This window comes from Sorex fumeus, unplaced genomic scaffold (genome assembly GCF_029834395.1).
Source record: "Sorex fumeus unplaced genomic scaffold, SorFum_2.1 ptg000063l, whole genome shotgun sequence".
Classification (NCBI taxonomy): domain Eukaryota; kingdom Metazoa; phylum Chordata; class Mammalia; order Eulipotyphla; family Soricidae; genus Sorex; species Sorex fumeus.
In genome coordinates, this window is record NW_026606120.1 from 24,868,027 (window position 1) to 25,000,056 (window position 132,030).

The following is a 132,030-nucleotide window of genomic DNA, read 5'->3' on the forward strand; positions in this document are numbered from 1 at the left end:
CCTTCCTGGAATAGCCATGAAGCCTCAAGTTGAGACAATGACCAGACTCAAACTTACTTCTTTGCATTTGCTATCCATTTTATGAATGATCTGCCTCCTAAATATAATGTTGAATTGAGGAATATCTTTCATTGTTCAAAGCTAAGTTTTGCCAAAGGCTCAATGATGTGTGTTTAATGCAGTGCTGGGTGTTCCCTTCAACTTTCTCTGATTAGTACAATGCTCTCTCCCACACAAAAGTGGTATTCTGTTGTTAACATATTTCTAGACATGCACTATGTGCTGAAACCCAAAAAGGATCCCATTTTTATGAACTCATAATTGTTTTCCTCTCTGGTTAAAAGTACATGTATGTTCTACCCGCTGGCATGTGCAGTGATTTCTTTATATTGTTTAAACGGCTTCTCTCTCCTCTTAGGAGACTCCATCCCCACAGCACAAACTTCTGCCATTCCTAACTGAATCCTTACACTGCCTGGCAATTCAGTGGCTGATGGAATAGGGAGGTCTGAATTAGGAAGTGGAGAAGAATGGATGTGCAACTGACTTCAATATTCAGATCCTCAACAAAGTTACCTTCTACATAATTTTTTCCATGGTTGGGAACCCTGAATTCAGATTTCCTCTGCACTCTTTTCTCCAGTGTTTATAAGAAAGAGAGTTTTCAGTCTAATTTTGGAACGATTTATAAGATCTTCCCAAACTCTCAGTCTGAAAGGTTTTGGGATTGTGCATTTAAATCCAACATTCATTGCACTGTTTGGTCGTTATCGAGGGAATGACCTGCTCTGTCCATAGCCGTCAGATCATTCCATTCTCTGCAGCACCGAGGCTGCCTTTGCAGACACCGATCTCTGGACGTTTCCCAGCAGCTGCTCTGTGCACTCTACATTGGTTCAGTAGGGATATCCAAGTCATAAGAATTCTATCAACATCAGGAACATCCTTCCCCAAACGATGTTGGACACAGGAAACACAGGAAAGTCGAGACATTTCTTGGGACTTCCACTTCGGTCACGAAGAACCTAGACTTGATTTTCAGCCAAGGATTCCTCATGAGATGGATTTTGAGATTGAACTTTGTCCTCGGGCATCAATCAAGGCTTTATGCTTGCTTCCTTGCTGTGTCCTGAAAAGCCACCAATAATTATGGAGACGCTTGCGCGTGACTGGCGGACGTTACCACCCACCGTGGCCAGTAGGTGCGCGCGCGTCGGGGCTGTCCTGGGTCAGTTCTAAGCAGTTAGAGGTAACGGACACGCACGCGCACCTGCATCTCTCGCGGGGTCTGCAGCCGCCAACGTCCTACAGGCTATGGGTGTAATGATTCCCCAAAAGGGAATCATTACACCTTTTGTAATGATGCCCCAAAAGGGAATCATTACACCTTTTGTAATGATGCCCCAAAAGGGAATCATTACACCTTTTGTAATGATGCCCCAAAAGGGAATCATTACACCTTTGGGATATTCGCACCCATGCCTGTGTCGGGATCAACAGAGTGGTGTGTGATCCTGTCCAGCTCTCTGCAGGGGCGCGTCTCCCCCAGGCTGTGGGCACTGCCGCACACCTGCGCCAGGTCGTTTCTGGATCTGGATGCTGAGCGCCAGGGAGGTAAAGGACTCCTGGGACCAATCTAACTGCTGCTTGGGGCCAGAGCGATAGTGCAGCGGGGTAGGGTGATTGCCTTGCACGTGGCCAACCTGGGTTCCATCACAGTCATTCCTGATGGTACCCTGAGTACCGCCAGAGTAATTCCTGAGTGCGAAGGAATTACTGAGCATAGCCAGTGTGGCTGAAAACCAAACCAAAACAAACCTCTGCTGCCTTGTGAGCCAGTTTGGAGTGATGCAAAAGCCAGCCAAAAGTTGTTCCTAATTTGAAATCCTTATTCCTAGAGCAAGAAGTGTCTCAGGTCACAGCAGTACATGGGGAAAATGTACTAGTGCTAACACATCTCCTCAGAGCTTCACTTTTCTTTTCCTAAAAGAATTAGAAACCAAGATCTGTGTTTCAGCACTTTTCAGTAAATGAAACAGTTTTGTTGACGAGGAGTAATGAAATCATCATTACCTGAATGCCCAATTATGGTGCAGTTGGTACCTAAGTTGGCAGGAGATGTAAGAGTTAAGCAAACATAAAAATATTAAATCTGGGGACCGGAGTGATTGGACAGCAGGTAGGGTGTTGCCTCGAGTGCTGCTGTCTCAGGTTCAATCCCTGGCATCCCACACAGTCCCTCAAGCACTGCCAGGAGTGATTCCTGAATGCAGAGCCAGGAGTAACCCCTGAGCATCACTGGGTGTGATCCAAAAAGGTCAGATTTAGTTGAGCAAATTAAATTGACAATGGAACTACACTTTTGGTGTATTTTTTTAGTTTGTAAAGTGTTTGCTCTTTTTCCAGGATACTGTTTGACACAGATACTTGTTTTTCAGAGAGCAATGGTGCTTCAGTCCTTGCTTCACACAAGCACATGAGTGAGATGCTGCAATCCCAGACCTCTGACAGTTCAAGCACCTTAGTTTCAAAGAGAGCACTAGAAAGGCTAGTGGGTAGAGACAAGGATTTTGTGTTGTTTATTTGGGGAAGCAATCTGCTGGATTAGAGGTGAGCACATCGAACCCATCAAACAAGAAGAACCCATAGTGTTGGGCAGTTCTGGTACCGGGACAATGCTACTTCTGGTTCCTTTACCCCACCAGGACTTTGTCAGGGGAGGATATGTCTGCTATCAAAAGGGCGAGCAAAGAGCAATTGGAAAGAGTCTTGAGAAACCTCAGCGAGGAGGAAGATGCTGTATGGGCACAGAGAAGACTGCAATTTGATCCTCTCCTGGGAGTAGCCAGTCATGGAAGCTTTTACTGCTTCCCCTTCAGGACACAGAAAAGGGTGAGGGTGAAGCGTCAGCATCCTTCATATTCCTTCTGAGCCTCTTTAGGAGTTTACGGTGCCTGTGTACTGGGGGAAGTAAAGTTCAGTGTGGGTGTGTTTGCAAATGACGTACAGGCGTAGTATTCATGCGATACGGTTTTCATCCTGTGTTCCATGTAGTTCCATGTAGTTTCCATGTAAATACAGTATTCATGCGATATGGTTTTCATCCTGTGTTCCATGTAGCATCACCCCTAAGGACATACATGTTGCCATCAGTAACTATAGACCAATCTTTATTTTTATGGAGTTATTGGTTTTTTAGTCTTATATATTTTGGATATCAATTTCTTCATCAAAAGCATAGGTTACAAATGTTTTTTTCCCTCTCAATAAGATATCTTTTAATTTTAGCCTTTTTCTCTTTTTTTTGCCATACAAAAGCTTTTTAGTTTGGTGTGGTCCCATTTGTATATTTCTGCTCTTGATTTCTTTGTCCAGTGGAATCACTAATAACACTTCTGAAGTCCCTATCCAAAATAGTTCTGTATGTTTTCTTCAGTGTGTTTTGTAGATGCTGGTCTAATCTTGAGATCTTCACTCCAAGATGATTTTTTTTTGGTAGAAGCTGGTGGAACTGAGAGCTGGGCGTTTGAGCAACAGGAGTAAAGCTTCAGGTCTCACCAAATATTTGGTAAAATTCATCATCGAAGCTACCTTTTATTGGGCTTTACTTTGCTGGGAGATTTTTCATGACTGACTGATTAAACTTAGAAGTAATGGATCTTTTAAAAACCTTTTTTCACCCATAATCTATTTTTCAATATCTGTTGGTGTAGAGTTGTTCTCAGTAGCCTGATTTTCCTTTGCATTTCCGTTACTGATTTAAATGTCTCCTGTTTTCACTTAAAGTTTGTCATTTCAGCAGATCTGAGTGTTGGGGTAAAATCCCAAATAATAATAATGGTGGGTCTGGTGTCAAAATGTTGAATGTGACCAAAGTAGAGAGAGAGTTAATGTGGAAATCATCTGCCCCACAGGTAAGGGGAGGGTGTGGTATGGGGGTATACTGGGGTATTTGGTGGTGGAGAATGGGCACTGGTGAGGGTATGGGTGTTTCATTTTGTGACCGAGTCTTAAACCCAAAAGCTTTGTGACTGCTCTCACAGTGATTCAATGGATAACAATGTAAATAATAAAAAAAGAAAAAGTAAGGTGGAGTTCATGCCCAATTCAGTCAGCTGATCAGTGGCTGGGTAAATAGTAGTACTCCTACATGAAAAAGAAGGGGAAAAAAAGTTTGTCATTTAAGGTCATTTCTCTTTTCCCCATGGAACGATAGCACAGTGGTAGGGTGTTTGGCTTGCGTGCAGCCAGCCCGGCTGATTTGGGTTTGATTCCTCCACCCCTCTCAGAGAGCCCAGCAACCTCCTGAGAGTATCTTGCCTGCACAGCAAAGCCTGGCAAGCTCCCTGTGACGTACTCAATATGCCAAACACAGTACGAACAAGTCTCAAAATGGAGATGTTACTGGGCCCGCTCGAGCAAATCGACAAACAACGGGAGGGCAGTGGAAAGACAGTGTCTCTTTTACCCCTAGTTAATTTTGTTTATCTTTCCAGAACCAATGTTTGGGTTGGTCAGTCTTTTCCCTTTTATTTGAAAATTTTGTTGCTTGCTAATGTGGACCTTTATTTTTGTATTTTCTTTTTTAAAAATGTTATTTTAATTGATTTAACTCTGCCATATTGGGGGCTCTTTCAGGGTCAGGGGAATGAGAACCATTGTATTTATGTTTTTGGCATATCAAATATGCCATGGATAGCTAGCCAGGCTCTGCCATGCCGGCAGGATACTCTGGGTAGCTTGCCGAGGTCTGTGAGAGGGATAGAGGCTTTTAGGGCGGCCTCTAATCACCCTTGCAGGTGTTCCCATTGTTCAAACCATGTTTGAACCCCATCAAATATGGTGCAGTAATCTTGGAAGATGGGTATTAAGTGTCTTATGATGTGAGGTCCAGAAAGTGGCCTGGAACATGACGGTAGCTGGGTAGTGGAGGTAGTGGGGGTTGAGACTGAAACGATCATCGAATCCCTAGCCAAACAGGGCGTTCGATCCTCCATGAGCTGTATTATGGATTTACTACCAGTTTCTCACCATTCTACAAGGAAGTGATCATCGACATCAAGAGAGGGGTTCTGCAGGGTGATACCATTTCACCGAAACTCTTCAGTGCCACCCTTGAGAACTTCATGCGAGGAACTGAAATGGGAGGGAATGGGAGTAAGGATAGACATTCGGCAACTACACCACCTCTCCTTCGCTGATGACATTGTTCTAATAACACCAAGCATTAGCCAAGTGGCACAAATGCTGGCTGACTTTGACCCTGAGTGTGGAAAAGTTGGACAGCAGCTGAATCTCACGAAGACAATATTTATGAGAAATGGACTCATTACTGACATTCCATTCACCCTCAAGGGAACTAACATCTCCGAATACAGCAGTTATGTGTACCTAGGTCAAGAAGTCAACAAGACGAATGACCAGGCATCTGAGTTGCGCAGGAGGACGAGAGTGGCTAGGAACACCTTCAAGAGCGTTGAAGAAATAGCTAAGAGAATGAAGAACCTCCAACTCTGGCACATCTCTTCGATTCCACCGTTCTTCCTGCATTAACATATGCCTCAGAGACCTGGGCCCTACAAAAACAGGATGAGAACACTATTCACGTCTCCCAAAGAGGAATCAAAAGAGCTATGCTTGGAGTATCACGCTTCACTCAAATGAGAGAAAGAATCCAGAGTTCCAGCCTCCATCAGCGATCAAGAATCAGGGATGCTGTCTCGTTTGCCAAGGCATCGAAAATCAGATGGGCTGGACACATAATGTGATTTGGAGATGACCGCTGGACTAGAGCCATTACCAATTGGATTCCATGGAATGTCAAATGATCGCATGGCTGCCACCTATGAGATAGTCAGACTTCTTCATCAAGACCCTAAATGATCAGTTGGAGGCTCTTCATTTTCCTGGAGCAAGCAGACGCCATTGGCCTATACGTGACAGGGACAAATGGAGACATTATTAGCGCCTGCTTGAGCAAATCGATGAGTAACGGGCTGTCAAGTGATCAAGTGATTTTAATTTATTAAAGTTCTTTACAATAGTGTTAACGAGTTTTTGGATGCGCATAATTTTAACACCACCTTTAACATTTTAACATCATCACCTCCCTCCCCCTCCATCCCACCAACTCAATGTCTGGATCAGTTCTCCCATTGTGTTGCCTTCGGCCTTTTGTTGCTACCTTGCTGTGTATCTTTCAGGCCTACATATGAGAGAGATCACTCTGTATCTGTCCCTTCCTTCTGTCTGACTTCACTCAGTATGACATACTCCAATGTGAACTTCTTTTTGTAGGATGACATTGCCTTGTCCTTTCTCCCTTTCTCCACAAGGAGCTTAGGTTTATCTGGTTACACCCATCACAGTGCTCCCATCCCAGTGCTCCTGAGGCATTTCCATTCCATTGTGTTTATCTGTAAATTTTTCCCTACGCTCTCCTCCCCAACCAGTTAATCAGTTTTCTCCCTAATCAGACTCTGTTAACTTGTAAGGTTAGATTCCTCAGAAATCTATGATTTTATATGTATGCGTGAAATATTGCCCTTTTTGTATGGATACAGGAAGACTGTAAACATTATGCTTTGTAACTTAGGATTTAGTTGGCTTTGAATATTATTCACTCCCGGGCATCTGCTTTCTCGACTTAAGCCTCAGTTGCCCTTAGTTCCTCACACCCCAAAAGCAGGGTCCCGACGAGGAACTCAATGACCCCAGGGCAAGAGGTAAGCTACCCTGGCATCGAAATGGGCCAGGCCAAAGTGCCACGATTCTTAACTATAAGTTAAGAGTTTGATCATAGACAAATGCTGTCAATGATCCAAAAGTAATGACGAGCCTAGGAACCTGCTAGGGATGGGAAAGACTAATGGGCCTGAGCATTGTAGTCTGAGATTGAGATGGCCCTAAGAGAGCAATTCTGTAAGTTTAAGATATTTCTTACTGTATCCATACACTCTAGGGTTGGTCGTCCTGCTGAGAGAGGATCTGTCCTAGGAGCAGCTTTCCCTGAGGGAAAGAATTCTACCCCTATTGATTGTGACCGCACCTATGTGTAATTGTTACCCCAACCCCTCATGCTTTGGGATTTAACTAGACTGTAAGAGTGGGCTGGGGGATCAGAAGGAGCAAAAAGGAGATCAGCATCAGAATCCAGACTCCAAAAAAGGAGGATGAAGGGGGACGGAGAAGGAGAATGAAGTGGCATGGGGAAGGAAGAAGCAGGGGCAGAGGCGGAGAAGAGAGACTGGGGGCAGAGGCGGAGAAGAGAGACTGGTGTGCATGGAGAGAGGATTGGAATAAACTGTGACTAAGACCAACCAGCCTGGCCCTCGTTTCCTTCCCTTGCCTGCCCATCGGCATCGACCTCCCCAGGGTGGGGGAAGCTGTGTGAGACTACCGAACGTGGGTGGCGGGGAGATATAGAGCCACTGCCGCTGTGCTGTGCCCCTTTTTTGAGTTTACACACTTTTTTTGGCGGGGGGGGCAAAAATGTTTGTAATTGTAAATATTTGTAGCAACAAGTCTCAAAATGGAGACGTTACTGGGCCTGCTTGAGCAAATCGAACTACGGGAGGACAGTGACAGTGACAGTTCATCATCATACAATGAACATATATATGATGGAGACTTCATACATTAGTTAGTCCAGCAGTACTGAGGACTAACTACTAGCTCTGTGCGCAGGGATTTCTCTTGAAAGATCGGAGGACTATATGTGGTGCCAGGAATTCAAATCCAGGTTTTTGCAAGTAAAACAAACAAGCACCTTACCCACTGTACTATCTTTCCTGCCCCATATAAACTTTCTCACTGTACAGCATCTCAGTGTTCTGTTTCCATTTTCATTTGTCTCTATATATTTTCCTAACTTCTACTTCACCTTTTTGTTCCATTATCTGTTCTGAAGAGTGGTTTCATTTACATGTGTATGTGAACTTCCAATTTTTATTTTCTTGCTTATGTATACTTTTTGCCACTGTGTTAAGATGAGATACTTGACGTAATTTTGATCTTCTTGAAATTTCTAAGAATCCTTTGTGGTCTGATATGTGGTCAGTCTTGGGAAGTATTTCAAATGCACTTGAGAAGATTGTGATGCATAGAATGCCATATATATATATATATATATATCATTATATATGTGTGTGCATGTATGTGTACTATATCAGTTTACACGTGTATTTTTGTCCTTTAGTGTTTTAAATCGGGCTGGAGCAATAGCACAGCGGTAGGGTATTTGCCTGCGTGCAGCTGGCCCAGCCGAGCCAGGTTCGATTCCTCTACCCCTCTCAGAGAGCCTGGCAAGCTACTGAGAGTATCTCGCCCTCACGGCAAAGCCTGGAAAGCTACCTGTGATGTATTCAATGTGCCAAACAGAGTAACAAGTCTCACCATGGAGACGTTACTGGGCCTGCACGATCAAACCAAAGAACAACGGGAGCGGGAGCACAGTGCTACAATGTTTTAAATCTATTTTATGATTCTCTGATCATTGTTGAAGCTCTTAACTATTAATATGTTTAGTTTTCCTCTATAAGTGCTTTGATGATTAACATATAAAAATATACAATTGCAAAAATAAAAATTTCCAAATAGGGGCTGTAGCAATAGCACAGCGGGTCGGGCGTTGGCCTTGCATATGGCTGATCCATGTTCGATTCCCAGCATCCCATATGGTCCCCTGAGCACCACCAGGAGTAATTCCTGAGTGCAGAGCCAGGAATAACCCCTGAGCATAGCAGGGTGTGACCCAAAAAGACAAAAATTCCAAATATTTCTATTTATGTAATTACTATCCCCTTTATGTATAATGATTTCCTTGTTCTAATTTTAGCGTTTTAAAATTGTTTCATATAATTTAATGTTAGCTATTTGTGGGATTTGCTTGTTTGAATAAAACATCTTTTCCCTCATTTACCCTCATTTTGTGTGTGTGTGTCTTAAGGGTAAAGTGTCTGTTTCCTTCTCCTGTTCAGGGAAACCTTTCCATCCTTTTTTCCACCAAGTACTTTCATAGTTATTTTTCTTTGCCCCGGAGGTCCCTACTGTGTAAATGTGGGGCCCTTATGTGTTCCCAAATATCATACAAACTACATATATTTATATTGATGCATATATATGTGGAAACATAAATTTAAATTAGAGCAGTTAAAGTCATATGTTTACAATAGTGTTAAGTTACCACATATCACCACCCAATATATTTTTAACTACCTTTGGTGCCTTATTTCGGTGGTTTCCTTTGACACTTTCTTTAGAAATCACCTATTCATTCCTTTTACCTATCCATTCTTTTTGTCTGCTGTTAAACCCTCTGTTGTTTAGTTATTCTTCATCAGCATTGATCTATGATTGACACTTTATTATTTTTGTATCTGCATTGATGTTCTTCCTATATTCATTTTTGTCCTTTTTTGACAGATACTATCTGGGCATTTGAAATTTTTATTGATATTTTATGAATAAATTTTATGAATATTGATCATTTCTGTTCACTTTTTGATGTTTTATCTCAATCTTTCTTTTGGGATATATATATCTCCTCATTTTGCTTAAAACTATTTGTTTCTATTTATCAGACTAAAGTTATATTACAGTTAGTAAAGTAGATGTAGTGGCTTATGTACTTTTTTTTTTTTTTTTGCTTTTTAGGTCACACCTAGGAATGCACAGGGGCTGCTCCTGGCTCTGCTCTCAGGAATTACCCCTGGAGTTGCAGAGGGGACCATATGGGAAGCTGGGAATCGAACCCAGGTTGGCCGAGTGCAAGGCAAATGCCCTACCCGCTGTGCTATTGCTCCAGTCCCCACTTAGTGTACTTTAATCCCTACTTTATTTCTTGTTTTTTCTCATATCTTTTTGATTCTATAAGATGCTTGATCTATTCTTCATAGATTCATGGTTAACAGTGTCCTAAGAAGTGTCTGTGAAGCAAGTATGTGAAATCTGTGAAGCTCTCTATGAACAGTTGGCTTCAGGTTGAATTGGAACTGGAATTCTCTCAGGTATCTCATTTATTTGAAGTATTTTTAGCATCTTAAGCTTTATTTAAACACTGCAATTCATAAAGTTTTTCATAATACAGTTGTTTCAGGAATTTAATGGTCCAACCCCAATCCCACCACAAGTATGACCTTCCCACAACCTATGTTCTCAGTTTCCCACTCATCCCAAGGCTGCCCCCTTAGAAGGCACAAAATAATTGACTTTATATTGCTTGTTAGAACAAAATGGCAAAGTATCAAAAAATATCCCAATAACAGAAATTTTGTGAAAATTGTTATATCCCACAATGGTATTGCTAAGTCATACTCTGAGGATTTACTAAGCAGGGATATGTCAGTTGAGTCTTCTGTTTTATTGTCTTTGCTCATTGACCTTTGTGGGCTTCTCAGCAACCTTCCCATTTTTGCTGTGCTCCTACTGGGCTGTTAGCACTGTGAGATTTGGAGGTGTCACATTTGCATATGTGCTCCAGGAACTGTAGAACTAGGATTATTCAGCAGTTTGGTGCCTCTTTGAGATTAGTTATGGAGCTAAGCCTATTATATGCTCGTGTCTTGTATCTCTTGGTCTTAGAAAGTCACTTCTCTGATATTTCTCCCAAACTCAATAATGAAAATCTAGTAATGAAAAGACATCACATAATCTCAAATCTGGTGCCCTCTATCAAATACCCGACATATTCTCTCTAAATATTTTTTTATTTTATAAAGTAGTTCACAATATTTGATTACATTTAATATTCAAACCAATCCCACCACCATTACAACTTTCCACCACCATGTTTTGGAGGTTTCCATCCTGAACCCCAACCCCTGCCCCAAAGCAGAACTGAAATAATATGTTTTGTATTGTTTGTTATGAAAAACCGCTGATAATGCACAAAAAAAGTTTCCTTAGAGGAAAGACTGTGAAGATTGTTGTTCTTCACTGAGGAGCCATTAAGTCCTTCTAAAAGAGATCAATAACATGTTGTTAAAGGTTGAGCCTTAGGGTTGGAGCGATAGCACAACGGATAGGGCGTTTGCCTTGCAAGAGGCTGACCCGGGTTCAATTCCAAGCATCCCATATGGTCCCCTGAGCACCGCCAGGGGTAATTCTTTTTTTTTTTTCAAGGCAAAAATGTTGGTTTATTGATCACAGCATATGATTGGAATCCAGAAATGTCAGAAATGAATGCTGATTTCACAATAAGTATTCACAGACACAGTTTAGCCATGAACTTCAAACACTAAATATCTTGACGTTGTGACCTCTAGGATATTGTCAAGCCAAGATTAGACTTAGGTCTGGGGTTCCACACCCGTGATGTCTCCTGTGCCAGTTCTCACAGAAAGACCTAAATGATCACATCTCCCAATGGTTCTGTCATCTCACAGTGTATTAATTCTGAGGTTCTGTTAACTTGAGAGCACAACTTTAATTTCACAACTCTCTTACCACATTGTCAAATGCTCATTGGAAGTCAGATTCTAGTGATAGCTGTCTATGGAAAATCATATGTATTTTAAAGTTTTAAGAAGATCTTTTTTAAAACCCCTGAGCTGAAATAAGATTAAAAGGTAGAGGCCCTTTTGCAAGGCTGTGATATTCTGGTTTCTACCATACAGATCTTCCACAGACCCCCAATGCCATATTTACTTCATGTTTACAACTCACTAAATTTCTCTTTACCTGATCACTGACAGAGTACATCACATGTGGAACAATTATATGGAACTAAACATTCTCATAAATAAAAAGTACATTTTTAGATGTGCACACCTTTTAAATTGTATGGTTGTGAAAAAGGGAATTATAGTTTAGAGATTATTGACCTAAAATGGATGATGCTTTTTTACTTGTGTTGAAAGTTTGTACATGCTTATGGAAAAGGAGATGATTCATTTTTCTTCAGCTGACAGTTCATCCCCACCCTTTTAATTGAATTTTATTATTTTTTAATGTAGATAAATTTATTTAGGCTCTTCCCTCATTTCCAAGGTGGTCATGCAGCAATTTAAATGACTATAATATTTGATATATCCGTACACAAAATTTCCACTCAATTTATAGTATCTAAGTCATTTTTGCCAGTTTTTTTGTGCCTCAAACTCTTTTTTTTTTAATTTATTTTTTTTTATTAGTGAAGCACCATGAGGTACAGTTGTAGATTTACAAATCTTTGTGCCTGAGTTTCGGTCATACAATGATCAAATACCCATCCCTCCACCTGTGCCCATTTCCCCCCACCCCCCCTCCCACTTTGCCTCTGTGGCAGGGCATTCCCCTTTGTTCTCTCTCTCCTTTTGGGTGTTGTGGTCTGCAAAAGAGGCATTGAGTGGCAATCATGTTCAGTCCATAGTCTACTTTCAACATGCATTTCCCCTCCTGGGAGGATCCTCCAAACACCTTTCATTTGGTGTTCCCTTCTCTATCTGAACTGCCCTTTCCCCTAGAATATCCGGCTGGCCTCTAAGTTATGGAGTAATCCTCCTGATGTTGATCTCAGCTATTCTTAGGTATTGATCTCATATTTTGTTGCTTTATATCCCCCAGATGAATGCAATCTTTCTATGTCTATCCCTCTCTTTCTGACTCATTTCGCTTAGCATGATACTTTCCATATTGTACCACTTGTATGTAAATTTCATGACTTCATCTTTTCTAAGAGCTACGTAGTACTCCATTGTGTAGATGTACCAGAGTTTCTTTAACCAGTCATCTGTTCTTGGGCACTCAGGTTTCTTCCAGTTTCTGGCTATTGTAAAGAGTGCTGCAATGAACAAACAAGTGCAGATGTCACTTCGACTACACATTTTTGCCTCTCTGGGGTATATTCCCAGGAGTGGTATCGCTGGGTCAAATGGGAGCTCAATTTCTAATTTTTTGAGAAATGTCCATACTGTTTTCCAAAAGGGCTGAACTAGTCGACATTCCCACCAACAGTGAAGGAGTGTCCGTTTCTCGCCACATCCGCGCCAGCATCGGTTGCTTTTGTTCTTTTGAATGTGGGCCAGTCTCTGAGGTGTGAGATGGTATCTCATTGTGGTTTTGATCTGCATCTCCCTGATGATTAATGATGTAGAGCATTTTCTCATGTGCTTTTTTGCCATTCGGATTTCTTCTTTGAGAAAGTTTCTGTTCATTTCATTGCCCCATTTTTGGATGGGGTTGGATGTTTTCTTCTTGTGGAGTTTAACCAGTATTTTTTATATCCTTGTTATCAACGCCTTGTCAGATGTGTATTCGGTGAATATCCTTTCCCATTTTGTAGACTGTCTTTGTATTTTGGTCACTGTTTCTTTGGAGGTGCAGAAGCTTCTTAGTTTAAGATAGTCCCATTTATCTATCTTTGTTTTTACTTGCTCGGCCAGTGGCGTGGCATCTTTGAAAGTACCATTAGCCTCAATGTCATGGAGGGTTTTGCCAACTTTGTCTTCAATGTACCTTATGGTGTCTGGTCTGATGTTGAGGTCTTTAATCCATTTTGATCTTATTTTTGTACATGGTGTTAGGCAGAGTTCTGAGCCCATTTTTTCGCATGTAGCTGTCCAGTGATGCCAGCACAATTTGTTAAAGAGGCTTTCCTTACTCCACTTCACATTTCTTGCACCTTTATCAAAGATTAGATGATCATATGATTGAGGGGAGATGTCAGTGTATTCAACCCTGTTCCATTGGTCTGCAGTTCTGCTTTTGTTCCAGTACCACGCTGTTTTAATTATTACTGCTTTGTAGTAGAGTTTGAAGTTAGGGAGGTTGATTCCTCCCATTTTCTTTTTCCCAAGAATTGCTTTAGCTATTCGTGGGGGCTAATTGTTCCATATAAATTTCAGGAGTGTTTGCTCCATTTCTTTGAAGAATGATATGGGTATCCTTATACGGATTGCATTGAATTTATACAATGCTTTCGGTAGTATTGCCATTTTGACAATGTTAAGTCTCCCGACCCATGAGCAGGACATTTCCTCATGTCCTCTTTTATTTCCTGAAGTAGCGTTTTGTAGTTTTCTTTGTACAGGTCCTTTACTTCCTTAGTTAAGCTGATTCCTAGGTACTTGATTTTCTGGGGCACAATTGTGAACGGGATTTTTTTTTCATGTTGCTTTCTTCTCTCTCACTGTTTGCGTATAGGAAAGCCATGGACTTTTGGGTATTGATTTTATAGCCTGCAACTTTACTATACGAGTCTATTGTTTCTAGGAGTTTTTTGGTGGAGGTTATTGGGTTCTCTAAGTATAGTAGCATATCATCTGCGAATAGTGAGAGCTTGATTTCTTCCTTTCCTACCTGAATGCCCTTAATATCTTTTTCTTGCCTAATCGCTATTGCAAGTACTTCCAGTACTATATTGAACAGCAGTGGAGAGAGTGGGCATCCTTGTCTCGTCCCTGATCTTAGACGGAAGGCTCTCAGTTTTTCCCCATTGAGGATGATGCTTGCTGTGGGCTTGTGGTAGATGGCTTTAACTATGTTGAGGAAAGTCCTCGCTATACCCATTTTGGCTAGGGTTTTCATCATAAAGGGGTGCTGGACCTTGTCAAATGCTTTCTCTGCATCTATTGATATGATCATATGCTTTTTATCTTTTCTTTTGTTGATATGGTGCATTATGTTGATTGATTTCCGAATGTTGAACCATCCTTGCATCCCTGGGATGAATCCTACTTGGTCATGGTGTATGATCTTTTTGAATTACCCACCGGGGGTAATTCTTAAGTGCAGAGCCAGGTGTGACCTCTGTGCACCACCGGGTGATACCCAAAAAACAAAATTAATAAATAGATAGAATAAATAAAAATAAAGGTTGAGCCTTGTGTGCATATGTGTGTGTGTATGTGTGTGTGTGTGTGTGTGTGTAAAAAATTTTCCTCTTGACTTAATACAGAAATCCAGCAGCTTGGAGCAGAAAAGCAAATGGACTATGCATTAATCCGTGTCGTCTTGCCTGCCCGGAGGGGGAAAGGGTGTTGCTCACTTCTGCCCTCTCCACTCTGGAAAGAAAGATGGCGGCCGCAAGGGAGCCTGGTGGAGAGCAGGTATGAGCCTGGGTGGGGGCGCGACTGAAACCTCATGGGGGGGGGGGCGCTCCGGCCCATCCTTCACGCCCTACCTAGGTCACCAGTTGCCCTCCACGAGCGGCTCTCCGGTATGGCCACAGCCCCAGAAGCACGGAAATCATCTCGTAATTATCTGACTCTCAGTAGTAATACTTCCAGGGTTAATAAATAAAATAGCAGAAATCCAAAACATCAAATCCAAAACAAATCCAAAACAAAAACAAAACAAAACAAAAACAAAACAAATGCAAAACATCATTTAACTCTTGAACCCAGCTGTAGAAAGCAAATCATTCCACAATGCTTTTTCAGCATGGCTGTTTTTTTTTGGGGGGGGGGGGGTTAGGGGTAAAGTCTAAATAATAATGGTGCAACTTTTATCGAAACAATGAAGCTAGTCAAAGTAGACAGAGTGTTAACTAGAATTCACCTGCCCCACAGGCATTAGGGGGTTGGGGGTGGGGGTTTATTGGGGTTCTTTGTTGTGAAAAATAAGTATTGGTAAAGGGAAATGTGATTGATATCTGCATGACAGAGGCCTAAACCTGAAAGTTTTGTAACTTTTCCCACAGCGATTCAATAAATAAATAAATTATAAAAAATTTTCTTCTAAGATTTGTTGTCCCCTACTTTGAACCCCATTAAATGTGGTGCAGTACTCTTGGAGTATGGGTAGGTTGTGTGGTATGAAGTGTCAAGTATGCATCTGTGGTCGCACAGTCCAAGAATAGGTTCACTCGTGGGTGAGGCTCTGCCCGAGCATGTGGAAAGTGGCAGTGAGCATGGTAGAGTGTGAGTTCTGGAAGTTTTTAGCTGACGGGGTGGGGAGGAGTCTCACTTGCCCCCCTCTGGGGTGCTCCGAATGAAATAGCCTGGCATGGGTCTGGCGGCATGGTTATGGTGTGTGTCATGTTATGCTCCCTTCTGGGAGAGAAGCACATGTGACTGTGTGGTGACTGATGAGGAGATTATCTGGTGCCAGCCAGAGGTGGCTTATGGGTGTGACTGCTGATTTTCCAGAGACAGGGGGATATGGGTGAAGGATCCTTGTTCCTGGTCCCATTGAACGCAGAGTTCTCAGTCACAGAGTCCCGCATACCTGGGTTTTCTGGGGGCGGCTCACTCGTGGGTGAGGCTTGATTGGAGCATGTGGAGAGTGGCTGAGAGCCTGGTGGCAGTTGAGTTTTCAAGGATTTTGGCTGCTGGGATTGGGTCCCTTGGGGCAGGGAGGGGTCTCACTCCACCCCCTTCTGGGGCGACCCAAATGAAACAGCCTGACACGGGGTCCAGCAGCATGGTTTCTCTTCAAATACTGAGATCACAAAGATGTACACCAAGAATCTATCACAGATCGAAAGAGATTTAAACAATATGATTGACTGCAATCTGAAATCTCAAATCTGGTCAAGGACAACTTGTGAATACAAATTGCATCTGAAGTTACCCGTACTGTCATCTCAAATTAATGCCAATTTTGATAAATGCAGTTATGTAAGATGTTAATGTTAAGAGAAAAATGTCAAACTAACAGTTGTTGTTTTTATCCGACAAAATGGAGATTTCATTCGTTTGTATAATTTCATTATAGAATTACAAGTTTCTTTCTGTGCCCCCAGTTGTTCAAAGTCGTTTGCTTACTGTTTGGTTTAGTACTTATTGTTCCCAGATTTGGCCAGTGTGTCAAAACTCCTTTGAAATATCTCCACTGTTCCATCATGTTTTTTTACACTTCCTTATTATCAGGTCCAGTAAGGTATTCTAGGATCACCTTATACACATTTCCCCCTAAATTGAAAAGAGCTGTAGTCCCAGAAGCTGGAGAACCCATTAGAGCATAAAAATTCTTAAAGAGTAAGATCTAGATGCTACGTGAGTAAACTAATTGAATAAACTGGTGTGTGCACACAACAGAGTAAAATGAATCTGATAAAAACAATGAGGGTGAAGAAAATGAATTAGTAAGTGGTGATTTAAGGAAATGTTATTACATTAAAACGCAAGAGTAAAAAAGTGCATATAATTCATTACCTTCAATGTAATAAAGACGGGGAAAAAACTGCTACTGTGTGTTCTTGCTTCCTTTTTTAAAAAAGTGGACAGAATGGGGGCCAGGGAGATAGTATAGTGGGTAGCTCATTTGCCTTGCAGGTGGATGCCCAGCAGTGCATGTAGTCCTCTGAGCACTGCCAGAAGTGATACCTGAGCACAAAGCCAGGATAGAATCTGAGCGTTGCTGGTGTGGCCCTTAAGCAAAAAAAAAGGTAGACTTTAATAAGAAATTCATGAATGTTTATTGCCTCTATACTTTACCACAGGAATATTTCTGAGCTTAGGGAGAATAATCGTATAGTGGTCGGTCACGGCAGGCAAGGAGACATGACCATTTTAGGCCTCAAGAGCAATCAGACTCTGAGACATTTGGGTTCTGGATATCAGACAGTGAGAAACAAGTGATAATTCCTTGACCTGCATGCCTAGTTGGGTGTTCCAGATCTATGAGTGGAACACTGCTGACAAGGGTTGAAGCTGAAGGATTTGAACTATGTTCTGGCTTCTGGCATTAGCTGAGGATGGAGCTTCATGATGAAGGGTTTTAAACTAATGTGTCTAAGATGTGGGGATGAATGGGACTAGCTTCAGACTTTTGGAAGAGATGATGATGAAGGCTTTTCTAGTGCTCTCCTCTCACACAGACCAGCATTGGAGAACTCAGTACCCAGTGACTCGCCCATACCTCTTACAAGGTTGGTGGTAGCCAAATAAAGATACATGTTCAGGTGTGAAGTTGTTTACATAATTTTTATTTGTATTTTTACTAATTAGAAATTTTAATAATTTCCTCAATCCCATGTTGTTAATATAAAATATCATCATAAATAAAGTAAAATAAACAGTAAATTAAGGACTGAAACTTAGAAAACTCTCACAAACATTGAAAGAAAGCAATTGTTTCTCCATTTTTTTCAGGTCAGTGGGACGTTTCCTAGTGATTCTTTCATCTTCATATTCATGAAGGGGATGGAGGGAAGGTCAGAGCAACCCTGTAAATTCTGCAGGATTCAAAGCACAATGTTTTATGCATTGGATTTCTCCCAAACGTTTACAGCAGAAGCTCAACATTGACATTATTGAATATAGTTGTAGGGAAGACTTAATTAAAATTGGGCTGTTTTGATCAGGTGGTGTCCATACAAAAGTAAGACACACCATAGCTCACTTGCTCTATCTGCCACATGTACAGAGAAGGACATCTGTCTGCATGCCAAGGAAATATTTGTAGTAGAAAGCAAGCCCTTGGCACCGTGATCATGGATTGCCAGTCTCCACAAACATGAAAAAATTCATTTATTCTGTTCAATTCATAGATCCATGTGTTGTTTTGCCATGGAAACTCTATTAGAAGATATAATTCTTGAACTGAGAGGCAGATAACATTATAAGACACTCCTAAAAATAGAATAGGTAGCTTTGGAATTACAAGTAAGGTAGAGACTGAAAAAGTTTTAAGGCTTTTTCATTAATAGTTCTGGATTGCCTTTAAGAGTATGTTGGTAAGAAAGTGAACATTGAAAGTAATTCTAGTTTAGTATTGGATGTTACTGAAAAATTCAGGAAACATAATCCTCATTTTAAAGGTTTTGAAGAAACTGGCCAAATTGTGAGTCCCTGTGTTACACAGAAGAATGAACTTGTGACATAAGTGAAAATATTTAGATGAAAAGATAGGCAGGCTGTTAAAGGTGAGGCCTGTTTTCCCCTTCTTTGTTGAAGTATAACATGAGAGGAAGAAGATATTGAAGGGACTAGTTAGCATCCCTGCCCATATTGTGGAAAGCAAAAAGTCTATTCTGAAGAACAATGGCATGGCTGAACAGAGACCAGAAAGACTAGTTCAGTGTTGGGGAGGTCACACAAAGGTCCTCAGTTCAATCCTTGCATCACAACTCTAAGAAAAAAAAATAAAGTCTTGTTTGGAATGAATGAACCATCTCAGCACACTCTTCCAGGTTGGACTGAAGGCAGGACAGTACTTGACGGCAGACTGGCAGATTTCTGGGAACCTGCAAGGGGAGGAGAGCATGCTACCCGTCAAGAAGAAATAATGTCTCACAAAGATGACCCAGAGGTCAGCAGGCAGGTGTGACTCAGCATGTTCAGAGAGCAGAAGGTACCAGTAGGTCTCTCAGATAATCTCAGGGCACCAGGATCCACTGCCACCCCAGCCCCAACCCACAGAACCAGGTGTCACAGCATTCAGGAAGATTATTGGAAATCCTCAAATTTTCCATTTTAGGTCATAAGTTTACTTTGCGTTCATTGATTCTTTCCACTTTAGGAATGTGAATGAGAATTCTGTGCCTGTACTGCCACTGTAGTAAGTGACTCAGACATTATCTGAACCGGATTTTTTGTTTTAGGATAAAATGTTTTTCTAGTCTCACTACGCTTGATTTAGAGTATTTAAATGAGATTTTCAATGTGGAGTTACATCTTGGGAGTGGGACTGACAAGGTGAATATTTATAGTTAAAATATGAATTTTGAGAGACCAGAGGATTCACTCCTTCCCTCCAAACCCAATTCATTGTGTTGAAGATAGTCCCCATGACATGACTTTTTACATGTCAGGGTCTTTAGTAGGTAAATGTTTTGAGTCATTGTGAGGTGTCCTAAGTAGTATATATAAGTATAATTTTCTTCTAGGATAAGGAGAGGCAGCAGAATGCACACACATATAACAAGCAACACAAAACAAATTATCTAGCATCTTCCTGTGGGGCAGGCTTGAATGGCGGTGGGAAAATTCAAAATAATGGTGATGGGAAGGTGTAATGGTGCTGAGAATGGTGTTGAAATCTTGAATATGATCAATTATTGTGAACTTTATGAAAACAATATTTTTAAAAAAAGCACACACAGCCAAGAGACCTTCTGGAGACACGTGGGAAGGGGGGGGGGATGGAGAAAACCTGCCAACACAGTGGCTTTTACTTTGAGCACAAAGAACTATAGAACTGTGAGAAAATCTATTTCTTTAAGCCCTCAAGCATGTGCCACTTCATTATGACAGCCCTGAATAATTAAAACTCATGGCTAGTGCAGAAAGTACACCAAACCATAAGTCTTAGACCACTTATAAAGCGATTTTTGTCTCTTATCACATTTGTGTGTGTAGAAGATGGAGCATTCCATCTTGATTTCCGCAATCTTCATAGCTGTGTGATAGGGAAGGTCTGGAAAGATGCTCCTGTGGCAGTAGTCGCACACCTGCTCATCTTCCAGGGACTCTGAGTTTGCATTTTCATCTCCCAGAGCCGCAGCTGTGGCTGCTCCTCTCAACTGTTTCACCCATTTAAGCAAGAAATGCACTCTGTGCACTCTGTGTGCCCTTCTGTTGTCTAAGCTACAACTTACGAATATGGCCCATGAAGCCTATATACCTCTCAGGAGCCCCAAATCGTCCAGCACTCCCCCAGAGGGCACCACCATATTGCCTGGTGGAGGCAAGGATTGTTTACTATCATGATTCAATAGCATCATAGTTTAGCACTTAGTTTAGGCCTTATGGTCTGACCTTCAATCATTCTGAGAGCAGGAATTAAAAGAGATACCTCCGCAACCTTCGGCTTGGTGGTCTCATGGATCCCCTATAGGGTTCTCACTGTAGCCCTGGAGATGACGTGTACTCTCCATTTCCCTACTTGGACCATAATACCTAATGTCACTGGATTCTCTGAATCAGTGGCATAGCAGTGATATACCAAGGGTGCTGGGGGCGGGGGGGGGGGGGCGAGAGGGGCTCTTGGAATCAAGGTAGATTCTGGTGGTGGGCACAGTGCACAGCACTGATCAGATAAAACAATATTTTTGGTTCTCTGATAGAAAAGAAATTATTTTAAATTGTGTTACAAGGCGTTCTTCATTTCAAGTCACTGTTTAATTTTAATTCTCTATGAGATATTAGCATCGGCATGCAAGCTCTCTTCAATATTCACTTTATATTCTATATGTGTTTATCCTTTTATTTTTGACCTTTTTCTGTCTTAGAACCTAAAGTATATTCTTGATTGTGCAGTTTTCTGTGATCCAGAGGCTATTATGTTGAGTGAAGTCAGTCAGAATAGGGATAAATACAGAATGATCTCTTTCATGTGTGGGGTGTAAAGATACACAGCAAATTATCATCAGGGTCCAAAGGTTACACAGTGGGAGAACTAGTCCCACTTTTATGCGTTATTTGGGTGGGGTGCAAAATTAAAAGGGAGGGTACTAGGAACATTAGGAGAGGGAGGGAGGTTCACTAGTCATGGGTATGTTGCTGGAATTATCACTTCACTTAATCATTAATCCTGTCATTCATCGATTTATTCGAGCGGGTGCCAGTAACGTCTCCATTCATCCCGGTTGCGTGCTAGCGTAGCCCAATGGTATCTGTTCATTCTAGGAACATGCAGAGCCTCAAACCGATCATTTAGGGTCTTGACGAAGAAGTCTGACCATCTTATAGGTGGGCGTCCACGTGATCTTTTGATGTCCCGTGGAATCCAATCAGTAATGGCTCTAGTCCAGCGGTTGTCTGTAAACCTCATTACGTGTCCAGCCCATCTGATTTTTGATGTCTTGGCAAATGAGACAGCGTCCCTGATTCTTGAGCATTGACGAAGATCAGAACTCCGGATTCTATCTCTCATTTGAGTGAATCGTGATATTCCAAGCATAGTTCTTTCGATTCCTCTTTGAGAGACCCGAATAGCGTTCTCATCCTGTTTTCGTAGGGTCCAGGTCTCTGAGGCATATGTTAATGCAGGAAGAATAGTGGAATTAAAGATATGTGCTCATAGCTGGAGGTTCTTTGTCCTTTTAGTTATTTCTTCAATGCTCTTGAAGGCATTCCAAGCCGCTCTCTTCCTCCTGCGCAACTCAGGTGCCAAGTCATTCATCATGTTGATTTCTCGACCTAGGTATATATAACTGTTGCATTCGGAGATGGTGGTTCCATTGAGAGCGAATGGAGCGTCAGGAACAAGGCTGTTTCTCATAAACATTGTCTTCTTAAGATTCAGCTGTAGTCCGACCTTTCCACATTCACGGTCAAACTCGTTCAGCATTTGTGCCGCTTGGCTGATGTTTGGTGTTATTAGAACGATGTCATCAGCAAAGCGGAGGTGGGGTAGTTGCCGACCATCTATCTTCACTCCCATGTTTTCCCATTCCAGTCGTCGCATGATGTTCTCGAGGGTGGCACTGAAGAGTTTTGGTGAAATGGTATCACCCTGCCGAACCCCTCTCTTGATATGGATGATTACTTCTTTGTAGAATGGTGAGATTTTGGTAGTGAATCTGCAATAGAGCTCACGAAGAATCCTGATGTATTGAGTTTGTACGCCCTGATTGGCTAGGGCTTCCATGACCGCTTCTGTCTCAACAGAATCAAAGGCCTTTAAATCAATGAACGTTAGACAGAGCGGTATCCTGAACTCCCTTTCTTTCTTTCTCAGGGTCTGGATGGGCTACCCCCACACTTCCATATACTCTTGTAAACACCAGAGTCCCTCCCCCCCCACACACACAAACCACCTCTGGCTCAGTTATACAAGCTCATTTATCGGCGATGCTTCAGAGAGCTAGCAATAAATCTCAAAAGAGATCAGAAGCCACAGTTAACTTAAAAAATGGGGAGAAGAAATTATATGCATGGAAAAGCATCCTGAAGATTATTGTACATAACTTTTAATTCAAAATCCATGAGAGAGACCATTACGAAGCTGCTCACTATTAGGTTTCAGTCATACAGGAATCCAACACACATCTCTCCATCAGTGTCCACTGTTTCCTTCTCACCACCCCCCACCAACCCCCTCGCCCACCGCTGACCACCAGTATACCAGTCTGCCTCTATGGCAGGCACTTTTCTTCTTTTTCTCTCTCCTTTTGTGTATTATGGTTTGCAGTACAGGTGCTAAGAGGTCATCATGTTTGTTCAGGGTGTTCAGTATTTTTATCGGGAAGATAAGGCTGGAATACCTTTTTTAACTGGGTGGTGGCTTTGGAGTGTAGACATCACTACTTCTCTCCTAAAGGTCAGTCAAAGAGAGACAGACACAGAATGATCTGACTGATTTGTGGGATAAAACAGAAGCACAGTAAGGGAATAACAAAGGATCAAGTTAATAACCTATGAATTGATCCAAACAGAGCCTAGCAAGCTAAACAGCCTGGCAAGCTCCCTGTGGCATATTCGATATGCCCAAAACAGTAACAATGACGGGTACCATTCCCCTGACCCTGAAAGAGTCTCCAATATGGCAGCATTGGGAAAGACAAGTAAGGAGAGGCTTCTAAAATCTCAGGGCTGGGACAAATGGGGATGTTACTGGATCCCGCTTAAGTAAATTGATGAACAACAGGATGACAGTGATACAGTGATGAATTGATCCAAGGAATGGAGCTACATAGTAGAGAAACCTGTGGGGTTGGGGAGAAAAAAAGAGGAGAGGGCTGAGAGAGGATCCAGGGACAATGGTTTAGAAAATGAGACCTGTGGGTCAGGTGTCCCTAGCATGTCCACCTGTATCCCAGGAAAATTCCGATATGTGGGTTTTTTTACTAATATCTCCAGACTTTCTCAGGGTCTGGATGGGCTACCCCCACACTTCCATATACTCTTGTAAACATCAGAGTCCCCCCCCACACACACACACAAACCACCTCTGGCTCAGTTATACAAGCTCATTTATCGGCGATGCTTCAGAGAGCTAGCAATAAATCTCAAAAGAGATCAGAAGCCACAGTTAACTTAAAAAATGGGGAGAAGAAATGAACAGAAACGTTCTCAAAGAAGAAATTCTAATGGCCAAAAGGCACATGAAAAAATGCTCTAAAAATCATCACTAATAATCGGGGAGTTGCAAATCAAAACAGCAATGAGATATCATCTCACACTACAGAGACTGGCACACATACAAATGAACAAGAACAACCAGTGCTGGCGCCAATGTGGGGAGAAAGGGACCCTTATTTATTGCTGGTGGGAATGCCAACTGTTCTAACCTTTTTGGAAAACAATATGGACAATTTTCAAAAAACTAGAAATTGAGTTCCCATTTGACCCAGCAATACAACTTCTGGGAATATACCCTCGGAGTCCAAAGACACACAGCAGAAACAACATCTGCACTTCTGTGTTCATTGCAACACTATTCACAATAGCCAGAAGCTGGAAACAACCTGAATGCCTGAGAACAGACGTATGGATAAAGAAACGATTGTACATCTGCACAATGGAATACTATACAGCTGTTAGGAAAAGTGAGGTCATGAAATCTGCCTATAGATGGAGAGACGCGGAGAGTATCATACTGAGTGAAATTAGAAGGAAGGGACAGATATAGAATTACTGCATTTATTTGTGAGATATATATGTATACATATATAAAATATATAAAAATAGAAATATATATAAATATGTAGACAGTAGTATGACACTAATGCCCAGTGCCAGGGAAAACAGGCCAGGAGGATTGATCAATGGTTGGTTAATGGTACGGGATGGTAGTTAAAATAAAGGAGAATCCATTATGACAACACTAGTTAAAAATTATCACTCTGAACAAGAACTAAATCTTGTTAGCAGGTAAAGGGATATATGTAATAACCTTTCAGCATCTGTGCCTAAAATGAGAAAACAAAAGGGATTGAGAGAAGAGAGGTGCCTGCTATAGAGGCAGGCTGGGGTAGGGTATGGCTTGAAAGGGTGGGAAGAAAACTGGGGACGCTGGTGCAGGGAAATTACAGTGGTGGAGTGATGGGTGTTGGAACAGTATATGAATGAAACGCAATCACGAACAATTTTGTATTTCTCTTATCTAATGGTAACTCAATTAAAACAACTTTTTAAAAAGCCACAGTTAATCTCTTGGACCTGTATGTAGCTGAACAATAAATATAGTAAATCAGAGGGATATATGTAATATATTACATCAGGGTCAGCCTGATGCCCACCCCAGTAGAACCCCTGCCAACTGCTTGCTGCCACAATCCAAAATCACCACCGTGCTCTGGGCTAGACATCACCATCTCAGGATGGATCTCACTGAGATATGATCTGCGGAAAATTCAGGTATGTGGTTTTTTGTGACTGAAATCTCCAAGCTTTCTCGGGGTCTGAATGGACTACCTTTCTCACCTCCTTTTCGAAGGCCTCGGCATTCATGTCCATGCCCAAAAATTGCCACCCAGTTAAAAAAGATACTCCACCCCCAAGAATAGCTAAAGTAATCCTTGGGAAAAAAGAAAACGGGAAGAATCAATCACTTTAACTTCAAACTCTGCTACAAAGCAGTAATAATTAAAACAGCATGGTACTGGAACAAAGACAGAGCTGCAGACCAATGGAATAGGGTTGAATATACTGACATCTCCCCCAAACATATGATCATCTAATCTTTGACAAGGGAGCAAGAAATGTGAAGTGGAGCAAAGAAAACATCTTTAACAAATTGTGCTGGCAAAAAAATGGGCTCAGATCTCTGCCTAATTCTATGTACAAAAGTAAGATCAAAATGGATTGAAGACCTCAACATCAGACCAGAATCCATAAGGTACATTGAAGACAAAGTTGGGAAAACCCTCCACGACATCGAAGCTAATGCTATCTTCAAAGATGTCATGCCATTGGCCAAGCAAGTGAAAACAGGTAGACAAATGAGACTATCTTAAACTAAGAAGTTTCTGCACCTCAAAGAAATAAACAAAATACAAAGACAGTCTACAGAATGGAAAAGGATATTCTCCCAATACCCATCTGACTAGGGGTTGATATCAAGGATATACAAAGTACTGGTTGAACTCTACAAGAAGAAAACATCCAACCCCATCAAAAAATGGGGCAACAAAATGATCAGTAACTTTCTCAAAGAAGAAATCCGAATGGCAAAATGGCACATGAGAAAATGCTCTACATCATTAATCATCAGGGAGATGCAGATCAAAACAACAATGAGATATCATCTCACACCATAGAGACTGGCCCACATCCAAAAGAATAAAAGCAACCGGTGTTGGTGCGGATGTGGAGAGAAAGGGACCCTCCTCCACTGCTGGTGGGAATGCCGACTGGTTCAGTCGTTTTGGAAAACAGTATGGACGATTCTCAAAAAATTACAAATAGAGCTACAATTTGATCCAGCTATACCACTCCTGGGAATATATCCCAGAGAGGCAAAAAAGTATAGTTGAAGTGTCATCTACACTTGTTTGTTCATTGCAGCACTGTTTACAATAGCCAGAATCTGGAAAAAACCTGAGTGCCCGAGAACAAATGACTGGTTAAAGAAACTTTGGTACATCTACACAATGGAGTACTATGTAGCTGTTAGGAAAGATGAAGTCATAAAATTTACATACATACATGGAAAGTATCATGCTAAGCGAAATGAGTCGGAAAGAGAGGGACAGACATAGAAAGATTGCACTCATCTGGGGAACATAAAGTAACAAAATAGGAGACTAACACCCAAGAATATCCGAGATAAGTGCCAGGAGGTTCACTCCATGGTTTGGGAGCCAGCCGTACATGCTAGGGGAAAAGGCAGCTCAGATACAGAAGGGAGTACCCATAAAGGTGTTAAACGGAGATAGACAAATGGGACTATCTTAAACTAAGATAGGATCCTCCCAGGATGGGAGATGCATGCTGAAAATAGACTACAGACCGAACATGATTTCCACTCGATGACTCTTTTGCAAACCACAGCACCTAAAAGGAGAGAGAGAACAAAAGGGAATGCCCTGCCACAGAGGCAGGGTGGGATGGGGGGGGGGGGAATGGGGGGTGGGAGGGATACTGGGAGCATTGGAGGTGGAAAATGGGCACTGGTGAAGGGATGGGTACTCTAACATTGTATAATTAAAACCCAAGCACAAAAAATTGTAAGTCTACAACTGTACCTCATCGTGTTTCACTAATAAAAATTTAAAAAATTAAAATAAAAAAGCTACTCCATCCTTACCTTCCCAATAAAAATACTGAATGCCCTGAACAAACACGATGACCTCAGTATCTGTATTGCAAATCATAATGCACAAAAGGAGAGAGAGAGAGAGAGAGAGAGAGAGAGAGAGAGAAGAGGAAAAGTGCCTGACATAGAGGGAGGCTGTGGGGGTATACATTGGCAGATGGAGAAAAACAGGGCACATTGGTGGTGGGAAAAGTACAATGGTAGAGTGATGGGTGTTAGATCATAATATGACTGAAATCCAATCATGAACAGTTTTGTAATGGTCTGTCTCATGAATATTCAATAAAAAGCTAAAAATTAGAAAATGAGACATTATCAGGTGGGGAAACTGTTGATATGTGTTGGAATGTTCTATGTATGAAACCTTACTGTTGAAAAATATTGTAAAATTATCAAACAGTCACGATCACGATCATCCTGTTGTTCATCATTGCCTCGAGCAGGCACCAGTAACGTCTCCTTCTTCCCAGCCCTGAGATTTTAAAAGAGCCATATTCAAGGCTCTTTCAGGGCTAGGAGAATGAGGCCCATCATTGTTACTGGTATTTGGCATATTGAGTACGACACGGGAAGTTTGCCAGACTCTGCTGTGCAGGATCAAACAGTGGCTAAAATAAAATTTAACAATAAATATTTAACATTTTTTTATATTCAAATTGCTGTCTCCATTAATTGGTCATTTTCCAACATGCCGGCTTAACTATATCTAGTATTATTCCTTGTACTGAAATCCACTGTGTCTATTTCAGTTTTTTTAGGTGGGTGGTGTTGGGTCCACTTCTACCTTGCTTAGGTGGTACTCCTGGCTCTGTGCTCAGGAGCACTCTCCAGGGAGCATATGTGGTGCCTGGGAATAAACTGCAGCTGGTGACATGCCAGGCAAATGTCTAAACCCTTGTTTGCCTTTCCAGCCTGACTTCAGGGATTTGAAACACAGTGTTTGCTTTTTCCACCCCCCAAATGCTGAGCTGTTCAGGCTTTCTGGTGCTGGGGACCACCAGGCCACACCTAGAGTGCTCCAGTGCTCTTTGGGCCTCCAGCATCTCACCTTGAGGTGGTCAGGGGACTCTTAAGTCTATTTAGCTCCCAGTGTTGAGGGAGGGGGATGCAGTGCCGACATCAAAGTCAGGTTCAGCACCTGCGAAATATGCACCACGGACCAATGAGCTATCATTGATTAAGAACCTAAGAAATAAGGGTCATGCTAATCCAGTCAACATCTATTGAAAATTAGGGTACCAAATAAATAAGGCCTCTAATAAAGTATTTTCTGTCCAGTCCCAATCCTTAGGAGCAGTGGCCACCAGCTCTGTGCTAGCAGCAGAGCTAATGCCCACCAGCAACAGCCAAACTCAGTGTCAGCTCACTGCACAGAGGGAACAGACTTTGACCTCTGGTCAACACGGCATTCCTTGGCTTCTGCACTGCTGGCCAGATAGTCCCCAGGATGTGACTGGGGTAGCACTAGAACTTCTCAGTCACCTGGAAATCCTCAGGAGTAGCTTCCTCAACCTGAGTGGTGAGTCTGCTGGGTTTCCTTGAAGTAAACCTGCTAAGACACACTCACACACTTGGTGAATGCAAGCTCTAAATATGACAAAAATTGGGAAGTGACTGAAACATTGCTTTCTCTTCTCCTCTACTAGTAATTCACTAAATAATCCACAAAATAATGGGTTACGTTTACTTCTGATAAATACTGCTACTTATTTTGCATAAACACAGTAAGTAATACACAAATTCCTTTCATCTAAAACTGAAACAGGGTAAAAGTTTAGAGCAGGGTGATTTTTTCTGGGGACATCCCGTCATATTCCCATACAACAGACCTTCAGGTCGGTTTTGTTTAAGCTTTTCCTGTCCCATAAAGTCTTATCACTTGTTCCTTTGAGTTAGAATCGGTTCCATGATTGTACTCTTGACAAATTATATTTCTTCAACAGACAAGTGTTCAGAAGACAAGAGTTCTCATGACAGACGACGAAGCAGTAGTAGAGAGAGAATCAAAGCAGTAGTAGAGAGAGAATCAACTATTAGTTATCTGGGAATAAAAATAACCAAGTTACTTGGGAATAAAAATATCTCCACTTTCATCGGCCACGGCCAGATCCCACGGCTGCTTCTCCCAAAAGGGAGCATAACATGAGGCCCCCATAACCGTACCACTGGACTCTGTGCCAGGCTGTTTCACACGGAACGCCTTAGAGCGGGGCAGGTGAGAGCCCTCCCCGCCCCAAGAGACCCAGCTCAGGCAGCCAAAAAAACTCCACAACCTACTGCCACCACGCTCAAGGTTGTTCCCTACGTGCTCAGGCGGAGCCTCACATATGAGTGAACATATTCCTGGACACATCAAAAGACACCCCCTACCCAGTCTTCATGATTACCACACCACATTTGATGGGGTTCAGATAGTAGGCAACAAATCATAGAGGGAAATATATATATGCATATATATATTTCTTCACAGTTTTCTATATGAATACTTTTTTTGGTAAGCATGTTCAGCAGTACTACATAAAAGACAATATGAAATATATTATTTCAGTTGTGTTTGGGACAGGGATCGGGGCTTGTGTTTGAATATTAAATGTAATCAAATATTGTGAACTAACTTATAAATAAAAATATTTAAAAAATATCTCCACTTTCTTACTGAATACCTTTAGCAAGGGCTAAATTATTGTATTTCTAATATAAAAGCCCTGTTTTAATTTTTTTGTCCATGTAAACTTTTATCAAGTATAAAACTACAAGTACCATAAGAATGATCTTTGCAGATATCTGTAAGAATCTATTTTGGCTCTGTCAAAATACTTGCTGTTGCTAAGGGTTTCTTGTGCTCTACACTACATAGAAATTCTACACTAGAATTTTGTAGAAAAAAACTTATTACTTGTGGGTGAGTAGGCCATCTCATGTCAAAGACAGGGTAGCATAATGCTTGCTACAGACAATGCTGTGTCCCCTTCTACTCATGCAGTGCAACCCCTTCCACAAGGAGCGCATGCAATGGTGTTATGAAATAACATGAAAACCTGGTTACAAGGTCTCTCATGCCATTTACCAGATATTTGACAACATAGTTCTAATAGTAGAATAATAAACGTATTTAGAAACCTGCTTTAAGAATCACATTTTCTCAAATTCTAACACATGCACAGACAAGACAACATTGTGGTAAATCAAGAGACAAAACCAAGTTTACAATGTGACAAAGCTTAAATCTTTTTTTTTTTTTTAATTTATTTATTGAATCACTGTGGGAAAGGTTACAAAGCTTTCAGGTTTATGTCTCAGTCATGCAAACATCAAACACATTTCCCTTTACCAATACTTATCCTTTACCATGAAGAACCCCAATAAAACCCCACCCCCCACCCCTCCCCGTCCCTGTGAAGCAGATGAATTCTAGTTAACACTCTATCTGCTTTGATTAGATTCATTGTTTCAATAAAAGATTCACCACTATTATTTAGAGTTTACCCCCCCCCCCAAATCAGACATGCTGAACAAGCATTGTGAAGTGATTTGCTTTCTACGGCTGGGTTCAAGAATTAAATGTTGGTTTTGGATTTCTGCTCTTTTACCTATTGACCCTGGAAGTATTTCTACTGAAAGTCAGATAGTTAAGAAATTGGTTTCTGTGTTCTGGAGTCCTGGCCGTGCTGGAGAGCCGCTCGTGGGGGGCAACCAGTGGCCTCGGTAGGGCGTGAAGGGCGGACCGAAACGCCCCCCTTCCCATGAGGTTTTAGTCGCCCCCACACTCCCAGCTCATACCTGCTGTCCACAAGGCTCCCATATGGCCGCCATCCCTCTTTCCAGAGAGGAGAGGGCGAATGGGGCAACACCCTTTCCCCTCCGGCAGACTTGATGGCCTGGATCAATGCATAGTCCGTTCACTTTTCTGCTCCAAGCTGCTGGGTTCTGCATTAAGTCCTTGTGCTTCTGGGGCCGTGGCCGTGCTGGAGAGCCGCTCGTGGGGGGCAACTGGTGACCTCGGTAGGGCGTGAAGGGCGGACCGAAACGCCCCCCTTCCCATGAGGTTTTAGTCGCCCCCACACTCCCGGCTCATACCTGCTGTCCACAAGGCTCCCATGTGGCCGCCATCTTTCTTTCCAGAGAGGAGAGGGCGAATGGGGCAACACCCTTTCCCCTCCGGCAGACTTGATGGCCTGGATCAATGCATAGTCCGTTCACTTTTCTGCTCCAAGCTGCTGGGTTCTGCATTAAGTCCTTGTGCTTCTGGGGCCGTGGCCGTGCTGGAGAGCCGCTCGTGGGGGGCAACTGGTGACCTCGGTAGGGCGTGAAGGACGGACCAGAACGCCCCCCCTTCCCATGAGGTTTTAGTCGCCCCCACACCCCCGGCTCATACCTGCTGTCCACAAGGCTCCCATGTGGCCGCCATCTTTCTTTCCAGAGGGAGGAGGGCGGAAGGGAGCAACACCCTTTCCCCTCTGGGCAGAAATGATTGCCTGGATTAACGCATAGTCCTTTCACTTTTCTGCTCCAAGCTGCTGGGTTCTGCATTAGGTCGTTGTGCTTCTGGGGCTGTGGCCGTGCTGGAGAGCCGCTCGTGGGGGGCAACTGGTGGCCTCGGTAGGGCGTGAAGGGCGGACCGAAACGCCCCCCTTCCCATGAGGTTTTAGTCGCCCCCACACTCCCGGCTCATACCTGCTGTCCACAAGGCTCCCATGTGGCCGCCATCTTTCTTTCCAGAGAGGAGAGGGCGAATGGGGCAACACCCTTTCCCCTCCGGCAGACTTGATGGCCTGGATCAATGCATAGTCCGTTCACTTTTCTGCTCCAAGCTGCTGGGTTCTGCATTAAGCCCTTGTGCTTCTGGGGCTGTGGCCGTGCTGGAGAGCCGCTCGTGGGGGGCAACTGGTGACCTCGGTAGGGCGTGAAGGACGGACCGGAACGCCCCCCTTCCCATGAGGTTTTAGTCGCCCCCACACTCCCGGCTCATACCTGCTGTCCACAAGGCTCCCATGTGGCCGCCATCTTTCTTTCCAGAGAGGAGAGGGCGAATGGGGCAACACCCTTTCCCCTCCGGCAGACTTGATGGCCTGGATCAATGCATAGTCCGTTCACTTTTCTGCTCCAAGCTGCTGGGTTCTGCATTAAGTCCTTGTGCTTCTGGGGCCGTGGCTGTGCTGGAGAGCCGCTCGTGGGGGGCAACTGGTGACCTCGGTAGGGCGTGAAGGACGGACCAGAACGCCCCCCTTCCCATGAGGTTTTAGTCGCCCCCACACCCCCGGCTCATACCTGCTGTCCACAAGGCTCCCATGTGGCCGCCATCTTTCTTTCCAGAGGGAGGAGGGCGGAAGGGAGCAACACCCTTTCCCCTCTGGGCAGAAATGATTGCCTGGATTAACGCATAGTCCTTTCACTTTTCTGCTCCAAGCTGCTGGGTTCTGCATTAAGCCCTTGTGCTTCTGGGGCTGTGGCCGTGCTGGAGAGCCGCTCGTGGGGGGCAACTGGTGACCTCGGTAGGGCGTGAAGGACGGACCGGAACGCCCCCCTTCCCATGAGGTTTTAGTCGCCCCCACACTCCCGGCTCATACCTGCTGTCCACAAGGCTCCTATGCGGCCGCCATCCTTCTTTCCAGAGAAGAGAGGGCGAATGGGGCAACACCCTTTTCCCCTCTGGGCAGAAATGATGGCCTGGGTTAACTCATCGTCCGTTCACTTTTCTGCTCTAAGCTGCTGGTTTCTGCATTAAGTCCTTGTGTTTCTGGGGCTGTGGCCATGCTCCAAACTTAACTCTGATTTTCAGGGAGAAAGATTGGGTGGTTTACTTCTCATTGATCACTTTGTATATAGAGAGATGTCGCGCGGCCGCGTAAGCGGCCACGCGGTTTTGAGAAAAAGTCCTCGTTCCCGCATACTCGAGCTGTGTTTGTAGAGGCTTCTGGTCACCAGTGTTCCATCTGGGGGAGGCGGGATGCGGCGCCTACTCCATCTGGAACTTGCCGGTGCTCTCGGCTCTTTTTGGAACCTGTTTTTTCTTTTTTCTTTTCCTCCGGGATCCCGCACCCTCCATGTGTTCCTTCTCTTATTCTGAACGTTTCAAAGATGGCGCTGGGGGGGCGGGCTGTGGGCGTGACTTCCTGGATCAGAAGGAGGGTGCGGGATCCCTCGTCTTCCCCAAATGGCCAGAAGACTTTGGGGTAGACCAAGAAAGATAGGGTGGTCCCCAGGGCAAATGGATCCCTGTTGGCCTATTGAGACCATCCAGTGTCCCTTCAGACACCCCCCCTCCAAATGCCCCTCCGCCCCGTCTGTCTCTTAGGGAAAGAGGTCATGAAAGAGCTCTCTTGGCATCAAGTTGGCAAAGATAAATCATGAACAAGTGATTACAAAACCAAGACAGTGGTACATAACCATTCTCAGCTTTTCTAGTTCTGATAGAGGCATTTTCTCAGCAAACAAGGAGTCTCAAGGTGGCGGACTTTCTGCAGCTTATGTGACCAGGTGGAGGGGCTACAGTCTGCTGAAGAAGAAGGAGGGCGGTGGGTGCCACCAACACCATGGAAGCAGGGAGAGGGTGGGAAAGGGAGTTATATCAGGGATATTGGTGCTGGGAAATGTGCACTGGTGGAGGGACAGGTGTTTGATCATTGTGTTATTGTAACCCAAATGTGAAAGCTTGTAACGATCTCATGGTGATTCAAGAAAATTTGAAAAAAAAAAGACACCTCTCTCTCCAGACAGAGGAAGCCAAAAATTAGTTCTTTTATCTCACATCTCAGATTAGCTCATTTTTACCCTATTCCTTGGGTCTTATCAGTCTTTCAAGCAAAACAAACTCAAAAGCTCAAAAGCTCAAGTGTTGGAATCCTCTGTATTAGCACTTGTTAGTGATATCCTAAAGAATATCTTAATGGTCCCTGCCAAAATAGAATAATCTTCACACTGTTTCCTCTATGGATATTTTTTGTGGCATTTTCAGAGTTTTTTCATAACAGACAATACAAAATATATTATTTCAGTTTTGTTTGGGGACTGGGATTGGGATTTGGGATGAAAACATCCCAAATTGGGTGGTGGGAAGGTGTAATGGTGATGGGATTGGTGTTTGAATATTAAATAAAACAAACAAACTGCCCTCCCGTTGTTCATCGATTTGCTCGAGTGGGCCCAGTAACGTCTCCATTGTGAGACTTCTTGTTACTGTGTTTGGCATATTGAATACTCTTGGTAGCTTGCCAGGCTCTCCAAGAGGGGCGGAGGAATCGAACCCGGCTCGGTCGGACTGGCTGAGCATAAGGCAAATGACCTACCGCTGTGCTATCATTTATTGTGAACTACCTTATAAAATTAAAAAAAAAATTTTAAGAAGGATTTCTCAGTGTTCCATGTAGGAACCTGTCAGCTAACAAGTTTCAGAGAAATAACCAAAGCAACTTGTATGACACCAATAGAGAGAAAGAGTTCTTGGTTCTCTTGCCACTAAAAATCAAACTGTCAGGGATCTCTTATGCTTTCTTACAGGGAAGTTATTAACCCCTGGCTTCCTGGGGAATGGAAATCTTGGTAAAATAATGGTGAGCTCCTGAAGATAGATAAGAAAGATGAGTAACTCCAAAATATTTCATCCCAGCCTCCTAAGACAGAAAAGTTGCTCACTCCTCCACATGCAGAGTGATACGAAAAGAAAGTCTCAGCTCACCAGACGAAGTAGGGTAACAGGAAAGAGAAAAAGATGGTGAGCAGGGAAATGAATACCAGATCCTTGGGAATTCCCCAAACAAAAAAAGACAAAAACTAGACATGGGTGGCTGATTAACAATTCCCTACATTGAGTAGGTGATCAGTCTCTCCCTGGCCACTGAGTGAGAAACCGTTGTCAAAGCGTTGTTCAGACCAGGCACTCTGTGGGCCTCTTGGGGCCAGTCCTGGCACCTGAGAGTCAAACTCCATCCAGAAGGGAAATTCACTCCTCACATTCTGAAAAGGACTTGGAATCCAAACTCTCCCTGGGAGAGGAGCTAAGGGCTTTCCTGGAAGTCTGTCCAGGTAAGAAGGTGTTCGGGAAGGTACCTGTTGTCAGTGAATCTCATTGTTCCTTCGCCCGCCTGCCAAACTTCTCCTGGAGTCTGTGTGCTGCTAAGGAAGGCTGGTACCCTCGGGCACCTTCTATAAGGACCTAGGTCTCCTTTCACTCACCAAGTCAGGAGTTCCAAGTTATCTTAACATCTTACCAGGGTCTCCAAATGTGACAGTTCAATTAATCCATCACACCAAAACAAACTTTAGAACATTAAACAAGGAGAGTGAATTAATTCATGTCAAGACAGACTGCAACCAGGCAATCTCCTGGAACTGCAGCCAGAGCAGGGGCACTGAGCACTATACACAGGAACATTCCTGAAACCACTCACGAGGGGCAAAGAGAAGAAGAGCAAATAAATAGGGCTTCTCAATTGGTTGTGTTATGACAATACACTAAGGTACACTGAGGCAGGATGGGCTCAAAACGGGACTTAGAGTGGGACTCTTGTTGCTGGAAATCTTTGTTACAGACACATTGTTTTAGGTTCCATAGAGACATCTATTAATTTACTAATTGTTTCTGTGATCCTTGCCTACTTCTCCACCTGGGTAACAGGTGGGCTTGGGTCCTTCTACTCCATTCTGAACCATAACTTATTACTTATGACCTATTCATCTTTGCTAGGTTCCTATATAAGCCACTCAGAGTTCCTGCCTCTGGCTGTCTCCTGGTAACCTGTGCTTAGCTCCTGCTCACATTTCTAACTTTGCTGTCACTATAGGAATACATCATGAAAAGGCATTTCTTAATTCAAGCGGTACAGCAGAAGCAGAGCAAAAGTACAATTTAACCCTTACTAGCCTGATACACCAATGGGAACAGTAGATCACTGCTCAGACCACCTTGATCCCAGGGTTAAACCCAAACTTCACAAAAAGCATTAGTAACAATGAAAAAATTAAGAAATTCGACCATTCTCTGGACAGGGCCAGAAGCCCAGAACACTTCTCAAGTGCCTCATAAATTCTGACACTGAGTGACATGACCTAAAGCAACAAAATACTCTTCATAATCACTGAACTACGAAATCATCACAAGAGTCAATGAACCTGCAAAAAGACTGGAGGGGAGAAAAAATAAATAATTAAAAAGAAGAGGTAAAGAATACAATAGTAGGACTCAGCATTAGAATGGAACAAGCCAAAATTGAATTAGTGACACACGTGTTGGGTGGGGGGGAGTATGGTGGTGCCAGCAGGTCAACCTGTAGCTTCGGGTGAGTGCATTAGCAGCCTGATGGTGCCTTCACACTTCCTGATACCCCCAAATTGCCGCTGTGCCTTTGGTCGGACCCCAACAACTTGGGGCCAAGTTTACCAAGAAAGTAAACCGCCAAAAGTTAGGTATGTGGGAGCCTCACCCACAAACTACCACTGGCTCAGCTATACAGGCTCATTTATTGGACTTATTTCAGAGATCCATAAATCTTGGTAAAGGTAAGGTAAAGGTAAAGGCCCTCCCGTTGATCGTTGATTTGCTCGAGCGGGCCCAGTAACGTCTCCATTGGAGACTTTGTTGTTACTGTGTCTGGCATATCCTCTCGGTAGCTTGCCGGGCTCTCCGAGAGGGGCGGAGGAATCGAACTCGGGTCGGCCATGTTGGCCGCTTGTAAGGCAAACGCCCTACCCGCTGTGCTATCGCTCCAGCCCATAAATCTTGAAAGAGATAAAAAGCCATAGTTAAGGCCAGTGGTGCACTGTGGGAGAGTGGGCATGCCCTGCAGGGCATAATGCCAATTTCTCTTGAAAAGATGGAAACAAGGGCGATGATCCAGAGACACAAAAGAATCTCCGAACAGAGCAGCTCACTGCAGAGAGGCCTCCAGACTTCAAGCCAGGCCAGATTACCTGGGATGCCTCAGGTGGAGGGTGGCAGGCATTGTCCCTCCACCTTTCTCCTAAACACCCCCCCCCCCCCCCCGGTGGCTGTCACCTTTCAGAACCCAGTGAGAAGTGCAGGTATGTGGGTTCAGAGATGACAAACTCCAGGCATCAAGAGATAGTGGATGGGACGATCCCTCTCTTCCCCCATTCTGATGGGACTCTGGATGTCATGCCCACAAACTGCCTCCGGCTGCTACATAAGCTCCTTAATGGCCATGATCCAGAGACACACAAAAAAAATCTCTGAATTGAGCAGCTTGCTACAGAGATTTCTCCACACCCTAGTTATCTAGAATTTTAGAATTCCAGGAGAATGCAGCCGCTCTTGTGGCCACATGACATCTTATGCAAATCATACTAGCAATACAAAAGAGAATATAGGGGAGATTGTCTGCCATAGAGGCAGGGGAAGGGGTGGGGAAGTGGGGATACTGGGGACTTTGGTGGTGGAAGATGTGCATTGGTGGAGGGATGGGTGTCTGATCATTGTATGACTGAAACTCAAACAGGGAAGCTTTGTAACTGTATCTCACAGTGATTCAATAAAAACAATTTTTTAAAAGACAATACACATGTTCTCATCAATAAGTAAGAGATGGAGTTCAGAAAGATAGCAAACCAGGTAGGTTTGCACATGACTGATCTTTTTGATCCCTGTTCCTCATATGGTCTGCTTAGTCAGCCAGGATTGTTCACTGCATGCAGAGTCAGAATAAGCCCAGAGCAGCAGTGGATTTGGTCAGAGTCAGAGTAAGCCCAGAACCCAGAGCACCTGTGGATGTGGCCCACAAACAAATAAAAAAGAGGTTATATATAGAAAAGAAAATTTTTAAATAATTAAATGTAAGCTATTTAACTGACAACAGAAGAGAAACAATCACTGAATTATAGAATTTATAGAAGGACAGTAAAGAGACAAATGCAATAGTATAGCGGGTAAGGTTCTTTCTTGCATGAGGCTGACTTGGATCCAATATTCAACACCACACAGGGTCCCCCAAGTTCCACCAGGAGTGACCTCTGTGTACAGAGCCAGGAGTAAGCCCTGAGCACTGCTGGTGTAGACCCCAAACAAAAAATTAAAATGAAAAAAAACCAGTAACAAACCTCCCCAAACAAAAGTACAGATCCAGAATGGATTCAGTAACATGCAACCAACCCAAATCCTCAGCACCCATATGTTTTCCCAAGCCTCAAGGGTGTCACTCACGATCACTGAGCCAGCAGTAAGACCTGAGCTCCTCTGGGAGTGATGCAAAAAAACCCCAATAACCTAGAAATCAACCTAATATTCACAACAAATGTAAAAAACTTACACGAGTATTATCAGTCATTTTACAAAGGAAAAGGAAAGAAATCCTGGAAATGGGAAAATATTACATGTTTATGGATTTGAAAAAATAACATTGCCCAAATGATAATACCCAAATTATACATATTTAATGCAGTTGTTCAAGATTCTGATGACATTCATCAATGATTTAGAAATTTTTTTCGTGAAATTAATACGGAATCATAAAACTCCCTGAGAACTAAAAGCAATTCTAAGAAAAAAGGAGGGAAGTATTGCATTTCCTGACTTAACACTGTACTATAGTAAATTTTCTCATTATAGAATGTATGGTTCTCAGTGAGACCCCAGCAATTCCCAAAGGGGCCGGGGTGAAAATTAGTTAACTGGAGGAGGTGGTTGTGGGGATAGCATGAGACTATAGGGTTAACCAATAAGATAGGGAGATACAGGAAGAATCAAGATTGGAAGGGGGCACATTAAAGAAAATGTCAGAAACAATGTTGCAAAGCATAGTGATCAAAATTGTGATCTACTGAAAGAAAAGCAAACTCTCAGGCCAATGGGGTAGAATTGACAACACACAGATATAACTCACATATTTATTGAAAATCTGTGACAAAGTTGCTGGGTACATAAAGTGGGGCAGGCAAGTCCTCTTCAACTAACATGTTGGGAAAACTGAAAAATAAAATGTAAAAAAAACAAAGAAATATGTATCTCATATCCACCTAAACTTAATTCAAAGTGGATTATAGATGTTGAGATTGGACCAGAATCCATACAATACATTCACGAAAGCATACGCAGACCTGTCTGGGAAAGGAACCTCATGGGTGTCTGCAATAGTTTGACTTCACTGGTAAAAGAAATAAAAATACAAAGGGGATGAAAGCAAATGTACAAGTGATTACAGAGCAAAAGAAACGTGGGCTAAAATTTTAAAACTGCCTTACTGAGCAGGAGAAAATATTTTCAAACGTAGATCAAAAGAAGGACTAATGTTAAGATGTATAAAACAAGCAAAAGCCCAACAAAACATTAATCATCACATCACAAAATGTGAGGTGAGACCCATCTACAAAGAAGACATACAAATGATCAATAAGTGTATGAAAACATGTTCAGTATCAACTATTACCAGGAAATTGCAAATCAAAACAATGAAATGTTATCACACACCAGTGAGAATGGCATATGTCAGAAAGAGTAGAAAGAACCACTGTTGGCAGCAATGTGAAAAAGCATCCCTCACTGAGGATACGATCTAGTTCAACTTGTAGGGAAAACACTCCAGAGATTTCACCAAAATGGGTAGCACGGTCCTCGCACTGTTCATCATTTGCTCGAGCGGGCCCAGTAACGTCTCCAATGTGAGACTTGTTGTGACTTGTTTGGCATATCAAATAAGTCACGGGTAGCTTGCCAGGCTTTTCTGTGCAGGTGAGATAGCTTGCCGGGCTCTCCAAGAGGGGTGGAGGAATTGGACCCAGGTTGCCAAGTCGGTCGCATGCAAATCAAACGCCCTACCCACTGTGCTATCACTCCAGCCCCTAGTTATAACAATACTAGTTAATTCCAAAATGTTGAATGCCGTATGTTAAGTTGTGACGGAAATAAATATTGCCGAATCTAAGAACACAACTGATATTACCTGAGAAATAGATGATGTCCACAAGTCACACGTGAAACACCACAGAAATGGGCTCAAGCATAGGCGTGCTCCATCGGGTCCTTGCATCCTAACTATGACGCTTACCCTGCCACTCTATGTGGTCTGTGGGGAAATTATTCCACTTTATTCCACTTTGTCAAAAAGTGCAATAAAATATAATTTCCATATGATTCAGAGATTTCACTTGTTGGCATTGCCCCGTAAAACCAAAAAATATTAATTTGGAAAAATATATGTATACCTGTGTTCATTGAAACACTAATTAGAATAGCCAGGATATGGAGACAACGCAAACGTCAATGTTGGAAGAATAAAGAAGTTAGGACACACGTGCACACAGGCAGACATACACAATGGAATTTCACTAAGCTATTAAAAAATAATGAAATCTGTGACTGGAGTTGAAATAAGTAAGAGGGATTAAGACAAAAATCACAAAATCTCACTCATCTGTGATATTGGGAGTCAGAAAACAAGGAAATAGAGAGTGTCAAATAAAGGGAAACCCCTTGACCTTGAATTGCAAACCTGAGATTACCATGCACTTGGGGAGGATTGGGATAAAACAAGAGGTGAAGCTGGAAGTAGTACATGGATAGTGGTGGAAAGTCTTGGGCATTTTGGTGGGATGAACTGCAACAACTGTAATAATAAACACTGGTCCCCCAACAAAGCAGTGGTTAGAACTGTTGGTTATTAATTCTATGTTAACAGGGAAGGCACACATGATCTGCAAAGATTTAAGTTAGACCTGTCACTCATCATCCTCATTTATGAGGACTTGAAATGTTACGGACTGAAGTAGTGATGGTTTCCAATGAGAAAAATTCTCTCTTGTTTTCACATGAGTCACACTATGCACACACTATGCTTATTATTTTAACTATCTTAGACATCCATAAACTCCTTTGGTGTTCAACCCACTTGGGAGCTAGGTTTCAGTGGGTGCTGGTCTCTTGGTGTATTTAGGACTCATTCAAGCCTGGAATGGGCGGAAGGGAACACAAAAATCTATCTGGGGTCTCTACCTACAGAGTCAGAGTGCAAATAATCCAGAGGACAACCAACACAGCAGAGCCAGAGAATCAGAAATCAAAGTTAAAGCAATGAAGGAAAAATATACATGCATACATATTTAGTACACACACACATATATATATATAGCATTCGATGCAACACAATCTTCTCTCAAGTGCACATGGGATATTTGCTAGGTCTGATAATTTTTTATCAGACCACAAAAATTTTCTTAGGAAGTTTAAGAAGATCTAAATCATGCTAAGTAACTGATGTGAACACAATGGCAAGAAAGTAGAAATTAATCATAAAGAAAAAATAGAACTACATATATGCATGGAAATAAAACAACTCTCTGAACAGCCAATGGCACAAGAAAGAAAGTTAAATGGCAATTAGAGGGGGAAAAATGAAACAAATGAAAATGTAAACACAGCTTTCTAAAACACATGACATGCTGCATAGTTAAGAGAAATTTCACAGCATTGAAGGTCTACGTCAAGCCCCGGCAGCCAAAAACCTCCAGAACTCAACAGGTGCCATGCTCACGGCCGCTCTCCTCATGCTGAGGCTGAGCCTCACCCATGAGTGAACCTATTCCTGGACCGTGTGGCTGCATCTCATACCTGACACCACTCACCTTCCAAGAGTGGCACACCACATTTGATGGGGTTTAAAGTGGAAGGCAAGCAATCCCAGAGGGAAATATATTTTTACACATATATAAATATAAATGAATATATATATATGTATATATATATATATATATATATATCTCACTGTCACTGCCCTCCTGTTGTTCATCAATTTGCTTGAGCAGGCCCAGTAATGTCTCCATTTTGAGACTTGTTGTTACTGTGTTTGGCATATTGAATACGTCATGGGTAGCATGCTAGGCTTTGCTGTGCAGGCGAGATACTCTCGGTAGCTTGCTGGGCTATCCGAGAGGGATGCAGAAATTTAACTCGGGACGGTCCGGTGGGCCGCATGCAAACAAACACCCTACTGCTGTGCTATCGCTCCAGCCATATATATATATATATATATATATATATATATATATATATATATACACACACATACACACACACAAGGCTCAACCTTTAACAACATGCTCATAATCTCATAATGTCTTATAGAAGGACTTAGTGGGTCCTGGGTGAAATACAACAATTGTCACACACTTTTCTCTAAGGAAACTTTTTTGGAGCATTTTCAGCGGCTTATTCATACAAACAACACAAAATAAATTATTTTGGTTCTACTTTGGGGCAGGGGTTGGGGTTTGGGGTGAAAACATCCGAAATATGGTAGTGGGAAGGTGTAATGGTGTTGGGATTGGTGATCAAATATTAAATGTAATCAAATATTGTGAACTACTTTATAAAAATAAAATTAAAAAAAAGAAATATAGGAAAATTCTCAAATGAAAGGGAAAATTAGCCAATCTACCAGTTGGTTCTGGAATAATAAACAAAATTGAGAAGAAAAATAAATAAATAGCCTAAAATGATAAAACTTGAAAAGTGAACATTTAAACCAACATTAAAATACAAAGAAGAATACAGCTACTGTGAACAATGGTACACCAACAAATCTAAACAGGATTGACTCAGGAAAAAAATACATAAGATAAAACCAGAAATAAACAAATGGGCCTACATCTGAAAGCTTATGCATGCCAAAAAAATCAGACTTCCTTAAAATCAAAATAAGACTTTCTTAAAATTAAAACACTTCCTATGAAATGGGAGAAAACATTTGAAAGCCATGCTTTTGGTAAAGGGTTAAATATTATATATACATAAAGTGTTATAAAGCTCAACTAGAAACACTCAACAATTACATAAAACTGGAGATGAGTATCCATTTTCCCAAAATGGCTAACGAAAGCCAGCAGACATCTGAAAAGATATTACTAGTCACTTGTTATCTAAGAAATGCAAAGCAAAAATTAAAAATCAATGAATCCCAATGCTGGGATCCGTGGTGGTGGGAAATGAGCACTGGTGGAGAGATGGGTGTTTGAGCATTGTATAATCGAAACCCAAGCACAAAAATGTGTAAGTCTACAACTGTACCTCATGGTGCCTCACTATTAAAAAATAAATAAATATAAAAAAAAACTGGAGATGAGTATCCATTTTCCCAAAATGGCTAAGTAAAGCCAGCAGACATCTGAAAAGATATTACTAGTCACTTGTTATCTAAGAAATGCAAAGCAAAAATTAAAAAGCAATGAATTTCAAGTCACATGAGTCAGAAAGACATATATTTTAGCTATGTATAACTAAATATAACTGATATATACGTATATGTGTGTGAGTATATATATATACGTACATATATATATATGAAAAAGTCTCCATTCTTCCCAGCCCTGATATTTTAGCAGCCTTCCCTTACTCGTCTTTCCCAACGATTGGAGGCTCTTTCAGCGTCAGGGGAATGAGACTCATTATTTTTGCTGATTTTAGCATATTGAATACACCATGAGTAGTTTGCCAGGCTCTGCAGTGTGGGCAGGAGACTAGGATACTGTCAGTAGATTGCCGGATTCTCTGAGATATAATATATATATATATGTGTGTGTATATATATATATATATATATATATATATATATGTCACCGTCCTCCCATTGTTCATCGATTTGCTCGAGCAGGCCCAGTAACGTCTCCATTGTGAGACTTGTTGTTACTGTGTTTGGCATATCGAATACGCCATGGGGAGCTTCCCAGGCTTTGGCGTGCAGGCGAGATACTCTGGGTAGCTTGTCGGGCTCTCCGAGAGGGGTGGAGGAATTAAACTTGGGTTGGCCATGTTGGCTTCGTGGAAATGTGTATATATATATATATATATATATATATATGTCATATATGTATACATATATATACACACATATGGGAGTGTCTTATGATGTGTTGTCCAGGAATATGTTCGCTCATATGTGAGGCTTGGCCCAAGCGTGTGGAAAGCGGCCTGGATTGTGGCAGCAGTTGGGTAGTGGAGCAAGAATATAGGTTCCAAAAGACCTAGTGATTTCACATTTGCATGTTACCTCCAAAACCCCTTAATAGAAAAATCAAAAGGATATATGCACTCCTATATTCACTGCAGTGCTAAGTACAATACTCAGGAAACCCCCAAATGGACACACAAACAGATAAAGTTGTAGTATAAACACACACAAGAGAACACTACTCAGCTACAAGAAAAGGTAAAATCTTGCAGACTCCTGCAATTTGGATGGATGGATGGATGGATGGATGGATGGATGGATGGATGCATGGATGGATGGATGGATGGATGGATGGAGGGCATCCTGACAAGCAAAATAATTCAGAGAAAGGACAAATATTGTATGATCTCAACGTGCTATTTAAATAAAAGAAGGTAGTTAAAAAATCCTGAATGAAGAGAAAGTCTTGATTTTTTATTACACTAAGAAAACCTCAGTCAAGGAAGCAGACTGAAAGTGATCTGAGGACAATGGTGGGGAAAGGCAACCAGGTCGAGAGTTACTGATGACAAACATATATGCCCTTAGTTGTGCGATGCACGTATAACATGCTGAAAACTACATCCCATGAACACTACACATGTGCCTAATTTTTCAAACACACCAACACTGGACCTTCACTCCTCAGCTACACAAAGCAACTTAAACTCCCGAAGTTGCTCGTGGGGAAATTGAAGGACACCCCTCATTCTGTGTCCTGGAGAAGAGTCCATAAAAGCTTCCATGACTGGCTACTCCCAGGAGAGAGTAGACACACTCAGTGAGCTGGTGCCTTGTCTGCCCCGTACACCGTCTTTCTTCCCCCTGGGATTTCTCAAGTTTCTTTCCAATTGCTCTTTGCTCTGCCCTTTCAACAGCAGATATTTATCATCCTAACAAATTCTTCGTGGAATGAAGGATACTGAATTAGTTTAGTCATGATACCAGCACCACCACCACCACAGGTTCCTCATATTTCATGGGTCACCATGCGTAGCTTGCCCTGCTGGACCCAAAATCTCACTGGCTGCTTCCTTAAGTAAACAACCTGAAATCCATGTCTTGTCATCTGGCCTCCTACTGCTTTCTTGGAATTGGTAATCATGATGTTTAAACTCAAACAGATCTGGGATTGCATCATTACACCCATGTACTTGTGAGCTGACAATGGCTGGAACACCTCTACCTGTTCTCTATAAATGAAGTGTCTGTGTCCAAAAATATTACAGATGATGAGTGCACATTTTAAATATTTTAAGGCATTAAAATATACAAAAACATAGTTTCACTGTCAATTTTGTAAGTTCAACTGAACCTTACATGTCTTTGTTGATATTTGCTTAATTCTTGCATCTCCTGCGAACCCTGCTACCAATTGCACAACAATTGGATGTCAGATTAGGATTATTTTCATTATTTTAAGTCAAGAATACTGTTTCATTTATTGATGAGGGAATAGTGATGGAACCTAATTGTTGGTTCCAAACCGTTTTGGGAAACAAAGGTGAAACTTTTCTATGTATGTATTTTCACATATGTTACAGCTTCCCATTTTCCCCATTTACAACTGACCTGACTTTCTTCACGTCCAAGGGCTAAAGTTTTCAATAACTAAACACTTTATGTTTGCTTTTGCATCATAAGAAAATGTCCACAAGGTAGTAGGGCTTTGTTTGCTCCTGCTGTTTTATTGCTGTTTTATTTTGAGATTCTTTTGTTTTGGATTTAAACCACACTGGCTGTGCTCAGTAATTCCTTCACACTCAGAAATTACTCTGGCCGTGCTCAAGGTACCATCTGGGATGACTGAGATGGAACCCAGTTTGGCCATCTCGGCCGACTGGCATCGGATAGGAAAGAGCAGCACGAGAAAGCTGGGAACTGCCCTGAGCCGGTGCTCCTGAGCTACGTGGAAGAGCTGTGCTCCCAGGAGGCCTTTGTCACCAAGGTGGGGGTTTGGGCGCTACTGTGGGGTGGGAAAGTGCAGGGCTGCTTCTGTCAGGACTTGGCAGTGACATGTGATCTTTGCTTTGAGCTCTGTGTATGTATGCACACCTGTTCCTGAATATTTCTACTTGTGTTTGTGTGCATGTGTGTATTTGTGTCTCTGTGTACAAACATTGGCCCTTGTTTGTGCATTTCTGAGTTTGATCGATGTGTGAACATCTCTGAGTGTCAACATCTGTGTGTACAGTGTGGGATCTGCGCGGACATGTGCAGATACATGTACACGTACCTAGAGGTGGAAGTGTGTGTGTCTTTATGTCAGGTGTGTGCATGAATCCATGTGTGTTCACACGTGCTTCTCTGTGAGAGTAGGTGAATAGTCCATGTGCCCAGGGCTGTGGATGGCTAAGGGAAGTTGTCTCTGGCTTGCCTTTCCCCTCCTCCAACAGGACCCAAAAGAAACCCAGAAGTAAGGTCACAGCGACACCTTCTGGTATTGGAAAAAGAGGCGATTTAGAAATCACAAGCTAGCAAGGCTTCAAGAGAATGAACGAACCTATGAGGAAACACTCACATTTTTCTCAGTGCATGTGGATCGTTGTCCAGTTCAACTCAATCATAGATCTCTACAAAAGTATCAATAATAATATAAACATTTAAGTGAAATTAAGCATCTTTTCCCATTACAAAGTTATGAAGGAAAAAAAATCAACCCAAAAGCAAACAGTAAGAATCACACTATACAGAAGCAGAACAAGATTCTTCTGAATAGCTCTTGAAACAATGAGGAAATAAATAAGATGTATGAACATTAACAGGAGACAAAGTAAAAATAAACTAGGATATGCAGCAAAGAAAGTGATGGGAATGAGGGAAGATCAAAGCGATACAGGCCTACCTTTAAAAAAAGAAAAGAAAAAGTAAGAAAGATTCAAATAATCAATTTGAGGTCACATGTGAAGAATATGGAGACGGAAAGAAAAAATTAGCAGAAGGAAATGATAGGACCTTGATTATAAATGAACAAAAATTAAAATGACATAGGAGCCCAAATTATTTGAATCTCATTCCTAAAGTGTCTGGTGGATGTGATGCAGAAAGAAATTCTATCTCAGGCATTCTTCTTTTTCTAGGAACTCATAAATGACAAAGTAAGGGCCTTTGACTGTAAATTTCTGAGATATTCTCTCTTTACTTTTTTTGTTATTTTTTTCTCTTCCCATTTGGCTTTTGGAACACTCCCAGTGGTGCTCAGGGCCTACTCTAGGTTCTGTGCTCAGAAATCATTCCTGGCAGTGCTCAGAGGACCATAAATGTTTCCTGGATCAAAGCACGATTTAGGGGGCTTTGTGGGCCGTCCCCCATGCCCCACCGAGGTCGCCAGCTGCCCCCCACGAGCGGCTCTCCGGCACGGCCACGGCCCCGGAGGCACAAGGACTTAGCACAGAGAACCAGCCGCTTGGAGCAGAAAAGCAAATGGACTTGTGTTGAACCGCGCCACCAAGCCGGCCCGGAGGGGGAAGGGCGTTAACCGGCCCGCCCGCTCCTCTCTGGAAAGAAAGATGGCGGCCGCACGGGAGCCTTGTGGAAAGCAGGTTTGAGCCGGGCTCGGGGGAGCGGCCGGGACCTCATGGGAAGGGGGGCTTTGTGGGCCGTCCCCCATGCCCCACCGAGGTCGCCAGCTGCCCCCCACGAGCGGCTCTCCGGCACGGCCACGACTCCAGGGCACAGAAACCAATCTCTTAACTAGCTAACTTTTAATAGAAATTCTTCCAGGGCCAATAAGTAAAATAGCAGAAATTCAAAACCGCGCGGCCGCAATAGCAGCCGCGGGACATCATTCTATTCTTAAACCAAGTTGTAGAAAGCAAATCATTTCACAACGCTGTCTCAGCATGTCTGATTGTGGGGGGTGGGTCGTAAACTCTAAACAATAATTGTGCATCTTCTATCGAAATAATCTATCTAGTCAAAGTAGATAGAGTATTAACTAGAACTCATCTGCCTCACAAGAATTGGGAGGGGTGGGAGGTGGGGGTCTATTGGGGTTCGGGGTTAAAAATGAGTATTGGTAAAGGGAAATGTGTTCGGTATCTACATGACTGAGACCTAAACCCAAAAGCTCTGTAACTTTTCCCACAGTGATTCAATAAATAAATAAATTATAAAAAAAAAAAAGCACGATTTAGTCACATGCAAGCCTTTAACTCTGTACCTATCTCTGGCTCTTCTTTGCTTTTTTCTTTTTTTCTTTTTGGGTCACACCCAGCGATGCACAGGGTTTACTCTTGGCTCATGCACTCAGGAATTACTCCTGGCGCTACTCAGAGAACCATATGGAATGCTGGGAATCGAACCCGGGTCAGCCACGTGTAAGGCAAACGCCCGACCTGCAGTGCTATTGCTCCAGCCCCACTTCTTTGCGTTTTAACATAGGTTTCAGCAGAGAAGATGAAAGACAGGGTCTTTCTGACATCAGCTGCCTCTGATCTCTCCTGTAGGTTCATCTGACAGAAAAGACATTTCACAGCAGAGGAAAATGTGAATTACATTTTCTTGTCTCTTGTTCACTAGTGTTATAATGGGTTTCAGGGAGCTGAGAGCTCAGATGGACACAGGGAGGACATGAAGTAAAGAACAGAAACATCACTGACTACACACGACAAGGAATAGGCTTTGCGACAGAAAATCAACAACGAATTGGAAAAATCTCCAAATCAGCATATATATTATTGTAGATTTCACAAGGGGAGGAAAAAATACTACAGTAAGCCAAGAAAACCAGGAGGAAGAATCTAATTTCCAGACTTAGCAATTTATAAGAAATTTCTGCCAATCCCAGACACATAAACAGAAAAACAAAATTGGTTTTGACAAAGGTGCAAAAGTAAAATTCTTAGCGATGATAGAAAACACCAGATTAATAAGCTTAAAAATGAATAAACTGAACTTCATCAATATTTAAATCTCATATTCTGAGTAAGACGGTTTTCATGGTAAGTGATCACCATGCCACAGTTTTCCATCGTTATAACTTCGTCTTATTGAGAATGATATTCTCCAAACGGGACTATACATGCTATGAAAATGAAATGTTATAGAAATGACTACTGACTAAATGACTGAGCAAAATCCACTTGACATCCTCTGATAGAAACAATGTTTATTATACTGGATGTTAGTATTTGTTACAACGGATTATACTATTTTCCCTGATGATTCACTCACTGAGGATCTTTCAGATTATTTCCAATGAAAGTCATTACTGAAAAATTCTAAATTATACTGAAAATTATGGAGTTGTCCCTTCTAATGGGTGAATTTTATGACATGAATTCTATCTCAGTTGAACTCTGTAACAAGCTAAGAAGCGTACCCCTTATCTAGCGGTGTGGCTTGCCCTTCCTGGGTTGAAGCATCCTCGCACAATCCTGCCTCCCTGGGTCCCTCCTCTCGGCTCGCACCTGGGGTCTCCCGTCCTGCTCCAACGTTCTCATCTCAGGATGGATCCATCCCGCAGCTCCAGCTGCGCCTGAGGCCCCTACTCAACTCGGAGCTCGACCTCTCCAGCCCAGATCTCTTCCAAAAGCCACCTGGAGTCCCTAGGTCCCTCCCTTGAGTGAGCAGAAGCACTCAGCTGCTCCGTGGACCCTGCTCCAACTCTCCAGGGCCTGACCTGGTCAGAGTGGGGCCAAGGTGGGGTGTGAGAGCTCGGGTCCGAGGGGATTAGGGCGGGGTCAGGGCGGGGCCAGGGCAGGGACATTGCAGGTGCAGGTCCGAGGTCAAGGAGGGCTCAGGAGAGAGCTGTGTCCAAGGAGGAGGGTGGGATTAGAGAGGTCATGTATGTCTTAGGATCAGGGGGCAGTGTCAGGGTGGGGTCAGAGGACAGAGGGGCGGGGCCACTCTGGCCCTGGGCACGGAACCCGGAAGCCCCTGGCAGGAAGTCCCGCCCCCAAAGCCCGGGGGCCCAGGAGGTGCCTGGGGCGCCCTGGGCGCAGGTGAGCGGATGGCCTTGGGCAGGGAACAGCCTGGAGTGGACTGGCCCAGCCTGTTTGTTCCTCGCGGTGTTCCCCAGTCTTTGTGCGGGCAGCCAGCCACTGCGTCCACGCGGTTGGGACACCCGGCCCGCCCTGTCCAGGCCACACGGCCCATCGCCGCCCCTCCCGAGACAGCGGGGAGGTGCAGGCGGGATACTAGGACAGCCCCGCACACAAAGCTGGTGTCTGGGCCGGGGTGGGAGTGGGGTGGGGGGCGCTGTGGGCATGGGGTCGCCGGGATGCGGCTGGAACCAGCTGTGGCCACCACATCCCTTCCGCGTCCTCCCACGGGGCTTGCTCACGCGGCTCTGCTGTCCAGGTTCCTGCTGCCCAGGCAGCGGGCAGGGACATCAGACCCCAAGCTGCCCTGTGGCTCTGGGGCTGGTTGAGCCCTGCTCCTGACTTTCCCACCGAGAAGTGGTCCAGGGTCTACCGAAGAGGAAACGGGACCTCCCTGTTTCCCACACGGCATCGGGCTGGTCTCCACAGTGTGCGGGAAGCCCAGGGGCGTAGGGATGATCACTGGTGGCCAGGAGGCCGTGGAAGGACAGTGGCCATGGCAGGCCCGCCTGCAGTACCGGGGCAGTCATCCCTGTGGAGCTGTGCTCATTGATTCCCACTGGGTGTTCTCTACCGCCCACTGCTTTACAAAGTGAGTTGTTTCTTGACTCCTTGCAGCTGGGCTGGCAGGGGGAGAGGGTTAAGAGATTAGAGCTCCGAAGTCCTCAAGGCTGTGTGCTGGGATAATCTGTGTCGTTCTAGTCCAAGTCTTTCTGCCTGTGACCTGTCCTCTCCTGTATTGTCCTCACTCCTCACCTGACTTTGCTCATCTTCCATCCTCATCCCTGTGCCTTCCCCCGACACAGGTATGCCCCCGAGATGGCAGTGTTCATCCTGCCTCCCAGGTGCAATGAGAGCTGGCTCTTTGTCACCTCACACCAGGGCTTCCCTCAATGTCCCTGCAATCCTGGTTGGCAGAGAGAGGCTGGAACCTGGGATGCAGGGTCAGATGCTGGTGTTCTCCATGTCTCTGACCTGGGGTCTCTGCTCACCACATGGACACTATATATGAAGTCCGTGACCTTGAAGAAGAACAGAGCTGCTCTCTGTCCTGGGTCTGTTTGTCTGTTCCTATAGGTTTGGGAGGGGCAGTAACCAGGAGCTGGATCTTCGGTACATAGAGAACCACAAGCATCTGCTCTGTGCTGTGTCCCACTTGAGACTCACTATGGATTCGGTTGGCTTGACCCACCTCACTGTGTCTCCATTTAGTCAGAGCCAAAGTTCCCCCTGTGGATGAGCAGGGCTGACACCACTGGAGTGTGGAAGTCAGATGGGTAGGCTCCTGCGGCATAGGTTAGCTTGTGGAAGCAAGAGTTTGGTCACCGACTGTGTGGGGAGGAATTTCCAGGTGGTGGAGTGGAAGGTGGGATGTTTCCTCCCTCATGGTCAGAACACAGGACATCCTGCACACATGGTCTCCCACTGACCAATGATTTTGTGCAGTTTTAGAACAGGTGAGTACCAAGAAGGAAGTGAGGGGCGGGAGCGATACCACAGTGGGGAGGGCGTTTGCCTTACACGTGGCCAATCCGGGTTCGATCCCCAACATCCCATATGGTCCCCTGAGCACCGCCCGGAGTAATTCCTGAGTGCAGAGCCAGGGGTAATCCCTGTGCGTTGCCGGGTGTGACCCAAAAATCAAATAAAAATAAAAATAAAAAATAAAAAAGAAGGAAGTGAGAGAAAGGAGTGGTGCTAGAGCAGTTTGGTCATAAGGCGGGTCAAGAGCCAAGACGGAGCCAGGGCTCTCTGCATGTGCCCAAGGAAGGTCAGGATTGTCTAGCCTCATGGGGGGCCTCCAGCCCTCTGTGATCCCTTCCTCCAGTAATGGGTGTGTGCTGAGTTCTGTTTAAAACCGCCGCTGGTCTCCAGAGAGAAGGGATGACAGAAAGGGAGAGTCGTGTGGGGTGGTGCAGACAAGGCAGTGCTGGGGGTCAGATGATGGTGTAGAGGCGCAAGCTGCCATATGCAGAAGATAATGACTGTCACTTTCCCTCCTGCAGGAAGTCTCATGCCCCTGAAGATTACTGGGGGTTCGGGGGAAGTACGCAGCTCTACCAGGACACCCAATATGCCAGGAGGGTGACTGTGAGCTGCATTATCATCCATCCAGACTTTAAGAAGCTCCACCATTTTGCAACGGTGTTACAACTGCACCAACCTGTGAACTTCAGCTCCTATATCATTCCTGTCTGCCTTCCAACCCCTGGCATGGAGCTGCCCCTTGGCACATCTTGTTGGATAACTGGCTGGGGAAAGCTCACCGAGAACAGTGATTGGCTATGGTGTGGGTGTGGGTGGGAGATTGGGAATGGGATTCTAGCTCATCAAAATCTCTAATTAGCATGGAGGCCAGTGGACCTTGTCCCTTTGTGCCTCATTTCCAGAGAGCTGGACACTTCTAATTCCTCTTGTGAAAAATGTGTCCTTCTGAAAGCTTCAAATGTACTCAAGTTGAAGACACTGAAATTCTGGGGTCCTTTGGTTTTTGGAGTCAGGAATCTGGATCTCAAAGTTTCTCTGGTTTGGGTGTCCAAATTTAACTGATAAATTAATTGATTTAGGGTTTCTCAAAAATGCTGTTCAGGTGGCCAGAGAACTCCTCTTATTGGTGTATGGCCTACCTTCTCAGTTTGAGGATGCAGTGTTGTTCGTTCCTGCAGGCCACCCCACTGATGCTGGGGAAACCTCTGGGCCACGTCTGGTTGTGCTCAAGGGCCTGTAAGGCTTTATCTTGATGCTCAGGGAACATGTCATGACAGAGATATGACTGGCAATGATTTTGTGAGAAGCATGTATTTCATACTTCTGTTAGCTTCTAGCCCCTTGGTTCTAATATTTCAATTTGATGTAGATCAGACATGACTTTGTGAAATGAATTTGTCTGAGTGTTTCTCTTTCTACTGTGAAATACCTTAATTTTTCCATGGCCATAGAAGGAACACGTAAAGTAAAGTAAAGGCCCTCCCGTTGTTTGTCGATTTGCTCGTGCGGGCCCAGTAACGTCTCCATTGGAGACTTTGTTGTTACTGTGTTTGGCATATCGAATACGTCACGGGGAGCTTGCCAGGCTCTGCCGTGCGGATGAGATACTCTCGGTAGCTTGCCGGGCTCTCCGAGAGGGGCGGAGGAATTGAACTCAGGTCGGCCATGTTGGCTGCGTGCAAGGCAAACGCCCTACCACTGTGCTATCGCTCCAGAAGGAACACGTAAAAGTAAGAAAAACGCTCTTGAAGAACCTCGGGGAAGAACGATCATGGCCTGAAATTATCTCAGCTCCATCACATAAGTTTTGTTCTTCTCCTAACCTTTGTCTCCTATCTGCCTCTTGGATTTGTTAGGTGAATGGAGATAAAGGGTGAATACAGGGCAAAACTTTGTGGAGGTTTTCAGTTAAATGAGAAATATAAACATTGAGTATAAACATGAACTTGTTCAGAGAAGTATGTTTATACTTTAGTGAAATGTTGATGGCATACTGATTAGGGAAAAGGAAATATTTATTTGCCTTTTAAATTTTTTTTATTTTTATAAAGTTGTTCACAATAATTTATTACATTAAATATTCCAACACTAATCCCACCTCCATAGACCTTCCCACCACCATTATTTTGAATTTTCCTTCTTTCTTTCTTTCTTTCTTTCTTTCTTTCATCTGTCTGTCTTTTTTTCTTTCTTTCTTACTTTCTTTTTCTTTTTGGGTCACACCCAGCAATGCTCAGGGGGTTGCTCCTGGCTCTGCATTCAGGAATTATTCCTGGCGATGCTCGGTGGACCATATGGGATGCTGGGAATCGAATGTGGGTCAGCCGCGTGAAAGACAAATGCCTTCCAACCCCTAACGGCCTTTATTTATTTATTTATTTATTTATTTACTTTATTAGTGAATCACCTTGAAGCACAGTTATAGACTTACAAATTTTTGTGTTTGGGTTTCAGTTATACAATGATCAAGAACCCATCCCTCCACCAGTGCCCATTTTCCACCACCACGGGTCCCAGTATCCCTCCCATCCCCCACCCCCCCCATCCCACCCTGCCTCTGTAGCAGGGCATTCCCTTTTGTTCTCTGTCTCCTTTTGGGTGCTGTGGTTTACCAGAGAGGCATTGAGTGGCAATTGTGTTTGGTCTATAGTCTACTTTCAGCATGATTCTCCCATCCTGGGAGGATCCTCTTAACACCCTTTATTTGGTGCTCCCTTCTCTATCTGAGCTTTCTTTTCCCCTAGCACGTGTGGCTGGCCTCCAAGTCAGGGAGCAAAATTCCTGGCACTAATCTCGGCCACTCTTGGGTATTAGTCTCCTATTTTGTTATTTTATGTTCCCCAGATGAATGCAATCTTTCTGTGTCTATCCCTCTCTTTCTGACTCATTTTGCTTAAAATGATACTTTTCATGTATTACCACTTGTATGTAAATTACATGATTCATCTTTTCCAACAGCTACATAGTACTCCATTGTGTAAATGTACCAAAGATTCTTCAACCAGTCATCTGTTCTCGGGCACTCGGGTTTTTTTCAGATTCTGGCTATTGTAAAGAGTGCTACAATGAACAAACAAGTGCGGATGTCACTTCGACTATACGTTTTTGCCTCTCTGGGACATATTCCCAGGAATGGTACAGCTGGGTCAAATGGGAGCTCAATTTCTAATTTTTTGAGAATCATCCATACTGTTTTCCAAAAGGGTTGAACCAGTCGGCATTCCAACCAGCAGTAAAGGAGGGTCCCTTTCTCGCCACATCCGCACCAGCACCGGTTGCTTTTGTTCTTTTGGATGTGGGCCCATCTCTGTGGTGTGAAATGATATCTCATTGTTGTTTTGATCTGCATCTCCCTGATGATTAATGGTGTAGAGCATTTTCTCATGTGCCTTTTAGCCATTCAGATTTTTTCTTTGAGAAAGTTTTTGTTGCCCCATTTTTGATGGGGTTGGATGTTTTCTTCTTGTGGAGTTCAACCAGTATTTTGTATATCCTTGATATCAACCCCTTGTCAGATGTGTGTTCGGCGAATATTCTTTCCCATTCTGTTAGACTGTCTTTGTATTTTGGTCACTGTTTCTTTGGAGGTGCAGAAGCTTCTTAGTTTAAGATCGTCCCATTTGTCTATCTCTGTTTTCACTTGCTTGGCCAGTGGCGTGACATCTTTGAAGATACCATTAGCTTCTGATCTGCTGCCACCATCCCTCGCTCTACCTTTTCCGAGTCTCCTCCCCCTACTCACCCTTTGTTTCTTCGATCCCCACACCCAGTTGTGTCTCCATTCTGCCCCCATCACTCTGTGGTCTGTTTCCTTGGCAGCTGTGATCTTGCCCAGGCTGCAAGAGTCCCCAACTCTTCTCGCCAATATAAGGGAGGGCTGTTGGCCCTGTTTCCTGTCATAGGATTGGCCACTGGCCTTGTCTGCTCTTCTCCTGGTTCCTCCCTGCTAACAACTGGATCACAAGACCCCAGGACCTGATTTTATCTTCCCCTGGTGAGAATGGTTAGAACCCACAGATCTCATAGTGCCTTTCTGTAAATATTCTCCCAAATCTCAGGTCTTTGGAACTCTTCCTTCATCTATGATGTCTGACATTCTCTTGTAGCCCCTCTGTTGAATTCTCAGTCAGTGCTGTCTTTTCTTCATAGTAATTCAAGACCCGCCCGGCTGCAGATCTACTTCTCCATGGTTGGCTGACCAGTATAATCCCTAACTGCCTTCCTTGCTCCCCACAATGCTTCTGCTTTTCCTACCACACTGGACCCTCCTCTTTGTACCCTCTGCTCCCTTGACTCCAGGATCACAAGGTCATTTTCAGTTTCTTGCTTGGAATCCCAGCTCAGCAATGAGCAACGCCTCTCCCTTCTAGACAGCTCCCTTCTCTTATGAGATTTGATTGCACGTGTGAATCTGAGAGAGGTTTCTGGTCTTCTCTGTATGTGCCTGTGTGCCTTAAAGCTCCAGTACTAGGAATCACACAAGGGTACTCAGGGAGCATTTGTCTGCAGTGTGGTTAGAGGAGCCTCAGAGCTATAGTTCCTGCTCCCCAACTCCCCTGCCTAGATGAGCCTTTCCCTTTGATGCAGTAAGAGGCTTTCTGCCCACACTGGTTTCCCTGCAATTATTTCAGGATGCTTTGTGGTGACGAGGCCCCCACCCCTCAGGCCCCAGCATTATAGAGTTTCTCCACCACACCTAGGTAGGAGCATTTTCCAAAGAGTCTGAACATTTTTAAGAAACCCAGAGCCTGAAGTGACTGAGAGGAAGGATTCTAGGTGGTGCATACTGCTGTAATCAGCTTTCTGAAAAGCCTAGGGTCTATAGTGGCTTCAGACACCCAGTGCCTCTCACAGGCTTAGTCTCTCGGCCCTTATTCATTAACCATCACTTCTGATGCTGAGTTAGTACAAGGTCCTTGGCCAGTGGCCAAGTTTAACTGCATGATTGATAGATTTCCATCTGTGACTGTCCCAAGGATCAATTTGGAGCTTCCTAGTGCAGGATGGTAGTTCCGACCCCTGACTCTAGAACTATATCAGGACACTGGCATCAGGATCATACCAGGGGACCAATGAAAACACCCAAACAGCCGTGCCCAATAACCTGCCCTTATAATTAGAATTCTGAGCCCCACCTCAATTGTCCACACTGATTGCCCTCTCTTTTTTTAGGGTGATTCTGGAGGCCTTCTGGTCTTTAACTTCTCCAAGAGTTGGGTTCTTCTGGGGTTGGCCAGTTGGGGCCTGGACTGCCAGCGTCCCATATCCCTCAGTGTCTTCACCAGTGTTGCCCATTTCATCAAGTGGATCGTCCAGATCCAGAGACTTGTGCCTCTTCCTGTTTCCTTGTCTGCTCCTCCTGAGGTCCCATTTCTATATGAATCCTAGCCAGTTTCCAGCACATCGATATTAACCCTCAGACCTCTACAGCTCTGGCTACTGTTGCTTTTAGTGCTTAAGGCCCTGTGGCAGGACCTGCAGTGACCGAAGAACATTCTGTCCCTGCTCTTTGCCCCAGTCCTCAGCATTCTTACTGGAGCCTCACACTTGCCACCATCTCTGTGGTTCTGTCCATCTGTTATGATCCCAAACCCAAGCCTGGAAAAAATAAAGCAAAACCAAATAAAGGCTCACCTTGCTCTGAAATTGGTGCATGTCCCTTCCTGTGGACTGGTCATCTGAACCCCTGGTCAAGGAAAGAGGTCTGGCAGGAAGGCTGACTGGCAGGAGGGCAGGCCACTGAGGCCACTGGCACCTGCTAAAAGAGTTGTCTGTGTCCACGTTGGTAGACTCTCCCCTGTGTCGAAGGTGAGCATATCTTCCCAGATGATGATCAATCTCTGCCATCTCTCAGAAACGATAGGACAGGCCCATAACGCAAATGATGGAGACATCTCTGGAACCTGGAGGTCTGAGATGCAGGGGCAGCAGGGCTGATCGCACCCGAGGCCTCTCCACTTCATGTGTGTGTGCCTCTGTGTGAGTCCGTGTCTCTTCTCATCAGGACACCAGTCCTGTTGGGTTTGGGTATATATCAGTGATCTCTTTCCTGTTAATCACCCCTTTGAAAGAACTGACCTCCATGGGTCTGGGAGCTCTTAGAGCTGTTTGGGAGCATGTTCAGCATGCATCATTGGGTGCAGCCCTGGAGGCACCCTGGCACTGAATTGCCATTGAATTGGCCAAGAAATGCCAGTGATGAAGTTTACATAGGTGTGCATAGATCTATCCCTCAGATGTGGCATATAAAGAGTTGTAATAAGGAAATAATAAATGCCAGAGACAATAAAAACTAAGGAAGAGTTTAGAGAGTGGAGTTTCCTGGGTGGCAGGGGAAGATGGCCTGGGGGAGAGGGGACTGGAGCCATGGCTGGGGAGGGCAGTGGGCACTCTGGTGCTGGTGTGGTGAAGGGACACTGTGTCCATGGACCCCTACCACTGTAGCAGTGGGCAGTGCTGAAAGGAGGTAAAGGGATACTCATGATACCCTTTCAGTAACAGTATTGCAAACCACACTGCCTAAAAGGGAAGTGAGAGGGGGTGGGGGGGAGACAGACAGACAGACAGACAGACAGGCGCTCTTGTGCTGGTGTGTTGGACACTGTGTCCATGGTCCCCTATTACTGTAGCAGTGGGTAGTGGGCAGTGGGTGCTCTGGTGCTGGTGTGTAGGACACTGTGTCCATGGTCCCCTATCACTGTAGCAGTGGGTAGTGGGCAGTGGGTGCTCTGGTGCTGGTGTGTAGGACACTGTGTTCATGGACCTCCATCACTGTAGCAGAGGGCGGTGGGCACTCTGGTGCTGGTGTGGTGGAGAGACACTCTGTCCATGAAACCCTATCGCAGTAGCATTAGAAATCATGGTACCGAATGTTTTAAAAATATAAAGAATCCCTCATGGTGCCCCCAGACCTCCTGAGCATTCCTTGGGAAGACGCCCCCCCACCAACCCCAAGAGAGACCCTGAAACCAGCCCAATGGCTGCACATGCGTACTGAGGGGCGCAAAGGCCATGTGCTGCCAGACACACGCCCAGCCCAGAACCACTTTCAGGGGGGTGTCCTGTCCTCCTGCAGGCCCAGCAGCCAACATAGCCTTACAGGGGAGCACAGCCGAGGTGCCCCGGCCTCTGCCCAGGCGCAGCACCCACAGAGGGGCAGTCCTGTATGGACCAGCAGACGGGCACCTTCTGAGGCAATAAGGCCCCAGGAGGCCCCAGACGTCTGCCAGGGTTTAGCAGCAGTGCAGGGTAAGCTCACAAGTTTGGTCCCCGGGACAGCGTATGTTCACTGGAGCAGTCAAGAGTGACTCCTCAGCGGGGCTGGAGCAATAGCACAGCGGGTAGGGCGTTTGCCAACCCGGGTTCGATTCCCAGAATTTCGTATGGTCACCTGAGCACCACCAGGAGTGATTCCTGAGTGCAGAGCCAGGAGTAACCCCTGTGCATGGCCGTGTGAGACCCAAAAAGCTTCCTCTCCTTAAAACAGAAAACAAACAAATAAACAAACAGAAACAAAGAGTGACTCCTCAGTACAGAGCCATGAGGAGCCTGAGCACTTCTGGGTGTGACCCAACTGCCCCCAAATTGTTTTAATAATTCTGTTTGGGGGGTGCATGTTATTCACTTTCATCCCCACTAACGTGTCCAAACACCTCTGCCACTGCCTTTTTGTCATTTCTAGTTCGTCCCTTCCCTCTCTGCAATGTAATTTTACGTGAATTCAAATTCACTAAATATTTTAAGAAACACATTTTATGCTTAACTTTTCATTAGTAATAGCACCGTACCACTGTCCTCCCGTTGTTCATCGATTTGCATGAGCAGACACCAGTAATGTCTCACAACAAATGTGAGACTTATTGTTACTGTGTTTGGCATATCGAATATGCCACGGGGAGCTTGCCAGGCTCTGCCATGTGGGCGAAATACTCTCGGTAGCTTGCCGGGCTCTACTAGGGGCGGAGGAATCGAACCTGGGTCGGCTGTATGCAAGGCAAACACCCTACCCGCTGTGCTATTGCTCCAGCCCTCATTAAAAGTAGCACTGTCCTCCCGTTGTTCATCGATTCACTCAAGCGGGCACCAGTAATGTCTCACAACAAATTGTGAGACTTGTTGTTACTGTTTTCGGCATATTGAATACGTCATGGGGAGCTTACTAGGCTTTGCCCAGTGGGCGAGATTCTCTTGGTAGCTTGCTGGGTTCTCCGAGAGGGGCGGAGGAATCGAACCCGGGTCAGCCATGTTGGCCGCCTACAAGGTAAACGCCTTACCCACTGTGCTATTGCTCCAGCCCGTTAATAGTGATAAGTGCAGAGAATTAAAATGTTTAACACTGAAGAGTTGTTTTCCTACTGTTTCTCAATAATTAGAGTTGTAACTAGTTTTTAAAAACTAGTAGTCTAATTCCCTGAGAATCTCTAAGGTCCTGAGTTTCAAATATCTTGTCACTGAAAATGAAGAATGGTTCTCAAACACCTTCTCTACAGGTACCAGGACCATATTTAAATGGTAAAACACTTAACAATTAAATCAGTACATTAAATCGGCCCCCTTTATTATTATTATATGATTATTTGGTTTTGGGGGTACACCTGGTATACTCACATCTTACTCCTGGATCTCGGAACAGACTCATTTATCACAGTGTGGGGGCTATATGGGGTGCTGGGAATTGGCTATGGGCAAGGCAAGTGACATATCTGCTGTACTATCCCTCCCACATATTTTTTTAAGAGTGATGGCAAATGTTCAAATATGTCTGGTTACAAAAACATTTAAATTCTATGATGTCAAATCAAAGCATTGTACATTTTATGTGAGTGAAGAATATGATATGCAAATACCCAATGAGCTTTAATTTTTTATTTGGTCCAGGCTAATGCAGCAAGATGTGAGCCTTGTCTCTGCCCTCAGGATGGTGTGGGCCTGCAGGTGACTGAGCACATCTTCCTCCAGATGGGAAGGACTCCTCCACTGTCCAGGGAGCACAGTACTCTCAGGGTTCCCCCCTCCCCTGTGATTCCCCTCACCCTTTGTGCTCTCAGGCCTCCCAAGGAGCACAAGTGAGAGGACAGACACTGAAATGTTTCCAATGAACTGAATTTTATTCACTATTTACACAATGACACAAAGAGGCTGCTCCAGTCAAACCCCCCATTCTAGGTACAGCCCCCCCCATTCCAGAGCAGTCTTAGCTGAAGATCATGGGGAACACAAGGCTTCTGGGTGCAGCCAGACCCTGGGAGGTGGTCAGGAGGAGCCCCCCGATATCCTACTGTCTCTTGTGCCCCCTCCCCCTCCTCTGGGCCATGGCAGGCTGGAACTTTCTCTTGGGGGGCAGGGAGGGGCCCTCCAGCTTCTCAGTCAAAGCTGAGCCACTAGACACCGTGGGGTGCTCCCTGGGACAGGGGGTCTTCTTAGCAGTGCCCCGCCTTGGGCCCCCACACAGAGGATGCTTCCTGGTAGGGGCCTTAGACTTGAAGGCCCTTGTGCGAGTGGATGGAAGCTCGGGATACCCCTGACGTCCAGGCAGGTGGGGGCCAGTGTCAGGGCCAGTGTCAGGGCCAGGGCTCTTGGGTAAGCCCCAGGGCAGCAGGCTGTTGTGAGTGGCTTGGAGGAAGACCTGGCTGGTCAGTTTCTCTTTCTCCTCACTGGAGCCCTCTGCTGCCCCAAGCGACCCCCGGCCAGGAGGGGCCTCTCCCAGCATGCGGGGAGGCCTGCTGTCCAGAGTGGGGGCAGTGAGGCTGGGACAGGGCGCTGGTCCTGCCTGCAGGGGTGGGGACTGCAGTCTCCCCAGAGAGGGGGCAGAGGCTCCAGGTGCCATCACAGTGGCCTCGGCCTGCCCAGGCCATGAGGCATGTCCAGAGTCAGTCTCAGGGGGGCAGGAGTCTTTTATTGTCACCTGGTGTTGGGGACAAGCCTTCATGACCTCCTTAGCCCTTGAGGCCTGCAGACGCTTGTCCACAATCTGGGGGGAGAAGGGACAGTGTGGGCATGTGGGGGTGCAGGGTGGGACAGAGAGTGACTCCTACTCCTCTCAGCAGAAGATGCTTGAGCTCTGTGGCTCCCTTAGAGCCTTCTCACCCTCCATCATCCTGACTTCACCCAGTATTCATGTCCTCTTCTCCCTGAAGCCTCACATGAAGGGGGCTTGGGGGTCATCGCACTTGCTGGGACTCGCTTCTGGGGCGCCCCTCCTTGACCCATGCTGCCCCACTTATCTGAGTTCCCAGGCTTAGTAACCGTCTCCCCGTAGAGTCTCCTTCCCCGAACCAACCCAGAAAACTCCTTTTTGTTTGCCCAGGATCCTTGCTCACCTCCTTACCTGAACGCCCCGGTCCCTGACACAAACCTGCAGAGGTCCACTTGCCCTCACCTGTGTGGGGGTGAGTCCTTCCTCCTTCTCCAGCTCCTCAGCCAGGTCCAGGAGATCCAGCTGGGACTCTGGGCAGAGCAGGAGCTCCAGGAAGCTGGGATGAAGGATCGCTTCAACCTGGGAGAGGGAAGCAGGGGTGAGGGTCCTCATAGGGAACAGGAGGGAATGAGGAAGCAAACACTCCTGTCCCCAGCACAGTTCAGGGGCTTAGACGGCTGCACAGGCTTGGACGGCTGCACAGTCTCACACAGACACAAGCCAGGAATGCTCACACACACACACACACACACACACACACACAGAGACATGTACACACCCGCACTCACAAAGGCACACGGACTATATACCTACTCTCACAGAGTAGCACATGTGAGCACACATGGATTCAAGCACACACCTGATACAAATGATACACTCTCTTCCACCTCTAGGTACATGTACATGATTCTGCACGTGTCTGCACTGCGCCCACACATTACACACAAATGTAGACACACAGAGATATTCACACATTGACCAAACTCAGAAATGCACAAACAAGGGCCACTGCTTGTGTTCAGAGAGAGACATGTGCACACATGCGTACAAACACAAGCAGAAATATGCAAACACAGGTGTGCATTTACACAGAGAGCTCAAAGCAAAGACTGCACATCACTGCCATGCCCTGTATAGAAGCAGCCCTGCACCCTCCCTACCCCACAGCAGCACCCAATCCCCCACCTTGGTGACAAAGTCCTCCTGGGAGCACAGCTCGTACACATAGCTCAAGAGCCCCGGGTCAGGGTAGATCCCAGGCTCCTCCTGCTGCTCCTCCCTGTCCAATGCCCGTCGGCCGAGGGGCGCCCTGCAGACTGAGTCGGGGGCCTTTAGCAGCTCGTCCATGATGTCCATGTACTCCTGCACGGCCTCAGGAGGGATCTCCTCGGGGGCCTTGGACTTGGGGGGCTGCTGAGGTTTGTGTGTCTTGGGGCGAGCTGCCTGGGCCTGGGGTCTGGCCTTCTTGGGGACACAGGCTGAGGAGGAAGGAAGAAGAGAGGGATGTGAGGGGACCCCGCGTCCATGCCCTCAGACACACAGCACTGAGCACAGAGTTGGGGACAGGTCCCAGTGGGCTGGATCAGGGCCCTGGAATCCAGTGGCTGCGTGAGGGATGAGGTGGCCCTCAATGGGAGGAGGGACCAACTGTGTCCCCAGGGTCTCCGACCCCACTTCAAAGGTGAGTCTGACGCCTGAGGCAGCATGGGATGTGCTAGGAGAGGGAGAAACCCGTGAACAGGGGGCCGCTGAGCACAGGTCTGGGGGTCATCGGGAGAGTGAAGGCTCCTTAGCAGGTCAAGACCCACGAGGGCCTTCCCAGGTCCTGTGGCCCTTAGCTGGGAGCAGGGTCCGTACCTGTCTGCTGGTCTGGCGGTGGGCATGGAGCCCCCTGAGACCCAGGCCTGGGTGGGGCGGGGAGTGGCAGGCCCTGCGCTCCGTTCGTCCACTGCAGTTTCTGCACGTCCATCTCCTCCTCGGCCTCAAACTCCATGAACCTGGTGTGGGGAACACAGACCCTGATGAGTCGGGTTGAACGGGACTGAGCAGGATGAGTAAGGGACAAGGGATGCTCATGGCCCAGTCCCCAGGAGGGTAGAGAATGGGGTGGACACGGACCCCAGCACCCCCAGCGATCCCCCACATTGGCCCTGGAGGGTCACAGCAGGTCAGGGACTGTGACCCTCAGACTGTGGTCAGGAGCCCCGGAGTGGGCTGGGGAAAAGTGTCCTGGCTCCGGGAGGAATAAGTTTCTGCAGGGGAAGGGTCTCCTGGGGCTGCCTAGCCCTCCCTGCCCCTCGGCCATCTGGGAGCAGCCCCTGAAGCTCGGGCCTGCAGCCACCCTGACCCCCACTCTCTGCCCAGGCCTGACTCACTTGGCCGCCATGTCGGAGTAGATCATGCGGTCATAGTTGCTCGTGCCCCGCCATTCCCGAAGGGCCAGGCACAGGCCTTCCTCCAGGCTCATGGTGGGCTTCAGGCGGGCCAGAGTGCGAAACACCGGGCTGCAAGGACAGGCTTGGTCAGGGTCTGCATCTGCCAGGAGCCCACACTGCCCCACACCCATACCTTGACTTCCATGACCCCCAATGGTGGCCTGGTCTCCCCTCCCAGAGTAGACTCTGCATACCACACCCTACCCTGGTGGCTGTACTGGCGTATACCCTCAGCTCTGGGGATATGTCATGGGATGCCAAGGCCGAGAAGTCACGGCCTGTCTGAACCCTGGCACATCTGTGCTGTGTCTGGTCTTAGGAACAGAATGTCTGTCCCTCAGACCACATATCAGGACCAATCCTGATGAGATGACTGAGGTGAGACTTTCGGACATGGCTGGTCACTACGGGCTCCTGAGCCAGAATCCCGGGATGGCATCCCTGAGAACATCTGTCCCCTGGACCCTACCCTGGGGGTCACCCCAGTCCCCTCCTGGGAAGCTCCATGAACCCGATGACCACTGAAAGACTCACATGAGGAAGCAGGAAAGGACTTCAGTGTCAGGAGTCCTGGGAAGGTACCTCCGGGTCAGAGCCTTCAAAATCTTCCAGCGCTGGAAGTTCTCATAGACACTGTTGGGCCTGCGCGAGGCTTCAGGAGGGGCCTGGCTCCAAGCAGGGACTGGATCACTGTCCCCACAAAACCACTGGGGCTGTATCCCACCAGAGGATAAGAATAGAGTGGGAACTATCTGAGCCTCTGGTGGTGGAGCATGAGGCAGATGGTCTCCCATACCAGACTGGGTGACAGTAGTAGCTGGGGTGGTTGTAACGGTGTTTGGCACAGAGGATGCCAAGTAGATGGGTGCAGGATGCCCAGAAGGAGCCTCTGTTGCACCCTGGTTGGGTGGAGCCTGTGTCTGGGTGACAGACTGGTTCTGGGCTGACTCCAGAATCTTCACTTCAGAACTGACCTGGATGATGACCTTGCAAGGTCCAGGGTCGCAGGGGCCATGGCCAGCAGTTCCTGCCACCACGGGCATTGTGGGGAAAGGTGACAGCACCAGAGGGTTGTGAGGAGCAATGGCTGAGGTCACCAGAGGGGGCGTCTGGATCAGCTCCCAGGGTGGTGACTGGGGGAGTCCTGGATTGAGGAAGGGCAAGAAGTCGCCGAAAGCAGAGCCAGAGACCCCAAGGTCCATGGTCATCTCCGGGGTCAGCACTGGAGACGCTGTGGAAATGGAAGGAAGGAGGGATGAGAGGGAGAATGTAAAGGCGTAGCAGCCCGTGTCCCTCTACTCCCCAGTGTCCATCAGTCCTGATGGTCCCTGTTAAGGCCCTTTTACAAGGCACAGGGCAGCACGCAGTGTCCTCAGCATTCGGTCTCCGACCCCAGGTGGAATTCCTCACCTGCCGGCTGGATTCTTATTCATCATGACCCTGAGCCCAAAACACTGTGCTGGGAGAGGCAGTTTCTGGGGCTCAGTGCTGACCCTCCTGCTTCCCAGACTAAGGAGACGAGACTCTTCGGGTATATTTCCTACTCAGGAAGAGCTCAGGGCTCAGATACGTGCACACCACTCACTGCCCGGCCCTGTGCTATCAGACCCACAGCAAACTCTTCACACTGGCTGGTACTACCACACTGTCCCAGACACCGAGTCACTCCTGACCTCAGAAGTCCCCTTGACAGGAGAGGGATCTGTAAAGTGGTTCTGGGGCCCTGGGTTCCCATGATGGCAGCAGGGATGGAAAAGGCCAGAGAATACACCATCACACTCCTTGGAACTGCTTGTCATGTTAGATCGGACATGAAGTGACACTGTCTGTGGATCTTCTGCCACAAGCTCCCAGGGACAGACACGGGCCACTAAACACCAGGCATCAGCCAGCTGCCAGGAGAGACAATGTCGTCTGCAGCCATCCATGCGCTGAGGAGCCTAGGAGAGCGTAGCAGGAGAGAACCCAGAGCCTGTGGACATCATGGTCAGGACAGCGGCCTGACATTCCTGCTACTGCCAAAGATGGTCTTTATGCCTTGTTACACTCCACCTGCTCTCTAACAAATTGGCCTTCACAGAGTTTCCTTGGGAAAATCAGCCCCCCAACGCCCCACTGGCTCTGTCGCTGTCTCTCTGTCTGCCTGTCTCTCTGTCTCTCTGTCTCTCTCTCTCTCTCTGTCTGTCTGTCTCTCTCTCTCTCTTTCTCTCTCTCTCACACACACACACAAACATACACACACAAACACACACACACACGTTCCCTGTCTGTGACGGAGAATGTGAAATTCAATCAGTCTTTCCCTCAGTGCTGAAACGCAGGCTGGGACTGCACCACGAGATGCTAGACAGGAAGAGTGAATTTCCTCTAAAGGGAGAACAATCCAGAGCAACTCGGGATTTCAAGTCCTACTAACTAGACTAAAGTTGCCTGTCTGCCAGCCCTGCCCACCCAGGACAGCTGCCTGGGCCAAGGGAGGAGTGAGAGAGAGTCAGGCCCCGGCTCCGGAGAGGACATTTCATGGCAGAACTGGACACAAACAGTCTCAATCATTTTCTGGCTCAGACCATCTCTGCTGAGATGCCCCCAGCAGGTCTCCAAGTGACAGACACAGGACACACTACACACTCCCAGTGACAGACACACAGGACACACTGCACACTCCTGGTGATGGGCACAGGACACACTACACACCATCAGGTCTAGCTCACCCTAGCTGAGATACTTTAGACAGTCACAGTGGGGTTGAGGCAATGTCATGCGGCTCAGCATCCTTGGGTCTTCCCTATGTCACCATTAAAATCATGACTCAGCCACCAAGACTCCTACAAACACATGAAAAACTGCTCCGTTCCCTCCATCATGCACAGACACATACATGAAGAAGCAATGTGCCTGCTGCCTTACTCTGACTCTCCCCTGAGTCAGTCTGACCCACCTCCATGGACAGAACAAATAATTATAAATAATAATGATTATTGTTATTATCTCCGAACCTGAATACCCGCTCAGGCTTTTCTGGGCTCTCCCCAATATACAGGTGAGACATCCATGTAGCCCAGGGCTCTCTCCCTTCTTACAACTTCACAAGATGGAGTCCCCAGTGAGTGTGACCCTTTGAATCCCGAGGATCTAAGGTTGGTTGAGACTTCCTCTCAAATACACACACACCACATACAAGTACACCCTCACAGGCTTACCTGTTTCTGACATCGTTCATGTAGATGAGGCCAGGGCCCCTGCAGCTTATCAGCCTTCACAATGGCAAAAGTCAGGACCAGGATGAGAGAGTTAACTGCTCACGCAGATGCTCAGGATCCAAGTGGGTGAGGGTGAAGTTTGAATTCAAACCTCAGAATGTCGGACCCAAGACATTCCACCGTGGGGGAGGGGAGGGCCAGGAGGGCCTGGCTGGGGAAACATTCCATGAAGGGCTCTGATTGGACGGCCAGAACCAGAGCTTTCCTTCAAACTGGTCAGTTGGTAGCACAGCTGACATGGCCTCTTCTAGCAACTTTCCAGATTCTCAGCACACAGGTTTAACTTGCTCTTCACTGTACCTCAATGTTTTACTCACCAATCTAGTACCAGTCTAGTTGTGTGGCCCTCAAACCTCTTTAAATTCTCACTCCCTGTTGACCTACTTCAACAAAGTCTACTTCTTCTTAGTAAAATTCAGAACATAATCTCTGATCCACATAGGAAGCCAAAGCTTTGAAGGAGAAATCACATCTTCATATTCTCAGTGATTTTTTTTTGTTATTTAGTTAATTCTTCATGATTTAGTTTGTTTTGGGGTCATTTCCAGCATTGCAAACCTGGCTCTGTGCTCAAGTATCACTCCCTGTATTACCTTGGGAACGTATGGCGCCAGAGATTAAACCAGAGTCAGTCATATGCAAGTCGACTCTTATCCCCTGTATTGCCACTCTAGTCCTTAATAAGTGTAGTGTATTTCCTTACGGCGTCACATATGCATGCTCTTTAGAATCCATATTATCATTGTGTGTGATATTATCTTTATGGAATCTATGTAGCAATCTTTAAAAAGACTTGTTTTTTTTTTTTTTTTTGCTTTTTTGGGTCACACCCGGGCATTGCACAGGGTTTACCCCTGGCTCTGCACTTAGGAATAACTCCTCGCGGTGCACGGGGAACCATATGGGATGCTGGGAATCGAACCTGGGTCGGCCACGTGCAAGGCAAACGCCCTACCTGCTGTGCTATTGCTCCAGCCCCCTAAAGAGACTTGTTGATCCTTACTTTCATCTTCTAATCTTCTCCTTCATCTACTTCCATCGCTGATGTCCAATGATGTGGAAGCATGTTTGTGGGTTTGTTTTTTGTTTTGCAGTAAGAATACAGGCAGGGAGGTGTTTCAGATTCAGAGGAGCTTGACCAAATCTCATGGCAGACATTTCTCCTCTTGAATATTGCAGAAGTAGAGCTACTACAGAAAGTAGGGTTTGTGAGAAGAGGGGAATGATTTGGAGCATTCCTCCTAGTGAACATTCTCTTGAAGGGACTTGTGTTGCTACTTAGAAAGTGTTTTGTCCCTGAAAAAAAAAACAAGAACAAGAATATGAATTTAAAGCGAGTTGCATGAGAATTCATAGTAAACTCCAAGTGTTAAACAAATGCTGTAAGAGAAATACTGTTTTTCCACAGTAATACTCTAAGTATAAAAATGCTTTGGGGGAAACTCTGAATACAGTCAGAGACATGTACTTTCTAAGAATGTTTATAGGGTCTAGAGTTTTTTGCCAGGATTGTTCTTTTATGGGACCTTTGCAACTGCTAGTGAGCCCAAAAATCATAATAGTAATTGTCCCCATTTGGGGCTAGTGTCTTTTCCTCAGCCCGCTCCAAAACGCTCACGATAGCTGCGTGGGACGGGCATTTCTCATTTTAAAATCGAGAGGACTCCTTCCACCAGCGCTGATTTTGAGGGCCAGCACTGAGGCTCGCGTGAAAGGGCCGGAGCTCCCAGGAACCCTCAGCAGTCCGTTGCTTGGCTCTCTTGCAGGAGCTCCTGGGCCCTCTTGCAGTCTGCCCCGTGCCCAGTCTCGCGGTACGATCGCCCTCCAACGTCTCCCAGAATCCTTCGAGGCTTTCCTACCCCCACCCCCCTCAAAGTCAGCGTGGTGCCACGTGCACAACTGCCAAGCGCGGAGCCTTAACGGACATCAGGCCAGTTACCCGGCCTCGTGGGGCGGCATCCTGGTCCCTTATGCACATAGACAAGTAGTGGCATCTCTGGAGGGGTCTCTGCCCTGCGTTGTTGCCCGGCTGTTGGCTCTACACCCCGCACCCGTGTCTGGAGCCCCTGACTGTGGTGCGCACTTCGGGGTGTGTCTACACCGGGAGGGCGGTGTCCACTGCATTTCAGCTCCCAGGTGTGGTCTCTGGACCGCGCAGTCCCTCTGACGCTGCTGGGAGGGATCCCCGAAGCCCCACATTTGGAGTAGCCTCTGAACACCTCGGGTGTGGGCCCCAAACCAAAACTAAAATCAAGTAGATACACTGATCATTCCAATTTAAAGTCAGAGATCAACATATTAAAAAAGAACCACGAGGGCCGGAGAGATAGCACAGTGGGCGTTAGCCTTGCATGTGGCCCACCCGGGTTCAATCATCCCTTATGGTCCCCCAAGCACCGCCAGGAGTAATTCCTGAGGGCAAAGCCAGGAGTAACCCCTGAGCATTGCTGGGTGTGACCCAAAAAGAAAAAAAAAACCACGATGTAACCATATGCTACTTACAGGTTACATAATTCAAACGCAGCGATATGTAGAAATTGAAATTTAAAAACTGGAACAAGACGGGGAATGCGAGGGGTAAACAGAGTTGAAATGGCAATACTAATATTATGTAAAGTAGATTTCGCAATAAAAATGGTGACATGAGACAAAGAAGATCATCTCGCAATAAAATCAGGGTCAATCCTGGAAAACATAACAATTACAACACCTAGGCTGAATAAGCCAAAACCTCTCCAAAAAGTTTTGGAGAGGTCTAACGAAAAGATACTATCCACAAATTAGAACAATTGCTGTTAGGATTTTTGTACTCTCTCCAAAGGAGAGCACTGCTGATGGGTTCCCTTAAAAAAAAAAAGCTGGGAAGATGGAGCAAATTAAATGAAAACAAATTAAAAGGAAATAATTCAATGAAACAACAAAGAAGCAACAGTAATAGTATAACAATGTCATTGACTCCACACAATAGGTAGAAAGGTCATTCTGACAATGTTGATTCTTCCAATACATGAATATGGATTGTTCAATTTCATAAGATTTTGTTGAGGATTTTTTTTCATTGTTTTTGTGCCACATCGGTCATATATCAACCTTTATCCAATCATCTGTCATTGGATAACTGGGTTATTACCATATCCTGGCTGTTGAATTCAGCAGTGAAGATAGGTGTGCCTATATATTTTTGAATTAATATTTTTTGTGTTCTTGGAGTGGAGGTATACACATATATCACATTTTCTTTATCCAATTATCTGTTATTGGATAATTGAATTATTTCCATATCCTGGCTATTATCCTCAGTAATGCAATGAACATATGTATGCCTGTATATTTTTTAATTAATATTTTTGTGTTCCTGGGGTAGATACCAAGAAATGGAATCACTGGGTCATATGGAAGTTCTTTGTTTACTTTTTTGAGGAATCTTCACACTGCTTTCCAGAATGAACTAGATGCTGTTCCCAACATGAATGAAAGACAATTTATTTTCAAATAAATTTGCTTTTCTTTTCCTAAAAGAATTAGAAACCCACATCTGTGTTTCAGCACTTTTCAGTAAATGAAACAGATTTCTTGACTAAGAGTAATGAAATCATCTTTACCTGAATGCCCAATTATGGTGCAGTTGGTACCTAAGGTGGCAGGAGATGGAAGAGTTAAGCAAACATAAAAAATTAGGTCTGGGGACCAGAGTGATTGAAGAGCAGGTGGGGTGTTGCCTCGAGTGCTGCTGTCTCAGGTTCAATCCCTGGCATCCCACACAGTCCCTCAAGCACTGCCAGGAGTGATTCCTGAATGCAGAGCCAGGAGTAACCCCTGAGCATCACTGGGTGTGATCCAAAAAGCTCAGAGTCAGTTGAGCAAATTAAATTGACAATAGAACTATACTTTTGGTGTATTTTGTTCGTTTGTAAAGTGTTTGCTCTTTTTCCATGATACTGTTCGACACAGATCCTTGTTTTTCAGAGAGCAATGGCGCTTCAGTCATTGCTTCACACAAGCACATGAGTGAGATGCTGCAATCCCAGACCTCTGACAGTTCAAGCACCTTAGTTTCAAAGAGAGCACTAGAAAGGCTAGTGGGTAGAGACATGGATTTTGTGTTTTTTATTTGGGGAAGCAATCTGCTGGATTAGAGGTGAGCACATCGAACCCATCAAACAAGAATTACCCATTGTGTTGGGCGGTTCTGGTACCGGGACAATGCTACTTCTGGTTCCTTTACCCCACCAGGACTTTGTCAGGGGAGGATATGTCTGCTATCAAAAGGGCGAGCAAAGAGCAATTGGAAAGAGTCTTGAGAAACCCCAGCGGGAAGGAAGATGCTTTACGGGCACAGAGAAGACTGCAGTTTACTGTGTGATCCTCTCCTGGGAGTAGCCAGTCACGGAAGCTTTACTGCTTCCCCTTCAGGACACAGAAAAGGGTGAGGGTGAAGGGTCAGCATCCTTCATTTTCCTTCTGAGCCTCTTTAGGAGTTTACGGTGCCTGTGTACTGGGGGAAGTAAAGTTCAGTGTGGGTGTGTTTGCAAATGAGTTACAGGTGTAGTATTCATACAATATGGTTTTCATCCTGTGTTCCATGTAGCATCACCCCTAAGGACATACATGTTGCCATCAGTAACTATAGACCAATCTTTTATTTTTATGGAGTTATTGGTTTTTTAGTCTTATATATTTTGGATATCAATTTCTTTATCAAAAGCATAGGTTTCAAATGTTTTTTTCCCTCTCAATAAGATAACTTTTAATTTTAGCATTTTTTTCTTTTTTTTTTTTGCTATACAAAAGCTTTTTAGTTTGGTGTGATCCCATTTGTTTATTTCTGCTCTTGATTTCTTTGTCCAGTGGAATCACTAATATCACTTCTGAAGCCCCTATCCAAAATAGTTCTGCATGTTTTCTTCAATGCGTTTTGTAGATGCTGGTCTAATTTTGAGATCTTCACTCCAAGATGATTTGTTTTTGGTGGAAGCTGGTGGAACTGAGAGCTGGGCGTTTGAGCAGCAGGAGTAAAGCTTGAGGTCTCACCAAATATTTGGTAAAATCATCATTGAACCTACCCTCTATTGGGCTTTACTTTGCTGGGAGATTTTTCATGACTGACTTATTAAACTTAGAACTAATAAAGGTAAAAGGTAAAGGTAAAGACCCTCCCGTTGATCGTTGATTTGCCCGAGATCTTTTAAAATCCTTTTTTCACCCATAATCTATTTTTCAATATTTTCCTTTGCATTTCCGTTACTGATTTAAATGTCTCCTCTTTTCATTTAAAGTTTGTCATTTCAGCAGATCTGAGTGTTGGGGTAAAATCCCATATAATAATGGTGAGTCAGGTGTCAAAATGTTAAATGTGATCAAAGTAGAGAGAGAGAGGAATGTGGAAATCATTTGCCCCACAGATAAGGGGAGGGTGTGGTATGGGGGTATACTGGGGTTTTTGGTGGTGGAGAATGGGCACTGGTGAGGGTACGGTTGTTTCATTGTCTGACTGAGACTTAAACCCAAAAGCTTTGTGACTGCTCTCACAGTGATTCAATGGATAACATTGTAAATAATAAAAAAAGAAAAAGTAAGGTGGAGTTCATTCCCAATTCAGTCAGCTGATCAGTGGCTGGGTAAATAGCAGTACTCCTACATGAAAAAGAAGGGAAAAAAAAGTTTGTCATTTAAGGTCATTTCTCTTTTCCCCCTGGAAAGATAGCACAGCGGTAGGGTGTTTGCCTTGCATGCAGCCAGCCCTGCTGAGCTGGGTTCGATTCCTCCGCCCCTCTCGGAGAGCCCAGCAAGCTTCCAAGAGTATCTTGCCCGCACAGCAAAGCCTGGCAAGCTACCTGTGACGTATTTAATATGCCAAACACAGTAACAACAAGTCTCAAAATGGAGATATTACTGGGCCCGCTTGAGCACATCGACAAACAACGGGAGGACAGTGGAAAGACAGTGTCTCTTTTCCCCCTAGTTAATTTTGTTTGTCTTTCCAGAACCAATGTTTGTTTGGGTTGGTCAGTCTTTTCCTTTTTATTTGAAAATTTTGTTGTTTGCTAATGTGGACCTTTATTTTTGTATTTTCTTTTTAAAAAATGTTATTTTAATTGATTTAACACTGCCGTATTGGAGGCTCTTTCAGGGTCAGGGGAATGAGAACCATTGTATTTATGTTTCTGGCATATCGAATATGCCATGGATAGCTTGCCAGGCTCTGCCATGCGGGCAGGATATTCTGGGTAGCTTGCAGGGGTCTGTGAGAGGGATAGAGGCTTTTAGGGCGGCCTCTAATCACCCTTGCAGGTGTTCCCATGGTTCAAATCATATTTGAACCCCATCAAATATGGTACAGTAATCTTGGTACAGCCACCACCATGCTGACACCACTCTCCACACACATGAAGGTACTGGCAGAGGGACAAAGCCACGCGGGTTCCGGGGCCGAGACCTCCAAGCCTACTCGAATTGGAGTCGAGCATCTTCCACCCAGATCCTCCAAATTCCAGTAGGCGGGGGGTCACACCCACCACCTGGCCCCCTGGCGCCGTGTAATCCCATCAGCGGCCAAGACTCAGAGACTATAAAATCCAGATCCAGGACGAGAACAGCGCAGTCTCTGCCCCCGCGCCTGGGTGTTCCTTCCCGGAGTCCCTTGGAGGGGAGCGGGTTGAGCTTTCCTCCCCGCCCCGACCAGGGCTCCGGCAGCCGAAGACCTCCAGGACCAGCCACCACCATGCTGAGACCACTCTCCGCACACATGAAGGTACTGGCAGAGGGACAAAGCCACGCGGGTTCCGGGGCCGAGACCTCCAAGCCTACTCGAATTGGAGTCGAGCATCTTCCACCCAGATCCTCCAAATTCCAGTAGGCGGGGGTCACACCCACCACCTGGCCCCGTGGCGCCGTGTAATCCCATCAGCGGCCAAGACATCTTATCAGAACTTTTTTAATGACATCTTATTGTCTCATTACTACTTTGGACAAACTTGCAGGCTATCGATTGTAGCCTGCCCACAGGGCAGAGTCTGGCAAACTCCCCGTGGCGTACCATATATGCCAGATACCAGTAACAATGATGGGTCTCATTCTCCTAAATAGCCTTGAATATAATCTCAGGGCTAGGATGAAAGAGATGTTACTGGGGCCTGCTCGAGGCAATCGACGAATAACAGGATGATGAAATGAAAAAATCGACGAAATCTTGGAAGATCGGTAGTAAGTGTCTTATGATGTGAGGTCCGGAAAGTGGCCTGCAGCATGACGATGGCAGGGTAGTGGAGGAAGTGGGGGTTGAGACTGAAACGATCATCAAATACCTAGCCAAACAGGGCGTTCGATCCTCCATGAGCTGTATTATGGATTCACTACCAGTGTCTCACCATTCTACAAGGAAGTGATCATCGACATCAAGAGAGGGGTTCTGCAGGGTGATACCATTTCACCGAAACTCTTCAGTGCCACCCTCGAGAACTTCATGCGAGGAACTGGAATGGGACGGAATGGGAGTAAAGATAGACAGTCGGCAACTACACCACCTCTGCTTCGCTGATGACATTGTTCTAATAACACCAAACATTAGCTAAGAGGCACAATGCTGACTGACTTCGACCATGAGTGTGGAAAGGTTGGACAGCAGCTGAATCTAACAAAGACAATGTTCATGAGAAATGGACTCGTTCATTCCATTCACTCTCAACGGAATGAACATCTCCGAATACAGCAGTTATGTGTACCTAGGTCAAGAAGTCAACATGATGAATGACCTGGCATCTGAATTGCACAGGAGGAAGAGAGTGGCTTGGAACACCTTCAAAAGAGTTGAAGAAATAGCTAAGAGGATGAAAAACCTCCAGCTCTGGGCACATCTCTTCAACTCCACCGTTCTTCCTGCATTAACATATGCCTCAGAGACCGGGGCCCTACAAAAACAGGATGAGAACATTATTCAGGTCTCCCAAAGAGGAATCAAAAGAGCTATGCTTGGAGTATCACGCTTCACTCAAATGAGAGAAAGAATCCAGAGTTCCAGCCTCCATCGACGATCAAGATTCAGGGACGCTGTCTCATTTGACAAGGCATCGAAAATCAGATGGGCTGGACACATAATGTGATTTGGAGATGACCGCTGGACTAGAGCCATTACCAGTTGGATTCCACGGAATGTTAAAAGATCGCATGGCTGCCACCTATGAGATAGTCAGACTTCTTCATCAAGACCCTAAATGATCAGTTTGAGACTCTTCATGTTCCTGGAGCAAGCAGACGCCATTGGCCTATACTAGTACGTGACAGGGACAAATGGAGATATTACTAGCGCCCGCTCGAGCAAATTGATGAGTAACTGGCTGTCAAGTGATCAAATGATTTTAATTTATTAGAGTTCTTTACAATACTGTTAACGAGTTTTTGCATGCGCATAATTTTAACACCACCTTTAACATTTTAACATCATCACCTCTCTCCCCCTCCATCCCACCAACTCAATGTCTGGATCAGTTCTCCCATTGTGTTGCCTTTGGCCTTTTGTTGCTTCATTGCTGTGTATCTTTCAGGCCTACATATGAGAGAGATCACTCTGTATCTGTCCCTTCCTTCTCTCTAACTTCACTCAGTATGACATACACCAATGTGAACTTCTTTTTGTAGGATGACATTGCCTTGTCCTTTCTCCCTTTCTCCACAAGGAGCTTAGGTTTATCTGGTTACACCCATCACAGTGCTCCCATCACAGTGCTCCCGAGGCATTTCCATTCCATTTTGTTTATCTGAAAATTTTTCCCTATGTTCTCAGTTTCCCACTCATCCCAAGGCTGCCCCCTTAGCAGGCACAAAATAATTGACTTTATACTGCTTGTTACAATAAAATGGTAAAATACAAAAAAAAATCCCAATAAAAGAAATTTTGTGAAAATTGTTATATCCCACAATGGTATTGCTAAGTCATACTCTGAGGTTTTACTAAGCAGGGATATGTCAGTTGAGTCTTCTGTTTTATTGTCTTTGCTCATTGACCTTTGTGGGCTTCTCAGCAACCTTCCCATTTTTGCTGTGCTCCTACTGGGCTGTTAGCACTGTGAGATTTGGAGGTGTCACATTTGCATATGTGCTCCAGGAACTGTAGAACTAGGATTATTCAGCAGTTTGGTGCCTCTTTGAGATTAGTTATGGAGCTAAGCCTATTATATGCTCGTGTCTTGTATCTCTTGGTCTTAGAAAGTCACTTCTGTGATTTTCTCCCAAACTCAATAATGAAAATCTAGTAATGAAAAGACATCACATAATCTCAAATCTGGTGCCCTCTATCAAATACCCGACATAAAGTAAAGGCCCTCCCGTTGATCATCAATTTGCTCAAGCGGGCCCAGTAACGGCTCCATTGGAGACTTTGCTGTTACTGTGTCTGGCATATCGAATACATCACGAGGAACTTTCCAGGCTCTGCCGTGCGGGCGAGATACTCTCGGTAGCTTGCCGGGCTCTCCGAGAGGGGCGGAGGAATCGAACTTGGGTCGGCTATGTTGGCTGCGTGCAATGCAAACACCCTACCGCTGTGCTATCGCTCCAGCCCATACCCGACATATTCTCTCTAAATATTTTTTTTATTTTATAAAGTAGTTCACAATATTTGATTACAATTAATATTCAAACCAATCCCACCACCATTGCAACTTTCCACCACCATGTTTTGGAGGTTTCCATCCCGAACCCCAACCCCTGCCCCAAAGCAGAACTGAAATAATATATTTTGTATTCTTTGTTATGAAAAACCTCTGAAAATGCACAAAAAAAGTTTCCTTAGAGGAAAGACTGTGAAGATTGTTGTTGTTCACTGAGGAGCCATTAAGCCCTTCTAAAAGAGATCACTAACATGTTGTTAAAGGTTGAGCCTTAGGGTTGGAGCGATAGCACAACAGATAGGGTGTTTGCCTTGCACGAGGCTGACCCGGGTTCAATTCCCAGTATCCCATATGGTCCCCTGAGCACCACCAGGGTTAATTCTTAAGTGCAGAGCCAGGAGTGACCTCCGTGCATTGCCGGGTGATACCCAAAAACCAAAATAAATAAATAAATAAATAGAAAGAATAAATAAAAATAAAGGTTGAGCCTTGTGTGCATGTGTGTGTGTGTGTGTGTGTGTGTGTGTGTGTGTGTAAAATTTCCCTCTAAGATTGGTTGTCTCCTACTTTGAACCCCATCAAATGTGGTGCAGTACTCTCTTGGAGTATGGGTAGGGTGTGTGGTATGAAGTGTCAAGTATGCATTTGTGGCCGCACAGTCCAAGAATAGGTTCACTCATGGGTGAGGCTCTGCCCAAGCATGTGGAAAGTGGCAGTAAGCATGGTAGTGGGTGAGTTCTGGAAGTTTTTAGCTGACGGGGTGGGGAGGAGTCTCACCTGCCCCCCTCTGGAGTGCCCCGAATGAAATAGCCTGGCATGGGTCTGGCGGCATTGTTATGGTGTCATGTTATGCACCCTTCTGGGAGAGAAGCACATGTGACTGTGTGGTGACTGATGAGGAGATTAACTGGCGCCAACCAGAGGTGGCTTATGGGTGTGACTGCTGATTTGCCAGAGACAGGGGGATATGGGTGCGGGATCCTTGTTCCTGGTCCCATTGAACCCAGAGTTGTCAGTCACAGGGTCCCGCATACCTGGGTTTTCTGGGGGCTCACTCCTGGGTGAGGCTTGACTGGAGCATGTGGAGAGTGGCTGTGAGCCTGGTGGCAGTTGAGTTTTCAAGGTTTTTGGCTGCTGGGATTGGGTCCCTTGGGGCAGAGAGGGGTCTCACTCGACCCCCTTCTGGGGCGACCCAAATGAAACAGCCTGACACGGGGTCCAGCAGCATGGTTTCTCTTCAAATACTGAGATCACAAAGATGTACACCAAGAAACTATCACAGATTGAAAGAGATTTAAACAATATGATTGACTGCAATCTGAAATCTCAAATCTAGTCAAGGACAACTTGCGAATACAAATTGCATCTGAAGTTACCAATAGTGTCAAACACCCTACCCGCTGTGCTATCTCTCCAACCCCTACCCCCATTTTTTTAATGACAATGCCTCCCATGAATCTCCAAACAGGTCTGAATTTATAAATAACGAATTTCATGGATTGTCTTAGAAACTCTTCTCAGACTCTCACCCCCTTTTATTTTCTTCCAGTTCAAATTTTTCTTTAGAGTTTAGTTCTGGGAAGCCCTGTTTTCCAAAAGTTACCACAAAATAATACCTACTTATTTATTTCATGATCATGACGATCACGACCATCCTGTTATTCATCGATTGCCTCGAGCAGGCCCCAGTAACGTCTCCTTCATCCTAGCCCTGAGATTTTTAAAAAAATAGTGCCATAATCAAGGCTCTTTCAGAGTTAGGAGAATGAGACCCATCATTGTTACTGGCATTTGGCATATTGGGTACACCGCAGGGAGTTTGCCAGACTCTGCCGTGTGGGCAGATTACATTCAGTAGCCTGCCAGTTTGCCAAAGTAGGAATGAGATAATAAGATGTCTCGTGGCTGCGAATGCGACCGTGCGCTTCCGGGAGCTGGGTTTTATAGTCTCTGAGTCTATATCCCATCAACAGCCAAGACTCAGAGACTATTTATTTCAACACAACTAAAACTTTCAAAACAAGCTTGGTTTTCTGAAAGACAAGAAAGAATAAAGGTTATTTAGTTCATTTGACATACATATTAATCAAACTAACAACAAAATTCATAATTGAATGTAGTTGATTACAATGATTTATCTTAACTGTTTAGTTTTCATTTGTTAATAAAAACTGCAAAGGAAGCACACTTGCAGGCTGCTGATATTTTAGAGTGACCTTCTCTAATTAGCACGGGCTCCAGATGTGCTCACAGTGACCCATAAGAAGTCCTCAGAGTATATATTTTTCCCCATGAGAACACTAAACATCAAAGTTGAGTCTTAATCCAGTTTAAAGTTTAAGTTGCCAAAAACCTGAAATAGTTCTAAATATTTTTAACATTTTGGTCTACTTTCTTTTCTTCAATCTAAATTAGAAGCTCCTGATACTCATGACTTCACATGCGGCTTTCCTTGAGGGACTTCTACTTCTGCTTTCATCCTCACTCTAACTTTCTAGCCTTTTACACACAGACAATTGGACAAACTGACTGCAAACATCTGCAAACTCACATGCACACACATACATACTCATAGTCCATCGATTGATTTTGCTGTTTCTCTGATTCCTCGTCTTCCCCAAATGGCCAGAAGACTTCGGGGTAGACCAGGAAAGATAGGCTGAGGATCCTCCCAGGAGGGGAGATGCATGTTGAAAGTAGACTATGGACTGAACATGATTACCACTCAATGCCTCTTTTGCAGACCACAACACCCAAAAGGAGAGAGAGAACAAAAGAGAATGCCCTGCCAGTGAGGCAGGGGGGGATGGGGACATGGGTGTGGGAGGGATACTGGGATCCATGGTGGTGGAAAATGGGCACTGGTGGAGGGATGGGTACTTGATCATTGTATAATTGAAACCCAAGTACAAAACTTTCTAAATCTACAACTGTACCTCATGGTGTTCCACTAATAAAAATTAAAAAAAAAAAAAAAGAAAGATAGGGTCGTCTCCAGGGCAAATGGAACCCTGTTGGCCTATTGAGACCATCCAGTATCCCTTCAGACACCGCCCCCTTTAAATGCCCCTTTGTCCCATCTGTCTCTTAGGGAAAGGGGTCATGAAAGAGCACTCTTGGCATCAAGTTGGCAAAGATATATTATGAACAAGTGATTACAAAACCAAGACAGTGGTACATAACCATTCTCAGCTTTTCTAGTTCTGATAGAGGCATTTTCTCAGCAAACAAGGAGTCTCAAGGTGGCGGTCTTTCTGCAGCTTATGTGAAAAGGTTGAGGGGCTATAGCCTGCTGAAGAAGAAGGAGGCGGTGTGTAGCACCAACACCATGGAGGTAGGGGGAGGGTGGGAAAGGGGGTTATACCAGGGATATTGGTGCTGGGAAATGTGCACTGGTGGAGGAACAGGTGTTTGATCATTGTGTGATTGTAACCCAAATATGAAAGCTTGTAATGATCTCATGGTGATTCAATAAAATTTGAAAAAAAAAAGACACTTGCTCTCTCTTCAGGAAAAGGAAGCCAATAAGTAGTTCTCTTATCTCACATCTCAGATTAGCTCATTTTTACCTGATTCTTGGGTCTGTATCAGTCTTTCAAACAAAACAATCTCAAAAGCTCAAAAGCTCAAGTGTTGGAATCCTCTGTATTAGCCCTTTAAATCCATATGTTTTGAGAATAAGAAGTGTAAAGTAGAACTTCTCAATGTTCCTTGGGCAGGGAGGGCTCACACCCACCCCGCTTGGGGTGTCCCGAGTGAAACAGCGTGGCACAGTGTCCGGTGGCATGGCTATGGCGGGTCATGTTGCTCCCATCCAGGAGAAAAAGCTGGGACTGAGCCCGGCAACCGAAAGTCTCCAACCCAACTGCCACCATGCTCCAGGCTGCTCCCCACACGCTCAGGTCGACGTGTGAACGTATTCCTGGACCACGTGACACATCATAAGACACTCCCTATCCATTCTCCATAAGTACCACACCACATTTGATGGGGTACAAATAGTAGGGAACAAAATCATAGGGGGAAATATATATATGCATATATAAATATTTTCAGATATATATACTAAAGCTCATATCACTGAACCTTTAACAACATGTTAGTGTTATCCTAAAGAATGTAATAATGGCCCTTGCCAAAATAGAACAATCTTCACACTGTTTCCTCTATGGATAATTTTTTGTAGCATTTTCAGAGGTTTTTCATAACAGACAATACAAAATATATTATTTCAGTTGTGTTTTGGGACAGGGATTGGGACTTGGGATGGAAACATCCCAAATTGGGAAGTGAGAAGGTGTAATGGTGGTGGGATTGGTGTTTGAATATTAAATACAATCATTTATTGTGAACTACCTTATAAAATAAAAAAAAATTTAAAAAAAGAATTTCTTAGTGTTCCGTGTAGGAACCTGTCAGCTAATAAGTTTCAGAGAAATGATGAAAGCAACTTGTATGACACCAACAGAGAGGAGTAGTTCTGGTTCTCTTGTCACTAAAAATCAAACTGTCGGGGACCCCTTATGCTTTCTTCCAGGGAAGTTATTAACTCCTGGCTTCCTGGGGAATGGAAATCTTGGTAAAATAATGGTGAGTTTCTGAAGATAGATAAGAAAGACGAGTAACTCCAAAATATTTCATACCAGTCTCCTAAGACAGAAAGGTTGCTCACTCCTCCACATGCAGAGTGATAGGAGAAGAAAGTCTCAGCTCACCAGATGAAGTGGGGTAACAGGAAAGAGAAAAGGATGGTGAGCAGGGAAATGAATGCCAGATCCTTGGGAATTCCCCAAACAAAAAAAGACAAAAACTAGACATGGGTGGCTGATTAACCCTTCCCTACATTGAGTACATTGAGTAGGTAATCAGTCTCCCCCAGTCCCCTGAGTGAGAACCACTGTCAAAGCACTGTTCAGACCAGGCAGCACTCTGTGGGCCGCTTGGGGCCAGTCCTGGCACCTGAGAGTCAAACTCCATCCAGAAGAGAAACTCACTCCCCACATTCTGAAAAGGACTCGGAATCCAAAGTCTCCCTGGGAGAGGAGCTAAGGGCTTTCCTGGAAGTCTGTCCAGGTAAGAAGGTGTTAGGGAAGGTACCTGTTGTCAGTGAATCTCACTGTTCCCTCGCCTGACTGCTCAACTTCTCCTGGAGTGTGTGGGCTGCTGAGGAAGGCTGGTACCCTTGGGCACCTTCTATAAGGACCCAGTCTCCTTTCACCCACCAAGTCAGGAGTTCCAAGTTGTCTTAGCATCGTACCAGGGTATCCAAATGTAACAGTTCGATTAATCCATCACACCAAAACAAACTTTAGGACATTAAGCAAGGAGAGTGAATTATTTCATGTCAAGACAGACCACAACCAGGCAATCTCCTGGAAATCTGTGACAAAGTTGCTGGGTACATAAAGTGGGGCAGGCAAGTCCTCTTCAACTAACATGTTGGGAAAACTGAAAAAATAAAATGTAAAAAAAACAAAGAAATATGTATCTCATATCCCCCTAAACTTAATTCAAAGTGGATTATAGATGTTGAGATTGGACCAGAATCCATACAATACATTCATGAAAGCATACGCAGACCTGTCTGGGAAAGGAACCTCATAGGTGTCTGCAATAGTTTGACTTCACTGGTAAAAGAAATAAAAATACAAAGGGGATGAAAGCAAATATACAAGTGATTTCAGAGCAAAAGAAACATGGGCTAAAATTTTAAAACTGCCTTACTGAACAGGAGAAAATATTTTCAAACATAGATCAAATGAAGGACTAATATTAAAATATATAAAGCAAGCAAAAGCCCAACAAAACACCAATCATCACATCACAAAATGAGAGGTGAGACCCATCTACAAAGAGGACATACAAATGATCAATAAGTGTATGAAAACATGCTCAGTATCAACTATTACCAGGAAATTGCAAATCAAAACAATGAGATGTTATCACAAACCAGTGAGAATGGCATATGTCATAAAGAGTAGAAACAACCACTGTTGGCAGGAATGTGAAAAAGGATCCCTCACTGGGGATATAATCTAGTTCAACTTCTAGGGAAAACACTCCAGAGATTTCACCAAAATGGGTAGCACGGTCCTCCCACTGTTCATCAATTTGCTCGAGTGGGCCCAGTAACGTCTCCAATGTGAGACTTGTTGTGACTGTGTTTGGCATATCAAATACGTCATGGGTACTTGCCAGGCTTTGCTGTGCAGGTGAGATAGCTTGCCGGGCTCTCCAAGAGGGGTGGAGGAATCGGACCCAGGTCGGCCAGGTCAGCCATGTGCAAATCAAACGCCCTACCCACTGTGCTATTGCTCCAGCCCCTAGTTATAACAGTATTAGCTAATTCCAAAATGTTGAATGCCATATGTTAAGTTGTGCCAGAAATAAATATTGCCGAATCTAAGGACACAGCTGATATTACCTGAGAAATAGATGATGTCCACAAGTCACATGTGAAATACCATGGAAATGGGCTCAAGCATAGGTGTGCTCCATTGGGTCCTTGCATCCTAACTATGACGCTTACCCTGCCACTCTATGTGGACTGTGGGGAAATTATTCCACTTTATTCCACTTTGTCAAAAATTGCAATAAAATATAATTTCCATACGATTCAGAGATTTCATTTGTTGGCATTGCCCCCCTAAAACCAAAAAGTATTAATTGGAAAAAATATATGTATACCTGTGTTCATTGAAACACTAATTAGAATAGCCAGGATATGGAGACAACGCAAACATCTATGTTGGATGAATAAAGAAGTTAGGACACACATGCACACAGGCAGACATACACAATGGAATTTTACTAAGCTATTAAAAATAATGAAATATGTGAGTGGAGCTGAAATAAGTAAGAGGGATTAAGACAAAAATCACACAATCTCACTCATCTGTGATATTGAAAACAAGGAAATAGAGAGTGTCAAATAATGGCACCCCCTTGACCTTGAATTGCAAAGCTGATATTACCATGCACTTGGGGGAGGATTGGGATAAAACAAGAGGTGAAGATGGAAGTAGCACATGGATAGTGGTGGAAAGTCTTGGGCATTTTGGTGGGATGAATTGCAACAACTGTAATAATAAACGCTGTTCCCCCAACAAAGCAGTCGTTAGAACTGTTGGTTATTAATTCTGTGTTAACAGAGAAGGCACACATGATCTGCAAAGATTTAAGTTAGACCTGTCACTCATCATCCTCATTTATGAGGACTTGAAATGTTAGGGACTGAAGTAGTGATGGTTTCCAATGAGAAAAATTCTCTCTTGCTTTCACATGAGTCACACTATGCACACAGGCTTATTATTTTAACCATCTTAGACATCCATAAACTCCTTTGGTGTTCAACCCACTTGGGAGCTAGATTTCAGTGGGTGCTGGTCTCTTGGTGTATTTAGGACTCATTCAAACCTGGAATGGGAAGAAGGGAACAAAACAATCTATCTGGGGTCTCCACCTACAGAGTCAGAGTGCAAATAACCCAGAGCACAACCAACACAGCAAAGCCAGAGAATCAGAAATCAAATTTAAAGCAATGAAGGAAAAATATACATGCATACATATTTAGTACATATATATGTGTATATATATATATATATATATATATAGCATTCGATGCATCACAATCTTCTCTAAAGTGCCATGGGACATTTGCTAGGTCTCGTCATTTGTTAGACCACAAAAATTTTCTTAGCAAGTTTAAGAAGATCTAAAACATGCCAAGTAACTTATGTGAACACAATGGCAAGAAAGTAGAAATTAATCATAAAGAAAAAATAGAACTACATATATGCATGGAAATAAAACAACTCTCTGAACAGCCAACGGCACAAGAAAGAAAGTTTACTGGAAATTAGAGGGGGAAAAAATGAAACAAATGAAAACGGAAACACAGCTTTCTAAAACACGTGACATGCTGCATAGTTAAGAGAAATTTCACAGCATTGAAGGCCCACGTCAAGCCCTGGCAGCCCAAAACCTCCAGAACTCAACAGGTGCCATGCTCACGGCCGCTCTTCTCATGCTCAGGCTGAGCCTCGCCCATGAGTGAACCTATTCCTGGACCGTGCGGCTGCATCTCATACCTGACACCACTCATCTTCCAAGAGTGGCACACCACATTTGATGGGGTTTAAAGTGGAAGGCAAGCAATCCCAGAGGGAAATATATTTTTACACATATATAAATATAAATGAATATATATATATATACATATATATCTCACTGTCACTGCCCTCCTGTTGTTCATCAATTTGCTTGAGCAGGCCCAGTAATGTCTCCATTTTGAGACTTGTTGTTACTGTGTTTGGCATATTTAATACGTCATGGGTAGCATGCTAGGCTTTGCTGTGCAGGCGAGATACTCTCGGTAGCTTGCCGGGCTCTCCAAGAGGGAAGGAGAAATTGAACCTGGGTCAGTCGGGTGGGCCACATGGAAGACAAACACCCTAATGCTGTGCTATTGCTCCAGCCATATATATATATATATATATATATATATATATATATATACACACACACACACAAGGCTCAACCTTTAACAACATGCTCATAATCTCATAATCTCTTATAGAAGGGCTTAGTGGGTCCTGGGTGAAATACAACAATCGTCACACACTTTTCTCTAAGGAAACTTTTTTGGAGCATTTTCAGCGGTTTATTCATAACAAACAATACAAAATAAATTATTTTGGTTCTGCTTTGGGGCAGGGGTTTGGGTTTGGGGTGAAAAGATCCGAAATATGGTAGTGGGAAGGTGTAATGGTGTTGGGATTGGTGATCAAATATTAAATATAATCAAATATTGTGAACTACTTTATAAAAATAAAATTAAAAAAAGTAATATAAGAAAATTCTCAAATGAAAGGGAAAATTAGCCAATCTACCAGTTGGTTCTGGAATAATAAACAAAATTGAGAAGAAAAATAAATAAATAGCCTAAAATGATAAAACTTGAAAAGTGAACATTTAAACCAACATTGAAATACAAAGAAGAATACAGCTACTGTGAACAATGGTACACCAACAAATCTAACAAGATTGACTCAGGAAAAAAATACATAAGATAAAACCAGAAATAAACAAATGGGCCTACATCTGAAAGCTTATGCATGCCAAAAATATCAGACTTCCTTAAAATCAAAATCAGACTTTCTTAAAATTAAAACACTTCCTACGAAATGGGAGAAAACATTTGCAAACCATGCTTTTGGTAAAGGGTTAACTATTATATATACATAAAGCGTTATAAAGCTCAACTAGAAAAACTCAACAATTACATAAAACTGGAGATGAGTATCCATTTTCCCAAAATGGCTAACGAAAGCCAGCAGACATCTGAAAAGATATTATTAGTCACTTGTTATCTAAGAAATGCAAAGCAAAAATTAAAAATCAATGAATTTCAAGTCACATGAGTCAGAAAGACATATATTTTTAGCTATATATAACTAAATATTACTGATATATACATATATGTGTGTGAGTATATATACATACATACATACATACATATATATACATATGAAAAACGTCTCCAGCCCTGAGATTTTAGCAGCCTTTCCTTACTCGTATTTTCCCAATGATTGGAGGCTCTTTCAAGGTCAGGGGAATGAGACTCATTATTTTTACTGTTTTTAGCATATCGAATGCACCACGAGTAGTTTGCCAGGCTCTGCAGTGAGGGCAGGATACTAGATACTGTCGGTAGATTGCCAGACTCTCTGATAAATATATATATATATATATATATATATGTATATGTATATATGTCATGGTCCTCCCATTGTTCATCGATTTGCTCGAGCAGGCCCAGTAATGTCTCCATCATGAGACTTGTTGTTACTATGTTTGGCATATAGAATACTCCATAGTTTGCCAGGCTTTGCCTTGCAGGCGAGATACTCTCGGTAGCTTGCCGGGCTCTCCGAGAGGGGCGGAGGAATCAAACTTGGGTTGGCCATGTTGGCTTCGTGGATACATATATATATATGTATATATATGTATATATATGTGTGTCCTATGATGTGTTCTCCAGGGATATGTTCACTCATATGTGAGGCTTGGCCCAAGCGTGTGGAAAGCAGCCTGGAGTATGAGAGCAGTTGGGTAGTGGAGCAAGAATATAGGTTCCAAAAGACCTACTGATTTCACATTTGCATGTTACCACCAAAACCCCTTAATAGAAAAATCAAAATGATATATGCACTCCTATATTCACTGCAGTGCTAAGTACAATACTCAGGAAACCTCCAAATGGACACACAAACAGACAAAGTTGTAGTATAAACACACACAAAACAACACTACTCAGCTACAAGAAAAGGTAAAATCTTGCAGACTCCTGCAATTTGGATGGATGGATGGATGGATGGATGGATGGATGGATGGCATCCTGACAAGCAAAATAATTCAGAGAAAGGACAAATATTGTATGATCTCAGCGTGCTATTTAAACAAAAGAAGGTAGTTAAAAAATCCTGAATGAAGAGAAAGTCTTGATTTTTGATTACACTAAGAAAACCTCAGTCAAGGAAACAGACTGAACGTGATCTGAGGACAATGGTGGGAAAAGGCAACCAGGTCGAGAGTTACTGATGACAACATATATGCCCTTAGTTGTGTGATGCACATATAACATACTGAAAACTACATCCCATGAACACTACACATGTGCCTAATTTTTCAAACACACCAACACTGAACCTTCACTCCTCAGCTACACAAAGCAACTTAAACTCCCGAAGTTGCTCGTGGGGAAATTGAAGGACACCCCTCATTCTGTGTCCTGGAGAAGAATCCATAAAAGCTTCCATGACTGGCTACTCCCAGGAGAGAGTAGACACACTCAGTGAGCTGGTGCCTTGTCTGCCCAGTACACCGTCTTTCTTCCCCCTGGGATTTCTCAAATTTCTTTCCAATTGCTCTTTGCTCTGCCCTTTCAACAGCAGATATTTATCATCCTAACAAATTCTTCGTGGAATGAAGGATACTGAATTAGTTTAGTCGTGATACCAGCACCACCACCACCACAGGTTCCTCATATTTCATGGGTCACCATGCGTAGCTTGCCCTGCTGGACCTAAAATCTCACTGACTGCTTCCTTAAGTAAACAACCTGAAATCCATGTCTTGTCATCTGGCCCTCCTACTGCTTTCTTGGAATTGGTAATCATGATGTTTAAACTCAAACAGATCTGGGATTGCATCATTACACCCTTGGACTTGTGAGCTGACAATGGCTGGAACACCTCTACCTCTTCTCTATAAATGAAGTGTCTGTGTCCATAAATATTACAGATGATGAATGCACATTTTAAATATTTTAAGGCATTAAAATATACAAAAACATAGTTTCACTGTCAATTTTGTAAGCTCAACTGAACCTTACATGTCTTTGTTGATATTTGCTTAATTCTTGCATCTCCTGCTAACCCTGCTACCAATTGCACAACAATTGGATGTCAGATTAGGATTATTTTCATTATTTTAAGTCAAGAAAACTGTTTCATTTATTGATGAGGGAATAGTGATGGAACCTAATTGTTGGTTCCAAAACGTTTTGGGAAACAAAGGTGAAGCTTTTCTATGTATGTATTTTAACATATGTTAGAGCTTCCCATTTTCCCCATTTACGACTGACCTGACTTTCTTCACGTTCAAGGGCTAATGTTTTCAATAAGGAAACACTTTATGTTTGCTTTTGCATCATAAGAAAATTTTCCCAAGGTAGTAGGGCTTTGTTTGCTCCTGCTGTTTTATTGCTGTTTTATTTTGAGATTCTTTTTTTTTGGATTTAAGCCACACTGGCTGTGCTCAGTAATTCCCTCACACTCAGGAATTACACCGGCCATGCTCAGGGTACCATCTGAGATGACTGGGATGGAACCCAGGTTGGCCATCTCGGCCGACGGGCATTGGATAAGAAGGAGCAGCAGGAGGAAGCTGGGACCTGCCCTGAGCCGGGGCTCCTGAGCTACGTGGAAGAGCTGTGCTCCCAGGAGGCCTTTGTCACCAAGGTGGGGGTTTGGGCGCTGCTGTGGGGTGGGAAAGTGCAGGACTGCTTCTGTCAGGACTTGGCAGTGACTTGTGGTCTTTGCTTTGAGCTCTGTGTGTGTATGCACACCTGTTCTTGAATATTTCTACTTGTGTTTGTGTGCATGTGTGCATGTGTGTCTCTGTGTACAAACATTGGCCCTTGTTTGTGCATTTCTGAGTTTGATCGATGTGTGAACATCTTTGGGTGTCTACATCTGTATGTACTGTGTGGGCTCTGAGCGGACATGTGCAGATACATGTACACGTACCTAGAGGTGGAAGAGTGTGTGTCTTTATGTCAGGTGTGTGCCTGAATCCATGTTTGTTCACACGTGCTTCTCTGTGAGAGTAGGTGAATAGTTCATGTGCCCAGGGCTGTGGGTGGCTAAGGGAAGTTGTCTCTGGCTTGCCTTTCCCCTCCTCCAACCAGGACCCAAAAGAAACCCAGAAGTAAGGTCACAGCGACACCTTCTGGTCTTGGAAAAAGAGGCGATTTAGAAATCACAAGCTTCAAAGGCTTCAAGAGAATGAACCTATGAGGAAACACTCACGTTTTTCTCAGTGCATGTGGATCTTTGTCCAGTTCAACTCAATCATAGATCTCTACAAAAGTATCAATAATAATATAAACATTTAAGTGAAATTAAGCATCTTTTCCCATTACAAAGCTATGAAGGAAAAAAAAAATCAACCCAAAAGCAAACAGTAAGAATCACACTAAACAGAAGCAGAACAAGATTCTTCTGAATAGCTCTTGAAACAATGAGGAAATACATAAGATATATGAACATTAACAGGAGACAAAGTAAAAATAAACTAGGACATGCAGCAAAGAAAGTGATCGGAATGAGGGAAGATCAAAGCGATACAGGCCTACCTTTAAAAAAAGAAAAGAAAAAGTAAGAAAGATTCAAATAATCAATTTGAGGTCACATGTGAAGAATATGGAGATGGAAAGAAAAAATTAGCAGAAGGAAATGATAGGACCTTGATTATAAATAAACAAAAATTAAAATGACATAGGAGTCCAAATTATTTGAATCTCATTCCTAAGGTGTCTGGTGGGTGTGATGCAGAAAGAAATTCTATCTCAGGCATTCTTCTTTTTCTAGGAACTCATAAATGACAAAGTAAAGCCTTTGACTGTAGATTTATAAGATATTCTCTCTTTACTTTTTTTGTTATTTTTCTCTCTTCCCTTTTGGTTTTTGGAACACACCCAGTGGTGCTCACGGGCTACTCTAGGTTCTGTGCTCAGAAATTATTCCTCACAGTGCTCAGAGGACCATAAATGTTTCCTGGATCAAAGCAGGATTTAGTCACATGCAAGCCTTTACCTCTGTACCTATCTCGGCTCTCTTTGCATTTTTCTTTTTTTCTTTTTTTCTTTTTGTGTCACACTCAGCGATGCACAGAGTTTACTCTTGTCTCATGCACTCAGGAATTACTCCTGGCGGTACTCAGAGAATCATATGGAATGCTGGGAATCGAACCCGGGTCAGCCACGCCACGTGTAAGGCAAACGCCCTACCTGCTGTGCTATTGCTCCAGCCCCACTTCGTTGCGTTTTAACATCGGTTTTGGCAGAGAAGATGAAAGACAGGGTGTTTCTGACATCAGCTGCCTCTGATCTCTCCTGTAGGTTCATCTGACAGAAGAGACATTTCACAGCAGAGGAAAATGTGAATTACATTTTCTTGTCTCTTGTTCACTAGTGTTATAATGGGTCTCAGGGAGCTGAGAGCTCAGATGGACACAGGGAGGACATGAAGTAAAGAACAGAAACATCACTGACCACACACGACAAGGAATAGGCTTTGCGACAGAAAATCAACAACAAATTGGAAAACTCTCCAAATCAGCATATATATTATTGTGGATTTGAAAAGGGGAGGAAAAAATACTACAGTAAGCCAAGAAAACCAGGAGGAAGAATCTAATTACCAGACTTAGCAATTTATAAGAAATTTCTGCCAATCCCAGACACTTAATCACTTAATCACTTAACTTCCCGTTAGTCGTCGATTTGCTCGAGTGGGCCCCAGTAACGTCTCCATTTGTCCCTGTCGCGTGCTAGTGTAGCCCAATGGCATCTGTTCGCTCCGGGAATCCCAGACACATAAACAGAAAAAGAAAATCAGTTTTGACAAAGGTGCAAAACTAAAATTCTTAACGATGATAGAAAACACCAGATTAATAAGCTTACAAATGAATAAACTGAACTTCATCAATATTTAAATCTCATATTTTGAGTAAGATGGTTTTCATGGCAAGTGATCACCACGCCACAGTTTTCCATCTTTACAACTTCGTCTTATTGAGAATGATATTCTCCAAAAGGGACTATACATGCTATGAAAATGAAATGTTATAGAAATGACTACTCACTAAATGACTGAGCAAAATCCACTTGACATCCTGTGATAGAATCAATCTTTTTTATACTGGATGTTAGTATTTGTTACAACGGATTATACTATTTTCCCTGATGATTCACTCACTGAGGATCTTTCAGATTATTTCCAATGAAAGTCATTACTAAAAAATTCTAAATGATACTGAAAATTATGGAATTGTCCCTCCTATTGGGTGAATTTTATGACATGAATTCTATCTCAGTTGAACTCTGTAACAAGCTAAGAAGCGTACCCCTTATCTAGCGGGGTGGCTTGCCCTTCCTGGGTTGAAGCATCCCCGTACAATCCTGCCTCCCTGGGTCCCTCCTCTCGGCTCGCTCCTGGGGTCTCCCGTTCTGCTCCAACGTTCTCATCTCAGGATGGATCCATCCCGCAGCTCCAGCTGCGCCTGAGGCCCCTACTCAACTCGGAGCTCGACCTCTCCAGCCCAGATCTCTTCCAAAAGCCACCTGGAGTCCCTAGGTTCCTCCCTTGAGTGAGCACAAGCACTCAGCTGCTCCGTGGACCCTGCTCCAACTCTCCAGGGCCTGACCTGGTCAGAGTGGGGTCAAGGCGGGGTGTGAGAGCTTGGGTCGGAGGGGATTAGGGCGGGGTCAGGGCGCGGCCAGGGCGGGGACAGCGCAGGGGCAGGTCCAAGATCAAGGAGGGCTCAGGAGAGAGCTGTGTCCAAGGAGGAGGATGGGATTAGAGAGGTCATTTATGTTTTAGGGTCAGGGTGGGGTCAGAGGACAGAGGGGCGGGGCCACTCTGGCCCTGGCACTGAACCAGGAAGCCCCTGGCAGGAAGTCCCGCCCCCAAAGCCCGCGGGCCCAGGAGGTGCCTGGGGCGCCCTGGGCGCAGGTGAGCGGATGACCTTGGGCAGGGGACAGCCTGGAGTGGACTGGCCCAGCCTGTTTGTTCCTTGCGGTGTTCCCCAGTCTTCGTGTGGGCAGCCAGCCACTGCGACCACGCGGTTGGGGCACCCGGCCCACCCTGTCCAGGCCACACTGCCCACCACCGCCCCTCCCGAGACAGCGGGGAGGTGGAGGCGGGATACTAGGACAGCCCCGCACACAAAGCTGGTGTCTGGGCCGGGGTGGGAGTGGGGTGGGGGCGCTGTGGGCATGGGGTCGCCGGGATGCGGCTGGAACCAGCTGTGGCCACCACATCCCTTCCGCGTCGTCCCACGGGGCTTGCTAACGCGCGCTCTGCTGTCCAGGTTCCTGCTGCCCAGGCAGCGGGCAGGGACATCAGACACCAAGCTGCCCTGTGGCTCTGGGGCTGGTTGAGCCCTGCTCCTGGCTTTCCCACCGAGAAGTGGTCCAGGGTCTACCGGAGAGGAAACGGGGACCTCCCTGTTTCCCACACGGCATCGGGCTGGTCTCCACAGTGTGCGGGAAGCCCAGGTGCGTAGGGATGATCACTGGTGGCCAGGAGGCCGTGGAGGGCCAGTGGCCATGGCAGGCCAGCCTGCAGTACCGGGGCATTCATCCCTGTGGAGCTGTGCTCATTAATTCCCACTGGGTGTTCTCTACCGCCCACTGATTTACAAAGTGAATTGTCTCTTGGCTCCTTGCAGCTGGGCTGGCAGGGGGAGATGGTTAAGAGATTAGAGCTTCCACCTCCTCAAGGCTGTGTGCTGGGACAATCTGTGTCCTTCTAGTCCAAGTCTTTCTGCCTGTGACCTGTCCTCTCCTTTATTGTCCTCACTCCTCACCTGACTTGGCTCATCTTCCATCCTCATCCCTGTGCCTTCCCCCAACACAGGTATGCCCCCCGAGATGGCAGTGTTCATCCTGCCTCCCAGGTGCAATGAGAGCTGGCTCTTTGTCACCTCACACCAGGGCTTCCCTCAATGTCCCTGCACTCCTGGTTGGCAGAGAGAGGCTGGAACCTGGGATGCAGGGGGAGATGCTGGTGTTCTGCAAGTCTCTGGCCTGGGGTCTCTGCTCACCACATGTCTATTGGCCAGCTGCATGGACCTTGAAGAAGAACAGAGCTGTTCTCTGTCCTGGGTCTGGTTGTGTGTTCCCATAGGTTTGGGAGGGGTAGTAACCAGGAGCTGAATCTTCGGTACATACACAGAACCACAAACATCTGCTCTGTGCTATGTCCCACTTGAGACCCACTATGGATTAGGTTGGCTTTACCTACCTGACTGTGTCTCCATTTAGTTAGAGCCAAAGTTCCCTCTGTGGATGAGCAGAGCTGACACCATTGGAGTGTGGAAGTCAGCTGGGTAGTCCTGTGGGCATAGGTCAGCTTGTGGAAGCAAGAGTTTGGTCACCGACTGTGTGGGGAGGAATTTCCAGGTGGTGACTGGGAAGGTGGGATGTTTCATCCCTCATGGTCAGAACATAGGACATCCTGCACGCATGGTCTCCCATTGACCAATGATTTTGTGCAATTTGAGAACAGGTGAGTACCAAGAAGGAAGTGAGGGGCTGGAGCTATACCACAGTGGGTAGGGCGTTTTCCTTACACGTGGCCAAGACGGGTTCGATTCCCAGCATTCCATATGGTCCCCTGAGCACCGCCAGGAGTAATTCCTGAGTGCAGAGCCAGGGGTAATCCCTGTGCATTGCCGGGTGTGACCCAAAAAGCAAATAAAAATAAAAATAAAAATAAAAAAGAAGGAAGTGAAAGAAAGGAGTGGTGCTAGAGCAGTTTGGTCATAAGGCGGGTCAAGAGCCAAGACGGAGCCAGGGCTCTCTGCATGTGCCCAAGGTAGGTCAGGATTGTCTAGCCTCATGGGGGCCTCCAGTCCTCCGTGATCCCTTCCTCCAATAGTGGGCGTGTGCTGAGTTGTGATTAAAACTGCTGCTGTACTCCAGAGAGAAGGGCTGACAGAAAGGGAGAGTCATGTGGGGTGGTGCAGACAAGGCAGTGCTGGGGGTCAGATGATGGTGTAGAGGCGCAAGCTGCCATATGCAGAAGATAATGACTGTCACCTTCCCTCCTGCAGCAAGTCTCATGCCCCTGCAGATTACTGGGTGTTTGGGGGAAGTACGCCGCTCTACCAGGACACCCAATACGCCAGGAGGGTGACTGTGAGCTGCATTATCATCCATCCAGACTTTAAGAAGCTCCACCATTTTGCAACGGTGTTACAACTGCACCAACCTGTGAACTTCAGCTCCTATATCATTCCTGTCTGCCTTCCAACCCCTGGCATGGAGCTGCCCCTTGGCACATCTTGTTGGATAACTGGCTGGGGAAAGCTCACCGAGAACAGTGAGTGGCTATGGTGTGGGTGTGGGTGGGAGATGGGGAATGGGATTCTAGCTCATCAAAATCTCTAATTAGCATGGAGGCCAGTGGACCTTGTCCCTCTGTGCCTTATTTCCAGAGAGCTGGACTCTTCTAGTTCCTCTTGTGAAATATGTGTCCTTCTGAAAGCTTCAAATTTACTCAAGTTGAAGACACTGAAATTCTGGGGTCCTTTGGTTTTTGGAGTCAGGAATCTGGATCTCAAAGTTTCTCTGGTTTGGGTGTCCAAATTTAACTGATAAATTAATTGATTTAGGGTTTCTCAAAAATGCTGTTTAGGTGGCCTGAGAACTCCTCTCAGTGATGTATGACCTACCTGCTCAGTTTGAGGGTGCAGTGTTGTTAGGTCCTGCAGGCCACCCCACTGATGCTGGGGAAACCACTGGGCCACATCTGGTTGTGCTCAAGGGCCTGTAAGGCTTTATCTTGATGCTCAGGGAACATGTCATGCTAGAGATATGACTGGCAATGATTTTGTGAGAAGCATGTATTCTCACTTCTGTTATCTTCTAGCCCCTTGGTTCTAATATTAAAATGTGATGTAAATCACACATGACTTTGTCAATTGAATTTGTCTGAGTGTTTCTCTGTCTACTGTGAAATACCTTAATTTTTCCATGGCCATAGACGGAACACGTAAAGTAAAGTAAAGACCCTCCCATTGTTCAAGATTTGCTCGAGCGGGCCCAGTAACGTCTCCATTGGAGACTTTGTTGTTACTGTGTTTGGCATATTCGAATACGTCACGGGGAGCTTGCCAGGCTCTGCCGTGCGGATGAGATACTCTCGGTAGCTTGCCGGGCTCTCCGAGAGGGGTGGAGGAATCGAACTCGGGTCGGCCATGTTGGCTGCGTGCAAGGCAAACGCCCTACCACTGTGCTATCGCTCCAGAAGGAATACGTAAAAGTAACAAAAAAGCTCTTGAAGAACCTCGGGGAAGAACGATCATGGCCTGAAATTATCTCAGCTCCATCACCCAAGTTTTGTTCTTCTCCTAACCTGTGTCTCCTATCTGCCTCTTGGATTTGTTAGGTGAATGGAGATATAGGGTGAATACAGGGCAAAACTTTGTGGAGGTTTTCAGTTAAATGAGAAATATAAACATTGAGTATAAACGTGAACTTGTTCAGAGAAGTATGTTTATACTTTAGTGAAATGATGATGGCATACTGATTAGGGAAAAGGAAATATTTATTTGCCTTTTACATTTTTTTAATTTTTATAAAGTTGTTCACAATAATTTATTGCATTAAATATTCCAACACCAATCCCACCTCCATACACCTTCCCACCACCATTATTTTGAATTTTCCCTTCTTTCTTTCTTTCTTTCTTTCTTTCTTTCTTTCTTTCTTTCTTTCTGTCTTCTTTCTTTCTTCCTTCCTTCCTTCTTTCTTTCTTTCTTTCTTTCTTTCTTTCTTTTGTCTGTCTGTCTTTTTTTCTTTCTTTCTTACAATTTTTTTCTTTTTGGGTCATACCCAGCAATGCTCAGGGGGATGCTCCAGGCTCTGCACTCAGGAATTATTCCTGGCGATGCTCAGTGGACCATATGGGATGCTGGGAATCGAACGTGGGTCAGCCGCGTGAAAGACAAATCCCTTCCAGCCCCCAAATGCCTTTATTTCTTTTTTTTTTATTAGTAAATCACCTTGAAGTACAGTTATAAACTTACAAATTTTTGTGCTTGGGTTTAAGTTATACAATGATCAAGAACTCATCCCTCCACCAGTGCCCAATTTTCACGACCACGGGTCCCAGTATCCCTCCCATCCCCCCGTCCCCGGCCCACCCTGCCTCTGTAGCAGGGCATTCCCTTTTGTTCTCTCTCTCTCCTTTTGGGTGCTGTGGTTTGCCAGAGAGGCATTGAGTGGCAATTATATTTGGTCTATAGTCTACTTTCAGCATGCTTTTCCTATCCTGGGAGGATCCTCTTAACACCCTTTATTTGGTGCTCATTTCTTAATGTGAGCTTTCTTTCCCCCTAGCACTTGTGGCTGGCCTCCATGTCATGGAGCAAAATTCCTGGTACTAATCTCGGCCACTCTTGGATGTTAGTCTCCTATATTGTTACTTTATGTTGCCAAGATGAATGGAATATTTCTGTGTCTATCCATCACATTCTGAATCATTTTGCTTAAAATGATACTTTCCATGTAGAACCACTTGTATGTAAATTGCATGATTCATCTTTTCTAACAGCTACATAGTACAACATTGTGTAGATGTACAAAAGTTTCTTAAACCAATCATCTGTTCTTGGGCATTCATGTTTCTTCCAGTTTCTGGCTACAGAACAGAAGGGACAGTGTGGGCATGTGGGGGTGCTGGGTGGGACAGAGAATGACTCCTACTCCTCTCAGCAGAAGATACTTGAGCTCTGTGGCTCCCTCAGAGCGTTCTCACCCTCCCTCATCCTCCATCACCCAGTATTCATGTCCTCTTGTCCCTGAAGCCTCACATGAAGGGGGCAGGGAGGCCATCGCACTTGCTGGGACCCCGCTTCTGGGGCGCGCCTCCTTGACCCATGCAGCCCGGCTTATCTGAGTTCCCAGGCTTAGTCACCGTCTCCCCATAGAGTCTCCTTCCCCGAACCTACCCAGAAAAGTCCTTTCTGTTTGCCCAGGGTCCTTGCTCACCTCCTTACCTGAACCCTCCCTAAACTCCCTGGTCCCTGACAGAAACCTCCAGAGGTCCATTTGCCCTCACCTGTGTGGGGGTGAGTCCTTCCTCCTTCTCCAGCTCCTCAGCCAGGGCCAGGAGATCCAGCTGGGACTCCTGGGAGAGCAGGTGCTCCAGGAAGCTGGGATGAAGGATCGCCTCAACCTGGGAGAGGGAAGCAGGGGTGAGGGTCCTCGTAGGGAACAGAAGGGAATGAGGAAGCAAACACACCTTTCCCCAGCACAGTGCACGGGCTTAGACGGCTGCACAGGCTTGGACGGCTGCACAGTCTCACACGGACACAAGCCGGGAATGCTCACACACACACACACACACACACACACACACACACACAGCGACACATACACACCCGCACTCACAAAGGCACACGGACTATATACCTACTCTCACAGAGTAGCACATGTGAGCACACATGGATTCAAGCACACACCTGATACAAATGATACACTCTCTTCCACCTCTAGGTACGTGTACATGATTCTGCACGTGTCTGCACAGAGCCCACACAGTACACACAGATGTAGACACACAGAGATGTTCACACATCGACCAAACTCAGAAAGGCACAAACAAGGGCCACTGCTTGTACACAGAGAGACACACGTGCACACGTGCACACAAAAACAAGCAAAAACATGCAAACACAGGTGTGCATACACACACAGAGCTCAAAGCAAAGACTGCATGTCACTGCCAAGGCCTCACTGCCAAGGCCTGGACAAGAGCAGCCCTGGTGCGGGCATGCCCTGGGCCCGCACCCTCACTTTGGTGACAAAGGCCTCCTGGGAGCACAGCTCGTCCACGTAGCTCAGGAACCCCTACTCAGAGCAGGTCCCGGCCTCCTTCTGCTGCTCCTTCCTGCCCGCTGCCCATTGGTCTTGGGGCACCCCCCAGACTGTGTCGGGGACCTTCAGCAGCTCCTCCATGATGTCCATGTACTCCTGCACGGCCTCAGGGGGGATCTCTAGCAGCGTTGGTTTCCGGGGACTGCTGCGTTTCATGTGTTTCGGGGTGAGCTTCCTGGGCACAGAGGCTGTCCGTATTAGGGACACAGGCTGAGGAGGAAGAAAGAAGAGAAGGACGTGAGGGGACTCCGCATCCATGCCCTCAGACACACAGCACTGAGCACAGATTTGGGAACGGGTTCCAGTGGGCTGGGTCAGGGCCCTAGAGTCCCGTGGCTGCGTGAGGGACGAGGGGATCCTCAATGGGGGAGGGGCCAGCATGTCCCCATGGTCTCTGAGCTCTAGTCATAAGTGAATCTTATGCCCTGAGCAGCGTGGGGTATGCAGCGAGAGGGAGAAACCCGGGGACAGGGGGCCACTAAGCACAGGCCTTGGGGTCCCCGGGAGAGTGTAGACTCGCTGCAGGGCCAGGACCCCTAGATCCTTCCCAGGGCCTGTGGTCTTGAGCTGGGGAGCAGGGTCAGTACCTGGCTGCTGGGCCGGCGGTGGGCCTGGAGCCTCCTGAAGCTCAGGCCTGGGCAGGGTGCGGGGCGGCAGGCCTTGCACCCCATTTGGCTTCTGCACCTCCATGTCTTCTTCGTTCTCAAACTCCTTGAACCTGGTGTGGGGAGCACAGGCCTCGCTGAGTCGAGTTGCCCGGGTCCAAGCAGAGTGCCAGGATAAGGCAGAGACAGGGGATGCTCATGGCCCAGCCCCCAGGAGGGTGGAGAATGGGGTGGACACAGACCCCAGCAATCCCAGCCATCTCCCACATTGGCCCTGGAGGGTCACAGCAGATCAGGAACTCTGACCCTCAGGCTGTAGTCAGGAGACCCAGAGCGGGGTGGGGAGACGCCTCCCGACTCCCCGAGGGACAAGCTTCCCCAGGCGAAGTGCCTCCCTGGGCTGCCAAGGCCCTCCCAACCCTCCTCTCCCCTAGCCATCTGGGAGCAGCCCCTGCAGCCATCCTTTGGTCTCTTGTGCCCCTTCCTCCTCCTCTCGGCCACGGAAGGCTGGAACTTTCTCTTGGGGGGGGCCGGGAGGGGCCCTGCTGATCCACAGTCAAGGCTGAGCCCCTACACACCCTGGGGTGCACCCTGGGCAGGGGGTCTTCTCAGCAGTGCCCTGCCTTGGTCCCCCACACAGAGGACGCTTCCTGGAAGGGTCAGTAGACTTGAAGGCCCTTGTGGGAGTGGATGGGAGCTCGGCATCCCCCTGACCTCCAGGCAGGTGGGGGCCAGTTTCGGGTCCAGTGTCAGGGCCAGGGCTCGTGGGTAAGCCCCAGAGCAGCAGGCTATTGTAAGAGGCTTGGAGGAAGGCCAGGCTGGTCAGCTCCTCTTTCTCCTCACTGGAGCCCTCTGCTGCCCCAACCTTCCCCAGGCCAGGAGGGGCCTCTCCCAGCATGCGGGGAGCCCTGCTGTCCAGAGTGGGGGCAGTGAGGCTGGGACAGGGGGCCGGCCCTGCCTGCAGGGGTGGGGACTTCAGGCTCCCCAGAGAGGGGGCAGAGGCTCCAGGTGCCTTCACAGTGGCCTCTGCCCGCTTACGCACAAACACAAGCAGAAATATGCAAACACAGGTGTGCACTTACACACAGCGCTCAAAGCAAAGACCGCACATCACTGCCAAGCCCTGGACAGAAGCAGCCCTGCACCCTCCGACCCCACAGCAGCACCCAAACCCCCACCTTGGTGACAAAGGCCTGTGGGAGCACAGCTCATCCATATAGCTCAGGAATCCTGGCTCAGGGCATGTGCCAGCCTCCTCCTGCTGCTCCTCCCTGTCCGCTGCCCGTCGGCCGATGGGCTCCCTGCAGACTGAATCTGGGGCCTTTCGCAGCTCGTCCATGATGTCCATGTACTCTTGCACGGCCTCAGGAGGGATCTCTTTGGGGGCCTTGTTCTTGGGCGGCTGCTGAGGTTTGTGTGTCTTGGGGCGGACTGCCAGAGCCCGGGGTCTGGCCTTCTTGGGGACACAGGCTGAGGAGGAAGGAAGAAGAGAAGGATGTGAGGGGACCCTGCGTCCATGCCCTCAGACACACAGCACTGAGCACAGAGCTGTGGACGGGTCCCTGTGGGCTGGATCAGGGCCCTAGAATCCAGTGGCTGCGTGAGGGATGAGGTGGCCCTCAACGGGAGGAGGGACCAACTGTGTCCCCAGGGTCTCCGACCCCACTTCAAAGGTGAGTCTGAAGCCTCAGGCAGCGTGGGGTGTGCTAGGAGAGGGAGAAACCCGTGGACAGGGGGCCGCTGAGCACTGGTCTGGGGGTCATCGGGAGAGTGAAGGCTCCTAGCAGGTCAAGACCCACGAGGGCCTTTCCAGGTCCTGTGGCCCTTAGCTGGGAGCAGGGTCCGTACCTGTCTGCTGGTCTGGCGGTGGGCCTGGAGCCCCCTGAGGCCCAGGCCTGGGTGGGGCGGGGAGTGGCAGGCCGTGCACCCCATTCGTCCACTGCAGTTTCTGTACCTCCATCTCCTCCTCCCCCTCAAACTCCATGAACCTGGTGTGGGGAACACAGGCCCTGATGAGTCGGGTTGAACGGGACTGAGCAGGATGTGTAAGGGACAGGCGATGCTCATGGCCCAGTCCCCAGGAGGGTAGAGAATGGGGTGGACACGGACCCCAGCACCCCCAGCGATCCCCCACATTGGCCCTGGAGGGTCACAGCAGGTCAGGGACTGTGACCCTCAGACTGTGGTCAGGAGCCCCAGAGTGGGCTGGGGAAAAGTGTCCCGGCTCCGGGAGGAACAAGTTTCTGCAGGGGAAGGGCCTCCCGGAGCTGCCAAGCCCTCCCTGCCTCTCGGCCATCTGGGTGCAGCCCCTGAAGCTCGGGCCTGCAGCCACCCTGACCCACACTTGTTGGAGTACAAGGAGCTTAGGTTTATCAGGTTGCACCCATCACAGTGCTCCCGAGTCACTCCCATTACTTTGCCTGTCTGTAACCTCGTCTATGCTCTCTTCCCCCACCAATTTGTAAGGTCTCATCCTGCTTAGACACTGAAGCTGTACTGTAAGTTAATATTGTCTTTCTCCTCTCCTTATGTCTTTTGAGCAGTTTACTTTAATGCAATGTCCTTTTGTATAGGTACAGGAAGACAATTAATTAATATTATGCTTTATAACTTAGGATTTAATTGTCTTTGGATATTATTTACTCCTGGGCATCTGTCTTCTCAACTTAAGCCTCGGTTGCCCTCACTTCCTAGCACTCCAAGGGCAGGGTCCCGACGTGGGACTGGATGGAACCAGGGCAAGCCGGTAAGTTATGTGCTACCCTGGCACCACGATGGGCCAGGCCAAGGTGACATGATTCTTAACTATAAGTTAAGAGTTTGATCATAGGCAAATGCTGTCATGATCCAAAAGTAACGACGAGACTAGGACCCTGCTGCTAGGAATAGGAAAGGTATCTGGCCTGAGCACGACAGTCTGAGATTGAGATGGCCCTGGGAGAGTAATTCTATAAGCTCAAGGTATTTCTTACTGTGTCCATACAAAATGATTAATATTATGTGTGCTTATGTTGGTTGGACCAGGAGAGGAGAAACACGTCCTAGAAGCAGTTTTCCTATGTGTCCTGACTAGCTTGGATGAGACTGAACTTTCTCCCCTCCAAACTGCCTTCAGTAAATGATTTCAGTATAATGAAGCAGCTTCCCTTTTCCACAGAAACCTAGCTGGTCTTGGATATGCAGATCTCAGGTGCTAGCTAGGACTGATCTTTGGGATGTAGATTTCCAGCTCTGGCCAGGCTGGTCTTTGGGATGCAAATCCAAGTGCTTGTAAAGGTGAGGCCAGGATTCCTGGCCTGCTGATGTAAAGAAACAATGTGGATGTAAAGAAACAATGTATGGTTTGCCCCCTCAATGTTCTTTCTGTAACTCCTTTTGATGACAACACTATATTGCGACCTTTGGAGGTACTATGATCTATATAAGGGAGATTTCAGGGCTCTCTGGGGGTCACGGGCATCAGAGAACCTGGGAAGATGGGGCTGAGGACAGAGGCTGAGGGAACAAAGGCGCACATGCTTGAGGATCCCTGAGGCCTCCATGACATACATCTCTTCCATGTAATAAACGGCTGCTAAGACCAACCAGCTTGGCCTCGTTTCCTTCCTTCGCCTGACCATCGCCATCGACCTCCGTGGAGTGGGGAAACGGCCTGACCGCCGGCCTTTTTATTTTTTGTGTGTTTACACAACTGGCGTTCCTGGGCCGGCACGAGCCTCCAACCGGTGCACAACTAAAGGTAAGAACAGCGCTTGGTACACCCCCACTCTAGCAAAGTTCAGTGGGAGAACTTAGATTTTGTGGTGCGGTGAATTAAACTGCTAGCTGTACTCCTCCACTAAGATGGGACAAAAACAGAGTCGCGTGAATTCCTCTAAAAATTCTTCACGCCAAACTGATCGTGGCCATTTTTTTATTGAATAGATTAAGCATTTTGCAAATAGAACTGGACATAGTGTTTCTCGGGACCAACTCCGGTCCTGCCTAAAAACTGCTTATAAATTTCATCCCTGGTTTCCAGATAAGGGTACTTTGGCGCCTGAGGTTTGGGAAAAGGTTAAAGGTAATGTCTTCAGGGAATTTAAGGAAGGGGCTCAAATCCCTAAACAATTCTGGGTAACTTGGGAAATTGTCTATTCCGTTCTTAAGGCTTTGGAAGATAGCTCCGAGGAGGAGGATGTTAGATATACTATGGAAGGCTTTCCTCAGGAGCTAAACAGAGAGGATTTTAAGATTAAGGATGAAATTAAGAAAGTTCCCACTACTGAGAGAGCCTTACCCTCGGCTCCTCCCATACCTAAGCCTAGAAAGAAGCCTGATGCGCAATGTTTGACTGCTCCTGTACCCAAGCCCCGAAAGCAGCTCAAGGCATTTACAGTACAAACACGTTCTCAGAGCAAAAATCTCTCTGCCACTGATGAATTAACGTTCCCTACTGATATCAAGCCAGAGAGACCCCCACCTCCTCTGTCTGACTCCACTTCTAGTGCGTCAGAGGAAAGTGATGCATATGATGAGCCAGCTACCACTTCCTCAGATTCTGAGTCTGAGAGCGGCTTGGTACAGGAGGCTTCTCATAGGAGCCGCCGCTCCTCAGCCAAGAGGCCTCCAGGCCGCTCGGGACACGCTCCCGATAGAAGCTTACAGCTGAAACCTCTCGACTGTAAGTGGTCAATCCCACCCAGACCCCATGAGCTCCGTCTCTTTTTTCCCATCCAGCTGGAGGAGAATCAGTCTCCGTCTTATGAAGGGTGAAGAATGGATTCACTCAGTAATTTCAAAAAGGCCTGTGCCCTTTACAGACCTACATCTTCCTACTGTAAGGAGTATCTTACAGGCTGGAATAAAAAGGCTCACTGGCTACCTCAAGATTTTCATGTGGTTGCTAAGACGTGCTTAAGCCCTTCTCAGTACATCCAGTGGAGGATGTGGTTCAGTGATGAGGCCAAGGCAAAACTTCAGAGCCTAGGCCATGCTGGACGGAAATTTTCAGGGATTAAATTGACTTATGAGATGTTAATAGGTGAAGGGAAATGGCACGACCCTAAGAAGCAAGTCACCTTGCCTCGTGCTGTTTTTGCTCATGTCCGTGACGCCGCCCTGTGGGCCTGGGAGAGGATTGATGCAGATGCTGAATTCAAGGGAAGCTATACAAAGATTATTCAGGGTGCCACAGAGCCTTATGCAGACTTCATAGGAAGGTTGATGGAAGCCATTGAAAGACAGGTTAAGGGTAAGGAAGCGCAGGAGATTTTGTCCAAACAATTGACTTTTGAAAATGCTACTGAGGATTGCCAGGCCATTCTGCACCCCATTACGGAGAAGGAGGACATAATGGGGTACTTGAAGGCATGTCGGAATGTTGGTTCTGTCAAACATCAGGCACGTATTAATGCTGTCGAGGCCTATGCCATACAGAGGCGTATTCAGGCCAAATGTTTTAATTGTGGGAAGTCAGGCCACCTCCGTAAGGATTACAGGGCACCTCCCAAACGTGCAATTGTGAGACGACCACCTGGACCTTGTCCACTATGCCATAATGGAAACCATTGGGCCAGAGATTGCCCCTCCAATCTTGGCGTAGCTGGTGACCCCATTTCGGGAAACTTGTAGTGGGGCCAGCCCCAGGCCCCGCAAAATCAGGGGACATTCCCAGCTGCAGCCCTTCTCCCCAGTGTGGAGCTTCAGAGCTCCAGTCAGTAGATTCACTGCTACCAGCCACAGCAGGGAGTGCCGCCTTGAAGATTCCCTGCTCTGATACAGTCACCATTTCTCTCACCCAGAGTCCCTGCAGATTAAATTCTGGTGCAACGGGACAAGATTGGAACCCCCAGGTAGAAAGGGAGTTTGCTCAAGCAAACGTTACAAGCAGCACATCAGGTTTTCATGGTTGTCTGGAAGGGAAGGAAAAGGCATCTCCGATCCCTGACTCTGTTCCTCAAGGAGCGTATCTAGAGGCTCACCGACAAACGGTTGAGTTCAGGGAACAAGCTATCCCGTGTATGGGACATGCGGAGCTGAGTTCTGCACCTAACGTGCATCAGGTTTTGAGCCAGGAAAAAAGTGAGAAACTTTGGAATCAAAGCGTTGTGTCTATGGTGAATTTGCGCTTGCAAACCGAGCAGAACTTTGTGTAAAAGGGCTCAGCTTCCCTGAGAGACCTCAGTCAGGTCAGAGGTGGAGAAAGCCTTCTCTAGTTTCTAGTCTTGATTCCCAAGAATATCTGCCAGGAGCTCAGTCTGGACAACCGACTCTCAGGTTTTTTAACAGAACCAATGGTGAAGTGCTAGTTCCAAGGAAGGTTATTCAAAGATTCAGGCTGGTACAGTTTTACTTTTGGGAAAGTGAACTTCTACTTCTAGTTTGTGAGATGCCACCTCTGGGAAAACGGCTTCAGGGCCAATGGGTACGTGGTTATTCTCCCACTCAGCCATTGCTTATTGACCCAGGAGGCACAGAGACGCCTCATTCCTGGGTGCTCACCCACTGAGCCATCACAGATGCTGAGTCTGGTGAGGGACAGAAGGCATTGTCGCTAGGATACTTCTGCATGTTCATGTGTGTGTGTGTGTATGGTTATGAAGCAGGTTATTTTTGATATCAGGAAAGAGCTTCCAATGAAGGCTATAACTTGCCACATTGGTTTTTTTCACTGGCCCATGTACCAGGGCCTACTAATATCATCTCAGATTCAGTTTATGTTGGTCTCTTCCCTGGTATTGTGACTGAGTTTCTAAGTACATCATCAAATGCTATATAGCTCAACAATTGCTTCAGCAGCAACAGGCTCTTTTACAAAAGGGCTCTGAACTTGTTTTTATTACTGATATCAGATCTCATTCTGGTCCTCCCGGACCTATGAATCGGGCACATTTAATAATAAATAAATAAATAAATAAGGAGGAATGCCCCATTTGACTCCTATTCTTTGACATTGTTTTCTTTAAAATTTTTTGAATTTACCTCAAGGGGAGTCATACAGCAGCTGAAAAGCATTTTCAGGAAGATACACAGTCTCAGAAAATTATTAACTTTCTCCTAATTTGATTAAAAATTGACAAAGACAGGGTAGCAGGGAGACACCTCATTCAAGGAAAAGGCTATATTTTTCTTTCAACAGATAACTCCACTAAGAAACTTTGGGTCCCATTGCATTTCATCAGGAGCCGAATTCATCTACCTGCATTAACTTTCAGACCTTTGCAGTCTTACAACTCTCTAAATTCCAGCTCCAAGCCATCGCCAAGCTGATTTCACCTCGAATTCACAAGGAAATCAGAGGAGCCAGCATCAGAAGGCCTGAAGCAATGGCCTTTAACATATCATGAGATCAAATTAAGAGTATTCCTTATACCCTTCGCTTATAGGTTGTGGGTTGACAATGCCTGGACCCCATATTTTGGATTAACAATTCTTTAATTTTACCCTCTCCTTGGAATTCACAGGTGCCTCATCTCCTGAAGGAGGAAGGAAAAACTTTTAATAGGAACACCTTTTAATTTCTCTCTAGGATAACTCTTTCTCCCGGAGTTTCCCCCTGCCTCTTTCTCTACCCCCAGACATGGAGATGAACCAAACCCCAATGCTCAAAGCCTCTGATAACTTTTTAAAAGTGTTTTTTCCACACATAAGCTAGGTTTCACATCTATGACTGCCGTGAACCTGAACAGAGAATGGCTGCATTCCCCTGCTGAAGAGCTCCTGACAGAAGTTGTGATGCTCCTGTTCCAGTGCTCCCTGCTTGATCCAGTGCTTCCTGAAGTTCATAGGACTCTTTAACAGTTGTTTCTCTGGGACTCATTGCTGTGACTACTACTGCTGCTGTTGCAAAAACAACTCTTCAAATTGTGATCTGCACACCTCATTTCTTCAAAAAGCAACTAAATGACTCTGATTATCCTTGAACAGTGCAGGACTATTGGACACTTTACAACAAGCACTGCTCTGGGTTCAGGGGCGGACTGAAGTTTTACTACTACTACATATGTGACTGTTTTGTGATTGGAATTGTTCCTTTGTCTATTTAAAATTTTTGTGTTTTTGTAAACAGAAAAGGGTGAGATGTTGGAGTACACGGAGCTTAGGTTTATCAGGTTGCACCCATCACAATGCTCCCGAGTCACTCCCATTACTTTGCCTGTCTGTAACCTCGTCTATGCTCTCTTCCCCCACCAATTTGTAAGGTCTCATCCTGCTTAGACACTGAAGCTGTACTGTAAGTTAATATTGTCTTTCTCCTCTCCTTATGTCTTTTGAGCAGTTTACTTTAATGCAATGTCCTTTTGTATAGATACAGGAAGACAATTAATTAACATTATGCTTTATAACTTAGGATTTAATTGTCTTTGGATATTATTCACTCCTGGGCATCTGTCTTCTCAACTTAAACCTCAGTTGCCCTCACTTCCTAGCACAAGGGCAGGGTCCCGACGTGGGACTTGATGGAACCAGGGCAAGCCGGTAAGTTATGTGCTAACCTGGCATCGCGATGGGCCAGGCCAAGGTGCCACGATTCTTAACTATAAGTTAAGAGTTTGATCATAGGCAAATGCTGTCATGATCCAAAAGTAACGACGAGACTAGGACCCTGCTGCTAGGAATAGGAAAGATATCTGGCCTGAGCACGACAGTCTGAGATTGAGATGGCCCTGGGAGAGCAATTCTATAAGCTCAAGGTATTTCTTACTGTGTCCATACAAAATGATTAATATTATGTGTGCTTATGTTGGTTGGACCAGGAGAGGAGAAACACGTCCTAGAAGCAGTTTTCCTATGTGTCCTGACTAGCTTGGATGAGACTGAACTTTCTCCCCTCCAAACTGCCTTCTGTAAATGATTTCAGTATAATGAAGCAGCTTCCCTTTTCCACAGAAACCTAGCTGGTCTTGGATATGCCGATCTCAGGTACTAGCCAGGACTGATCTTTGGGATGTAGATTTCCAGCTCTGGCCAGGCTGGTCTTTGGGATGTAAATCCAAGTGCTTGTAAAGGTGAGGCCAGGATTCCTGGCCTGCTGATGTAAAGAAACAATGTGGATGTAAAGAAACAATGTATGGTTTGCCCCCTCAATGTTCTTTCTGTAACTCCTTTTGATGACATCACTATATTGCGCCCTTTGGAGGTACTATGATCTATATAAGGTAGATTTCAGGGCTCTCTGGGGGACACGTGCATCAGAGAACCTGGGAAGATGGGGCTGAGGACAGGTTGAGAGAACAAAGGCGCACATGCTTGAGGATCCCTGAGGCCTCCATGACATACATCTCTTCCATGTAATAAACGGCTGCTAAGACCAGCCAGCTTGGCCTCGTTTCCTTCCTTCGCCTGACCATCGCCATCGATCTCCGTGGAGTGGGGAAACGGCCTGACCGCCGGCCTTTTTATTTTTGTGTGTTTACACACCCACTCTCTGCCCAGGCCTGACTCAATTGGCCGCCATGTCGTAGTAGATCATGAGGTCAAAGTTGCTCTTGCCCTGCCATTCCTGCAGGGCCCGGCGCAGGCCTTCCTCCAGGCTCATGGTGGGCTTCAGGCGGGCCAGGGTTCGCAGCACCGGGCTGCAAGAACAGGCTCGGTCAGGGTCTGCGTCTGCCGGGAGCCCCCGCCGCCCCACACCCGTGCCTTGATCCCCAATGTCGGCCTGGTCTCCCCTCCCAGAGTGGACTCTGCCTCCTATACCCCAGTCCAGTGGCCGTGCTGGCATCCACTCTTAGCTCTGGGGATCCGTCATAAGACGCCAAGGCCAAGCAGTCATAGCCTGTCTGAATCCTGGTACATCTGTGCTGTGTCTGGTCTTCGGAACGGAATGTCTGTCCTTCAGACCACAGGTCGGGACCAACCCTGATCAGGGGACTGAGGTGAGGCTTAGGGCATGGCTGGTCGCTACGGGCCTTTGAGCCGGAACCCCAGGATGGCATTCCTGAGTACAGCCAGTGAGTGGGGCTGTGCTGAGGTGCTGGGCAGTGTGGTCACCGGTCCTACAGGCCATGATGCACTGAGGGTGATTCCTGTATGTGCTATCCCTGGGCACAGGGTCCTCATCCTTCCTCCAGCTCTCCCATGGACCCTACCCTGGGTGTCACCCCAGTCCCCTCCTGGGAAGCTCCCATTAGCTCCAGGACCCCCGAGGGACTCACATGAAGAAGCAGGAAAGGGCCTCAGTGTCCGGAGTCTGAGGAACATACCTCCGGGTCAGGGCCTTGAAGAGCTGCCAAGGCCGGAAGATCTCGTAGACGCTATTGGAGCTGCTGGAGCTTTCAGGGGGTGCCTGGCTCCGGGTGGCCGCCGGACCACTGTCCCCACAAACCTAATGGGTCAGTGTCCCACTGCTGGATGGGAGGATGATGGGGGCCACCTGGGTCATTGGCAGTGGAGCCTGAGGACGATGGTCTTCCTTCCCAGCCTGGGTGACAGTAGTAGCTGGGATGGGCATAATTGTCTCTGGCCCAGAGGACACCAAGTAGAGGGGTGCAGGATGCCCGGCCACCGCAGTAGGAGCTTCTGCGGCCCCCCAGTTGAGTGGAGCCTGTGTCAGGATGACAGGCTGGTTCTGGGATGACTCCACAAGCCCCACTTCAGGACTGACCTGGATGATGACCTTGCAAGGTCCAGGGTTGTGGGGGCCAGGACCGGCAGCTCCTGCCACCACGGGCATCATGGGGAAAGGTGACAGCACCAGAGGAATGCCAGGCGCGCTGGCCGAGGTCACCAGAGGGGGCATCTGGATCGGCTCCCAGGGTGGTGGCTGGGGGAGGCCCTGGATTGAGAAAGGGCAAGACCCTGAAAGCAGTTCCGGAGACCCCAAGGTTCATGGTCATCTCTGGGAGCACCACGGAAGACTCTGTGGAGAGGAGGGAGGGGGAATGAGAGGGGGATGGTGCAGGGAGCAGTGGTGCCTCATTGGCTCAACCATCTCTAGATCAGGCCCTTTGATGGGAATGAGGCGGCATGCCCTGTCTCAGCCCTGAGTCCCTGACACAGGCCATCCTTCCCCTCCAACTGGGTTATGCTTTGTGGAGATCCTAAGGCCAGGGTCCTTGTGTCCTGGGATGGCCTCTATGCTGATCACACTGACCTCTCGCACCCTGCCCTCCAGCCTCTTTGGAGCTTCCCAACATGTACCTGGACACACTGGTATGTCGGCAAGAGACTCTGCAGGGTCAGTCACAGAGACTGGACCAGCCGCACCACAGGTGCTCAGCACCTACAGGGTCCCATGACAACAGAGTCTAAAGGACAGACTGTCTACTCAGGCTGTAGGCTCATCAGGGCCTCCTGCTTCACTAACTAAGAAGGCAAACACCTCTGAGAATGTGTCCTTCCCAGGAAGTGCCCGGGACCCAGACAGGAGCACAATACCCACTGCCTAGCCTGTGCACAGTAAACCCACAGTCAACCCTCCACACTGGCGGGTGTTGCCACCCTGTCTCTCAAACACTTAGTCACAGTTTCTACCTCCAACATTCCCTTCCCACGAGAGGGGCCTGGAGAGTGGTTCTGGGCTCCATGAGTTACGCCAGTTCCATCAGGGACGATAGCAAGTATGGAAAAGGCCAGAGATTTCACCAGTCAGACACTGGGAGGTTTCCAGAGTTCTGGAGCTGGTGGTCATGTTAGATTGAAAATTGGTGACATCTTCTAAATAATCTAAGACTTTATCCCAGTGACAGGATCCTAAACATCAGGCATAAACCAGGTGCCAGGAGAGAGAAAATTATCTGCAACCATTCTTGCACACGAGGAACTCAGGCAGAGACTCGTCCTAGAGACGCCCTAGAGCTTGTGTGCATCATGCTCAAGACAGAGGCCCTGAGGCTCCAACTGCTCTGAGGATGCTCATTTTGCCTCAGCACATTCCACCTCCCCTCAAGGAACAGACCTTCACAGACTGTACTCAGGAAAATCCAACAAATCACACCCACAGACATACAGACACCCCCTCACCCCCCCACATTCTCTCCCTCCCTCCCTCCCTCCATCTCTCTCTGTCTCTGTCTCTCTCTCTCTCTCTCTCTCTCTCTCACACACACACACACACACATTCATCCCTACACCCCTCTAGGGTATGAGGGGGGATGTGATTACCAATCATTCTTCACCTCAGAGCTGAAATGCAGGCTGGGCACCATGAAATGCCAGATCATGGAAGAACAAACTTCACCAAAAGAACAATCCAGAACAACTCAGGAGTCTGAGTCATAACTACGCTGAAGTCACCTGTCTCCCAGTCTGCTGACCCAGGACAGCTGCTGGGCTCAGCCAGGAGAGAGTTCCCATCTGCAGGAGGGTCAGGCTCTGACTGTGGCAGTTAGCCACTTGTAGCCCAGCTCTCGCGTGGACCCATCATGGCAGAAGTGCACACAGACAACCTCACTCAACAAGGTTCAGGCTGGACCATCTCTGCTGAGCTGCCCACATCAGGTTGAGCTCAGCCCAAGTCCAAATCCTTCTAAACTTGTTCTAGAGCACAGAAGGGGACAAGGACTCAGCATGCCTCGGTGTTCCCTGTGCCACCACCAAACAGACCCTCCATACACACGACAAATGGCCTTGTTCTCCCATCCACAAGCAGGGACACACACACACAAAGCAACAATATGCCTGCTACCTCCTTCTGTCCATACTCACGACCTTCCCCCTGTCATTTGACACACCTCCACGGATGCCCTCCCAGTCCCCTCAGGTCCTCCTGGGCTCCCATTGCTGTGCAGGTGAGCTATCTATGGAGCCCAGGCCTTTCTCCTCTTTTACCCCTTCAAAACATGGTGTCCCCAGTCAGGATAACTCTGAACCCAAAGGCTTTCAAGGTGGCAGAGACTTTCTCACATACACAGACACCCTCACAGGCTTACCTCCTTCTGACCCCATCCCTGTAGACGAGGCCAGAGGCCACTACAGCTTATCAGCCTTCACAGTGGCGAAAGGCAGGACCTGTATCAGACAGTGAACTGCTCACGCAGATGCTCAGGATCCGAGTGGGTGAGGGAGAGGTTTGGATTCAAATCTCAGAATGTTGGGCCAAGACATTCTGCAGTGGGGGAGGGGAGGGCCAGGAGGGCCTGGCTGGGGAAACATTCCGTGAAGGGCTCTGACTGGAGGGCCAGAACCAGATCTTTCCTTCAAACTGGTCAGTGGCAGCGCAGCTCACATGGCCTCTTCTAGCAACTTAGACAAAGTTTCCCCATTCTCAGCACACAGGTTGGCTTGGTCTTTGCTGTATCTCAATACTTTATCCACCAGTCTAGTTGTGTGCCCCTCAAATCTCTCTCCTTCCTCTCTCCCTGTTGACCTCCTTCAACAGAGGCTACTCTTTCTTTGAAAAATTCAGTCATTAGTGATTTGTGGACCCATGGAGGTCACAATTTGAGAGGAGTTTTCCCCAGCAAATGCAGTGGGTTTTGCTTTATTGTTTGTTTGTTTCCTGATCATTCATTAGGGTCCAGTCCCTAGGACTGAAAGGAATGTAGATTTGTCTAGCATGTTTGACTAACATTTTCAAAGTTTCTTTCTACTGGAAGCTCTTATCCTTCCTGGAATAGCCATGAAGCCTCAAGTTGAGACAATGACCATATTCAAACTTACTTCTTTGCATTTGCTATACATTTTATGGATGATCTGCCTCCTAAATATAATGTTGAATTGAGGAATATCTTTCATTGTTCAAAGCTAAGTTTTGCCAAAGGCTCAATGATGTGTGTTTAATGCAGTGCTGGGTGTTCCCTTCAACTTTCTCTGATTAGTACAATGCTCTCTCCCTCACAAAACTGGTATTCTGTTGTTAACATATTTCTAGACATGCACTATGTGCTGAAACCCAAAAGGATCTCATTTTTATGAACTCATAATTGTTTTCCTCTCTGGTTAAAAGTACATGTATGTTCTACCCGCTGGCATGTGCAGTGATTTCTTTATATTGTTCAAACGGCTTCTCTCTCCTTTAGGAGACTCCATCCCCACAGCAAGAACTTCTGCCGTCCCTGAGTACCGCCAGATTAATTCCTGAGTGCGAAGGAATTACTGAGCACAGCCAGTGTGGCTTAAAACCAAAACAAAACAAACCTCTGCTGCATTGTGAGCCAGTTTGCAGTGATGCAAAAGCCAGCCGAAAGTTGTTCCTAATTTGAAATCCTTATTCCTAGAGCAAGAAGTGTCTCGGGTCACAGCAGTACATGGGGAAAATGTACTAGTGCTAACATACTCCTCAGAGCTTCACTTTTCTTTTCCTAAAAGAATTAGAAACCAAGATCTGTGTTTCAGCACTTTTCAGTAAATGAAACAGTTTTGTTGACTAAGAATAATGAAATCATCATTACCTGAATGCCCAATTATGGTGCAGTTGGTACCTAAGTTGGCAGGAGGTGTAAGAGTTAAGCAAACATAAAAAATTAGGTCTGGGGACCGGAGTGATTGGACAGCAGGTAGGGTGTTGCCTCGAATGCTGCTGTCTCAGGTTCAATCCCTGGCATCCCACACTGGTCCCTCAAGCACTTCCAGGAGTGATTCCTGAATGCAGAGTCAGGAGTAACCCCTGAGCATCACTGGGTGTGATCCAAACAGGTCAGATTCAGTTGAGCAAATTAAATTGACAATGGAACTACACTTTTGGTATATTTTTTTAGTTTGTAAAGTGTTTGCTCTTTTTCCATGATACTGTTTGGCACAGATCCTTGTTTTTCAGAGAGCAATGGTACTTCAGTCCTTGCTTCTTGCAAGCACATGAGTGAGATGCTGCAATCCCAGACCTCTGATAGTTCAAGCACCTTAATTTCAAAGAGAGCACTAGAAAGGCTAGTGGGTAGAGGCATGGATTTTGTGTTGTTTATTTGGGGAAGCAATCTGCTGGATTAGAGGTGAGCACGTCGAACCCATCAAACAAGAAGAAACCATAGTGTTGGGCGGTTCTGGTACCGGGACAATGCTACTTCTGGTTCCTTTACCCCACCAGGACTTTGTCAGGGGAGGATATGTCTGCTATCAAAAGGGCGAGCAAAGAGCAATTGGAAAGAGTCTTGAGAAACCCCAGCGGGGAGGAAGATGCTGTACGGGCACAGAGAAGACTGCAGTTTACTGTGTGATCCTCTCTTGGGAGTAGCAAGTCACGGAAGCTTTACTGCTTGCCTTTCAGGACACAGAAAAGGGTGAGGGTGAAGGGTCAGCATCCGTCATTTTCCTTCTGAGCCTCTTTAGGAGTTTACGGTGCCTGTGTACTGGGGGAAGTAAAGTTCAGTGTGGGTGTGTTTGCAAATGAGGTACAGGTGTAGTATTCATACGATATGGTTTTCATCCTGTGTTCCATGTAGCATCACCCCTAAGGACATAAATGTTGCCATCAGTAACTATAGACCAATCTTTATTTTTATGGAGTTATTGGTATTTTAGTCTTATATATTTTGGATATCAATTTCTTTATCAAAAGCATAGGTTGCAAATGTTTTTTTCCCTCTCAATAAGATACCTTTTAATTTTAGCCTTTTTTTTTTGCCATACAAAAGCTTTTTAGTTTGGTGTGGTCCCATTTGTTTATTTCTGCTCTTGATTTCTTTGTCCTGTGGAATCACTAATAACACTTCTGAAGTCCCTATCCAAAATAGTTCTGTATGTTTTCTTCAGTGTGTTTTGTAGATGCTGGTCTAATCTTGAGATCTTCACTCCAAGATGATTTTTTTTTTTGGTGGAAGCTGGTGGAACTGAGAGCTGGGCGTTTGAGCAGCAGGAGTAAAGCTTCAGGTCTCACCAAATATTTGGTAAAATTCATCAACGAAACTACCCTCTATTGGGCTTTACTTTGCTGGGAGATATTTCATGACTGACTCATTAAACTTAGAAGTAATAGATCTTTTAAAATCCTTTTCTCACCCATAATCTATTTTTCAGTATCTGTTTGTGTAGAGTTGTTCCCAGTAGCCTGATTTTCCTTTGCATTTCCGTTACTGATTTAAATGTCTCCTCTTTTCATTTAAAGTTTGTCATTTCAGCAGATCTGAGTGTTGGGGTAAAATCCCAAATAATAATGGTGGGTCTGGTGTCAAAATGTTGAATGTGATCAAAGTAGAGAGAGATTAATGTGGAAATCATCTGCCCCACAGGTAAGGGGAGGGTGTGGTATGGGGGTATTCTGGGGTTTTTGGTGGTGGAGAATGGACACTGGTGAGGGTACGGGTGTTTCATTGTGTGACCGAGACTTAAACCCATAAGTTTTGTGATTGCTATCACAGTGATTTAATGGACAACATTGTAAATAATAAAAAAAGAAAAAGTAAGTTGGAGTTCATGCCCAATTCAATCAGCTGATCAGTGGCTGGGTAAATAGTAGTACTCCTACATGAAAAAGAAGGGAAAAAAATGTTGTCATTTAAGGTCATTTCTCTTTTCCCCCCGGAATGATAGCACAGCTGTAGGGTGTTTGCCTTGTGTGCAGCCAGCCCGGCTGAGCTGGGTTCGATTCCTCTGCCCCTCTCAGAGAGCCCAGCAAGCTTCCAAGAGTATCTTGCCCGCACAGCAAAACCTGGAAAGCTACCTGTGACGTATTCAATATGCCAAACACAGTAACAACAAGTCTCAAAATGGAGATGTTACTGGGCCCGCTCGAGCAAATCGACAAACAACGGGAGGGCAGTGGAAAGACAGTGTCTCTTTTACCCCTAGTTAATTTTGTTTATCTTTCCAGAACCAATGTTTGGGTTGGTCAGTCTTTTCCCTTTTATTTGAAAATTTTGTTGCTTGCTAATGTGGACCTTTATTTTTGTATTTTCTTTTTAAAAAATGTTATTTTAATTGATTTAACGCTGCCGTATTGGGGGCTCTTTCAGGGTCAGGGGAATGAGAACCATTGTATTTATGATTTTGGCATATCGAATATGCCATGGATAGCTTGCCAGGCTCTGCCATGCGGGCAGAATGCTCTGGGTAGCTTGCCGGGGTCTGCGAGAGGGATAGAGGCTTTTTGGGCGGCCTCTAATCACCCTTGCAGGTGTTCCCATGGTTCAAATCATACTTCAACCCCATCAAATATGGTGCAGTAATCTTGGAAGATGTGTATTAAGTGTCTTATGATGTGAGGTCCAGAAAGTGGCCTGGAGCATGACGGTGGCTGGGTAGTGGAGGTATTGGGGGTTGAGACTGAAACGATCATCGAATCCCTAGCCAAACAGGGTGTTCGATCCTCCATGAGCTGTATTATGGATTCACTACCAGTATCTCACCATTCTACAAGGAAGTGATCATCGACATCAAGAGAGGGGTTCTGCAGGGTGATACCATTTCACCGAAACTCTTCAGTGCCACCCTCAAGAACTTCATGCGAGGAACTGGAATGGGAAGGAATGGGAGTAAAGATAGACAGTCGGCAACTACACTACCTCTGCTTCGCTGATGACATTGTTCTAATAACACCAAACATTAGCTAAGCGGCACAAATGCTGACTGACTTCGACCATGAGTGTGGAAAGGTTGGACTGCAGCTGAATCTCACAAAGACAATGTTTATGAGAAATGGACTCGATCTTGACATTCCATTCACTCTCAAGGGAACGAACATCTCCGAATACAGCAGTTACGTGTACCTAGTTCAAGAAGTCAACAAAACGAATGACCTGGCATCTGAGTTGTGCAGGAGGAAGAGAGTGACTAGGAACACATTCAAGAACGTTGAAGAAATAGCTAAGAGGATGAAGAACCTCCAGCTCTGGGCACATCTCTTCGATTCCACCATTCTTCCTGCACTAACATATGCCTCAGAGACCTGGGCCCTAAAAAAACAGGATGAGAACACTACTCAGGTCTCCCAAAGAGGAATCAAAAGAGCTATGCTTGGAGCATCACGCTTCACTCAAATGAGAGAAAGAATCCAGAGTTCCAGCCTCCATCGACGGTCAAGAATTAGGGACGCTGTCTCGTTTGCCAAGGCGTCGAAAATCATATGGGCTGGACATGTAATGTGATTTGGAGATGACCGCTGGACTAGAGCCATTACCAATTGGATTCCACGGAATGTCAAATGATCACATGGCTGCCACCTATGAGATAGTCAGACTTCTTCATCAAGACCCTAAATAATCAGTTTGAGGCTTTTCATGTTCCTTGACCAAGCAGCTGCCATTGGCCTATACTAGTACGTGACAGGGAAAAATGGAGACATTACTAGCACCCGCTCGAGCAAATCGATGAGTAACAGGCTGTCAAGTGATCAAGTGATTTTAATTTATTAAAGTTCTTTACAATAGTGTTAACGAGTTTTTGCATGCGCATAATTTTAACACCACCTTTAACATTTTAACATCATCACCTCCCTCCCCCTCCATCCCACCAACTTAATGTCTGGATCAGTTCTCCCATTGTGTTGCCTTTGGCCTTTTGTTGCTACCTTGCTGTGTGTCTTTCCGGCCTACATATGAGCGAGATCAGTCTGTATCTGTCCCTTCCTTCTGTCTGACTTCACTCAGTATGACATACTCCAATGTGAACTTCTTTCTGTAGGATGACATTGCCTTGTCCTTTCTCCCTTTCTCCACAAGGAGCTTAGGTTTATTTGGTTACACCCATCACAGTGCTCCCATCACAGTGCTCCTGAAGCATTTCCATTCCATTGTGTTTATCTGTAAATTTTTCCCTATGCTCTCCTCCCCAACCAGTTAATCAGTTTTCCCCCTAATCAGACTCTGTTAACTTGTAAGGTTATATTCCTCAGAAATCTATGATTTTATATGTATGCGTGAAATATTGCCTTTCTCTTCTCCTTATGCCTTATGAACAGTTTACTTTAAAGCAATGCCCTTTTTGTATGGATACAGGAAGACTGTTAACATTATGTTTGTAACTTAGGATTTAATTGGCTTTGAATATTATTCACTCCCGGGCATCTGCTTTCTCGACTTAAGCCTCAGTTGCCCTTAGTTCCTCACCCCCCAAAAGCAGGGTCCCGACGAGGGACTCAATAGACCGAGGGCAAGCGGTGAGCTACCCTGGCATCAAAATGGGCCACGCCAAAGTGCCACGATTCTTAACTATAAGTTAAGAGTTTGATCATAGACAAATGCTGTTATGATCCAAAACTAACGACGAGACTAGGATCCTGCTAGGGATGGGAAAGACTATCTGGCCTGAGCACTGTAGTCTGAGATCGAGATGGCCCTAAGAGAGCAATTCTATAAGTTTAAGCTATTTCTTACTGTATCCATACAAAATGATTTATATTATATATACTTATATGCTTGTCGGACAAGGAGAGTAGAAACACACGCATGGGATTCTGCTCTAGGGTGGGTCATCCTGCTGAGAGAGGATGTCCTAGGAGCAGCTTTCCCTGAGGGAAAGAAATCTACCCCTATTGATTGTGAACGCACCTATGTGTAATTGTTACCCCAACCCCTCGTGCTTTGGGATTTAACTAGACTGTAATAGTGGGCTGGAGGATTAGAAGGAGGAGAAAGGAGATCAGCATCAGAATCCAGACTCCAGAGAAGGAGGATGAAGGGGGACGGAGAAGGAGAATGAAGTGGCATGGGGAAGGAAGAAGCAGGGCCATAGGCGGAGAAGAGAGACTGGTGTGGATGGAGAGAGGATTGGAATAAACTGTGACTAAGACCAACCAGCCTGGCCCTCGTTTCCTTCCCTTGCCTGTCCATTGGCATCGACCTCCCCAGGGTGGGGGAAGCTGCGTGAGACTACTGAATGTGGGTGGCAGGGAGAGATAGAGCCACCGCCGCAGTGCTCTGTCCCTTTTTTGAGTTTACACACTATTTTTGCGGGGGTGGGGTGGGGTGGGGGGAAATGTTTGTAATTGTAAATATTTGTAGCAACAAGTCTCAAAATGGAAACCTTCCTGGGCCCGCTTGAGCAAATCGAACTACGGGAGGAAAGTGACAGTGACAGTTCATCATCATATAATGAACATATGTATGATGGAGACTTCATGCATTAGTTAGTCCAGCAGTGCTGAGGACTAACTACTAGCTCTGTGCGCAGGGATTTCTCTTGAAAGATCGGAGACTATATGTGGTGCCAGGAATTCAAATCCAGGTTTTTGCAAGTAAAACAAACAAGCACCTTACCCACTGTACTATCTTTCCTGCCCCATATAAACTTTCTCACTGTACAGCATCTCAGTGTTATGATTCCATTTTCATTTGTCTCTATACATTTTCCTAACTTCTACTTCACCTTTTTGTTCCATTATCTGTTCTGAAGAGTGGTTTCATTTACATGTGTATGTGAACTTCCAATTTTTATTTTCTTGCTTATGTATACTTTTTGCCACTGTGTTAAGATGAGATACTTGACGTAATTTTGATCTTCTTGAAATTTCTAAGAATCTTTTGTGGTATGGTCAGTCTTGGGAAGTATTTCAAATGCACTTGAGAAGATTGTGATGCATAGAATGCTATATATATATTTACATATATTGCGTTATATATATATGTGTGTGTGTGTGTGTGTGTGTGTGTGTGTGTGTGTTTTCGGAATTAACCAGACAAATTGCTCCACCAACTAAGAATAAAAGCAATTCAAGGAGACAAGATATTGTGGTTATGTAAAAACTTTATTTTATTTATTTACTTTATTTAAACACTATACTATACAAAGTTGTTTATAATCCAGTAGTTACAGGCTTTTGATGTTCCAGCATTAATCCCAACACCTGAGTGACTTTCCCTCCACCATTATTTTCATTTTCCCAACCTCCATCAAGCCTGCCCCTCCTTAGCAGGCATGCAATAATTTGTATTGTATTGGCTAAAGGAAATATTAAAATTACTTCAGCAAAAGAAAATTTGTGAAAATTGTTATATCTCACCAGGGGGTTGTCTTTGAGAATTTACTAATCTGTTCATCGTTAGTTGAACCTTCTTGTGTTATTGTTTTTGTTATTATTTCTATCTAATTTGGTGTACCCCTCCTAGAATTTCAGTACTGTGAAACTTGGAGGTGTCCAGCTACAGCAGAAATGGGAGGGTGAGCTGGAGCCTGTATGCAGAGACCAGACACATTCGGGGAGTCCCAGCAGGGAAGACTCGCTGGATTGCAACCAGGCTTAGGTTCATAGGCCTGAAGGGGGGGGGGGGGGACGATGGATGGACATCTCTGAGGAGAACTTCCTGCACAGACCCACAAGCAGTCGAGCAGGATGCTCTGGTCCCTCACCCTCCCTGGCTGGCTGGCAATTAGCTTGCTCAATGGTCCCTGACATTTTGTTTTAGACATAGTGACTGGACATTGCATCCAACTATCTGAAGAGGGAAGAGTTGCTGCCAGGAAGCCAAGGGGCCCTTCCCAGGGAGGGGCCACCTAGAACTCATCCACTTGGACCAAGGCTCAGGGGTACACCCTCCACCCCAGCTGTTCCCCCCCTATCGTCCCCTGCAGTGCCCTACAAGAAAGAAAGATACTCTTTCATGAATGGAATTAGAGACATTATGCTAATTGAGGTAAATCAAAGACAAATACTATATAATCTCATTAATATGTAGAACTAGGGCTGGAGTGATAGCACAGCGGTAGGGCGTTTGCCTTGCACGCAGCCAACATGGCCGACCCGAGTTCGATTCCTCCGCCCCTCTCGGAGAGCCCGGCAAGCTACCGAGAGTATCTCGCCCGCACGGCAGAGCCTGGCAAGCTACCCGTGATGTATTCGGTATGCCAAACACAGTAACAACAAAGTCTCCAATGGAGACGTTACTGGGCCCGCTCGAGCAAATCGAGCATGTAGAACTAAAATTAAAAATCATAGAAATAGCAGCATGAAAAGTGTCATATTTAGTGAAAGGATATTGAGTGTATGGAGTTGAAAGGGAAAAAATTGTAGGCTAAAGACAAATGAATTTTGTAGACTTAATGTACACAGTATTGTCTTTATAGTTAGAAAAACTGATTTATTTACTTCAGTATTATTATGACAACTTATTATCTCATTTCTACTTTGGACAAACTGGCAGGCTACCAAATGTAACCTGTCCACACGGCAAAGTCTGGCAAACTCCCCGTGGTGTACCCAATATGCCAAATACCAGTAACAATGATGGGTCTCATTCTCCTAACCCTGAAAGAGCCTTGAATATGGCACTTTTTAAAAAATCTCAGGGCTAGGACGAAGGAGAGGTTACTGGGGCCTGCTCGAGGCAATCGACGAATAACAGGATGGTTATGATTGTAATATATATATATATGTGTGTGTGTGTGTGTGTGTGTGTGTGTGTGTGTGTGTACTATGTCAGTTTACACGTGTATTTTTGTTCTTTAGTGTTTTAAATCAGGCTGGAGCAATAGCACAGCGGTAGGGTGTTTGCCTGCGTGCAGCCGGTCCAGCTGAGCCAGGTTCGATTCTTCCACCCCTCTCAGAGAGCCTGGCAAGCTACTGAGAGTATCTCACCCGCACGGCAAAGCCTGGCAAGCTACCTGTGATGTATTCAATGTGCCAAACACAGTAACAAGTCTCACGATGGAGACGTTAGTGGGCCTTCTCGATCAAACCAATGAACAACGGGAGGACAGTGCTACAGTGGTTTAAATCTATTTTATGATTCTCTGATCATTGTTGAAGTTCTTAATTATTAATATATTTGGTTTTCCTCTATAATTGCTTTGATGATTAACATATAAATATATACAATTGCAAACATAAAAATTTCCAAATAGGGGCTGGAGCGATAGCACAGCGGGTCGGGTGTTGACCTTGCATGTGGCTGACCCATGTTCAATTCCCAGCATCCCATATGGTCCCCTGAGCACCACCAGGAGTAATTCCTGAGTGCAGAGCCAGGAGTAATCCCTGAGCATAGCAGGGTGTGAAAAAAAGAAAAAAATTCCAAATATTTATATTTATGTAATTACTATCCCCTTTATGTATAATAATTTCCTTGATCTAATTTTAGAGTTTTAAAATTGTTTCATATAATTTAATGTTAGCTGGAGCGATAGCATAGCTGTAGGGCGTTTGCCTTGCATGCAGCCAACATGGCCGACCCGAGTTTGATTCCTCCGTCCCTCTCGGAGAGCCTGGCAAGCTACCGAGAGTATCTCACCCGCATGGCAGAGCCTGGCAAGTTCCTCGGGACGTATTCGATATGCCAGACACAGTAACAACAAAGTCTCCAATGGAGACGTTACTGGGCCCGCTAGGGCAAATCGATGAACAACGGGAGGGCCTTTACTTTACTTTACTTTATATATGTAGAAACATAAATTTAAATTAGAACAGCTAAAGTCATATGTTTGCAATAGTGTTAAGTTACCACATGTCACCACCCAATATATTTTTAACTACCTTTGGTACCTTATTTAGGTGGTTTCCTTTGACACTTTCTTTAGAAATCACCTATTCATACTTTTTACCTATCCACTCTTTTTGTCTGCTGTTAAACCCTCTGTTGTTTAGTTATTCTTCAACAGCACTGCTCTATGATTGACACTTTATTGACACTGCATTGATGTTCTTACTATATTCATTTTTGTCCTGTTTTTGACAGATACTGTCTGGGCATTTGAAATTTTTATTGATATTTTATGAATAAATTTTATGAATATTGATCATTTCTGTTCACTTTTTGATGTTTTATCTCAATCATTCTTTTGGGATATATATATATATCTCCTCATATATATATATATATATCCTCATTTTGCTTAAAACTATTCGTTTCTATTTATCAGACTAAATAATTTAGTCATTTAGTCATTAGTTCCATTCGCTCTCAACGGAACAACCATCTCCGAATGCAGCAGCTATGTGTACCTAGGTCGAGAAGTCAACATGACAAATGACCTTGCACCCGAGCTGCACAGGAGGAAGAGAGCGGCTTGGAACACCTTCAAGAGCGTCGAAGAAATAGCTAAGAGGACGAAGAACCTCCGGCTCTGGGAACATCTCTTTGACTCCACTGTTCTTCCTACATTAACATACGCCTCAGAGACCTGGGCCATACTCAAACAGGATGAGAACCCTATTAGGGTCTCCCAAAGAGGAATTGAAAGTTTAGAGTATCACGTTTCACTCAAACAAGAGAAAGAATCCAGAGCTTCGACCTCCATCGAAGATCAGGAATCAGGGACGCTATCTCGTTTGCCAAGGCGTCAAAAATCAGATGGGCTGGTCACGTAATGAGATTTAGAGATGACCACTGGACTAGAGCCATTACGGGATCTCAAAAGACCGTGTGGCCGCCCACCTACCAGATGGTCAACCTTTTTCATCAAGATCATGAACGATTGGTTTGAGACTCTTTGTGTTCCTAGAACGAACAGAATCCATTGGGCTACACTAGCACGTGACAGGGACAAATGGAGACGTTACTGGTGCCCGCTCGAGCAAATCAATGATTAACGTGAAGTCAAATGATCAAGTGATCAGACTAAAGTTATATTACAGTTAGTAAAGTAGATGTAGTGACTTAGTGTACTTTTATTTTTTTTGCTTTTTAGGTCACACCTAGCAATGCACAGGGGTTGCTCCTGGCTCTGCTCTCAGGAATTACCCCTGGAGGTGCAGAGGGGACCATATGGGATGCTGGGAATCGAACCCAGGTTGGCCGAGTGCAAGGCAAATGCCCTACCCGCTGTGCTATTACTCCAGGCCCCGCTTAGTGTACTTTGATCCCTACTTTATTTCTTGTTTTTTTCTCATATCTTTTTGATTCTATAAGCTGCTTGATCTATTCTTCATAGATTCATGGTTAACAGTGAACTAAGAAGTATCTGTGAAGCAAGTATGTGAAATCTGTGAAGCTCTCTGAACAGTTGGCTTCAGGTTGAATTGAAAATGGACTCTCTCAGGTATCTCATTTAACTGAAGTATTTTTAACATTTTAAACTTTATTTAAACACTGTAATTCATAAAGTTTTTCATAATACAGTTGTTTCAGGCATTCAATGGTCCAGCACCAATACCACCACAAGTATGACCTTCCCATAAGCTATGTTCTCAGTTTCCCACTCATCCCAAGGCTGCCCCCTTAGAAGGCACAAAATAATTGACTTTATATTGCTTGTTAGAAAAAAATGGCAAAGTATCAAAAAATATCCCAATAACAGAAATTTTGTGAAAATTGTTATATCCCACAATGGTATTGCTAAGTCATACTCTGAGGATTCATTAAGCAGGGATATGCCAGTTGAGTCTTCCGTTTTATTGTCTTTGCTCATTGACCTTTGTGGGCTTCTCAACAACCTTCCCATTTTTGCTGTGCTCCTACTGGGCTGTTAGGACTGTGAGATTTGGAGGTGTCACATTTGCATATGTGCTCCAGGAACTGTAGAACTGGGATTATTCAGCAGTTTGGTGCCTCTTTGAGATTAGTTATGGAGCTAAGCCTATTATATGCTTGTGTCTTGTATCTCTTGGTCTTAGAAAGTCACTGCTGTGATATTTCTCCCAAACTCAATAATGAAAATCTAGTAATGAAAAGACATCACATAATCTCAAATCAGGTGCCCTCTATCAAATACCCGACATATTCTCTCTAAATTTTTTTTATTTTATAAAGTAGTTCACAATATTTGATTACATTTAATATTCAAACCAATCCCACCACCATTGCAACTTTCCATCACCATATTTTGGAGGTTTCCATCCTGAACCCCAACCCCTGCCCCAAAGCAGAACTGAAATAATATATTTTGTATTGTTTGTTATAAAAAACCGCTGAAAATGCACAAAAAAAGTTTCCTTAGAGGAAAGACTGTGAAGATTGTTGTTCTTCACTGAGGAGCCATTAAGCCCTTCTATAAGAGATCACTAACATGTTGTTAAAGGTTGAGCCTTAGGGTTGAAGCAATAGCACAACAGAGCGTTTGCCTTGCACGAGGCTGACCCGGGTTCAATTCCCAGTATCCCATATGGTCCCCTGAGCACCGCTAGGGGTAATTCTTAAGTGCAGAGCCAGTAGTGACCTCTGTGCATCGCCAGGTGATACCAAAAAACCAAAATAAATAAATAAATAGAATAAATAAAAATAAAGGTTGAGCCTTGTGTGCATATGTGTGTGTGTGTGTGTGTGTGTGTGTGTAAAAAATTTCCCTCTAAGATTGGTTGTCTCCTACTTTGAACCCCATCAAATGTGGTGCAGTACTCTTAGAGTATGGGTAGGGTGTGTGGTATGAAGTGTCAAGTATGCATTTCTCGTCGCACAGTCCAAGAATAGGTTCACTCGTGGGTGAGGCTCTGCCCGAGCATATGGAAAGTGGCAGTAAGCATGGTAGTGGGTGAGTTCTGGAAGTTTTTAGCTGACGGCGTGGGGAGGAGTCTGACCTGCCCCCCTCTGGGGTGCCCCGAATGAAATAGCCTGGCATGGGTCTCGCAGCATTGTTATGGTGTGTGTCATGTTATGCTCCCTTCTGGGAGAGAAGCACATGTGACTGTTGTGGTGACTGATGAGGAGATTATCTGGAGCCAGCCAGAGGTGGCTTATGGGTGTGACTGCTGATTTGCCAGAGACAGGGGGATATGGGTGCAGGATCCTTGTTCCTGGTCCCATTGAACCCAGAGTTCTCAGTCACAGAGTCCCGCATACCTGGGTTTTCTGGGGGCTCACTCGTGGGTGAGACTTGACTGGAGCATGTGGAGAGTGGCTGAGAGCATGGTGGCAGTTGAGTTTTCAAGGTTTTTGGCTGCTGGGATTGGGTCCCTTGGGGCAGGGAGGGGTCTCACTCCACCCCCTTCTGGGGCCACCCAGATGAAACAGCCTGACACGGGGTCCAGCAGCATGGTTTCTCTTCAAATATTGTGATCACAAAGATGTACACCAAGAAACTATCACAGATCGAAAGAGATTTAAACAATATGATTGACTGCAATCTGAAATCCCAAATCTGGTCAAGGACAACTTGTGAATACAAATTGCATCTGAGGTTACCAATAGTGTCATCTCAAATTAATGCCAATTTTGATAAATGCAGTTATGTAAGATGTTAATGTTAAGAGAAAAATGTGAAACTAACAGTTGTTGTTTTTATCCAACCAAAAGGAGATTTCATTCGTTTGTATAATTTCATTATAGAATTACAAGTTTCTTGCTGTGCCCCCAGTTCATCAAAGTCGTTTGTTTACTGTTTGGTTTAGTGCTCATTGTCCCCAGATTTGGCCAGTGTGTCAAAACTCCTTTGAAATATCTCCACTGTTCCGTCATGTTTTTTTACACTTCCCTATTATCAGGTCCAGTAAGGTATTCTAGGATCACCTTATACACATTTCCCCCTAAATTGAAAAGAGCTGTAGTCCCAGAAGCTGGAGAACCCATTAGAGCATAAAAATTCTTAAAGAGTAAGATCTAGATGCTACGTGAGTAAACTAATTGAATACACTGGTGTGTGCACACAACAGAGTAAAATGAATCTGATAAAAACAATGAGGGTGAAGAAAATGAATGAAATAGTATGTGGTGATTTAAGTAAATGTTATTACATTAAAATACAAGAGTAAAAAAGTGCATATAATTCATTACCTTCAATGTAATAAAGACGGGGAAATAACTGCTACTGGTGTGTTCTTGCTTCCTTTTTTAAAAAAGTGGACAGAATGGGGGCCAGGGAGATAGTATAGTGGGTAGCTCATTTGCTTTGCAGGTGGATGCCCAGCAGTGCATGTGGTCCTCTGAGCACTGCCAGAAGTGATACCTTAGCATAAAGCCGGGATAGAACCTGAGCGTTGCTGGTGTGGTCCTTAAGCAAAAAAAAGTGGACTTTAATTAGAAAAGCATGAATGTTTATTGCCTCTATACTTTACCACAGGAATATTTCTGAGCTTAGGGAGAATAATCGTATAGTGGTCAGTCATGGCAGGCAAGGGGACATGGCCATTTTAGGCCTCAAGGGCAATCAGACTCTGAGACGTTTGGGTTCTGGATATCAGAGAGAGAAACAAGTGGTGATTCCTCGACCTTCCTGCCAAGTTGGGTGTTCCAGATCTATGAGAGGAACACTGCTGACAAGGGTTGAAGCTGATGGACTTGAACTATGTTCTGGCTTCTGATTAGCTGAAAGGATGGAGCTTCATGATGAAGGGTTTTAAACTAATGTGTCTAAGAGGTGGGGATGAATGGGACTAGCTTCAGACTTTTGGAAGGGATGATGATGAAGGTTTTTCTAGTGCTCTCCTCTCACACAGACCAGCATTGGAGAACTCAGTACCCAGTGACTCGCCCATACCTCTTACAAGGTTGGTGGTAGCCAAATAAAGATACATGTTCAGGTGTGAAGTTGTTTACATAATTTTTATTTGTATTTTTACTAATTACAAATTTTAATAATTTCCTCAATCCCATGTTGTTAATATAAAATATCATAAATAAAGTAAAATAAACAGTAAAATAAGAACTGAAACTTAGAAAACTCTCACAAACATTGAAAGAAAGCAATTGTTTCTCCATTTTTTTCAGGTCAGTGAGACATTTCCTAGTGATTCTGTCATCTATCGCTGGAGCGATAGCACAGTGGTAGGGCGTTCGCCTTACAAGCGGCCAACATGGCCAACCCGAGTTCGATTCCTCCGCCCCTCTCAGAGAGCCCGGCAAGCTACGGAGAGTATTCGATATGCCAGACACAGTAACAACAAAGTCTCCAATGGAGACGTTACTGGGCCCGCTCGAGCAAATCAACGATCAACGGGAGGGCCTTACCTTTACCTTTATCTGTCATCTTCATATTCATGGAGGGGATGGAGGGAAGGTCAGAGCAACCCTGTAAATTCTGCAGGATTCAAAGCACAATGTTTTATGCATGGGATTTCTCCCAAATGTTTACATTAGAAGCTCAACATTGACATTATTGAATATAGGTGTAGGGAAGATTTAATTAAAATTGGGCTGTTTCGATCAGGTGGTGTCCATACAAAAGTAAGACACACCATAGCTCACTTGCTCTATCTGCCACATGCACAGAGAAGGACATCTGTCTGCATGCCAAGGAAATATCTGTAGTAGAAAGCAAGCCCTTGACACCATGATCACGGACTGCCAGTCTCCACAAACATGAAAAAAATAATTTATTCTGTTCAATTCATAGATCCATGTGTTGCTTTGCCATGGAAACTATTAGAATATATAATTCTTGAACTGAGAGGGAGATAACATTATAAAACACCCCTAAAAATAGAATAGGTGGCTTTGGAATTACAAGTAAGGTAGAGACTGGAAAAGTTTTAAGGCATTTTCATTAATAGTTCTGGATTGCCTTTAAGAGGATATTGGTAAGAAAGTGGACATTGAAAGTAATTCTAGTGTAGTACTGCATGTTACTGAAAAATTCAGGAAACATAATCCTCATTCTAAAGGTTTTGACGACATTGGTCAAATTGTGAGTCCCTGTGTTACACAGAAGGATGAACTTGTGACATAAGTGAAAGTATTGAGATGAAAAGATAGGCAGGCTGTTAAAGGTGAGGCCTGTTTTCCCCTTATTTGTTGAGGTATAACATGAGAGGAAGAAGAAATTGAAGGGACTAGTTAGCATCCCTGCCCATATTGTGGAAAGCAAAAAGTCTATTCTGAAGAACAATGGCATGGCTGCACAGAGATCAGAAAGACTAGTTCAGTTTTGGGGAGGTCACACAGAGGTCCTCAGTTTCAATCCTTGCATCACAACTCTAAGAAAAAAAAAGATAAAGACTTGTTTGGAATGAATGAACCATCTCAGCACACTCTTCCAGGTTGGACTGAAGGCAGGACAGTACTTGACGGCAGGCTGGCAGATTTCTGGGAACCTGCAAGGAGACGAGAGCTATCCAGCTGCAAAGACATGTTACCTGTCAAGAAGAAATAATGTCCCACAAAGATGACCGAGAGGTCAGCAGGCAGGTGTGACTCAGCATGTTCAGAGAGCAGAAGGTACCAGTAGGTCTCTCGGATAATCTCAGGGCACCAGGATCCACTGCCACCCCAGCCCCAACCCACAGAACCAGGTGTCACAGCATTCAGCAAGATTATTGGAAAGCCTCAAATTTTCCATTTTAGGTCATAATTTTACCTTGCGTTCATTGATTCTTTCCATTTTAGGAATGTAAATGAGAATTCTGTACCTGTACTGCCACTGTAGTAAGTGACTCAGACATTATTTGAACCGGATTTTTTGTTTTAGGATAAAATGTTTTTCTAGTCTCACTACCCTTGATTTTTAAATGAGATTTAAATAAGATTCTCAATGTGGAGTTACATCTTGGGGGTGGGACTGACAAGGTGAATATTTATAGCTAAAATATGAATTTTGAGAGTCCAGAGGATTCACTCCCTCCCTCCAAATCCAATTCATTGTGTTGAAGACAGTCCCCATAACATGACTTTTCACATGTCAGGGTCTTTAGTAGGTAAATGTTTTGAGCCATTGTGAGGTGTCCTACCTAGTATATATAAGTATAATTTTCTTCTAGGATAAGGAGAGGCAGCAGAAAGCACACACACACACAACAAGCAACACAAAATAAATTATCTAGCATCTGCCTGTTGGGCAGGCTTGAATGACGGTGGGAAAATTCAAAATAATGATGATGGGAAGGTGTAATGGTGCTGAGAATGGTGTTGAAATCTTGAATATAATCAATTATTGTGAACTTTATGAAAACAAAATTTAAAAAAAGAAAGCACACACAGCCAAGAGACCTTGTGGAGACACGTGGGAAGGGGGGGATGGGGAAAACCTGCCAACACAGTGGCTTTTACTTTGAGCACAAAAACTATAGAACTGTGAGAAAATCTATTTCTTTAAGCCCTCAAGCATGTGCTATTACATTATGACAGCCCTGAATAATTAAAACTCAGGGCTAGTGCAGAAAGTACACCAAACCATAAGTCTTAGACCACTTACAAAGCGATTTTTGTCTCTAATCACATTTGTGTGTGTAGAAGATGGAACATTCCATCTTGATTTCCACAATCTTCATAGCTGTGTGATAGAGCACCTGAAAAGGTGCTCCTATGGCAGTAGTCGCACACCTGCTCATCTTCCAGGGACTCTGAGTTTGCATTTTCATCTCCCAGAGCCGCAGCTGTGGCTGCTCCTCTCAACTGTTTCACCCATTTAAGCAAGAAATGCACTCTGTGCACTCTGTGAGCCCTTCTGTTGTCTAAGCTACAGCTTACGAATACGGCCCATGAAGCCTATATACCTCTCAGGAGCCCCAAACCGTCCAGCTATCCCCCAGAGGGCACCTACATATTGCCTGGTGGAGGCAAGGATTGTTTACTATCGTGATTCAACGGCATCATAGTTTAGCACTTAGTTTAGGCCTTATGGTCTGACCTTCAATCATTCTGAGAGCAGGAATTAAAAGAGATACCTCCGTAACCTTCGGCTTGGTAGTCTCATGGATCCCCTATAGGGTTCTCACTGTAGCCCTGGTGATGACGTGTACTGACCATTTCCCTACTTGGACCACAATACCTAATGTCACTGGATTCTCTGAATCAGTGGCATAGCAGTGATATACCAAGGGTGCTGGGGTGGGGGGGGGTGAGAGGGGCTCTTGGAATCAAGGTGGATTCTGGTGGTGGGCACAGTGAGCAGCACTGATCAGATAAAACAATATTTTTGGTTCTCTGATAGAAAAGAAATTATTTTAAATTGTGTTACAAGGTGTTCTTCATTTCAAGTCACTGTTTAATTTTAATTCTCTATGAGATATTTGCATAGGCATGCAAGCTCTCTTCAATATTCACTTTATATTCTATATGTGTTTATCCTTTTATTTTTGACCTTTTTCTGTCTTAGAACCTAAAGTATATTCTTGATTGTGCATTTTTCTGTGATACAGAGGCTATTATGTTGAGTGAAGTCAGTCAGAATAGGGATAAATACAGAATGATCTCTTTCATGTGTGGGGTGTAAAGATACACAGCAAATTATCATCAGGGTCCAAAGGTTACACAGTGGGAGAACTAGTCCCACTTTTATGAGTTATTTGGGTTGGGGGCAAAATTAAAAGGGAGGGTACTAGGAACATTAGGAGAGTGAGGGAGGTTCACTAGTCATGGGTATGTTGCTGGAATTATATGCACGGAAAAGCATCCTGAAGATTATTGTACATAACTTTTAATTCAATATCCATGAGAGAGACCATTACGAAGCTGTTCACTATTAGGTTTCAGTCATACAGGAATCCAACACTCATCTCTCCATCAGTGTCCACTGTTTCCTTCTCACCACCCCCCACCAACCCCCTCGCCCGCTGCTGACCACCAGTATACCAGTCTGCCTCTATGGCAGGCACTTTTCTTCTTTTTCTCTCTCCTTTTGTGTATTATGGTTTGCAGTACAGGTGCTAAGAGGTCATCATGTTTGTTCAGGGCGTTCAGTATTTTTATCGGGAAGATAAGGCTTTTTTAACTGGGTGGTGGCTTTGGAGCGTAGACATCACTACTTCTGGAAGAACAGGGGGGTGGGGGGAGATAGCCCATTCTGACCCGAAGAAAGCCTGGAGATTTCAGTCACAAAACCCTCATGCCCGAATTTTCAGCAGATGATATCTTGTTGAGGTCCATCCCAAGACAGTGGCATCTGGCCAGGGGTATGGCAGGGGCTGATGGGATCTCTGCTTGGGCGGGCACCAGGCTGACTCACCTCCCTTCGATTTGCCACTGTCTGTTCAGCTTTGCTTGGGTCTGAGATTAACGGTGGTTTTTGATCTTTATAGAGATTTATTTATGGGTCTCTAAAGCATGGCTGATAAATGAGCTTGTATAGCTGAGTCAGAGGAGATTTGTGAGTGCGGCTCCCATGTACCTAACTTTTGGCCATTTAAGTTTTCGAGAAACTTGGTCCTGAGTTGTTTGGGTTTGGCCAGAGGCACAGTGACGAGTTTGGGGAAGCCTGAAGGCACCATCAGGCTGCTGATGCACTTGCCCTGGGGGTACATGGTGACCTGCTGGCAGCACCACATTCTTGTAGGTGAGAATTTTTTTTGTTAAATTTATTTATTGAATCACCATGAGAAAAGTTACAGAGCTTTCAGGTTTAAGTCTCGGTCATACAATAATCAAACATCCTTCCCTTCACCAGTAATTATTTTTCACCACCAAGAACCCCAATATACCCCCCCTCTCACTCCTCCAGATGCCTGTGAAGCAGATGATTTCTAATTAACTCTCTATTTTGGTTACATTCATTATTTCGACAAAAGATGCACCATTGTTGTTTGGAATTTACCCCCAACAATCAGAATTGCCAAAAGGACATTGTGAAATAATTTGTTTTCTATTGCTGGTTATGAGTTTTCACAACATCATGATCTTGTGCTGCCGCTATTGCTATCGATTTTGGATTTCTGATATTTTACTAATTAAGTTTGGAGGGACTTCTGCCAAGAGCTGGATAATTATGAGATTGGTTTCTGTGCACCTCGTGGCCTTGGTAGGGCATAAAGATGAGCCAGTTCCGGCCCCCATCCCATGAGGCTGCAGTTGCCCCATCACCGCCGGCTCATACCTGGCTTTCCAATAAGCTCTGAGGCGGTGGCCACCATGCTGCCAGGGGCAAAAAGGCA

General features: G+C 45.2%; 1 pseudogene; it reads right to left on the reverse strand.

Moving 5' to 3' along the window:
• Positions 1-20,140: 20,140 nt before the first annotated feature.
• Positions 20,141-109,230, reverse strand: LOC130034957 (NUT family member 2G-like; annotated as a pseudogene).
• Between the last annotated feature and the right edge of the window lie 22,800 nt (positions 109,231-132,030).